The following is a 144179-nucleotide window of genomic DNA, read 5'->3' on the forward strand; positions in this document are numbered from 1 at the left end:
ATTTATACATGACTATATATAGAAACAGATTTTCATGGTATTGTAACTTATTTACCACACACTAGCAATAGCATATTTCGTCTTACTGAGTGTTGGCTCATCCCATTACTTTAACATTCTTCAGGTGTTCCAGATAGGCAAGCAGATCAGGTTCGCAGATAGAGGGGCTTTAGTACTACCCTGCCAGTAGAGTGAGTATTTTTTAGAGTACTTATGTATAGCCCTAGCCCAGTTAAGGGTATTTTTGGGCAGTAGTCATCTATGTATATTTTGAGGAACCTTTTAGCACTCTGGTATTGTATATTTTCTGGGTTGTGTTTATATGAATTCTGCTTCTTGCTTCTTAGGTTGATGGATTGGTTTGATCTAGTAGGTATCAGAGCATTATAAATTTTGCAGTATATATATAAACCTAAGTTAAATAGCAGTTCATCACAGTCTTACTCCAGAAATACAAACTTTTTAGGAAACTAAGATAGACGAACGAAGCGAGCTCCGAGATAGTGGAAGCTGATAGTGCTACCTTGGCTGAAGGGTAAGTAGTTGAGTTGAGATCAGGGTGGATTTTGTGTAATCCCTAGGATATTATAGCCCTTTTTGGGGATTTATATGTGTATATATAGCCATGGTAGAACTCTGGTATTATATATAAGGTTGAATAAATCATGATTCCCGCTGCATAGTTGATTGTATGTATGGACAAGAATATCCCTGGTTTCCCTTTAGGTTCGGGTTAATTTTGCTTATGTTTTATGGTGTCAGAGTTATTATTTTTATTGTTATTATTATAAGGAAAAAAATATATGGGAAAATTTATATAGCAGAATTTTCAGGACGTTACAGTTCCACATAAGAATGAAACCTTAACTAACCAATCTATACGTAGTGAACCAGTCCTTGTTGGATGTCATATGATAAGAACACACCAAGTCCAAGATCCAAGAATCTGCAAACTCATCCGACCCCGATGAAACCAAGAGCATATCATCATCACTGATCCCAAAGTCTCCTTCTTCTTTTACTACATTCGTCATTGTTGATGAACCTTCTTTGTTTTCAGCAACTCCCTTCCTCCTTTCTAGACACTCAGGTTTTATGTGCCATATTTTCTCACACTTAAAACACCGCATGTCCTTCTTCTAGACTTGGGTTGAGCCCTATGGTTGCTCGATCCACCTCGAAAACTGCTCCTCACACGATCCTAATTCTACTTCACCACGAGCCCTTCAACATTTGAACCCTCATCGCTGGCCTTCTTCCTTTGGTGGAACCCTAACAATGCACTCATGATGTCCTCCAACTCTAGGGTTTCTTTCCCCTAATTCAGCGTCGTAACCAGGTTTTCGTATGTAGAAGACGTTAGTAGGAAATTCAATAACATCAGTGTTGTATCCTCAAAGCACTAATGATTTGATTGAAAGTGTCAATGTGTTGAGTTAGGTCCGAACCCTCTGTCATCTTAAGCCAATAAAGCTTTTGCTTAAGATACAACTTGTTCGTAAGTGACTTGGACATGTACTGCCTTTTGAGTTTTAGTCAAATTGTTGTCAGCGATTCCTCATCCATGACGTTTTACATTACATCATCGGCTAGACAATTTCGAATAGTTGACACAACCTTTGCTTCTACCTCTTTCCAACTTTCATCATTCATGTCGTCTAATGTCTTTTTTTATAGAGCCTTCACTATCCCTTACTACACTAGCAAGTCCTTCACTCTTCGTTGCCAAAGTCCGAAATTACCAGTTCCATTGAACTTGTTTATATTGAACTTCATCAAAGAGACCCTAGCCATTGAGAACCAATAGCTTTGATACCACTTGTTATTCGCAGATGTACATCAGAAGCACACTTCTCACACAAATTAATCAACAAACAACTAATGCAATCACTCGATGATGAACAATACTAAAGAAGCACACTCTAAATAATGAGAAGAACGAAAACACAATAAAAGATACAAGATTTATGTGATTTGACAATTTGCCTACGTCCACAGGAGTAGCAACTCTGATTCTCACTATGAACAATGTCAACCTTACATTAAGGTTACAATACAATGATTATATACGAACCCTAAGTGTACAGGAACCTTAGATCCTATCTAAACCATCTTCATAGCAATCACCGGAGGGAAACCTTCTGATTTTCCCAATCTACTAGCTTCTCTGTTTGAATTACGTGAAGTGGGCCGAATGAAACCGTCAACGGTTTAGGCCAAACTGTCGACGATAGTTTAAAGTCGAGAAGTAACACTCTGCATTTTGCCTGAAACCTTCGACGATTATCCCCCAGCCTGCAGCCTCCTCTCAATCTCTTGCTCTTCACTTCTTGTATCTTTTTCCGTACATGCATTTCCACTCAAAATATGAGCCACATCCCCAACAGGTACCAAAAGGGTTTAAGTTAATTTCACAAGCTTAAAAATGAAACTTAGGTATTTTCAAATATTTTAGCATTTTTCAAAACATATTATCTTAGCTCAAGGTTTCATCTAAAATAAAGGATTGAAATTGTTTTTAACCTTGTGTTTTTATATTTCCCTTAAATTGTTTGATATATTATCTTATTGACATTTTGTGCACATATTTTGTTATTTTATGAAATATGATGAAATGTTGGTTTTTTGTGGTGATAATGAAAATCTTGTTATATATTGGGTATGTTGATAAAATTTGAAGTTCTCCAATGTTGAAATGATTTTTGTTAAATCATGATTGAATTTTGGGTATATATGCTTGGGTTTAGGGGGAGCATGTTTATATGATTATTCTGATATGTGTTTATTGTTTAGCACATTGAATTTATTGGAATATTTTGTTATGAATATTGAGCTCAAAATTGAACACCATATTTTGATTTTGTAGTTGACTTTGAATGCTTTTTTAAGATCATTTTCAATGTATGAACATCTTATTGAACATTTTGAAATGGAACATGCTTCGATTGAATATCATATTTTGATTGTGTAATTGATTATCATGTTTTGAAACATTGAGCACAAAAAGTTGTGCAATTTTAAAAATATTGAATTTTTGAAAGTTGAGCTTATTGAAATAGTTTGCTATGAAATTGAGTATACGATGAGCTTATTGAATATCTCAATTGATAATCATTTTGGAAATTGAACTTTCTATTGAAATTGATTGAGTGGTTGAGAAAATTTGAGTATTTTGAAATGTTATTGTGAATATTTCATAAATTTGAGACATTTCCTCCCTCTTAAAAATCTTTTGATATTTACCAAGGGGGAGCAAGCATGTGCAAAGAAAAATCTTTTTGAAAATAGGAGTGTTGTTGCAGGATAAAATGGTGATGACCTGCGATGTTGCTCTCCGACTTCTGATGACCATAAAAGGATGAAAACAAAGCAAGCTTGGAGGACCTGGGGTGTACTTTGGGGGGTCATTCTGATGCCTAAGTAAGGGAATGCTTCCAAGAGGTCGAATGCAATAGTAAAATTGGGTTAAGAGTGAGTTACCTTGGCTTGTTTGCATTGCCCTTCTTTATAGTGGCGAGGTTTGACCCTTGGGGTGATCCGTCATTATGATGCAGGGGCAGTGGATCGCTCCGGAGGTTTAAAGCGCCAGTGTGGATCACTCTAGGCGTTTAAGGTGCCAGTGTAGATCTCTTCCTTCATTATTAGATTAGAGCTAATTGCTCCTGACAGAGGATTTGACTTGGGTAGTGATTGCTGGGTTTTGACTTCCTTTTATAAGCTGATATATTTATGGCATATCAAGTGTAATTTTGAATTATTTAAAAAATGATTGAAAACTATTTTTTTTTTCAAATCATGAATGTATGCAATTTCTTGAAACTAGAACATTTTGGTTCAAACTTGATTTTTCAAAATTGTGGTCTAAATTGCAAGATTCATACCCCCTCCCCCATATTTTTCTTTTGATAATGACAAAAGGGAGAAATTTTCAAGCATGACAAGTTTGTTTTCAAGTTAATTAGTATCAAACTTCTTGAAATTGACTTATGATTGAGAAGAATTGGTATCAATTTTTGATTGACCATGACCATGCATTCATTTAGCATTATCTTTTGTCATAATTTTTGAACATGCTAAAATTTTTATGGAGAGCATAATTGGCATATCTTCTATGAATATTTTTTTTTTTTTTTTTTGGAAAAATTTCAAACTTTATGCTTAATTGTTAAATCTTTAAACTCGCCCCTCTTATTTTTCTTTTGATGATTTCAAGAGAGAGAGGGGGGGGGGGGGGGAGCTAGAAAAAATAGAAATGGGTATGTGATTTAAATATTTTATATTTTTTTATATTTTTACGAATAGTTTGTCATCATAAAAAAGGGGGAGATTATTAACCCCAAAGTTTCATTAACCTAGTTTTTATGCGAACAAACTATTGAGTACTAATAACTTGATGTTTAAGTTATTTCTTTATAGTATTAAATCATTAAAGGTAAAGAAATATTGAAGAAATTGAGATAAAAAAGTAAAATATTTAATTTCATTTATTTTTATTGTTTCTCTCTCACTTTTCATGTACTTTATCTTCTAAAATCTTGAGAATTAAGGCATAACACATATAGATCGAATCAGCAAAAAGAGAACAAAAATTAGAGTGAACCCAATCTTGTGCTAGGGGGTGGTCAATGGCTCTCTAAAGGTGATATTTTAGTCTAGCATGTTTTTCTTGCAATGGTCTTCTTCTTATCTCTAATGGTTAGCAAGTGGTCGATTGGACCCTGCAAGCCGTTGATCAATCTAAAAGCCAAAAAGGCTCCAAGAAGCAGAAAATGAATAGTCTTCATCCAAAGTATATATATATATGTATACTCTCCTAAGCCTTAAAAACGTTAGAGAACATTCACACACTGAATATCCAAGTGTTCTAACCTCAATTCTCTCTTATTTGCTTTTTATGCTTTATTTTGCTCATCCTTGAGAGATAGGTTAGAGAACTCTTAAGCTTCTATTTGATTATTCTTTGAGAGTTTGTCTTGAGTCTTAAGTTATAAATATTTCTTTGTGAAGATCTTTGATTTGTAAGTTCTCTTGTATATTTGCATCCTTGCCTCTATCAAAGTAAGGTGTTTTGGTTTCCTTCTCTCGATGAAAAATAAAGGGTGTAAATGGTGTCCTTTCCACCATTAAAGCAAAGGGAGTTAGTGTAACCTCAAGGTGGTTTTCCTTGAGAGTATGGACATGCCGATTGCTCAACTATTATTAAAAGAGTTTTCAAATCTCTCTTCCCTTCTTTTTGTTTTTATTACTTTCACATTTGTGCGATTTTATTGACTGTTTTATTTGCTTTAAATTTTGTATCAAGAAATTTTAATTTTATTAAACCAAATTCACCCTCCCTCTAGGTTGTCACTTAGGCCAATACATTGATCTTCACATGAATATACATTAGGCCTTTTTAAGAAAAGGGCTCCACAATAGTGATAGCATTTAACAACTGTAGTGGGTTGGGACTCCTCAGTATTAGTGTTGATTATGAAACCAACCAAGTAATTTGTTGTTGTAATGGCTATAGAGAAATATTTCATTCCTTGTCTATGTAGTTCTATTTGTACTAATGGTTGTAAACTAGAAAGGAAATTGAACAACTTGTCTTTTTCTGATATATATTTTTTTATCTCCAAGATCAAGGAACTAAATTCCTTGACATAATCTTGCATGGTTCTAGTATGCTTTTATAATTTAAGGACATTCCTTGCAACCCAAGTCATGTTGCAATGAAAAAAATTGATTTTTCAACTCTTACTTCAAAGTCTCCCACATCTCAATTTGAGGTCTGCCTATGTTTGTGTCATCCTTTGCTAGCGTACACTAGTACCATAACTTAGAATCAACCAACATATACATCGACGTAATGGCAACCTTCTCATTCTTTGGAAAGTGGGCAACCTTGAAATACTAGTCCATGTCCCATAGAAAATTCTCAAGATTCTTTGCATTACGAATTCTTTCTAAGGATTTTGATTCAAGAACTCAAATTTTATGAGAGACCTCACCCCCAGTAGAGGTTAAAGAGATAGCCTTTTTCACAAAAGTAATTTCATTATCTACGATCCAAGTCTACCATTCAAGGTTTCTGCAAGGGTTGTTATGTCACTCAACAACGTTGATATCTTAGCTTCCATAGCAACCACGAAATCAACATACCATTATTGCAATTTAACCAACTCTTTGGTTTAACACTCACACTGTACCACTAATGGAATTGCGCTATCAATCTATGGAAAACCAAGGAAGTTCTCCAATCGATCCAATCAATTTCGCCAACTTGAGTTTGCCATCACCAAACTAAACTCTAATACCAATTTTCATAGGATCGTATCTAAGTTCACAAAACAAAGCTTGACACTATGATGACACCAAGTGACACACACGGTTAATCCAATGTCACACACACACACACACACACATACACAAATTTGTTGGTTAAGTCCTACAAGTCTATAAAAATTGAAACAACATTCACAAGGCAATGATATTTACAAAAGCACTACCTCTCAAACTTTTCTTTTATCCAAAACAAGGAATACACAGTTTAACATGTGCAGGAACACTATGGACGAAAATCGCCTTGCACCCCTTACCACCCACATGTTAAATTAATAACAATTAAAACCCTCAATTGCCTAGAGTTTGTAGTTGACAATCCTAATTGCTTAGGCTATCCTGGGCACAACCAACATTTGCCAACAATGATAAAACAAGTTATGCTTACAAATAAGTATGTTAGCCTTGGTGGCTACACCATCATTGTTTTTAAGTGTTTGGATGATATTGACCTATATATTGTTCCTAGTGTTTTCCTATCTTTGTAGATTATGTTTATTACAGGTACTCATATATGAAGTACTAGATCAAAGGCAAAGATCAGACCAAGTTGACGTGCAAATAGGAAGATCAAAAGAACACATACTCGGAAGGACTCAAGCACAACCAGAAGATTAATTGTTAATTTATATGTAATAAGGGTTGTGTGAGTTAGGAAAATTTTGTAACTCTTTCGGGTGTGTTTCTTGCATGATTTCTGAGCAAGAGTTGAGCCAATGCATGCATAATAGGACACTTGAGTTTATAAGATTGCACTAAAAGTCACAAACTCAATTCAGAGTTTTCAAAGTTAAAATCAAAAAGTTTGTTAAAAGAATCCTAAACTCAAATATGTTTTTCAAAGGGACAAGTTTTGAACATCTTGGTATTTTGAACATCTTAATACTTAATCTTGATTTTATCTAAATGAGTCTTGTGTCCAAAAGCTTCAAGAAGTCAAGCATATTTTCATTAAAGGACATATTAACATATAAAATATCAAAACGAGCTTTCAAATGTGTTTTATCAAACAAGATATCTTATATTTGAGAAAAAGCTCACTTGGACAAGTTTTAATATTCATTAGACTTTATATAATTTATATACTTTTGTCTAAGAATGTTTTAAGTGATTAAAAGACTTTTTGGTTGGATTTAAACTGTAGTTATGCACCTATCAAATTTCCTAAACATATTTCGATATTTAGGGCATAACTTTTGATAGAAAAATCCAAAATGATGATCTTGGTGTCTATTGAAAGTTAAGAAAAAATCCCACGACTTTCATGTTGATGATTTTGACAGTTTCTAGAAAATCGTCAACAGTTTTGGGAAAACCGTTGACGATTTGTGTTGGAATTTGCACCCCAATGACTATAAACGACTAGTTTGCATAGTTTTTTTATTTGTTTAAATGCCCAACGGCCATAAAACGACTAGTAACCCACTTTTCCTATAAATATAATTCCATAGACTTGTTTAGTATGATTTTGATGATTTATACAAGCTTATAGTGAAAAATATCTTTGATTCCAAAACCTAGCACGTTGCATCTTAGTTCATATTCACAAGTGTTCGTCTCTCTTGTTCTCCAATCTTGTTTAATACAATTCTTGAGAGAGAAGTGTGAGGTTTTCTTTTTATTTTATATTTGCTCATTCAATGAGCATTCTCATTGTAATCATCTACTTCGTGTAAGGTTCTTTGTGAACCATTGTGAGGGTTTTTGGTGAACCGCTTCGTAAAGGCTCTTTGTGAGCAAGTAGGGATTTGATCCTGAGTGTAGGGTCGTGTACCCGAGTTGCAAGGCTTGCTCCACCGGAGGAAGAGCGTTGATAGGGGATTGTGGAATCCTTAACTTGGTGTTAAGGCGTGGACGTAGGCTTGGAGCCGAGCCACGTAAAAATCTCAGTATTGATTTTCTCTCCCAACTCTTTATTTTATTTGTCTTGTGAATGATTTATATTTTGTATATTGTGATATAATTGCTTGCCTTCTTGCCAAGACTATTGTTTTTTAGAGATAAATTTTTAATACACAAAAAGAGCCATTCACCCCCCCCCCCCCCTCCCGTCTGACTCGACATTGTATATCCACTGCAGGGTACACGTATATACTCCACGAGTTACGACATTTAACAAAGTAGTTAAAAACATACCAAGATGTCAACCCACAAATTTACCCCCCAACCAAACATGTTTTCTAGCCATACAAGTTAAAAATGTCAATAATTGCTCTACTTGATCAACATATAGAAACTGCAAGCATTTGACATTTATATTGTATGTTATCCATAAGTCAACACTTTGTGTCAAGCATGGTTTCCCTTTAACCATGACTTGTTCTACATTCCAACAACAACATATATCAATAAGATACTTGATATAATTGAATTAACCATCTAACAATGTCAACCTAAACTAGCCACTGTAAGCAACCTTGTCTAAGACATTGGTTCAACCATGTCCTTCCCTAACCATGTCAAGTAACAATAACATCAAAGTGCCCCCTCCCCCACTTTAGCAACATAGATTATCCAACCACTAAGGGTTAAGACAACTCATGACATGTCATCTTAAGCTACTGTCTTGGTACATGAGTTGCCTATGTTATGTGCCTTGGCAACGTAAGCTACTCAAGGGTCTGACACTTGGCTAGTTTGGGTTTCACGTCCAAAAATAGGTACATGAAAACATGCAAGGGTAGGCTTCCTTAATAATATCTCCTTGCCTATGTGCACATACATATGATCGTACGAATACATGTTTTAGCATAAATCTATGAATTTAATATTTTTAGTAATTTTAAATATTTTTTTATTTATTATACACTAATGAAGAGCTTTGGTAAATTATATTTTATCTAGATTCAAGCCAGTGTCGGACTGTCTTTAAGGCAGCTGAGGTGTTTGCATTGATTTTCCTACTATCAAGTGAATGATATTGTATTTTAAAATGTAAAGTAAATGCAATTTAATTCTTTCTTTTTCAAGTCTCAATGTATTTATAAAAAAGATAGATTTTTTTCCAAATGCATTTATTACTTATAGAATTTTATTAACGATACATATGAAAGTAGCTTCTGTAGAAAGAAACTTTTCAAAACTTAAACTTATAAAAAATTATTTACGATCAACTATGTCACCAGAAAGATTAAATGGATTGGTTATGTTATCAATAGAAAAAAAAATACTTGAAAATCTTAAATATAAAACTTTAATTAGTGATTTTGAATCTCAAAAAATTAATTTTAAATAAAAATTAAAATTAAACAAAATATTAAGGGCTCCTAATTAAATCATTCGCCTAGGGCCCCATATTGCGAAGAGTCGGCCTGATTTCAAGCATGACATAGAGATTTGCAATTCAATTTGATCCACCTAATACTTATAAATTCTAGTGGAGAGAGAGTATTAAATACATAGCGGTACCACTCAATCTTATGCCTACACACTCACACAACACACAAGTATTTAAATCATATTTAAAATAAATGGACAAAGTACACATTGTTCTTCAATTATCATTTTTTTTTTCAAGTTTTTAGTTTTTTTTTTTTCCTGATTTTATGTTTCATAATTTTTGACAGTGATACCAAATGGTCCATTACTTGATATTTCCATTTTATAATTTTATATAAAATAAATAAATAATTGTAAAAATGTTTTGGCACTATTTTCATATGAAATTTTTTTTATTTTTTAAATAATTATAAAAATGTCACCCTATGTTTTAATTCTCTAAATTTATTCATAAAAAAACTAGGATAATTTTTTTTATTAGTTGAAAACTAAAGTGTAGTCCCAAGAAGGAGGTGAATTGGGTTATTAAAATTTTCTTTTAATTCTTGTCACGAATACTTAACCTCTTTTAAACTCTTTCAAAGATTTCTTAACTTTTTGTTGATTTAGCAATCACACAAAATTCAATGCTCTTTTATTTAACCCACAACCACACAACCATTCAATCAATCAACCAAACTTTAAACCATTCAACCACGATTTATTCAATCAATCAAATCATTCAATCAAGAAAGCTTTAGAACAATTCTCAGTTTTGTTAACAGCCCGGTGTATTTGATTCAAGCCCTGCAGTAATAAAATTTATTTCTTCAATGCAAACCACAACTCAAATTCCCAACAACTCGGAATTTAAATAAACTCTTAGTTAATTTGTCTTTGGGTGTAAACCAATTAACGTACTCCCTTTGAGGTTTCTGAAAAGTATTGATCAACCAACGTACTCCCTTCCAGTTTTCGCAATCCCAAATTAAAATTAAATTTAAGTTTACTTAATTTTCAAATTGCGTAGTATATACGATTAAGAAATTAAATCATCCACATAGTTTATATGTTAGCTGGAAATTAAAGAGAGTAAGGGAAAGAGAGTGACACCGGGTTTTTATTGGCTTATCCCCAGCCTACGTCCTCGTCTTTGGCAAACCACCAAAAGATTCACTAAACAAGTTCCTTTCCGAGCGGAACAAAACCGTTACACACTCCTTCAATAGGTAAGAGCACCACCTCTCCAAGTAATACCCCACACTTGGTCACTCCTTCAATAGGCTAGAGTTACACCTCTCTAAGTGATACCCCAGACTTGGCCAATGATCCAACAACCTAGAATCATCATTGAAACAAGAAACAAAAGCTACGTACAATAATGCTTTCACACAAAGCAGATTAGTACAATTTCAAAACTATATACTTCAAAGTAAATCAATATGAAATTGAAATTGAAGCTCAAGGGAATTAATCACAGATTCATTCTTTCAATGAATGAAAGATTCAGAGTTGAAGCACAAACTCAGTGATTGAAAGTCAGCAAAATTCAGTAGAATTCGTGAGCAATGTGTGAGCAAGAGAGCCTTTGAAAGATGAGAGTAATTGAGAGAGTTTGAGAGCTGAATTTGATGCTTGGTTAATAAAATCAATGGCCTTGGGGGCTATTTATATATTTAGAAAAGCATTTAACTTGATCCCCAAGTTTACTTGGAGTAGTGTCCAAGTTTTAGACAAATTTGAGCCCCAAGCAATTAATTTTAAAAACTTCACCGTTATAAAAAATTTGAATTTTCCCACGTGGCAGTAGCCTGTCACTTTTGGTCAAGCGTCTGTCACTTTAAAACTCAGTTTTAAATGAAAGGCAGAAAGGTGGCAGTCACCTAGTAGAACCCTATCAGGCTTCTCAATTTACCACGTCAGGCGCCTATCAAGGTTTGGTCAGTAGCCTAACAACCTTCTGTCTGTCCATCTTAAAAACACTAAATAGGTCAGCCTACTGAGGGTTTTCAGTCAGGCTTCTATCTAGTTGAAAAACACTGTTTTTAAGATTTCTTTGCAAAAAACTCTATTTGCTTCTCAAATCTTGAATTTTTTATTTGTTTACTTTAGAAAAATATTTTCCAAGATTAAAGTTTAGGTCTCTAGGTCTCTTATACCTAATAAGCTTCAAGGAATTTCATATTGGAGTATACTTGAAGTACTTACATAATAGTTCCTATAGACTTTCAGTTCTTGAACTCCTTGAAATCTTCATATATGAGCTTGTTTGCTTTGAGTCCATTAAGTCCTGAATTTCATGTTGCTTTCGTTCTTGATCACTTGAATTGATGTAAGCTTTTGAAATATTCCATGAGATCATTTTCTTCAAGTTTTATTAAATCATCATTGAATCCATGCTTTAGGCTTCATATGATCATCCTCCTTTGAAATATAGGCTTTCATGAATCCTTTTGAATACTTGACCTTGCATTTTCATAATTGAGTCCTGAAATGTCATCACTTAACCAAATATGTTAGGTTCCTTTTGTTTGTTATCATCAAAATAAGATGTTAAACCTTATAAGGCTAACATTAGTTACTAGATTTTTTACCTTTAACTTTGTGTATATATAGGAGGCTGGAATTCAGATGGTGTTTGATTTATGTGGATTATATATTAATTTTTTTCCAAATTCACACAAATCCAAATACAATTTTCAAAATTCATGATCACAAATACTAATTTATATCATTTAAAAAATTTAAAAAGGTTTTTTAAATTTAGAATAAAAAAATGAATATATATGTTACAACTAAGTGAATTTTTTGTTTCTTACTTTCTTAACGCGAATCTTGAAAAGCTACAAAAATAAGTTAAAATTTTTATAATTCTTTGAAAAACTAATTTTCTTCCACAACTAAATCAGACTTAAATGCTTTTGAAAAAATCTCTAAAAAAAAAAACTATATAAAAAAAAAAAAAAAAAACTCTAGATCACAACAATTTAAAACTATTACTACTAATCCCAATAAAAATTTTAATTTAATGTTAAAAAAGGAAAATCAAACACAATAGTAAGAACAATTAAGAAATGTAATAGCAATTGTCACACCCCAATTACAACACAACTATCCATGTAATATACTCATTGAACGAGAAATTATATAGATGACCTACTCCTATGCATATCTATATTTTCTAGTAGCTTGACGAGCAAAGTTCAAATTTTTCAATAGCATTTGTGAACCAAATTGAACTTGTTATTGTTATAGTTATTATTATTATTATTATTACATAAGAACTTCAGCCACCAACAAGCCCTTCGGACCTCCTGGTGCAGCACCAAACTTACGGATCAGCGTCCTCCACCTAGGTCTCGCTAATTAGGTAAAGTCTGGAATGCGAACATGGCTTCCGTGCATCAGTTGGACGTTCGGCCAACCCGACCCCCAGGACACATCTTCATTACCATCCACGATCCTCGTTAGCTCACAGAAAACTCTCACCATCCACGGTCCCCGCTGGCTCACAAAGTGAACTCTCACCATCCACAGTCCCCGCTAGCTCATAGAGTAAATTCTCACCATCCATGGGTACCGCTGGTTCCGTGAGTATATCTACCTAGAATTGAACCCCCAATGCTCCTTCTTACGTACTGATGCCTTTCTACCGCATCATGCCCATGGGGGCATCATAGTTATTATTATTACTATTATTATGAGTGGGGTTAAGAGAAGGGGTTTAATTTGCTTGGAGTAGTAAATAATGAAATTGATTAATTATAGTAGGTTACTTGCAATTAACTATATAACAAATTATGTTGTTACTATAAAACAAATAATGAAATAAAACTTTTTATAAAGTCATAATAATGAATAGATAATTTGGGAATGTATGTTCCTTTCTTATTTCATGTTAGATAAAATAATAAAGAATATGGAAGGAATATGTATTCCTCTTATTTACAAATTTCTGATTGTATTCCTTGAACGTAAGGTAACCTTAAAGTTTCAAAAATTTCATAAACCTCTTCTATTTGGTAAAAAGACATCAACTTCTCATAAAAGTTCAAATTTTCACCAACATCCTAAGGCCCCATTTGGAACTCAGAAAATATTAAGGAAAGAATCAAGGAATCCTCATTTTTATATTTGATTATCAAGGAAAATGAGAAACAAAATGAAAATATATCAAATTTATTAACAAAATTTTGATTTTACACTTCATTAATATTTAGTTTTTCATCATTTTAGTTGTATTAAAATAAACTTTCATTTTTTATAATATCAAATAGAGAAGAAAAATATATTGGAAAACGAGTATCCTTTGTATTTTCCTTTCTGTTCCTTTCCACACGAAAAATTTTTAATCCAAACAGACCCTAAGAGTTTAATTTTTGGGACACTTATACACACTTTTTAATTTATCATTGAATATAGGAAAAGACATAAGCATTTGGAAAATCAAATGTCTAGGGAGGTGTGCTTTATTTTTCAAACTAGGAAGGTTCATATCTTCTTGCCAAATCTCAAGCAAGACTGAGATTTTTTATACTTTAAGGAAGGTATCTTTTTTTTTTTTTTTTTTAAAGACTTTAAGAAAAGTAAATGTCTTTTACTATAATGATCTGTTTGATTTTTAATATTTTAGACTTTTTTTTGTAATTTATGATTCTAAAATTTAGGTAGGTTTTTGAAAGTTATTTTGTTCTAATGTAAAATTAACATTTTTTTTGTTTTTGTAACTTAAATTTAATTACTTATTTTATAATAAATCTGATGGTTATTATTTTAATTATATGGTTTATTTTATAAACTTATAACCATCAATTTATTATTTTTCAGTTATCTTTGATTTAACTTCTTTATTTCTTTGAATTTAATTTTTCAGTAGCATCGACAACTTTACAAAACTAATAGAAAGGAATTGTTAGTTGTAGTGAAAGAAAGAGATATCAAAAAAGAAATGAACAAACAATGTGGAGAGTTAAATGTATTTGTCATTTAATATCTTTACTTAATCTGAGGTTGAGTTCAATTCGGAGGCAGCTAATTTAGTGTGCAGCTTACTAGAAGTTAGGTCAACTATAAGACCTGCTATGCTATATGAATCGGAATGTTGGGCGACGAAGAAACATAATATCCAAAAAGTAAAAATTTTAGAGATGAGAATGCTTAAATGGATGAGTGGTATAATATTGAAAGATAAATTAAAGAATGAACATATTCGTGGTAAGTTAGGTGTAACTCCTATAAAAGATAAGATAAGGGATGAACGACTCAGATGGTATGGTCACTTACAACGTAGGTCTTATAGTGCACCTGTGAGGAAGAGTGACTTAGTTACTATGGGGGTAGTAGAAAGGGTAGGGATAAATTTAAAATAACTTGGAAGGAGATAGCGAGTGAGGATTTAATATCCTTGAATCTATCAAAAGAAATTGTCCATGATCGCATAAATTGGCGGAAAATAATTCATATAACCAACCCACTTAGTGGGATTAAGGTTTAGTTTTGTTGTTATTGTTTACTAGAAGCTAGGTCGTTGAACACTAGAGTCTGGACACAAGTACCAACTATTCCAAAGTAACAACGAATTTAGTTTTAAGACAATATATTACAATGCTTCAACTTACAATTTCCATTACTACAAATTACGAATTTTAATTTATTTTTTATTACGAATTTGATATTTATAAATATCATTGTATTCATTGTGCTCAATATAAAATAATTTCCAACATAGTAATGCCCGGCAAAAAAGGGCTCATTTAAAATTTCAAGATATAATTAATTATATATCTAAAATGTGATTGATTTAGATTGTTTAGGTTCCTCTCGATAAACCCTTAATGATCTACAATGAGTTCTCTCTAAGACGAAAATGGTTGTAGATGAGCGAGCCTATAGGCTAAATCAATATGCTTAGAGCAAGTACAAGAAAATTTCTTCCAGGAAATAAAACTAGAGAAGCTAATGCATTAGTTGTTACGGTTTTGCTGCGTCAATGCCCTGCTCACTGGACTAAAAGTTGGAGGAATGGTAAAATTATATTTTGGATAATTTTTTCTATAGAATGCAAGGTAAGGTTGCGTACTATAGACCCATTGTGATTTGCCCCTTTTCCAAACCCTGCATTCGTGGGAGCTGTACACTAGACTCCCTTTTTTTTTTTCTTGAAACTAAAAGGAAGCTTACATACTTTTTTTTATTTCATTTTTAATTGGCATGAAAATTTCATTTTAGTTTTTAGTCATTGAAATATTTGTGTATAACACATGATGGTTTGATAGTTGCCTGCTACCACAAATAAAAACCAACAATTAAAAACAAGAAATTATAACAAAATTACAATGTAAAAATTATTGTCATCATCCATTTCATCAAAGCAATGTTATTCTATATGGACCTGTGACCATCATGGGTCTACGTGACAGATAATAGAAGAACGGGTGCAACAAGTGAATCCCTCTGTCTCACCCTCTTTGTTATTGTTCTATGACCTGTGACACTTAACTTTTTTCCATTTTATCATTACATTATAATAAATAAAAAAAATCCAAAAATAATAACTAAAAATTTCTTACCTTATCTTTTGGAGAAGTCTTAGATTTAATCGTGTAGATTTGCATAAAATGTAATGCAAAAATTGTATTAAATTCTACTCAAATACAAATTTAGAGTCTAAAATCCATGCTCTCAAAGTTATGATCTAATATTCAATTATTTTGACTTGGAACTCTCATAGATGCAGCTGGCTTTAGTCATTCATCAATTTTTTTTTTTTAAGATCAAGATTTAATGAATAAATGGCTAATACAGATTGAATTAGATGGAATTATATGTTTATTTTTTTGTTCAATAAATGAATAGCCATACCCTTATTTATAGGTGTTCATAGAATGGCCTAACCAATTAGAGCAATCTAAACTACCTATAAAAAATGGTTTTGAGAGTATTTTGGTTGGGTTCAAAACTTCAAATGACGAGTTGAGGGTACAAACTCCCCTACCCAACCATGGTAAAACAATAAAATAAACAAAAATAAAAGGAGAGAGACCAAAGTTGCATATTATGGATGTCGCTTGAAGTCAAGGTTCTTTATACAAACTTTTTCTAGTTCAATCTCCGTGTTCGCTGTATATGTTTTGCAAAATTTTATTAAGAACTTAAGTCGCTGTATATGTTTTGCAAAATTTTAATTTTATTTATACTTGCATCTTATTCGCTTCTTAAAAAAATAAAACAAAACAACCAATCTGACTCAATCTACCATCGTACCAAACCAATCCAAATCGTATCATATATGGTCCAACTTTGTTTTGACATTTTTCTCAAACCAACCTAATCGATTTGGTTGAAAATTTAAGCAACCAACCCCATGAACACCCCTAGTTCTTAATGGCTCGATACATGGAGATTGAACTTTGTGAGGTTGTACTTCCTAGTTGCATGGTTTCCAAGCCCTTGTAAGGAAAAATGGAGACTGTACAGCCACATTGACCATAAGCACAACCTTTTAGGTATGGGAAAAATTATAGAAAGCACATTCCACCAAACAAGGATATAAATTTTAGATCCTACAGAGACTTGCAGCAAGAAGAAATGCAGTAGCATACGCACTGATTGTGTTTGAGAGGCTTCCTTATTTGATTTCGAGTCATGAATTTGAATGTGTGAATGTACACCAAACTTCATACAATTCTGTACTGAATTTTCATCCAAATCCAGAGCCCGAATCAAGCTCCCATGAGAATATTTATTAGGGAAGTACACAAGATACACAGCAGATAGCAAACTCTTATTCTACTTTCCAAGAAATGCATTTTATTTTTCATCAAACACAACATGTGTATCAAAAATACATGTTCATGAGCAGAGGGGAAATTACACAAGCACTGAGGTGAAGAAGAATTATCACTCTACAAGTTGAACTCAGCATCCATTGCTGAATGATAATGAACCACAAACTTCTGGTAACCCTAGACTCCTGCATAATCAATCAATTTTCTGTAATCTGACCAGAGTCTTCAATAAGAACTGTTTCTGCAGTCTTCCCACTACTTGAACCCACCTTCTCCATCTCCTTAACCACACTATAGCCATCCACAACTTTCCCAAACACAACATGCTTCCCATCAAGCCATGGTGTCCTCTCAGTGCATATAAAGAACTGAGAACCATTAGTGTTTGGTCCAGCATTTGCCATTGACAGCACACCAGGACCTGTATGTTTCATCTTGAAATTCTCATCTGCAAATTTCTCTCCATAGATTGATTCTCCACCAGTCCCATTACCCTTGGTGAAATCTCCACCCTGACACATGAAGTTGGGAATAATGCGGTGGAAAGGCGAGCCTTTGTAGTGTAGTGGCTTCCCCATTCTTCCAATACCCTTCTCCCCAGTGCAGAGTGCACGAAAATTTTCAGCAGTTTTAGGGGTGGCATCAGCAAACAGTTCCATTACAACTCGACCAGCTTTCATTTTTCCAATCAGTATGTCAAAGAAAACCTTTGGGTTCGACATTTCCTTACCCAATTCAAAACCCTCCAGCCAAAGGCCAAATACCAGTAGATGTGTCTGTTTAAAACAGGAATATCACAAACTTCAATTAATGAAGACAACAGAAAGCCCAATTCCCCAATTATTAGTGAAATATAAGAAATCAAAAAAATAGAGAAACGCAGCAATAGACTTGAATAAAGCAGCATGATATAATATTCATGTACAAATAGGCAAGGCTGGGAAAATTGTAAAGGGGTTTTCAGATTGAACTTTTCAACAAAAGAATTTTAATCTCACACAAATTTAGACCCTAAACCAAAACTCATGATTTATGATCATAAAACATCTAAGAAACCCAGAGAGGAGAGCTTAAATTTAAATATGCCAGCACCATGAATGGTTAGAAAATTAGTGTTTTATTTCTTTGATCGCCTTCTTTGATCAGGAGTGAAAATGTTAATGCTAAAACAGAATTCAGGAACTACTGAACAAACCATGTTACGCAATATACAATGGCCAAGAATTCCTTATTCATCCAAGTACTTGGTTTTTGTCCATTAGATCTTCGTAGTATCTCACTTGTTTTTAAGGCCCAAAATCCAAAACCCCAAATCTAATCCCTCCCTGACATGAAGACAAATACACACAATCAACACACACACACACAGACAGAAAGAAAGGGAAAATGCCACCTTAGGTTATCAACAGTACTTTGCCAAAAAAAATTCAAGAATTTAACCCTAAAATTTCTTCAGCTCATCAAAATAACATTTTCTCCATAAATATTGACAGTCAATACCGCACCCAAATATCTTTCAAATTTCAAATTCTTTCCCAAAAATAATCTATAAGGAGACAAACAAACTTTCAGCACTTGGAACTTTGAAAAAAAAAAAACATGAACAAATCAAGTTAACAGGAAATGCACGGACAGGATAAAAGAAATGTACATCCTCCAACGAAAAACCCTCCAAGTACCAAAATTATCAGAGGATATATATGCGAGAGGGACGATTTATGATATTGCACAGCTTTTGAGCTCCACAGGTTTTCATAAAATCACCTGCAAGCCTTCGATATGTGCTATATATATATATAAATGCATAAAGATCTTCTGCTTACAGTAAGTGTGAAAATGAGGTGGACGGACACTGTATGAAACAAATCAGAAGAAATGGAAGATAGCACAAGAGAAGTGAGCACCTGCGCGTAAGGCTTGGGCTGGGAGAAGCTCACGGAGACGGATGGCTTAACTGAGACAAATATATTTATAGCAGCAGAAAGTAGGGTTTTAGGAGTTAGGGTTTTATGTTGAATTTTTCTATTTAGTGTGGTTTCAGTTTTCGCATACTATTATGGTTCAACCCGGAAAATTTATGTTTTTCTAAGGGTATGTTTGGATAAAAATTTTGTTTGTATAAAAGAAAAAAAAAAACTGTTAAAAATATATTTCCTTATATTTTTTCTCTTTGTCAAATTTTATAAAAATAAAAATTTATTTTAATGTAATTAAAAATTAAAATAAATCAAAATTTTTTGACGTGTAAAATTAAAATTTTATTTATTGATTGGATATATTTTTTATTTTCCTTCCCACATTAAAAATAAATTTCTTTAAATTTTTTTCCTTTTTTTAAATATTTTTCAAGTTCTATATAAGGGAATCCTATGAAATAAAAAAATATAATTATTAAATATTTATTAAGATGATTAAAATTGCTTAGCCTTTAAAATAAAAAATTATTGTACCATTCAAATTAATTATCTTAATTAATTTGTTAGTATTTTTTTGGTGAAGTATTCATTTATTGTAAGTTTTATGAATTTTTTATTTTTAAACTAGTATTTTGTAGAGTTTGGTTTCAAGGGTAGAATGTTTTGCATTATGCTAAGACTAGTGTTGTTATGCGACACTATTTGTCACATATAAGCATTAATTAGTCAACCGAGTTAACTACAAATACACCACATAAATACATTCACAAATATCAAATACAAAATATGAAATAAGTGGTAAATAATCATGAAGTAAACATGAGAGTGGTGAATAACAAAATAGCGTATTACACTTTTGTAGGCAATATGTATTTAGGGAGGCACGCAAGTAGTATGAACATGTTTACAATCGTAACGACCACAAAAATAATATACATGTAAGTGTAAAAAAAATTAAAATAAAAATAAATTAAATTATTATTAATTCATTAACTAAATAAATTATTATTAATTAAATAAATAATATAATAATATAATTTAATAATATCATATATATATATATATATATATATTTATATATATAAAGATAAGATTGAGATTATGTAGTAACCTGAACATATAAATAATTTTACAGCAAAAGACCTCAAATACATTTATATACCGGATTACTGATTACTTTATTATAATAATATTTCCAATATTAAAACATCCTCAAATATTCCAAAACATTAAAAAGGATAACGAATTTAATAATTAATCTAAACAACTCTTTCTGTCTCACCCACGCTTTTGTTGTGCCACTCTGATATCTGACACGCTCTTCAATCTTATCTGTAATATGAAATAATGATTGGGGTGAGACAACACTCAGTAAGTATAGACTAGATTATTATCGGTGTGTGGCTAACATGAACTTTTACAATGTAAACATTCATTTAATATTTAAAACTTAATATCGTAACGGTTAAAGACTGCATTTGACCAACTACAAATCATTTTCATTTAAATAGTCGTATACTTATATCTATATATATATATATATATATATATTTATACTTTTTTCCAGTATCTCATCATTTAGCCCTACTAAATGGGGCTCTATTCACATATATAAATATGTATCATCATGCAGACCATTTATGCCCATGTATGAATATATTTATGCATATACATACTTTTTATTCAAATCATCATTTAGGCCTAAAAAATGGACCTAATCACATAAATATATAAATAAGTATAAAGACTCCTTTTGGTTTATGGGTGTCATATTTACCCTCATAACTGGGTTGTGCGATCCGAAAACTGGATTTAATTGGTTGGCCGACCAAAGTAAATCAACATAATCATAAGTGTGATTTTCCCTATCAAGTCCTAATCTGACTCAAATGTGCACTCGGGAAAAATTCACTATCATTCATCAACACTTACACAATAGTGTGGTTGCACTCATATATAAGCTACGGTACCGAACATTCATAACATTCGCCATCAGGGTTCTTAAAACATACAATTACAATTTATGCAATAAAACGGTATCATAAAAATCTCATCATTATAAAACAAGTAATAATTATAACATCTTAAAATTTTCATCATTGCTCATTTTTGCATTAAACTAAGCTCATACCACACGATTTTGCTTGCTACTAATTATTTGTTATTAATATGAATTTTATAACGTTGTAAATTACCCGAGTGGATTAAAACACTTTAAAAACAATAATCTTGTAAATATATATATATATATATATATATATATTGACTAGAAACATAAATACGTATATATCCTATTGACTGGGAATAATATATATATATATAGGCTGGTTTCACGATGTCCCCGTGGAGGGAAATGTTGCCCCGGGGTGGGCGAAATAAAAAATGAGTTCAATTTTCGTGAAAAATGGAAGGTGGAGCTGCTAATAATCTTTTGGAGTGTGGTTAGAACACTTGATTATTACCTAGTTAAGGGTAGAATCAGTCTGCATTACCAAAGCAAGGATCGAAAGTTCGGTTACATGAGAGGAAGGTACTAACACCCCCTACACGTCCGTTCTACGAATGATACCTAATTAATTGAAAAATTATCCCACATTAAACTTAGTAGTCTTTATTTTACTCCCTTTGTGAAATTACAAAATGCAAATAAATGAACAACACAAATAATATACAATATGTACATATTCCCTCAGAACTAGGGCACGGGAAACTTAAATGCTTATGCCCCTTTGTTGAAATTATAGGGATGGAAAATCAAGAAAATACTTTTACAAAAGTAGCTCCCAGATTTGTTTCAAAAATTATATAGGATTTTCCAAAATATCAAATATTATTTTCAAATTTTTCTGGGAGGTTTGTAAAATGATTTGGGATAAAAAAGGGTGAACAAAAACTATTTTTGACCTCAAAACATTTTTGGAAATTTTTCCTAAGTTTTCTTGATTTTTTTTTTTTTTTATGATTTTTCCAAGTGCAAAAACAACTTTGAATCTCAAAATATTTTTTAGAGTTTTTGTAATATTTTCTTGAATTTAAAATCAAAGAAAATAATTAAAGAAAGTAAGGAGAGATATACCAAAATATTTTTTTAGAATTTTCTATGATTTTTTCGAATTTTCTTTTTGCAATTTTTTTTTTTCATATTTTTCAATTTTTTAAGATAATTAAATAACATGGTGCAAAAACTCATTTTTAAGGAAAATAGAAAATCAGGTCAAAACCATTTTTTTTTTTTTTTAGAATTTTTTCTATTTTTTCTAAGTTTTCTATAATTTTTTTGAATATTTTATGATTTTTCTAAATTTTTTGTGAATTATTAAATATTTGAATAACATAATGTAATAAATAAGATATGGAAAAATCGGTTGGAAATTGGTTCAAAGGAAACCTATCTAAGGTCAACTAGTTAGGGGGGTAATCGGTTTAAGGCTAGGTCAAGGTCAAGCTACGTGCCAGCAGCTGAGAAGCGGGTCAAATGTGACTCAAATAGGACATGTGGCATCATTATGATCATTGCTAGGAGATGCTGATCGGAGGGTCGTGAAGGAGCTGCGTAGTCCCTGGTTCATGTGGAGGTAGGGATACCACGCGTCAATGGCCAAGTGGGGGCACGAACATCGTGGCAGACTTCTGACACGGTTTAATCGCAGTTGTTGCTGTGGTGAATGGAATGCGCCTGAATGGGTGATGTGGCTCCATCGTGGACGCTCTTGGAAGACTGGGATCCAACGGTGGAGGGCAAGGTGAACATAGATCGCTGGTGTGGGGAGATTTGAACCGTTGCCAAGAAATAGAAAATGAACGGTGATGAAGGTAACCATGTAGCCTTCTAATCGAACGAGCCAGCGTGTGCCACGTGCTTGAATCTTATGGCTATGAGGCTTAAGATAGTTAAACCAAAAAAAATTTGTGTTTTCTCATTTTCAATTTCTCTCACAACAACTCTCCCTCTCCTTTCTTCTCTCTCCCTCTCTGCAACTTAGCAAACAGAAACCCTAGGGTATCTAATTTTTACACCTTCCTTTTCCTTCTCTTCCTCCTCTCTATTCTCTGCAATCTCTCTTTTCCTTTGCAACCTGCAACCAAAGCCCTACTTGCCTAGTCTCCCTCGTCAATCTTCTCTCTCTCTCTCTCTCTCTCTCTCTCTCTCTCTCTCTCTCTCTCTCTCTCAATTTTCAAGCTCTCTGCAACTTCTTGTTTCCGCAAATCCCTCACCAAAACCCTAATCGCGTCTTTAAGCTCATCTTTGAAACCCTTATTTATGTTTCAAAACCCTAATCTCTGAAGTTCGAACCTCTTAGGTTCGGCTTTGAAACCCTAACTTCCTAACAAAACCCTAGGCCCGCTTCTCTATTTCTTCTCCTAAAACCATTTAGGAATACTCTTTGTGTGGGAAGTGTAAGTTAGTAATACTTTGTCCCCTCATGCTAGTTAAGTTTGTTAATGCTTTCTTCCCCCCATACTAGCTATATATATTCCTTCATTGTAAGAACTAAAAGTTTAGCTAAGTTTGAATATTGAATAGAACTCCATTGTTGAACTTAAAAGCTTGTCCAATCTATCGATGGTGTAGTGTGAGGTTACGACGTTCTCTCTGAAGATCAAGTGGTGAGAGACCACTATCTATCCAGAAACTCCATCTCCATCTCCTCCCTCTTACCCCCACAACCACCACCCAAAATATACCCCCACGACCACTTCCCTTATACACCAACACGACCATTGCATCTACACTTCATTGCTGCATTTATCTTGGTGTTTCAAATTTTGTATGAAGGACTCACAGCATGGTCTAACTTGTGTTGAACAACGTCAAGTCATCCAACAAAAATCTCTTGGTAAATTCAATCCTTGCTTGAATCCTTGCTGCATTTTGGTGAACCATTGCTAATAGCCTAAAACTCCACACTTAAATAACTCATTTAAATCTTTTCATCATCGTAGCCCGTGAGTATATATGTGTGCCCCACAACGGATATACAATGTAGAGTCGGAGGGGGGTGATTGACTCTTTTTGCATATTAAAAAATTCTCTATCGGGATTTTTACGTGGTTCGGCTCCAAGCCTACGTTCACGACTTAGTACTAAGCCAAGGATTCCACAATCCACTATCAACACTCCTTCCCCAACGGAGCAAGCCTTACAACCCGGGTACACAACCCTACACTTGGGAACAAAGCCCTACTTGCTCAAAAAGAGCCTTTACCAAGTGGTTCACCAAGAACCCTCACAATGGTTCACAAAGAACCTTACATGAAGTAGATGATTACAATGAGAATGCTCCTTGAATGAGCAAATATTAAATTCAAAGCAAATCTCACACTTCTCTCACAAGAATTGCATCAAACAAGATTAGAGAATAAGAGAGATGAGCACTTGTGAATATGAACTAAGAAGCAATGTGTTAGGTTTTGGAATCAAGGATATTTTTCACTACAAGCTTGTATAAATCATCAAAATCATTGTTAAACAAGTCTAAGGACTTGTATTTGTAGGCAAAGTGGGCTACTAGCCGTTTTATGGTCGTTGGGCATTTAAAATAATGAAAAACTATGCAAACTAGCTGTTTATAGCCGTTGGGGCGGAAATCCCGACGCAAACTGCCGATGGTTTTCCCAAAACTATCGATAGTTTTCCTGAAACCATCAAAGTCATCAACATAAAAGTTGTGAGATTTTTTCTTAGCTTTCCATAGACACCAAGATCGCACTTTTTGGATTTTCCTAACAAAAGTTATGCCCCAAATACCAAAATGTGTTCATGTTTTAAACCCAACCAAAAAGTCTTCTAATCACTTAAAACATTCTTGGATAAAAGTATATAAAATATTTTAAGTCTAATGAAGATTAAAACTTATCCAAGTGAGCTTTTTCTCAAATATAAGATATCTTGATTTATGAAAACACAATTTGAAAGATCATTTGATATCTTATATACTTATAATGTCTTTTAGAAAAATATACTTAACTTTCTTAAAGTTTTAGGACATTAACCATGCTTTGACAAAACCGGGACCAAGTGTAAAAATGTTCTTAAAATTAGGATGTTAAAAACTTGTCCCTTTAAAAACATATTTTGAATTTAGGATTGTTTTTGACAAACTCTTTGAATTTAACTTTGAAAACCATGAATGCGAGTTTGTGACTTTAATAAAATCCTATAAACTCGAGTGTCCAAGTATGCATATGCAATGCTCAACTCTTACTCAAAAATTATGCAAGAAACACACCCACAAGAGTTACAACATAGATTATCTCAAACACTCCCCAAATACATATAAGACTACATTAAGCTTCCTTTGGTCATGCTTGGATCCTTCCGAATACGTGTTCATTTGATATTTCCTTCTTGACATCTACTCGGTCCGATCTTTGCTTTCAATCCAGTACTTCATGTATGAGTACCTGTACTAAACATGATCTGCAAAGATAGGAAAACACTAGGAACAATATATAGGTTAGTATCATCAAAACACTTTAAACAATAATGGTGTAGCCACCAAGACTAACAGAATCCATAGATTGCAATATTATTACTTGTTAGCTAAAATCAATTGTATGAATGTTAGCTTGCTAACTTAAAACTTGTAATCTTGATTTTGAAAGTAACATCTTTATGTGTAAAGCTTGATTCCTTGATCAGTAACTCTTGGGACTTATTTTCTAGACAACATCATACACTTTTTCAAAAATCCAACAACATGTGAAATAAAGCATAACATATGGTGTTTATGTTCAGTTAATTGAATTCTTAATCCAAAGTGTTTTAAGTGTATGTGTTTGTGTGAGGGTTGAACCGTAAGATTAAGTCGATCATTCTCATCCTACATCATCGATCGCCTAGGCAAGGCAACCTAGAACTCTCTCTCAATTTTGTTTATTTTTCTCGTTTTAGTTGCTTTTGGCCATGACTATCATATTCTTAAAGATATAAAATTTAAAATAACAATTGCAAAAATGCAAGAAACAAGCTCTTCAAGTTTTCTCTGTTTTCCACTCTAATGGCTTGATTTGCAAAACATATTTAAACCCAAAATCATTAGTACAAAATATTGTTAACATCAAAACCAAATTAAAAAAAACCTTGGGGGATAACATGTTGCAGACTTTTACTTTCAAATGAAAAAAAAAATCATCCTAAAAAGAAGAAGTCAAATCGATCTAAGTAGAAAATCGATCCTGTAAGAGGGGATAAGTTTTTATCTTTTTGGATTATAAAAGAGTAATATTGTCATTTTAAGGCATTAAATTGCATTCCTCTTAGGTTGATATTTTCACTTGCCCTTAGAGTTTCAAATTTAAAAGTTTAGAACTAACAACCTAAGCTTGATAATTGGATTCATTAGAAATGATTTTAAAAATACAAATCTCAAATATTGGATTCATTCTCATTTTAAATGCATTCCCATATTTATATATTTTTCTCACATATCAACTGTGGTTATATGGCTTTGAGTGCAGCCACCGATTTTGATGGTTGCCAATGTTTCATCAAGTTGAGTTGATCAATTAACCTCAAAGCCTCAAACTCTTTATATTTTAGTTTCCTTTATTTGCATTTCTTTGTCATATTGATTTAATCATCTTTCACTTCTCTTCCAATGTCTTTGATCATTTTTTTTTTTTTTTTTGGAATCTAATATTAAATAATTTTATATTTAAAAATAAATTAAAAATACAAAACAATAGGAAAGAAAATCGATTGAAAATTGAGCCATCTTTTATTTTCATAATGGCATATTTTAGCACAAATATTAACTATATAAAGCAATCATCCTAGAAATCTTCACACTATAATTCCATGTTTAAGAGTTTAGATAATCTTTGGACTATAATCTCGTGTTAAGGACTTAAAAGTTCAATCCTTAAATTTAAAATTGCATATTGTTAGACCAAGTGGTTAAGGGTCTTTCATTTCAACTATGTTTTGATGACAACAACTCATTAGCAGTTCTTTAAGGTTACTAACCTTTTTCTCTAGTTGTGTTCAGCTGCACAGAACGGCACCAAAGCAAATAAGTTTCAAATCAGTCAGAAACAACTCGTGACATGACCAAAAGTTCAGCCACTCAAAGCATTCATGGACTCTACATAATATGCAAGTGTTCTAAAGATTGAGTGTGAAAGTGAGAGAAATTATTTTGTAAATCCCTTGTATATGGAGTGACTCAAATAAAGAGTAAGAAATGGGCATATCACACACACACAACAAAACAAGTAAAGCTACTTAAGGTGTCTAAAAACCCTTAAACAGACAAGGACCTTTCTTAGAACTTAAAAAGATTTTTTCTAAAGAAGAAAGAAGGGACTCGTCGACGAATATAGGGCTTCGTCGATGAGTATAACACATACCCTCGTCGATGAACATAGGGTTCTCGTCAACGAAAAGAATCCGAGAATTGTCTGAATTCAGAACCAGCACCTCGTAGACAAACATAGGGCTTCCTCGACGAATATATTGAAGAAGTCGTTGACGAACACAGGGTTCTCGTCGACAAAAAGAAGTTGAGACTTTTCTGAATTCAGAACCAGCACCTCGTCGACGAACACAGGGCTTCGTCGACGAATATATTGAAGAACTCATCAACGAACACAGGGTTCTCATCGACGAAAAGAAACCGAGACTTGTCTGAATTCAGAACCAACAACTCGTCGACGAACACAGGGCTTCGTCGACGAATACACTAAAAAGCTCGTCAACGAAGTATAGATCTCGTCAACGAATGTCGAGGTGTAGGGTTCATTAAATGCAGAAGAATGGCTAGTTTTACCCTTGTCTTGCATCAATAAATGCCCAACGGCTCTCCAGCACCCAGCTCGCCCATTTGGTGTTTAAATAAGGGTTATTGCATTTACTTCTAACCAAGAAAGCTCATTTACTTATTGAGATCATTTATTGTGCTTTCACTCTAGGGTTTCCCTTACTCACTTGCCCTCTTCTTGCTGCTCTTACTTTTGTTTTTACTCCATTGAAAAGAGGACATAGAGTGAGGATATTGTGGTGATACTCAGCTCAAAGGGAGCATTTAATATTGTATTCACCTCTCATCAACTACTTGTATAGAAAGGCCCTTTGTGAGCCATTGTAGGGTATCTCTAAGTGAGTACCTTGTTAAAAGCTCTTTGTGAGCAATTGTGTGTATTAGCTTCTCTGCCTGAAGGAGGATCGTATAGTGTTTTTTGGGAATCCTTGAGTTGGTCTCAAGGCGTGGACGTAGGTGGGGTGCTGAACCACATAAATATCTTTATGTTAAGTTTCTCTTATCTCCTCTCTCTTTTATACTGCTTATTCATTACCATTTGCTACACTTTTATATTGTGATTTTATGCACTTGTTCTTGGCAAGATTTTTGTGTTTGTAGAAAATTTGCATATCCGCAAGGAACGTCTATTCACCCCCCTCTAAACGCTTAACTGAGCCAACAAGTGGTATTAGAGCGCCAGTCGTTGAATTTCAGAGTAACTCCCAGGAAAAAAGATCAATATGGCAGATATGTTTGGCCAAGGTCAATCCGTGGACCGTCCCCCCAAATTTTGTGGAGCTAACTACCTGACTTGGAAAGATCGAATGTCAATCTTTATCCAGGCCTATGACTACCGAATGTGGAACGTCATCACTGAAGGAGACTACACCTTCAAGAGAAGAAGGCGATGACATACCTATTAGAAAACTTCCCGAGGCAGATGCAAAGCTAGCACAACTGAACTTCAAGACCAAGAACTTCCTCTATTGCACTGTAAATGATGAAGAGTACAACCGAATATGCGGATGCAACACGGCTAAGGAAATGTGGGAAAAGCTTCAGGTGACATACGAAGGTACAACCTAGGTAAAAAGGTCAAAAATTTATATGCTAGTAAAAGAATATGAGATGTTTAAAATGGAAGAAGGTGAGAAAATTACTGTCATGTTTACTCGATTCACACACATCACAAATGGACTAAAAGCTCTCGGTAAAGAGTACTCTATGGAAAACAATGTGTAGAAAGTCCTTCGCTCATTACTGGCATCTTGGCATGCCAAGTCCACAGCAATTGAAGAAGCAAAGGACCTCTCAAAGGTCACCCTTGATGAACTGATCGGGTCTCTTATGACCTATGAGATCAAGAAGAAAAATGCTGTCGCAGAAGCTGAAATACCCAAGAAGGCTACCGGAATTGCTCTAAAAGCTGGAAAGCAAAAAGAGCGTAGAAGAGGAAGAAAATGATGATGATGATGATGAAGTCGCCCTCCTTAAAAAAAGATTCAGGAATTTTTTGATGAACAAACGAAATGGCAAACAAAAGGAGAAAGGAGAATCGAGCATAAGAAGCTACAATTGTAAAAAGATCGGGCACCGTATGACCGATTGTCCTCTCTTAAAAAACAAAGGCAACAATCAACAAGAAGACAAAAAGAAGTTCAAAGCAATGAACACAACTGAATGGGATGAATTGGATGGGACCTCAACCGACGAAGAAATCGAGGAAGAAGCTGCTCATTTTTGCCTTATGGCGGACGAACAAAGTGAGGTAAACTCTGATGCCTTCTTATGAAGAACTAGAAGAAAATTGTAGAAAACTCTATATTGAATTAAAAGCACCTAAAAATAAACTCAATCTCTTAGAATAAAATCATTCAAGATGCAAACAAAAACAAATCTGCTTATGTGACACTTTGAAAGAAGAAAATGCATCTCTTAGTCTTGAAAATGAAAAGATCACTAAGGAATACATAAATTGCAAAGAGTCTTCTCAAAAGGAAGTTGGAAGCTTGAAAAGACAAATAATCGAAATTCTTCAAGAAAACTCTACATTGAAAAAGAAGGTGGAAGATCAAAACAATACTATTTATAAATTTACAAATGGTAAAGAAAATTTTGATAAGTTACTTGGAGCTCAAAGGTTTGGAATTTTCAAAGAAGGATTAGGATATGGCCTATCATCTTCAGAATCAATAGGATTTGCAAATCTTTATGCTAAAAGGAGCTCCACATCAAAGAAAGACCCTGTACCTAAACCAAACCCCTCACATGCTAATAAATTTTGCCTATTGTGAAAGAAAAGGTCATGTACGATTTATGTGTCCCTTTAGGGGAAATAGAGGAAAGAACATGAATTAAAAATGGGTGATTAAGAATACTAACCCCATAGGGCCCAAGAAAATGTGGGTACCAAAACAAGTCACTTAATGTTGTGTGCAGGTATGCTTGAAGACCGACTCCATAAGAAACAAATGGTTTCTCAACAGTGGATGTTCAAGACACATGACGAGAGATGCAAGCAAATTTCTCTCTCTCACCTACAAAAGGGAAGGACTAGTCACATTTGGAGACAATTCCAAAGGAAGAATCATCGGGAAAGGTAAAATAGGTAATTCATCCTTGGCTATTGAAAATGTTGCTCTTGTAGATACTTTCAAACACAACTTGTTAAGTGTTAGTCAATTGTGTGATAAAGGATTAAACATTACTTTTCAATCCACCAAATGTTTAGTAAATGATTTAAATGGAAAAACCATCCTCATAGGAAAACGTGAATCCAACATATACACAATTGAGTTTGATGACATCAAAACTTGTAACGTTAGATGTTTAGCAGTTACTAATGAAAATTGTTGGTTATGGCATAGGAGACTAGGTTATGCAAGCATGGACCTACTTCATAAACTTCCATCCAAAGAACTAGTAAATGGCCTACCAAAAGACAATTATGTGAAAGAAAAAATTTGTGATGCATGTCAATATGGAAAACAAGTTAAAACCTCTTTCAAAACCAAGAAAATGATATCTACCTCAAGACCCTTAGAGTTAATCCATCTTGATTTATTTGGCCCTAATGACATAGCTAGTATTAGTGGAAAGCTGTATGCATTTGTTATAGTTGATGACATCTCAAGATTTTCATGGGTAATCTTTCTTGCAAATAAAAGTGACACTTGTAATGCATTCATTCATTTTTGTGGAAAAGTCCAAAATGAAAAGGGAATGTCAATTTTACACATTAGGAGTGATAGAAGGAGAGAATTTAGAAACAAAGAACTAGAAGACTTTTGCAACGAGAATGGCTATTCACACAACTTCTCCGCACCAAAAACTCCACATCAAAACGGAGTAGTTGAAAGAAAAAATCGAACACTCCAAGAAATGGCTAGGACAATGCTCAACGAACATAACTTACCAAAATACTTCTGGGTAGAAACCATTAGCACAGCTTGCTATGTTAGTAACCGAGTCATCATTAGATCCAAATTAGGGAAAACCCCATATGAGATATGGAAGGGTAGGAAACCTAACATTTCACACTTTAAGGTTTTTGGATGTAAATGCTTCATATTAAATGATAGGGATCATTTGGCGAAATTTGATTCAAAATCTGATGAGGGAATTTTTATAGGATATGCCATGAATAACAAAGCATATAGGGTATTCAACAAAAGAATTCAAACTGTTTAAGAATCAACCCATGTTGTGTTTGATGAAACAAACCCTCACGTATCCAAAACACCTGTTGAGATAGATGAAGATAATCAAGTCACCACCTTTAGAATTGAAAAAGAATTTGAACAACTCAAATTAAATAATGATCAAGATACAAACATTGATCATCTAGAATCATCTCCTCAAAAGCCTAATCAACCAGAAGAAGAAAATCATGAACTACCTAGAGCTTGGAAGTTTGTAAAAAATCACCCAACTAATTTTATCATAGGTAGTCCATCCCAAGGAGTTAGCACTAGATCTCACCTAAGAAGTGGATGTAATCATATCGCTTTCGTATCTCATCTAGAACCAAAAAAAACTTTGAGGAAGCTGAAAATGATGAAAACTAGATAAATGCCATGCAAGAAGAACTAGATCAATTTGAAAGAAACAAAGTATGGCACTTGGTTCCTAAACCCAAAAATACTACAATAATTGGCACCAAATGGGTGTTTAGGAATAAAAAAGAAGAAGATATGAATATTGTTAGAAACAAAGCTAGATTGGTAGCCCAAGGGTATAACTAATAAGAGGGTATTGACTATGATGAAACTTATGCCCCTGTGGCAAGACTAGAAGCTATTAAAATGCTACTTGCCTTTGCTTGCTACAAAAACTTTAAGTTATTTCAAATGGATGTAAAAAGCGCATTTTTAAATGGATACATAAATGAAGAAGTCTATGTCAAGCAACCTCCAGGATTTGAGAGCCACCCTCATCCTAATTATGTATACAAACTCTCAAAATCCCTTTACGGACTCAAGCAAGCACCAAGAGCATGGTATAAGCGTTTAAGTAAATTTCTCCTAGACAATGGGTTCACAAGAGGAAAATTCTACACTACGCTTTTCTTAAAACATAAGGAGAATGATAGTCTAGTCATACAGATTTATGTAGATGATATCATTTTCGGTGCCACCAATGAAACTTTATGTCAAGGTTTTGCTCAAACTATGCAGGAAACATTTGAGATGAGTATGATGGGTGAACTAACATTCTTCCTAGGATTACAAATTAAACAAATGAAACATGGAATCTTCATAAATCAAGCCAAATACATTAAGGACATGTTAAAGAAATTCAATCTTGAAATGGGTAAGTCTAAAGTAACCCCTATGAGCATCACAACAAAGTTTGACGCTGATGAAAAAGGGGAAAATGTTGACCAAAAACTCTACCGTGGAATGATCGGTAGTTTGTTGTACCTCACTTCTAACAGGCCCGATATAATGTTCAGTGTTTGTCTATGCGCTAGATTCCAATCTTGTCCCAAAGAATCTCATATTCATGTAGTCAAAAGAATCTATAGATACTTAGCAGGCACCCCATGACTTAGGACTCTTCTATCCTAAGAATGCTCCCTTTGACCTCACATGCTACTTTGATGCTGACTACGATGGTTGCAAAACCAATAGAAAAAACACTAGTGGAACATATCATTTCCTAGGACACTCTTTTGTGTCCTGGTTTTGCAAAAAACAAACCTCCGTAGCTCTCTCAACCACAGAGGCTGAGTATATCGCAGTCGATAGCTGCTATGCTCAAGCCTTATACATGAAACAACAACTTGAGGACTTCAGAATCTTAGTTAAGGGTACTCCAATCCATTGTGACAATACTAGTACCATCAACATTTCAAAAAATCCGTGCCTCCATTCTAGAACTAAGCATATTGAAATTAGGCACCACTTCATTTGAGACCATGTTCAAAAGGGAGACGTTGAGTTGGTTTATGTTCCTACTGAAAATCAACTCGCCAACATTCTAACTAAGCCACTCAATGAAGAAAGATTCCATAAAATCCGGCATGCCCTAGGCATGTGTACTCCTTCAGATATATCATAGGATCCTTATATTGGTTCTTACCCCATTATTTAGCTCATCCTACGCTTAACTTAATTTTTCTCTTTCATTTTGCTCTCGTCAACGAACACAGGGTATTCATCGCTGAGAAGCCTGTCATATTCGTCGACGGACACAGGGGTCTCGTCATCGAATCTGTCTTAATTTTGTCGACGAACATAGGGCCTTATCGACGAAATCTATCGGGACACTTCATATTCCCGCTTACACAACCCTTTCTTTTTGCAAACCCTAGCCATCCTCTTTCGATCCCTCTCCTTCCTCTCGACGCTCTGCCTCTCTCTCCCTTCCTTCTCTCAATCCATCTTGTCCCAAGCACCCTCTCGACCCTCTACCTCACTCCACCTCTATCTCTCTCTCTCTCTCTCTCTCCACTACACACGCTCTCCACAGCCTCCCCTCTCCTTGGCTCTCCACTCGTCACTGCGCCTACCATCTCTTCCATTTCTCTAGCTCTCTCTTTCCCCTTCATCCTTCAATGGCTCCCAGACCAAAGTGTCATAACCTTCAAACCAAGTCCGGTGAAGGCTCCTATCATCGTCCTACCACCAGTCCTTCTTCGACTGCCCCCGCAAACTCCAACCCCCATTTCGTCTCTCTAGAGGCCGCCTATCGCTATCAGAATAACATTCTCAAGTGACACATCATTTACGGGAAAATTGTGCCCTCCGACTTTCTTTAGCTCCATTTTCCCACTCTCCTTTCCAAAATTAAAGCCCTTGGGTGGGATGCTCTCTTCGACCTAGATGATCTTGTCTATGAGGACTTGGTTCGCGAATTCTACGCCAATTTTGTTCCCTCACATCGCGGCATTGCCGCCTACTCCACAGTTCGTAGGATCGTCATTCGACTCTCCGAGGACACATTCTCCGTCATGCTTGGTTGCACCAATTATCCACTCCGAGGCCTCCCCAAGGCTTCTTGGCCCACACGGTTTGACTAGTTCAACTCGCAAGCCCTACTTAAGCTCATTACTGGTAACCCTCGCATTCCCGCCATTGCCCGCCTCAAATCCAAGGACCTTGCAGTTGAATTTAGGATCCTCCACCACACGATCACATACAATCTTTGCCCTCGCACTGGTGGACGGGATTGGGTCACATTGGGCGATATTTTCAGCATGTACTACCTCTAGGTTGGGCATGGTATTTACTTGCCCTCCACCATTGTTCATAATATGGAAGAAAGCCTCAAACGGCAGCAGGGTTGCCTTCCCTATGGTCGTCTCCTCAGGACCTTTTTCGATCATTTTGAGCTCATCCGCGCTGGCTTGCCTTACATTCGTCCTGTGCCTAAGGATATATACACCGAGCCAACCCTTCGCCGCATGCATTTTGAAAAAGACGATGCAACCAACACGTGGGTCAAAGCCCACAAGCAGGGTCAAGTTCCGATCGATGAAGTTGAGGCCGCCATGGAGGAAGAAGAAGAAGAAGAAGAAGGTGAGGATGAGGATACTTCCTATGGCCATATCCTGGAGCACCTGGACAGCCTTCAGTACGCCATGACGCAGTCTAAGATACGTCACCGCAATCTTTTTGATTCCCTATACGCGTCCCTTGCCCGTCAAGAAAACACCAACAGCGCTCGTTTTGACACCATTGACGCTTCTTTTGCTGCCCTCTTTGACCGCCTTGGTCACCCGCGCGAGTAGCTCTCCGTTTCTGCTTTCCCCCAATTTTGATAATGGCAAAGGGGGAGAGATATAGGCTTTTATTCAGATGTATTTCCAGTCAGTGTAGTAGTTTAGTAGTCACTGCAAATAATGTAGTAATTTAATATTTCACTGAAATCATTATACTTAGCAAGTATTGAAATCGTTGAACATAAATGCACTATCTTTGTACCAACATGCTTGAATACTACAATGATTGATATATTGGACTGTTACATATTGATTTTATGCAGGATTACTTGGGAAATGTCTTACTTATAGACGATATGCTGCCAAAAATTTAAATAAAATCTTCATTCATATAATGCAAACATTAAGGGGGAGAATTTATTTAAACTCTAAACCTATACATTTAGTAAGGGGGAGCATATATCTTTCAAAAAGAACACTAATGGATTGTCATCATCAAAAAGGGGGAGAATGTTAGACCAAGTGGTTAAGGGTCTTTCATTCCAACTATATTTTGATGACAACAACCCATTAGCAGTTCATTAAGGCTACTAACCTTTTTCTCTAGTTGTGTTCAACTGCACAGAACGACACCAAAGCAAATGAGTTTCAAATCAACCAGAAGCAACTCGTGACATGACCAAAAGTTCAGCCACTCAAACCATTCATGGACGCTACATAATATGCAAGTGTTCTAAAGATTGAGTGTGAAAGTGAGAGAAATTATTTTGTAAATCCCTTGTATGTCGAGTGACTCAAATAAAGAGCAAGAAATGGACATATCACACACACACAACAAAAACAACCAAAGCAACTTAAGGTATTTAAAAACCCTTAAACAGACAAGGACCTTTCTTAGAACTTAAAAGGATTTTTTTCTAAAGAAGTAAAAAGGGACTCGTCGATGAACACAGGGCTTCGTCAACGAGTATAACACATACCCTCATCAACGAACACAGGGTTCTCGTCGACAAAAAGAAACTGAGGCTTGTCTGAATTTAGAACCAGCACCTCGTCGACGAACACAGGGCTTCGTCGACGAACACAAGGTTCTCGTCAACGAAAAGAAACCGAGACTTGTCTGAATTCAGAACCAGCACCTTATCAACGAACACAGGGCTTCGTCAACGAATATATTGAAGAACTCGTCGACGAACACATGGTTCTCGTTGATGAAAAGAAACCGAGACTTGTCTGAATTTAGAACCAACAACTCATCGACGAACACAGGGCTTTGTCGACGAATACACTAAAGAGCTCGTCGACGAAGTACATATCTTGTCGACGAATGTCGAGGTGTAGGGTTCATTAAATGCAACAGAACGACTAGGTTTACCCTTGTCTTGCATCAATAAATGCCCAACAGCTCTTCAGCACCCAACTCGTCCATTTAGTGTTTAAATAAGGGTTACTGCATTTACTTCTAACCAAGAAAGCTCATTTGCTTATTAAGATCATTTATTGTGCTTTCACTTTAGGGTTCCCCTTATACTCACTTGCCCTCTTCTTGCTGCTCTTACTTTTGTTTTTACTCCATTGAAAAGAGGACATAGTGTGAGGATATTGTGGTGATACTCAGCTCAAAGGGAGCATTAAATATTGTATTCACCTCTCGTTAACTACTTGTATAGAAAGACCCATTGTGAGCCATTGTAGGGTATCTCTAAGTGAGTACCTTGTTAAAAGCTCTTTGTGAGCAATTGTGTGTATTGGCTTCTCTACCTGAAGGAGGATCGTATAGTGGATTTTGGGAATCCTTGAGTTGGTCTCAAGGCGTGGACGTAGGCGGGGTGCCGAACCACGTAAATATCGTCGTGTTAAGTTTCTCTTATCTCCTCTCTCTTTTATACTGCTTATTCATTACCATTTGCTGCACTTTTATATTGTGATTTTATGCACTTGTTCTTGGTAAGATTTTTGTGTTTGTAGAAAATTTGCATATCCGCGAGAAACGTCTATTCACCCCCCCTCTAGACGCTCAACTAGGCCAACACATGTATTTATAAAAAGAATACAATATAAAATTGTATTGACTTCCCTTACCCTCCATTTATGAATTTTGGAATTTAAATTTATATTTATATAGATTTAAACCAAATATAACATAGAATTATATTAAGTTTCTTTAACGTTAAGTTCAGGAAAGGCCTCGACTTTAGATTTGTGTATATTTAGATAAAATGTAATATAAAATTAAATTAAAGTTTATCCAAAACTATTCAAATCCAAATTTAAGGTCGAAAATCTATACTCCTAAACGCAACATAAATTTACATAAATTAAAGTATGAGATTTCAAATTCATACTCAAACACTAACATAAAAACCAAAGAAATCTAAATACCACTTCTCCAATCGATGCTTAAAAAACAGGTATTTTTCATTGGATAAAGTATGAGAAATTATTAGGTAGACCGAGTCTACCACAACAATGACAACTCAAACGTGACAACTCATACACTAAACCACATAAGTAAAACATAATTAATTTTCTTTCTAAAACAAATCAAAAACTCCATGATTAATTTCACTTTCCATAAAAATTACAAAAAGAAAAAAAACCATAATTATTTTTTTCTTCCTCGAAACAAATTACAAAGAAATTCATAGTTAATTCATGGATAAAAATAACAAAAAAAAAAACCCATAATTCATATAGTTATTCAACAAAAGAATTGAGTTTCATGTGTCAATTTAATCATTAATTTTAATAGATTCATTGTTGTGCAACAGAAACATTTATCTTTTATTTAATACAAAATGCTATAAAATTACTAAGCTAATTTTTCATAGATAAATGAATGGGTTTATTTAATTTGGGATATTCATCAAGTTATTCAATAATATGATTTTTGAAATATATTCTAGATTTTTTTTGGCCCAAACATAAAATTTTATAAAATATAGATAAATAACAGAAAAAATATATTTCACTCTAAAAAATAATGACACATTCAACATAATAGTCATTACATAATATCACATTTTATTTTTTAATATAAAATTAAATGGGCAAAAATTAATAATAGAAAAATATCAATTCAGAAAGAAAATTAACTATGATTTTTTAACCATGAATTAACCATGGATTTCTTTGTAATTTGTTTTGGAAAGAAAAATACTATAACTTTTTTTTTTTTTTGTAATTTTTATGAGAAGGGAAATTAATTCTAATTTTTTTTATTTGTTTTAAAAAAATTAATAATATTTTGCTCGTGTGATCTTGTGTATGAATTGTCATTGAATAAGTTCTCCGAGTAACCATTATCAATGTTCAAGTTTTATTATATACAGCATTTTAAAGCTCAAAGATCATATAACCAATGATACTACTGGCTAGCAAGCCTCTTCCATCTCGTCCACTCTCGCATCTCACAATTCTACAACTCCAAAACGCATTCAACTTCTGTAAAACCCCACAAAAAGAACAACCAGAAAAACCCCATCACCTACAACCTCCAAACGTTTCTGTCATCCATAGTAAACACGCCAACTTGGATCAAACTAAACAAATCCACGCCTCCTTAATCAAATCCCATTTCGATCACACCATCCCCATTCTTCAGGATTTTTTCGGCTGCCGTTCGAGCACTTCAGCCCATTACAATTTCATAATAAGCTCTTACATCAAGAACAACCAGCCAAACGATGCGCTTGACATCTATATTCAAATGCGCAAATTGGGCCCCAAAGTTGACAGTTTTACGATCCCATCAATCCTAAAAGCATGTGCCCAAATCTTCTGGGCCAAATTAGGAAAAGAGATGCACGGTTTCATCGCCAAGAATGGGTTGGATTGTGATGTTTTTGTGTGTAATGCGTTGATCCAAATGTATGGTGAATGCGGGAATATGGAGTCAGCGCGCTTCGTGTTTGATGAAATGGCTGACAGAGATGCCGTTTCTTGGAGCACAATGATTTGGGTTTATAGCCGGAATGGACTATTCCGAGAAGCCTTGTATATCATCAAAGAAATGGTTTTCCTGCAAGTAAAGCCCAATGAAGCTGCAATGATTGGCATGGTCAATCTTTTTGCAGGCCTTGCAAATGCGCAAACGGGAAAATCACTGCATGCCTATGTCATAAGGAATACCAAGACTGAAAAAATGGGAGTTCTGATTACTACTGCTCTGATAGACATGTATGCCAAGTGCGGAAATTCAGCTTCTGCCCGAAGCCTCTTTGATGGGTTGCCAGAGAAAAGCATTGTTTCATGGACTGCCATGATTGCAGGCTACATAAGATGTAGTGAAATAGGAGAGGGAGCCAAACTCTTTGGACAAATGTTGGAAGTGAACACGCGCCCAAATGAGATTATGATGCTGAGTCTGATTATCGAGTGTGGATTTGCTGGGGCTTTGGAACTGGGAAAGCAGCTACATGCCTGCATTATGAGAAATGGGTTTCAGATGTCTTTGGATTTGGGCACAGCTCTTGTTGATATGTATGGAAAATGCAGTGAGATAAGATCTGCAAGAGCTCTCTTCTATGGCATGAAGAATGGAGATGTTATGATTTGGTCGGCTATGATTTCAGCTTGTGCAAAAGCCAACTGCATTGATGAGGCTGTCAATCTCTTTGTTTGTATGAGGAGTGCTGGATTGAAGTTGAATGAAGTGACAATGATCAGTCTCCTTTCCCTTTGCAGAGAAGCAGGGGCCCTGGATTTCGGAAGGTGGATGCATGGTTATGTGGAAAAGCAAGCAGTTGAATCCGATGTGATCCTGGAGACTGCACTGGTCGACATGTATGCGAAGTGTGGGGAAATAAATGGGGCCTGGAAGGTGTTCAATGAAGCCAAGCAACGTGATATCTGCATGTGGAATGCCATGATGTCTGGATTTGCAATGCATGGATGTGGTGAGGAAGCTCTGGAACTCTTCTCAGAAATGGAACAGCAAGCTGTTGAACCAAATGACATCACATTTATCGGAGTTATTCATGCTTGTAGTCATGCTGGAATGGTTGCTGAAGGAAAAAGGCATTTTGAGAAAATGGTTCATGACTTCGGTTTGGCTCCAAAGATGGAGCACTATGGGTGCATGGTGGATCTTCTTGGACGAGCTGGACTGCTTGATGAGGCTCATGAGATGGTTCGTAGTATGCCCATGCGACCGAACCACATAGTATTGGGAGCCTTCCTTGCATCCTGTGAGCTTTATAAGAATTCTAGACTAGGGGAAATGGCAGCAAGACAGCTTCTTGAAATGGAATCTCCAAAATGTGGATATAATGTGCAAATGTCAAACTTCTATGCAGCAACAAACAGATGGAATGAGGTTGCAAGGGTGAGAAAAGCGATGAAGGATTCAGGGTTCTTAAAAGAACCAGGTCTTAGCTTGATAGCAAACCATTCAGATCACGAGTTCATGCAGCGTGCATTTGGTTCAATGGCTTTGCTAGGCTAGACTAAGGGACCTTAGCTCATGTTTGGTGCAATACATTAGAATGGGACTGGCTAAAGAGGGGCTAAGCCCATATACCGATATACGTGAGACAGGGCTCGCCCCCCACATAAAAATGAAAAATAAAAAATAAAAAACTTTAGCCTGCTCTGTGTTGAAATATGGCTCATTCTAGAAGCCTACAATTGCCATTGAAGTCTTCAATGGTGGGCTATTTTTTCAAAGGTAGGTGATTAGTGGTTGTAATAGTGGTATTTCCTAACCTATATAAACCCATCACCTCCATTTGTATTCTCATCCCCAAAATTGCCTACTTCTCTCTTAGGCACATTCTCTCTTCTCTCTCTCATTTTGTAATATTTCTACAATAGAGAAATATTGATTGATAGTGTCCGAGGACGTAGGCACAATTTGCCGAACCTCATTAATTCTGGTGTTCTTCCTTTTATCTATTCAGTAGTTAACTTTTGTCGGGTATAGTTGTAGTAATATATTGTGTTAATTACATGTCTAAGGAAAATTCTGTCTAGGAAAGAGGGATTTAAGCGGTCCGTTGTGACCCCCCACTTCCCTGGGAAATTACCTGGTGTAATTTTGCACAATTATTTACTCTCTATTTACTTGTACAATTGTAATTGTGATAAAGTTAGGTGGAACAATCTCAAGTTTCACAACAATTGGTATCAGAGCCAAGGTTATTCTTAGTATGCTCTGTGGTTACAGCTTAGTCTGATCTTCCACATCAGAAAAGTTTTCCTTGAGCTATTAGCATTCCGCATCAGCAGCTATTGAATAGCATTTATGGCAGAGATGGCAGATAGTGCAAAAGCATCCACATCAAACTCGTCTATTTTGGCAAGAACTACTGTGACAAATGCCAGATTTGCAGTGGAGATTTTTTACGGCGCCGGTCATTTTGGTATGTGGCAAAGTGAGGTTCTAGACGCTCTTTTTCAGCAAGGTCTAGACATTGCCATTGAAGAAGAGAAACCAGAAGATATTGAGAAGAAAGAATGGGGGACCATCAATCGGTTAGCATATGGTACAATTCGATCGTGTCTTTCAAGAGAGCAGAAGTATGCATTCTGTAAGGAAACTTCTGCAAACAAGTTGTGGAAGGCACTGGAGAAAAAGTTTTTGAAGAAAAGCTCTCAAAATAAACTCCATATGAAGAAGAGACTATTTTGCTTCAGTTATGTCTCGGGTACCACTATGAATGATCATATCACCAACTTTAATAGGTTGGTTACTGATCTAGTTAATCTGGATGAGACTTTTAAAGATGAAGACCTGGCTTTGATGTTGTTGGGATCCCTTCCTGAGGAGTTTGAGTTTCTTGAAACTACTCTGCTCCATGGAAAGGATAAAGTGTCTCTTGGCGAGGTTTGTGCTGCTTTGTAAAGCCATGAATGAAGAAATGCAGTCCCTTCATAAGAATCGAACATGGAAGCTTGTTAGTCTTCCGAAGGGAAAGAAGGCAATCGGGTGTAAATGGGTATATACAAAGAAAGATGGATTTCCTGACAAGAATAGTGTTCGCTACAAAGCAAGGTTGGTGGCTAAAGGCTATGCACAAACGGAGGGAATTGATTACAATGAGGTATTTTCTCCAGTAGTAAAACATTCCTCTATTAGAATCTTATTGGCTTTGGTAGCAAAATTGGATATGGAACTAGTTCAATTAGATGTAAAAACTGCATTTTTACATGGAGACTTGGAAGAGGAAATCTACATGACTCAGCCAGGAGGTTTCAAAGTTGCTGGAAAAGAAAATATGGTGTGCAAACTTGAAAAATCGTTGTATGGATTAAAGCAATCCCCAAGGCAGTGGTACAAACGATTTGACAAGTTTATGATGGGGCAAAAGTACAAAAGAAGCAAATATGATCACTGTGTGTATTTTTGCAAGCTACAAGATAGATCCTTCATATATCTTCTTCTTTATGTTGATGATATATTGATAGCCTCCAAGAGTCAGACAGAAATTGACAAACTAAAGGCTCGATTGAATAGGGAGTTTGAGATGAAAGATCTAGGCGAAGCAAAGAAAATTCTCGGTATGGAGATAAGTAGAGAAAGGAAATTGGGGAGGCTTTGTTTGACTCAAAAATAATATTTGAGGAAAGTACTGAAGCGTTTTGGTATGGATGAGAAGTCAAAACCTGTTAGTACTCCGCTTGCTCCTCATTTCAAACTGAATGCATCTATGTCTCCAAAAACTGAAGCAGAACGAGAATACATGTCAAAAGTACCGTATTCAAGTGCTGTTGGTAGCTTGATGTATGCCATGGTGTGTACAAGGCCCGATATTTCACAAGCCGTTGGAGTTGTGAGCAGGTATATGCATGATCCTGGAAAGGAACATTGGCAAGCTGTGAAATGGATTCTACGATACATTTTGTATACGGTAGATGTTGGACTAATATTTGAGCAGGATAAGCAAGATGATCATAGTATTGTTGGATACTGTGATTCCGACTACGCTGGTGATTTGGATAAGCGTCGGTCAACTACTGGCTATATTTTTACTCTTGCAAAAGCGCCAGTTAGTTGGAGGTCTACCTTACAGTCAACAGTTGCTTTGTCCACTACATAGGCAGAGTATATGGCAATCACAGAGGCTGTGAAGGAGGCAATTTGGCTTCAAAGATTGATGAAAGATTTGGGAATTGAACAGAAGCACATCAAGGTGCATTGTGATAGCCAAAGTGCTATCCATCTAGCAAAGAACCAAGTCTACCATTCAAGGACAAAGCACATCGACGTTCGATATCACTTTGTTCGAGAAATTCTGAAAGAAGGTGGAGTAATAATCCAGAAGATTCGAACCACTGAGAATCCTGCTGATATGATGACAAAAGTGGTAACTGTGGTCAAGTTTCAACATTACTTGAACTTGATCAACATTGTCAAAAATTGAAAGATTTGCGCTACAAGCGCGTTTGAAGACATTATGGAATCTATGAGAGATGTTAAGAGATGGAATTTCGCCAAGGTGGAAATTTGTTGAAATATGGCTCATTCTAGAAGCCTAAAATTGCCATTGAAGTCTTCAATGGTGGGCTATTTTTTCAAAGGTAGGTGATTAGTGGTTGTAATAGTGGTATTTCCTAACCTATATAAACCCATCACCTCCATTTGTATTCTCATCCCCAAAATTGCCTACTTCTCTCTTAGGCACATTCTCTCTTCTCTCTCTCATTTTGTAATATTTCTACAATAGAGAAATATTGATTGATAGTGTCCGAGGACGTAGGCACAATTTGCCGAACCTCATTAATTCTGGTGTTCTTCCTTTTATCTATTCAGTAGTTAACTTTTGTCGGGTATAGTTGTAGTAATATATTGTGTTAATTACATGTCTAAGGAAAATTCTGTCTAGGAAAGAGGGATTTAAGCGGTCCGTTGTGACCCCCCACTTCCCTGAGAATTTACCTGGTGTAATTTTGCACAATTATTTACTCTCTATTTACCTGTACAATTGTAATTGTGATAAAGTTAGGTGGAACAATCTCAAGTTTCACAACACTCTGCCTAAGCCACCATTTGCGCAAACCATACATATTTAAAACCCCCCCCCCCCCCCTTTCCCCTAACAAATGGAGGTTGTTATTTGTGTGGCATGTCCATTGCTGCCATGTTCTCTTTGTCTTCATCCTTCATAACCCTAAAAAACCCTGCCTCATCTCTCTACTTCTCCAAGCTTCTTCAATGGAGTTCATGTCAAAAACCTGGTTGCCCTCCCTCATCACTTAGGTAATGCTTCAATTCTTTGCACTTATAAACAGGCCCCACCAACGGCCTATTGCCATTCACCACCCCTCGATTCTCTCACCTTCACCATACAAACCTTCTTTAATTTTTTATTAATTCAATCCCCTGATGAACTAAACCTACAACAATCAACGAAGTGGTTCCAAGCAAAATGATATAGCTGTGTATATATATTGAAAGGATTGGCTTGAGGCTTGTCATCATGAATTTGTGTGCGCGCGCACGCACGCTGAATTTAAGCAATTGAGGTCATGAGAGTGACTAAATTGAAGATGAATTTTTAACCCTACAGGGAAGGAATATATTAGAAATCCAAGAGTGGTGTTTAATGAATGGTGAGAGGGTCTTGGGTGTATGTAAAACCCTAATCAAAGAGTGCAGCAAGCTGCAAGCCCGGTGGTGAGAGGGGGAGGATCGCTAAGTTGTAACTAGCTTGTAGACAAATGTTAGATCTTTTTATTGTAAGTGTATTTTGACATTTCGAATGATTAGCATATTCAATGAGTGTCCTGATCTAAAATTGGCACTGAATAATTCTAGCCAGTTCAGTCCTATAAGCTTTAGTCAATAGTCACAGAACCAAATGCACCCGCAGGGTCTATATCTGCAAATTATCGGAAATTAATGGAAGTTCGCTGAGATGACCTGAAGAGAATTGTCACTGATTGAGGCTGGTGAACGCAGGTGGCTAATTGGCTCAACATAGATCCAGCCATCAACCTCTCACAAGGGAAATTGGCCGTGGCTTTTGATCGATCTTGGTAACGCAGCTCCCAGCCATCTGTTTCAGACAGCAAATAATATTTTGGGTTTGTAATGATCTTGTCACTAGCGAAGCAAGCTCCTCTAAACATCTTTAATGCGATGGAAACCATTATTGCGGCCTCAGCAGAATTAGAAAAACTAATTGGCAGAAAATACTCTAAATTATAAATGCATAGACAAAAGAATAACAGTAATTTACATGTAAATGAACATTTTTTGGGGGGGGGGGGGGGGGGTGGCGGTGGTGTTGAAGCAACAAACAATGCCAAATGTTTCCCTATAGTTGCCATCACCCATTTTTGTGATACAAAGTACACAATTAAGGCATTAACCAACCCATCCATTTTTTTTTTTTAATTTTTGTGATACAAAGTACATGATGAAGGGCATTATCCAAGCCACTGCTCAGCACGGCGCTCTCCACCTCCTCCAACAGAATGTCGGATGCTAATCTTCTCTGTCGCATACTTTTGCTGAAGCCATTCAAAAGCATTCACATCAAGTTTCCCAGTAACCGATTTTCCCTGCTTCCTATGAATATGCTGTTCCCGTATGGATGCCCAAAGTCTCTCAATAGCATCCCTTTGCCGAGAAGTGAACCGTGTTATATTATCATAAGCATGCTTTACTAAAATATCTATGACTGTTTGGCACCTGAAAAGAACAGGTTTGGAACACTCAAATGAAAATATTTAAATTCTAAAAAATAATAATAATAACAAATATAACAAAAATAAAAGGAATATATGAAAAATTATGAACACAAAATAAGCAGCAAAAAGTTTGACCATGGAGTTCTGTAACGCCTTGCAGCAATCTCTAAACATATAATAAGGGCTTCTCTCTGCAACTTGAGGAATCTCTTAGTCTCTTCTTCGTCCTTCCTGATCTTGGCTGCAGTGTCTTTCTTCCCCTTTGACAAATCGTCTTTCTTCATTGTGTTTGGAATCAGAGCATCAAGCCCAAATGGATCAGACTCTTCCTTGTTATTACCTTCAAATGATGAAACTGCAGATGTATCCTGCTTGCTTTGAACGCTGACTTCCCCGATTTCTGTCTCATCTTGAAGGGCCAGAGCTTCCTCTTTATCATCATCATCAGTCGCAATTGGGAGACTACAGATGCCTTCTTTTATTCGCCTAGCTGTTTTTGAGAACTGAAAAATATTCCCACCAAGTGGAAATATTACAAAAGAAATATGATCTGCTTGGTGAAAATCATACAAACCTAGTCCAATCAAATTCATATTTTCACATAGAATGATCATCGCCATACCCACACCCCAACTACGATGATGGTCATGGCGATGATGATGATGATAATAACCTTCAAATCCTAAGACATGATTCATGGATCACACACGCAGAAATTCATCAAGATTTTTTGATAAAAGTGCCTCTCTGGCTCTATCAGAACTTTTCAGATAGAGACTAACCAACAATGATTTTCTAACAACCTCATGGAGATGCTTATATCTGTGCAAGGAGAGTGACAGGATGCTAATGGCATTATCTTTGCTTGGATTTAAGGAAAACAGAAAATAATACAAATAAGAAAAACACAGTATCTATGCTTCCATAACAAATGAGAACAATCTAGACTTTTTCTTCAGCATTAAAACTACTAGAAGCTTGAAATTTGAACATTCACTTAAATTAATTTAATCAAACATAGTGCATTTTTCTTTTGTATGAGAAGCGAGCTACTTTAGAACAGTTTCATCCAACTAATGCTTTCCAATGCGAGAATGTGGCATCAGAGTCAAATTCCCTCTTTCAATAAATTGCTCCTAACATTTTTACAGGGCAATCAATTCTACTGGGGTGACCCCAAAACAAATTTAAAGCCTTCACTTGCACCATACCAACAAAATGTCAAACTTTTAAAAACCTATCACATACCAGGCTCAAAATCTAATTTCTGTTTTCCTCAATATAGTGAAATCCCTCCTAGTGTCAGTTATGCCCCTCATGTTTGTCTCACTATCCAACTCCACTTCATTTGAGATCTTGGAGCAAGCTTTGTCATTAATGAGTCTAATGGCCTCATTTAAAATATCTTCTTCCATGACCCTAATGAGATCGAAATTGTTATCCATCCCATCACTTTTGAGGACTCTAGAATATTGATCTTGAAGCTTGTTTGTATATATATATTTTTCACATCCCATTGCCTATCAGTATGTATAAATTCAAAATGAAGCCATCTATCCGTTGTCTGTTTCCAGTCAAGCTCTTTGGCCAGCCAATGTTAAAAGAGCTTTAGCCAAGTTAGTACACTAAAGAAGGTATATCCCTATGATCTCCAAGGTATGACAAACATCTTCCCCCTCAAGATATCCACTATGTGCAAACCTAATAGAGACAGTTGATCATGCATTCATACATTCCATCATCCACCTGCACCCACTTCTTTATTATATGACCTCCTTTTGGCTCTATTACAAGGTCTGGTGGCAGATACTTCAGCTATATATTAGCAACTACATGAAGCAGGCAATTAGAGGTTCGTGAATAAGAAATATCAAGAGTTCTAGGATATCCACAGGTCCTGCCATTATATAGGGGTAGGTTGTCATTTTTTATTTACATTCTTTTCATGAGTTTATAAATTTAGTAATTTTTAGGGGTTCTAACTTTCCATTATTTGGTTTATTAAAGTCCTAGAGCACGTAGTAGTTTCTATTATAGTCCTAACTGGTTTAGATTATATTTCTGTCTTTCATGATTGTTGGGAATTTGGCCAATGTACAGATATTTTGATTGGTAATCCAAGTCTTTTTTATTGTGTTTATGAGTCTATTACTTTTTTTATAGAAAAAGAAGAAGATTGATTGAAAAATCAAGAATGTCAAATAAAAAAATAAAAGAATAAAACATCCTCCTAAGGGAAAAAAAAAACGAAAAAGAAAAAACAAAGAATAAATCCATCAGAATAAATCCAATCCCACTGAATATCAGAGAAGCTCAATCCTTTAAAGCACCCAGAGCCAACATACTAAAGTGAAGCCAGGAAGTCAATCTTCTTCCAAACCAGCAAAGAATTCAGCTTATTCCTTGAAAAAATATGCACATTATGTTCCTACCATAAACCCCACATCACTGCATAATAAGCATAGTGGTGCCAAACCCATTCTTCAAAAACCCAAAAAGGAAACTGCCAAAAATTCCTCCACCATTTCTGGACATACCCAACTCTCTTACCGTTTATGGGTCTATTATACCATTGTAATCTTCATATGTAGCAAGCTTTGATTAATGAAATTCTGTGCTACTGACTGCATGTGTACCCGAGTGACTTCTCTGTTTTTCTTTCTCCAAGTGTGCCTTATTCTTATTCTCATTTTGGGTACCATCCATGCAACACTATTCACAGCTCCTGAACTTCTCTGTTTCTTTCTCCTTGCAAACCTAACCATTATTCTATCCTTCTATCAAATAAGAGCTCTAAAACCCTGCAATATTTTCTTGTTTTTTACCACAACAAAACCCTAATCCTAGCAATCTAAAGCCCTAACTTTCTAGCTGGCAAGAATTCCCAACTATTACTTCAATCGATTCTAGCTCTCCTTGCAATCAAAATCCCAATTGAATCTATTCCCAGTTGACTTCTAAACCCTGGTCCCTTTTTCCACCCTAACCACAGTTATAAATGCCTCATTTGCCCTAGGCAAAAGCCCACCTAAGCCACACGGTCAGATATCTCCCATTCTGTCCCATATAACTAGGATACCCTAATTCTACCCTCCAACATGAATTATATGGGAGGAGAGGAACCATGCTTTAGGGTGCATTTGGATGAGGGTGAACAAAGTTAAGAGCTGTTACAATACCGAGATTTTAAAATCCCTATCTAAGAATTTCTTAGACAAAATATTTTACCTCATGATTCACTTTGGTAGTGGTTGGCATATTATCAAGGCAATTGGATTTGGGCAAGGTTATGGTGGGGATGGTGACACAGGTGGTACTTTTTACACCGCCAAGGAGACAAGGGCTGTGGCTGCGGGGAGGTGGTAATGGCTTGGGGGAGATGGCGATAGTAGTGATTGTGGTAAGATAGCGGTGATGGTGGCATCATGATGCTGACCCTCAGAGTTGTAATTGAGAACTGGATAAACAAAAGAACAATAAACCAAAGAAAAAACCTGAAGAGACCTGTTTTGGTAGTATTTCAAGTATTTGGTTCAATTCCAGTTCCAGCAAGTTAAAAACCAAACAGACCTGGTTCTTTTCCTTATTGTATCTACAAATGGAAATGAACCAATCTGTAAACAGAATGGGATCAAATAATTTCAGAACCAAAGTAGAAACAAACAAAAACAAACTAAGCGGATTGAAATTAACCAAATAAAAATTGTAAAATAAAATTTACCATGCCTTTCTATTTTCCTCTTCTTGTAACCAGAGATTCAAAGCCTAACTCAAAGGTTACAACTGTAATGTGATACCAACTATGCCAAATGAATTTTTGTGATAAGCTTTAAACAATACAATATTTAATAGATTTAGGTGAATGAAGGCCTTACATCTAGATCACAAAACACTACTCATTTACTTTGGCTTTTAGCATACTACCACAGCATCCCAATTCACTCAAAGGTGTGTTGCAACAACCCCCTTTTGCCTCTTCCTTTCTGGTAAATTGGAAGGGTTTAGATTTCCAGGTATCAAATATCAATTAAGCTTCAATTAATTCCAGAGGAAAAATATAATTTTCTTAGGCCAAAAGGATTAAAATCATTTTCCAAATTGATTTTTATTCTCGATATTAAATTACTAAGTATATGCCAAATCTTGGGCCTTTATTTAGGCCCAACGAATATACAATTCACAAAGGAACTGAACCAAATTCAATGGTGGTAATGGTAGGGGCAGCAAGGTAATGGTAGTTATAGTGGTGCTGGTCGAGCTATGGAGGTGGCAAGCAGTGGAGGTGATGATGGCAGCAGTGGTGATGAAAGGAGAGAGATAAATGTCAATGGGGATACAAGGGGTGGTAGTGTAGTTTAACCCATTTATCAAAGGGAAAATTTTTAAATCCCATCTTCTTAGGTGGATCTAAAGAATGGAACGAAAAAGAAAAAAGAAAAAAGAAAAAGAGGGACATCATTCAGAGTTGGAGGGAGATTTGAAAGCCTTACTTTTTACCAATACTGGAAAGAATGCCAATCAGAAGAATAACCTAGAAAGACAAAACAAAAAGAAGAAAATGAGAAACAATATGAAGCAGACGCCAACCAATCCTGCTGAAAGTCTGAGGCAGACACTCATTTGAAGCAAACAACCAAAAAGGCTTGTAAAGAAATGAGAAAGCCAATTCTAACCAAAGCAGCTACAAAGGCAAAGAGTGCCCATTAAAGGTGCAACAATCCCTCCAATCAGATGCTCCAAAGAACTGCAAAAAACAGCACAGTTTTTGTGATACCACTACCACTTAATTTACATCAAACCTGAATAATTGCTTGCTTTGCGTGGCTGTTTTTGTTTCCCTATGTGTTGAATGATTGGGTGAAATACACAAGCTCCTTAAAATTCATTGAATTGTGTTTCACTCCTTGAAGTTTTAATTGTACCAGCTTGATCCTTCAGTTTCAGTTTCATCTTTGATGAAATTCCTGAACAAGGACTTGAATTTTCCTGAAGGCGAAGTCTCAACAATCAAACAATTACAATTTAAACGTTATTCTAAGCATGTTATGCATTTGTCTTGAGAAGAAATCAATGTGTACTCTTTAAGTTAATAAACATAAGAATGTAATTGAATCTAAATCTGGTAGAAGAGGCTTGGATGAGATCAAAGAAGATACAGGTTAAAAATTGCTCAATACAAAGATTTTTAAGTCAAAATGTAAAAATCAGAATGTTTGGACACTTGGGAAAGAGACAGATGGAAAAAATCTTGCAGCAACAGCAATGTTGTCTAGTTCTATTACTTCCAGAAAACAGTATGATCTATTTCTGTAAGCCCTCTAGAGGGAGAAGAAAGAGGTGAAATTAAGAGAGGAGCGAGGAGAGAGAAAGATCGTGAGGATAACACAAGGGGACTCCTTGGAATAATGATGTTGTTCATACTTGTAATATGCGTGTGTGTGCATGCGTGCATGTGTGTATATATATATGATTATTTCTTAAATTGGGAACAACCTAAGAGTAGATTTAAGTTATAGCTTGTGGTTGCATACTTCATTTTTAACAAATCAGGTCCAGAGATGTGTATGTTTGAGTGAGAGTAGCTCAGAGAATGTTTCCCATTCGTTTATACACTGTTCATTTGCTAGGGGTCTGTGGAATAGATTATTAGGAGTTCTTGGTGAAGCTTGGGTGTGACTGAAATTAAGGGAGGAGCTTTTGAGTATTCCTTTTGTTGGTTTTGGAAAGGTAAGGATGTTGGCAGGTTGTCAAGGTGTGCTCTTTTTGCTGTTTTTTATGGGCAACTCGGTTGAAACAGAATGCTCGACTATTTTCTGGAAAGAGATTGTCTTTAGATTTACTTTGAGACAGGCTGTGGCATTTGGCATGGTGCAGGTTGTTTCAAGGGCTATTGCTTTGAGAATGTCAACTGCAATTGGGAGGCATTATTGGCCTGATTGTTTATTTGTTTCTTCTCTCTTTATGTTTTGAGTACTCCTTGTCCTCTTCTTCATAACCATTTGTCCTCTAATAAAGTTTTTTTTTTTTTTCCCTATCTTCAAAAAAAAAAAAAAAAATTCAGGTTCAAATGGAGTAGAGGAAAGTAATACTGCTAAATTTCCTAAAATGCCTGCTATCCTTGTAAAATTGTATTCCACAATGGCATGAAGATAGAATGCATGTGCCTTGCTATGTTGTAGTATGGCTAATGCTAAAAATATTTAACCAGTGAAAGCGCTAAATATAGTTCTAATCAATGTTTTAAAAGGCTTAATCAATGCGTTGAGGCTTAATCTAAAATACCAAATCCCAAAAAGGCTAATGCATTACACACTAAGGCTTATGCACTTACGCATTTTGGATGTGTGATCCTCAAGTAAAATTTGGCTAGAAAATATTAACTCTATTTTTATATAAAAGGAATGTCATAATATGAGCTGATTTCTAAAACTCTTGAACCTCAACTTTTCCAAAACAATTTAGTTGTACCGTAGATCTTGAAAATTAATTTGAACTGTGTAATGTTATAGTTATCTCTTGTCATGATTTACGTAATGAATTTAAGTTAGCAATTTTTTGGAATAGCCAACAAGTAGTTTGCAAATTACATTTGATTTGTGATTTTCTTAATTTCTTCTTTATTTTTAAAATATGTAATTTATTTACGTATTTTTATCTAAAAATAAAATCTCAAAAGGCTTACACCCCAATGCCTTAAGGCTTACACCTCGCCTCTTAAGGGTTAAAGCACCTCGCCTTACGCCTTCGCCTTTTAAAACATTGGTTCTAATAAGAACGTTTTTATGATGCATGCAAAGCCCAATTTAATAAGCCAGGTGAATGCAACCTGTTGGCTTTATGGGAAGTTAGCAGTCAACCCTATTGCGAGGAATCGTGGCAATGGGCCCCAGCTCGATAGTGCTTGGCGTGGCAGCCTATCAGCACTCCTGCTTGGAATTGGTGCAGCACCTCATGTCCACCCGAGGCTTAGTGCGGGGCCCTACGCTGCCGTTTAAAGGAAAAAAGTTGCTCCTCTTCTATCACCAATTGGTTTTAGAAGAACCAGTAGTGCTTGATCCTAACAAGTGGTATCAGAGTGAGGTCACAAGTTCAAGCGCTCCCAGGATAGCTGCTGGGGGATGATTGTTGGCTTTATGAGAAGTCAGCAGTCAACCCTGTTACGAGGGATCATAACAGTGGGCCCCAGCTCGATAGTGCTTGGCGTGCCAGCCCGTCGGCACCCCTTCTTGGAATTTGTGCAACCCCTCATGTCCACCCGACGCTTAGTGCAAGGCTCTACGCTGCCGTTTAAAGGAAAAAGTTGCACCCCTTCTATCACCAATTGGTTTTAGAAGAACCAGTAGCGCTTGATCCTGACACAACCTTTCTTTTAGTTGTGTAACCCTAATTTTTACCAGGCCTACCCAAAAAAAATCTGATGTAATAAAGCTGGTTTTAAATTCGAGCAAGTCCTGGTCATCCTATTTTCAAGAAGAGTCTTTGTTTGTTTTCAATTGAGTCTTTTTCGAAATTTGAGTCCAACTTAAAGTCCGGAGTTTCCAAGTTGAGTCTCGATATCGGTTATGGTTGACGCATTCATTTCAAAATTAATTTTCTCCATAAAACCTGTGTGTTCAAAATTCTTCCTATTTTTAGTCCCAAACCAGGTTTTGGAGTGGACATGAGGTCTTCGATCTAGCCAAGCCCAAGACCAACTAATAGACTTGTTCAGGCTAGTCAACCTCAAGGCCCTAGACCAACTGCTAGCCTGTTTATGCTAATCAACATTAAGAAAAATTGAAGTTTAGGTACAATGAGGGCATTCTTGAGGATTGACCACACATAGAACCAATATGTCCAGCATCCACCACACCCTCTTGAGCTTGACCTAGAGCATTTTAGGGAAATGGGTAAAAAGGATAAAGCAAATGTGCGTATGTATGATGGGAGACCAGATCCAAATACCTTCTTAGGTTTCATATATGAAATGGAGGACTATTTTCATTAGGAACACATGAGGGGTGAAGAGGAAAGACCAATTTACCACAAAGAAGCTTGTAGCAACAGCTAACATGTACTGACAGAATGTTCAACAAAAATTCCAGAATTTAGGTTAACACTGTATTGCCGAAATGAAAGATTACGGGACAAAGAGCAAATAAGTACCTTCCCACTTGTAGCAATTAGTTATTTTGGTCAATTCTTGATACATAATACTAGATAGTGTCCAGTAAAAAGAGATCATTTGGGTGTGGAGGACACGCATCATGCAGTTACTAGGTTTCCTAATGATTTTAAAGAGGATAAGAATCGAGAAGTCAAGTTTTATGCTTCTAAATCAATAGAAAATACTTATAAGAAGGCAGACAATTGCAAGAAGGCCCTTGCATGGAGAAATACCTTAAGACATCCATTTAGGCAAATAAATCTCAATAAACCAAGACGTCCACTCTGTCCGATCTGTCCCACAATCTAGGGCCATTTCAGTGTCTACTTGAGTACATCTAGAAATGTAATCCAAATGGTTTTTCTAGTGATCCTCAAGCTAGTAGCTCATCAATGTAGTGTCCTCATTTGCAATGGTAAAGGTCATATAGTTCTCCTTCATCTTAGAGTATGAGACAAGTGATCTCCATGAGTGTATGGATGAGATTGTACATGCAGTTTAATACTCGATGTGATGAGGACGTGTTGGTTGATTATTTTTCATAGATTAAAAGAACTATTATTAGAAGGGAGGAGCAATTCTGACGAATTAGAGAACAAGCATCCTCCTAAAGAGCAGAAAAAGAAAATAAATATATATAGTTAAAATATAAAAGCACTCCGACCTCGTTGCACATCAATGACCACATGCCATGAAACAAACAAAATATAAGCACCATAAATAAGCCAAAAACAGAACCTACTCCCCACCAAGACTAAAGCCATCGCCATTCCCTTAAAAATTCCAGAATAACCAAATACACCACACAACAATGAAGTAGCACATCTCCATTCTCCAGAGCATATTCCCTCATGCCTCCACTCTATATATGTATATATATGTAAACATGCCATGTTGCACATGATTGTATGTGAATAATATTGTCTAAAATATTTTGATCATTTTTGATAAATTTTAGATATTTTTTAAATGAATTAATAACATATTGTCATAAATTAGTTTACAAACATAAGTGTGATTATTCAGAGTTATTTAAAAAAATTAAAATTTGCTTAAAATTTCAAAAATACAAACATCATCATGAGATACTATTATGGCGCCATGTAAATATAGGGAAATACAAAATCTTTTAAAAAAAAAATTACAAGATAAGATATGACATGAATACTTTAATTAAAATTATGAGAAGTATTGAATTTTAATATTTACATTATAGGTAAAAAATTAATAAATGGATTTTTCATTATTTTTTATTTTATAAAAATATTAATATATGTTCCATGAAAATATTAATAACTGTATTATTTTTAAATTGTGATTTGCTACATAAAATCTTAGTTATTGTTATTATTTGTTTAGTTAATAGTCAATTAATGAGTTTTTAAAAAAAAATTAAATAAATTTATTATTTATTATTTGGAGGGTACTTCTAGGTTCATAGTTTCATTACCAAATTTATATTTTAAAAATTATATTATTATTTGTCAAAATGATGTTAGACACTTCACAATAATTTTTGAACAGATAAGAGGAATTTACTTATTTTATTTTTGGATGTACATTTCAATTAACATTTGCAATACCATTGCATTTATTTTATTTTTTGAATCAAATAGATTTTTTTAGGTTCAAATCTTGACCTATTTAAAATAAAAAAAATTTAAATGTCGATTCATCTAATGTTATATAATTTAACTTTTTTAGAAATACTTGTCTATAAAATTATTTATACCATTTGTACTCTTATATGTGATATGTATGCATACTATCTTTTTTCTTCTTTTTTTTTTTTTGACTAAATAGAGTTTCTTTTTCAGTTTCAAACTTTACAGTACCTAAATAGCTTTATCTAATTTTGATTAAATTTATTTTCTTTTACAAATGTTTTGTATTGCTTTTAAAATATAGGGATAATTTATCCATAAAATGATTTAATTTATTAGCACTTTTCCTAATTTATTTTTCTGATAGCAACTTTTATTAATTTATTATTATAGTACAGATATACATACATATATATATATATATATATATATATGTAGGTATCTATATTTAATGTTAGTATAATTCCTTTTTTAACCAAATGGAAGGGTTTTTTTTTAAGTTCAAAAATCAACTTTTAGGCATTCTAAGTATAATAATCTAATTTTGGTTGAATTTACTTTCTATATATATATATTATAAAATGCACTTATTTTAAGAGTATTTTATCTTACTTTGGAAAGATAAGAATATTTTTGTCAATAAAATGATTTCAATTATCCATATTTCTACATATAGTACCTCTTTTAGGAATGTTAAATCTTTATTTTTTTTTAAAAGGATACTTTTGCCCACAAATTGATTTACAATCACATCTTTTACGAGTTTTCAGCCTTTCTTTCAAAAGATAAGGATATTTTTTATTCGTACTTATCCCTCAAGGGCACAACCAATTCTGCCAAACAAACTGAAAAGCCTGCTCTAAATGCTCCAAGAAAAAGGGAAATGCAAAAATAAACGTGCATGCGCATCTAGAGAGAGCTTTTGAAGATCTTCTTCTAACCTAAAGACAATCTTTAACATTGATCCTATCAAGAACAAACACAATAATATTTTGGACAGAGGTTCAGCTTTCCAGATCGTATAGCATAAATTAAATGAGAACCAATAGAATAACAGGTAAGATGATCAAAAAAGATTTGCAAGAGAACTCCCCTAAACCATCCAAAATGCAAACTCTACAATCACAGGGACTAAAATAATCAATTCAGATCCCTTCCTCAATCTAGGTCTATCATTCCTCAATCTGCCCCAAGAGAGAGTACTGCAAGGCAGGTATAGTCACATCACACCATTGTTCTAGTGGGTCTAGTATTCCTCAAACTAGTAGCTCATCTGTGCAGTGCCATCGCTGCCACACTAGAGGTCACATAGTTGCCCATTGTTCTCAACGAGCCTTAGCTTTGGGGAGGATGATAACCATGTTAGACTCTGGCATGATGTGTCTTGTCCACCACCATGACCACTATTTTTCACGCTTTCATCAAATGTCGGACGCAACAAGCAAGTTGGTTATTGATTGGGGTCATGGTTTTAAATAAAGGCCGCGACCATTACATGTTGGGTTACCGATACTATTACACACAGCGAAATCGGTGGGAAGAAAAATCACGGCCATAGTGGCCGTTACGGACCGCAACCGTTACGTCAAGGCCGCTACGGCCATTACGTAACCGCTACAAGACTGCTACACAAAAAAATTATTTTATTTTTTATTTTTATTCTTACTTTTTCCCTCTCTTTCATGTATCATTCTCAATAGACCAAGTGGCAAGAAGGGGAAACGATTATAAAGAGGATGACAATGATACAAAATTTACTATTTCTTTAAATACTCACAATAGATGCATTAATTAACAAATTGAAAATACTAATTTATTAGGAAAACATTTTATTTTGATAATATTAGTAATGTGATATTTATGTTCTATATTTTTCAATTTCAACCTTCTTTCTTTTCTAACTATTTTATACTTGTATTATTCGTATGTCTTATGTGTCTAATAGATTAAGAGAGTGTATAATGTATTTTGTTTTATTAATTAATTTAGCACACATAAAATTTATCACAGATAAGAAAAATGAGAAGTATAAATAAGCACACATGTAATTTTTCTATCAATGGTGGTTTAAAACAAATGTAAACTTGTTGCCCTTACCAAATAACTTAGTTACTCGAACTAAAGGATCCAAAATACACAAACTCTTTCTAAGAAAAGCTAAAAGCTTAAAACATACAAGTACATTAATATGAACAGGGTTGTGCGTGCTTCAAAAAAATTCACGACGTTACACCCGCTTCCCGTTATGTAACATCCGCTACTCCTGCTTCCCGTTACACCCGTTACCGTTACGTTACGCTACCCACTACCGCGATTTAAACCATGATTGGGGTAGTAGCATGAATGTAATCGCAAAGCTGCTAAAGGTAGGTTGAACCTTAAGGGAGAGCCACACCCTTATCCTTTTAAAGTGAATTGGGTAAACAAGACAAATCTAGCTGTAAGAGGTGTCTTGTACCCATCTCAAATGGAAGAATAAATATAGGGCTTATTGTCATGTAATCCTGATGCATGTGGCCCATGTCCTGTAAGGGCGCCCATGGTTGTATGATATTGATGTGACCAATAATGGTAGAAAAAATAATTACGTATTTAGGTACAAAGACAACATCATTTTGACCCCTACTAAGCCCACACCCAAGATCCTAAGCTTAGGAACAAAATAACCCTAAATTAACTAAACTTAGAAAATAACTAAAATTTCCAAACTAAAATAAAAAAAAAATCCTAATTTCTAAGGCTATACCTACAATATCAACATATAAACCTCTTCATCAGTGGTCCTTCATCAAGATGCTACCCAGCTTTTGCTTATGATGATCTTCATGATGTTATTCTTAATATCTTAGCATGGCACATGTATAGTTAAAATCTCCAAACCTAGGTTCCTTTCATTATGGGAGATTGACTAAGGACCGCCACTTAGGCTGCCGATATGGCAAATAATCTTAGAAACTTAGGGCTTAGGGCTTTTAGTTTAAACTGGGGCATCTGTTTTAGGAATTCTAGAGGTTTGTTTGTAAATATCGGCTTTACTTTTATGTCAGCTTTATGGCATAGCTTAGTCTTAGCAGTTGAATTTAAATTTGAAATAGATCTCCCCTCTCACAATTAGCTTTCTTTCTCTCTTGCTTCTAAGGGCTTTATAAATATTGGTTTTACTGTTATGTTACATGAATGGAACAGATGAGTTTTCGTAGTTGAATTGGAATTCAAATTAGATTTCCCTCCACCCACCCCCCCAACCTAATTCAGTTTTCTTCTTCCTCTTCCTTCTCTCTGGCTGTCCTAAATCTACATCACACCTTATCTTCATTAAGCTATGTGTTAGGGTGTGACAATGTAATGGGGAAAATGGGGGAGTGAGATACTGCTATAATTGTATTCTTCAGGGATTTGGAATGAATATATGAATATCTGTGTTATCGCTTGTATGGTGATTCTCTTGTAGATGAATAATACAAGTAGTTCTTTTCATTGTGGTGTTCTGTTGCCTTGGATTATGATGTCTCTGATTGTTATAGTCTTATTCGGTGTATAAGAATATATTGCTCATGTGAAATCCTATTGTTTCTTGTTTTCCTTGAGTATTGAGACTCACTTGGTGCTCGTGCTTGCAGGCTTGAACGTGTGAGAGTTGGCTGACTTGTCGAGGGAGAGCTCTCAACGAGTGCCACACGGCCCTTGCTTAAGTCCCATTTTGGGGGTCCGTGACAGTTGGTATCAGAGCACAGTGTGTGCGAGCACCATGCGTGGGATTAGGAGAAATAAGTCAGGAAGAGTGAAGCGCATTGAGGCGCTTGAGACAAAACTCGCAACCCTGGAGACAACGTGCGGTGACCTCCAAGGGTTGGTGGCAACATTGATAAAAGAGAAAAGCGGGTCAACAGAGCTTGAGGCCGCCGAAGAAAACCCTAGAGAAAATCTCTATGGGGTATCAAAAGTCGTAGAGAGACTTGAGGAACTTGAAAAATTCATTCCAAGTGTGAAATCCCTGGAGAAACGGCCAAGAGAGCTTGAGGCCTTCCAGAAGAGTATCGAGCAGTTGGAAGCCTTTGAGAGTAGGCTACAACATATTGAGGGCATATTGCCATCTCTTTCGTCCCAACGGGGAGAGCCAATAGAGCTTGAGGCCTCCTTACGGGAGCTAACGGATAATCTTGATTTCCTTACAGAAGATGTTAAAGTGTCCGTTACTGCTTTGAAGGGAGATTTGAAGGAGATGGGCAATGTCCAAAGTGCGGTGGTCCAAGTCCAGAGGGATTTACAAGAGATCACTGCGAAAGTGAATGCAGTGGCACAGTTAGCCCGATGGCCAGTTGCACATCCAAATGAGAGTTCTCGATGGAAGGTACCGGAACCTAAAAGTTTTGGGGGTACACGAGATGCAAAGGAGCTAGACAATTTCTTCTTTGATATGGAACACTACTTCACGTGCTCCCGAGTGGATTTAGAAGTGGACCGGGTTAATATGGCAACGGTATACCTGGTTGGGGATGCCAAATTGTGGTGGAGAACTAAATGGAATGATATTCAGCACAATAGATGTGTCATTAACACATGGGAGGAGTTGAAACAGGCATTGAAGGCCCAATTCTATCCAAAAAATGTGGAGTATATAGCTAAGTGCAAAGTAATGGAATTGCAACAGACGGGCTCGTTAAGGAGTTATGTAAGGGAATACCAAGCCTTGATGTTGGACATTGTAGACATGACTGAATCGGATAAACTGATTCATTTTCTTCGGGGTTTGAAGACATGGCCAAGAAATGAAATACGTCGGCAAGGTGCTGGTGATCTCTCTTCCGCCCTCGCTGCTGCTGAACGGTTGGATGATTTTTCAGATACTTCTGGGAAGCGAAATTTCCCTACATCTGCCAACAATGATTCCCGTCCCAACAAAGTGTATAAGCCCACAAATGGGGGAAGGGATAAGGAGACAAATAGTTCTTGGAAAGATAAAAGAGCGCCCATGAATAGGGAGTGGAGGGGCGGACGAACAGGGGGTGGAGAGCGTCGACCGATCTCTTGTTTTCTTTGCAGTGGACCACATCGAGTGGCGGAGTGCCCCGATCGTAAGGCTTTGAATGCTATGAAGGCCCTTCGAGGGGAAACCGAAACCTCGACAGCAATTCCAGAAGAACAACCGAATATGGTGGGAGCCTTGAGATTTTTGGGGGCATTAGAGCGTCAAGTAATTCACAACAAGTCTCAGGAGAAGGGACTAATGTATGTGGATCTACTTTTGAATGGAAAGAAAATCAGGGCCATGATTGATACAGGGGCCACTCATAATTTCATTGCTGATTCTGAAGCTCAACGGTTAGAATTACAAGTAGATAAAGATGTGGGCAAGATAAAAGCAGTGAATTCTCCAGCATTAACCACGGTGGGGGTGGTACCTAAAGTGGCATGCCAAATGGGATCATGGTCTGGAACAGTTGATTTCACTGTGGCACCCCTTGACGACTTTGATGTGGTATTGGGGATGGATTTTCTTAAAGTGACACGCTCAATGCCGATCCCAGCTGCGGATTGTCTTGTGATAATGGGAAGTGCACCTTGTGCGGTCCCCGCAGCCTACAACAATTTTGATGAGAGGAAGTTGCTCTCAGCCCTCCAATTCAAAAAGGGAGTAAAAAGGGGAGAATCTTCTTTCGTGGTTCTACCAATAGTCTCAGAAGATGCAGAAGTAGGGAAATATCCACTTGAGATTAAGGAAGTGTTAGAAGAGTTCAAGGAGGTGATCCCGGAACAGCTACCCGGGGTTTTACCACCGCGACGACAGATTGACCACGAAATTGAACTTTTGCCAGGAGTAAAGCAGCCAGCACGTGCCCCTTATCGAATGGCGCCGCCTGAGTTAGCTGAACTTAGAAGGCAACTGAATGATCTTATTGCAGCAGGGTTCATCCGGCCTTCAAAAGCACCTTTTGGGGCCCCAGTGTTATTTCAGAAGAAACAAGATGGTAGTTTGCGCTTGTGTATAGATTATCGGGCTCTTAATAAGGTGACCGTGCGCAACAAGTATCCTATTCCACTGATTGCTGATATTTTTGACCAGTTAAGTGCAGCTAGATATTTCACGAAACTGGACTTGAGGTCGGGATATCATCAAGTGCGCATTGTTGAGGGAGATGAACCGAAGACCACTTGTGTCACACGGTATGGAGCATTTGAATTCCTTGTCATGCCTTTTGGGCTAACAAATGCACCCGCTACCTTTTGTTCTCTAATGAATCAGGTTTTTCGGGACTACCTTGATCAGTTTGTGGTTGTTTACCTTGATGACATACTGGTTTTCAGCGCATCCTTAGAAGAACATAAAGATCATCTTCGAAAGGTTTTTCAAAAACTCAAAGAAAATCAGTTATATGTAAAAGGGGAGAAGTGTGCTTTTGCTCAAAAACGTATTAAATTCTTGGGGCATATCATTGAGGAGGGCCAGATTCGGATGGATTCAGCTAAAGTAAAAACTATCAAGGAGTGGCGAGCACCTACATCCGTTAGAGAACTGCGATCTTTCTTGGGTCTAGCCAACTACTACCGGAAGTTTATAGAGGGGTACTCTAGAAGAGTTGTATTGTTAACGAATTTATTGAGGAAGGGGGTACCATGGGGGTGGTCAGAAGAGTGCCAATCAGCATTTGTTGAATTAAAGGAAAAGATTGTAGGAGATCCTGTGCTAATCTTTCCTGATGTGACAAAACCGTTTGAAGTGCAAGTAGATGCCTCAGACTTTGCATTAGGGGGAGTTCTCTTGCAGGAAGGGCATCCAGTTGCTTTTGAAAGTAGAAAATTGTCGGGTGCCGAACGGAATTATACAGCACAAGAAAAGGAGCTTCTCGCAGTGGTACATTGTCTTCGAGTGTGGAGGCACTATCTTTTGGGGTCCAAATTTGTGGTAAAAACCGATAATGTAGCAGTTACTCATTTTTTGTCACAACCTGGACTAACGTCAAAACAAGCCCGTTGGCAGGAGAAGCTAGCTGAATTTGATTTTGCTTTTGAATATAAAGTGGGAAAGACGAATGAAGTGGCCGACGCTTTAAGTAGAAAAACTGAATTGGCAGCATTGAAAATCATCAGTCATCTATCAACTAGTAGGGTGGCGCTACCTTTGAAGAATCTTATCAAGGAACATTTAAGTACAGACCAGCAGGCGCAGTCACTAAGCAAACTAATAGACGAAGGGAAGACACGACAATTCTGGGTAGAAGATGGACTGATAATGACTAAAGGCAGGAGAGTCTATGTGCCTAAAGCTGGAAACTTGAGGAAAACCTTACTGAAAGAGTGTCATGATACGTTGTGGGCTGGTCATCCGGGATGGCGAAGAACTCATGCTTTGATTACACAGGGGTACTATTGGCCAAATATGCAAGATGATGTGATGAGTTATACTAAAACGTGCTTGATCTGTCAACAAGACAAGGTAGAAAGAAAGAAGACCTCAGGTTTATTGGAGCCATTGCTAGTTCCTGCTAGGCCATGGGAGAGTGTCTCTTTGGATTTTATTTCCTCGTTGCCAAAAGTAGAGGAGTTTGACACAATTTTGGTGGTGATTGATCGGTTCTCAAAGTATGCAACTTTCGTACCAGTCTCGAAGCCGTGTTCAGCAGAGAAGACAGCTCAGTTATTCTTCAAGCATGTGGTGAAATATTGGGGTGTTCCAGAAAGCTTAATTAGTGATAGGGATGTTAGATTCACGGGGGGATTTTGGGGTGAACTCTTTCGCTTGATGGGTTCAAACCTTAATCTTTCCACGAGCTATCACCCACAGACAGATGGTCAAACTGAACGTTTTAATGGGATGCTGGAAGAATACTTGCGACATTTTGTTCACTCCAATCAGAAGAATTGGGTTACTTTACTAGACACGGCACAATTCTGTTTTAACTCTATGAAATCTTCTGCAACTAATAAAAGCCCTTTTGAGATTGTGACAGGTCAACAACCGACTCTTCCACACACTCTGGATGGTCCATACAAAGGAAATTGCCCAAAAGCCTACCAATTCACGAAAAATTGGTTGCAAAACATCGAAGTCACTCGAGCTCAGTTAGAAAAAGCATCCAAGCGCATGAAGAAATGGGCTGACAAAGGGAGACGACCACAACAATTTGAAGCTGGAGATCTGGTTCTTGTAAAAATGCCACCGGAGACATTTCGCTTTCTTCGTGGCAAGGATAAAAGGCTGTTGCGTCGTTACGAAGGTCCAATCAGAGTAATCGAAAAGGTGGGACATGCATCTTATCGGCTTGAGCAACCCGAGTGGATGAAAAGCCACAGACGTCCAGTTCATCCCGTGTTTCATGTAAGCAATTTAAAGCCATTCCACACAGATGAAGCAGACCCGCACCGACAAAAATTAAGGAGATCAACAATTTCCAGAAGGCATCCTGTCACCAAAGAAGTCCAGGAGATCATTGCAGACAGAGTCGTCAATCTAGAAGGTCGTCAACAACAACAATTTCTGGTTCAGTGGTTAGGACTGGGGGAAGAAGAGAATAGTTGGGAAACAGCAGACAACCTTCAGCATGCCATACAGAAGATTGAAGAGTTCAGAAATTCGTAGTCAACGACATCTACATCGACATCAGAAGAGTGAGAAGGCCGTCTACAACACATCGACGAGGACGTCGATAAATTGAGTGGGGGAGGATGTTAGGGTGTGACAATGTAATGGGGAAAATGGGGGAGTGAGATACTGCTATAATTGTATTCTTCAGGGATTTGGAATGAATATATGAATATCTGTGTTATCGCTTGTATGGTGATTCTCTTGTAGATGAATAATACAAGTAGTTCTTTTCATTGTGGTGTTCTGTTGCCTTGGATTATGATGTCTCTGATTGTTATAGTCTTATTCGGTGTATAAGAATATATTGCTCATGTGAAATCCTATTGTTTCTTGTTTTCCTTGAGTATTGAGACTCACTTGGTGCTCGTGCTTGCAGGCTTGAACGTGTGAGAGTTGGCTGACTTGTCGAGGGAGAGCTCTCAACGAGTGCCACACGGCCCTTGCTTAAGTCCCATTTTGGGGGTCCGTGACACTATGCATCTCTTTCTTTATCAAATAAATTTTCTTTTTTCTATCAAAAATAAAATAAATTAGATTTAAGAGAACCTAAGCTTATCTAATGGCTGACAACAAATATAATTTTGCATGGGTCAAATAAATATGATATAACAGCATGAATAGAAGCATTCAAAAACAAGCATTCCGTATGTTGTACAAACAAATGCAGTCAATACCATGTATTGAATTTAAAAAATTATTATACAAAGACAATATATGTTTAATGTGCCACTACGTGCATGACAGCATGCACATAAATTCCAGACAGTTGGCATGCATGGATGTCAAAAATTGTTATCCGGTTCACTTCTCACTTCCTAAAGGCAAAAAATCATACACATAATTCATTTAAGAGTGGAAGAAAACTCTGCTCTAAGCATACCACAAAACTGTCATCAGTGAACAAATCATTTGCCACAACTGCCCTGATCGTCCATACAGCCAAATAATTTCGTTGCCTGTTATTGAGGCACTGCAATTAAATTATAAACCAGATTATCATCAGTAAAAGATCTTCCACGTAATGAAGAAATTGGTACGTGACATATATGTTTAAGCATTCTCAGGAGATGATAATCTTACTTCAACAGCATCTTGTGCTGCTGAGAATAATGCGTGATAATCTGCTCGTACCGATGGATCTGTACAGGATGAGGATGACGACATTGCAGCTTCAAGTATTGCAAAGAAGTGATCGATAGTTCCAGCCTTCACACTTCCAGCCTGAATCAACTGTACAGCAAGCTTTGAAGCCTTTGCAAACTTTGTTGGATTCTTGATATGTGAGGCTATCTTCTGCATGGCCTCTATAATTTGCATTTCAGAGGCATCTGTAGTGGTTTTAAACCTCAACCGTTTTTCAGGAGCAGTAGCTGAGAATTAAAATTGACAATTTAGCTTTTTTCAGTTGTGAAAATTATTTAAATCAAGCTGGAAAAAGAAAATCAACTTCTCATTATAATTAAATCTTACAATCCAGATGAAATACACATCCTTTGATCCAATACTATGTTCCCAAAGACAATTTGAAAATTAAAGAAAACAATTTAGACAAATGATTTAAAAAAAAAACAATTTCATATTCTTTGCAGGTCAGAACTAAATGCTTTTTAACTTCTTGCATCTTCTCAAGTAACCCCAAAAAATAAAATCAAAATTTTCCTACAATGGTAGGTCATTCTACTGAGCCTAATGACATGATTTTAGATTTTACCATGTCTTATGATTTGGTTATAATGAATACATGCTTTAAGAACATCAAAGAAGACTTAATAACCTTCAAAAGTGGATAACATAAAAGTCAAATAGATATTTTCCTAACTAGGAGGGAGAATCGTTTATCATGTAAGGATTGTAAAGTTATGCCTAGTGAGTGTTTGACTAAACAACATAAAATTTTAGTATTAGACATATGTACTAAAAAATAGAAGAGAAAAAGCAACATAAATCATGGAAGGGAAAAATCTACATGAATCAATGAAAGAGGCCTAGAAGGTGGAGTCTGAAGAGAGAAAATATAGTAAAATTTAGAGATAAAATGATCAAAGAGGGTCATTAGACAATAGGGGATAAGGTAAATGCCGATACTATGAAATAAGATGGCTAGCTCTATTAAAAAGATGGAAAAATAGATTTTAGGTGAATCCAGAGGAGGATTTTCAGGGCAGTAAATAAAGTTACTGGTAGGATCAAGATGTCCAAAAATCTGTAAATAAAAAGGAATTTGGTATAAAACATGGAAAATTTGTAAAAACATGGAAAACCTTGAAAAGTATTGTAGAATAATTAGATACCTGTCAGCCTTTATTAGAGGCTGATCTTTAGGAGATTTACAGCTAACAAATCAATTGTTTGTTAGCTATTTTTGGTTCCATGATCCTAAGGGGATTTGGGTAGCATGTTACCCGATTCTATAGATAGTCTTTCCTATTTTACTGCTTTCCATTTTAAATAGGATATTCTACTTTCAGTAGGTTGTAAATATCCCTAGTAATTAGATGAGAATTATCATCTATTTAAAGGGAATGTAATCTTTTTCATAAGTTAATGGAATATTGAGTTTTCTTTTCCTCATTTCAACATGGTATCAAAGCATCCTCTGAATTCTAATCTCCCCATATAACCAAATACGGTATGGTCACTAGGAGACGCGACTCCACCTCTTTAGTCTCAGACGTCACGACCAATCAGGAAGCCATGGTCTCCGGCAACAGCAGCAGTTCGGATAGCAGCCTCATGCCCATTACAGGACACAAACTTAATGGGAATAACTATATCCAATGGTCCCATTCCGTGATGATGTTTATATGCGGAAAGGGAAAGGATGATTATCTCTCAGGAGCTGCAGCCCAACCAAGCAAAGATGATGTGAAGTTCAAGACATGGAAATCGGAAAATAACATGGTCATGTCATGGCTCATTAATTCCATGACAAATGACATTGGAGAAAATTTTCTCCTCTACGGAACAGTGAAGGAGATTTGGGAAGCTACCAAGGAAACATATTCTAACAATGAGAATAAATCTAAATTATTCGAGGTGGACAGTGTTCTCCATGACTTGCGCCAAGAAGATTTGACAGTGACCCAATACTTCAACATCCTCAACGGCTATTGGCAACAGCTGGACTTATTCGAGGAACGCTATTGGAGCTGTCCCGAAGATGGAATCAGGTACAAACAAATTGTTGAAAAGAAGATAATATACAAATTTCTGATTGGATTAAATAAAAATCTTGATGAAGTACGAGGAAGAATCCTAGGATCCAAACAAATGTCAAACACCCAAGAAGCATTTTCAAAATTTCGCAGAGAGGAGAGTCGAAAGGAGATAATGATAGGTGTTGGCCTAACAAGGTTTATGAATCTTATTTTGATGATAACAAATCAAGGAAACTTAACATGTTTGGTTAAGTGATGATGTTTCACGTAACTCAAGTATCAAGATTAAGTGACTCAAGTGATCAATATCAAAGTGCTCGACAAAGTTTGTTAAAAGCTCGAACTTAATGTGACAAGATTTCATGAAGCTAAAGCTTAAAGTCAAGCTCAATATGAAGAAAGGAAGCTATACATGAAGACTTAGTGATTAGAAAAGTCATAATTTTTAAGAAGTCTCATGTAAGTACTTCAAACATTTCAATATGAATGAATGAAGCTCTTAGGAATCTTTTATTGACTTAGAGACTAATTTATGAAAACCCTGGAAAATGTTTTTTTTAATTTACATTGAAGTTTTTCAAAAATTGAAGGATTAAAGTCCTGAAAATCAAATATTGTGGAAATTTGCTAGTTCAAGTGGCTAACCAAAATAGATCAGTCAACTGACATTTTTATGCTAAAATAAATGAGCAAACAGAATAGGCCCAGTCGACTGACCCTCTGAGATAAGGCAACTGACCCCATTTTGAGTTTGAATTTTTGCTGAAACAAAATAAGCTCAGGCAACTAACCCCGATAAATCAGGCGACTTACCTTCGTAAAATTCAAAATAAAACAGCGAGGGAATGTTTCCAAAATAGATTGCTTGGCCCCCAAACTTTATGAAAACTTAAGAAACACTTCAAGTAACTTGGGGAATACAAAAATTGAACTTTTTCCATCTATAAATACATGTTAAATCAAAGGATTAAAAACACCAATACCTACAATCAGCATTCAAGCTTAATATTTTCTACTCTTCAAAAGCTTTCTTGCTAATATACTTGTTGAAATGCCTACTGAGAATTTGTTGATTACGGTTCTTTGCGTTTCTACTGAGTTTCTCAAACTAAGAAAGAGCCCCGGTGATAAATTCTTGAGCTCCATATTTCTATATTGATTTTGATTGAAGTATATTGTGATATTCACTTGTACTAATCTGCTCTTGCTAAGAGCGCTTTTTGTACACACGAATTGTTCTTGTTTTCTATTGTTGTTTTGACGATTTAGGTTATTGGATCGTTGCCTAGCGAGAGGGGATTCTCTTTAGAGAAGGATGTCAACCTAAGAAGAAGAGAGGTTGCAACTTTGGCCTAATAAAGAAAGTTGGAATCCTCACAGCAGTTGCTTGGGGCAAAGACGTAGACCTTGGGCCGAACCTTGTAAAAATCCGATGTCTCTCTCTCTTCCCTACTCTCTTTAATTTTATGCATATATAAATTGTGTGGATGTTTACTTAATTGCTGGAAATTAAATAGTTATTGAGAATTGTGGAAACCTTGATTAAAAGAAGTACGTTGATTGCAGAAACCTTCATTAAAGAGAGTACGTTGATAAATATCAAAGTTCATTAACATACTTAAACTCAAGTAACTTGCTTGATATCAAAATCTGAATTTTGGAAGCTTGCTGAAATTTCTATTTTATTGTGAAATCAAGCTTACCTCATTGATTGGATTGATATATTGAAAAGTTGAATTCTAAATATTGAAGTTTTGACCTTTATCATCATTCATTAATAAATACTAAATCTTGGATTGAGTGTTGGTCATTGCAAACCAATTATACTTGTGTGATTGAGTTGGGAAAGACATAATAAAAAGATTTATAAAGAAATTTTTAAAAACCCAATTCACTCCCCCCCCCCCCCTTTTCTTGGGAGTACACCTTACTTCTCAATTGGTATCAGAGCCTTAGGTTGTAGTAAATCTTAAACTAGAAGCTACATAAAGATCCCTATAGCAAACCTAGGTTTATCTCCCTTTACTGAGGGTCAATCCTCATCTAGACCACCTATTTTCTGCGGTGTAAACTACCCCTTTTGGAAACAAAGAATGAGAATATATTTACAAACTATGGATTGGAAAGCATGGAAAGTTGTCACACATGGTGACCTTATCCCCACTAAAATCGGGGATGGTAAATAAATATCTAAAGAAAAAAAAGAGATGACCGACAATGACCATAAGATATTGCAAGTAAATTCAAGTGCTATGAATGCATTATATTGTGCTCTTGATGTAAATAAATTCAATAGGATTATGGCATGTAAATCAGCTAAAGAAATCTAGGACAAACTTGAAGTAACCTATGAAGGTACTATTGATGTAAGAGATGATAGAATCGATATGCTCACTAGCAAGTATGAAGCTTTTAGGATGAATCCTGATGAGACCATTACTAATATGTACACTAGATTCACCCATATAATAAACTCCTTCAATGCCTTAGGAAAGAATTACATAACTTATGAAATGATCCGAAAAATCCTTAGAGGACTTCCACCAATTTGGGAACCTAAGGCAACTACAATAACATAAAGAAGAAACTTGAAAAATACTTCCCTAGATGAATTGATAGGATCGCTCCTCACTTATGAGATGGCGATAAATGAAAGAAATTCTGAGAATAAAAACAAGAAATCAATAGCCCTCAAAGCTGCTAAAGATAGCTCTAGTGAAGAAGAAGAAAACAAATTAGACGATGATGTTATAGCCTTCATCACTAGAAGACTTGGAAAGTTTTTCAAAAAGAATAAGAAGTACACTCGAAAGTTTAAAGGCTCAAAACCTGACAAAGGGGAGACAAGTAAAAAGGAAACAAAGAATGAACCTCCTACTTGTTATAATTGTAAGAAGGTTGGACATATTAAACCTGATTGTCCACAGGTTAAGAAGGACACTAAGAAGAAGAAAAAGAAGGCTATGAAAGCTACATGAAATGACTCAAGCTCAAGTGAATCAGAGGATGAATCAAGTGATCAAGAAATAGCAAACATCTACTTCATGGCAAAAGACGATGAGGTAAACTCCTATACTAGCTCATCTAAAGAAACTAGTGATGAGTCATGTAGTGATTCGTGTGATAGCATGCCCTCATATAGAGAAATGTAAGCTGAATTATTTTCTTCGCATAAAAAGTTCATAAGAGCATCTAAAAGAAATCTAGCCTTGAAAGAACAAAATGAAATACTTAAAAATCAATTAGAGACTTCGAAATCAACTAAAAAAGAAAAGAACTCTCACATTAATGATCTCATGAATAAAATAAATGAGATGTCTCAAGGCCTAGTAAAGTTACAAGTAAATGGTAAAAGCAAGAAGGATTTGGAAATAAGCAACCTTAAAGGTAAAATTGAGGATAAAGACAAAATCATTTACAATTTTACAAAGGGAAAGGAAAACTTTGAAAAGCTAATAGGTACTCAAAGAATGTCACTAGACAAAGAAGGAATTGGATTCAATGGAGTAGAAAACAAAAGGAAAAGGAATCTTTACATGAGGTACTTTGTAAAGGAATCAAAATACCATGCAAGCACATTATCCACTAATGCTTATGAACACACTACTTGCTTCTTGTGCAAGAAAAAGGAACACATAAAGTTTGAATGTCCATTTAAAAGAAAAAATAAAGTTAAGAAAGTATGGAGAGTAAAAGCTAAAACTAAACCTGAAACCAAAAAGCCTAAGAAGGTTTGGATACCAAAGAGTAACACCTTGAAACCCTCTTGCAGGTATGCTTTAGGACCACTCCATCAAAAGACAAATGGTACTTGGATAGTGGGTGTTCAAGACACATGACCGGAGACAAGTCCAAGTTCACCACATTAATGCTTAAGGATGGTGGATATGTCACCTTTGGAGACAATGTCAAAGGTAAGATAATCGGTATCGGAAAAGTAGGTAAAGATCCATACTTGACTATTGATGAAGTCTTACTAGTAGATGGATTAAAACATAATCTACTTAGCATTAGTCAACTAAGCGATAAAAGATTTGAAATAATCTTTAAACAAGACAAATGCATGGTTGAAAACAAAGATAAGAATAAAATCTTGTTCGTTGCAAAAAGAGTTAATAATGTGTACTGCATAAACTTTGAAAACTTGACCTCTCAAGAAGTCATTGCTTGACAGCTATGAATGAAGCAAGCTGGCTGTGGCATAGGAGACTTGGACATGCAAGTATGGATTTCCTTTCTAAACTAGCTAAGAAAAACTCAGTCAAAGGTCTACCCAATACTAAGTTTGTAAAAGACAAAATCTGCGATGCATGCCAACTTGGAAAGCAAACTAAGACTAGTTTTAAAAGAAAGAAACATATTTCCACTAGTAGACCCTTAAAGCTTATTCACTTAGATTTATTTGGCCCTACTAGAACTCAGAGTCTAGGCGGAAAGCATTATACTTTTTTCATTGTTGATGACTACTCCCGGTTTACCTGGGTACTATTCTTAGCCTCCAAAAATGAAGTCTATAATATGTTAATAAATCTATGTAAAAAGCTCCAAAACGAAAAAGGATATGGAATTCTAAAGATTAGAAGTGATCAAGGAAGGGAATTTAAAAATAAGGAAATTGACAAATTTTGTAATGAACATGGAATAAGTCATAATTTTTCAGCACCACGAACTCCTCAACAAAATGGAGTTGTTGAAAGGAAAAACAGATCTCTTCAAGAAATGGCTAGAACCATGCTAAATGAACATAACTTACCAACTTACTTTTAGGCTGAAGCAGTAAATACCGCATGCTAGGTGATGAATAGAGTTTACATAAGATCAAGCCTAGATAAGACACCCTATAAATTATGGAAAGGAAGAAGGCCTAATATATCTTATTTTCATGTATTTGAATGCAAGTGCTTTTTGTTAAATGATAAAGATGACTTGGAAAAATTCAATGCAAAATCAGATGAAGGAATATTCTTAGGATATGCATTAAATAGTAAGGGATTCAGAATCTACAACAAAAGAACACTCATAATTATAGAATTTGTTCATGTAGCATTTGATGAAGCAAATCCATTCACTAAATCGACATTGAGGAAGCTGAAACAACGCAAAAACCAGAAGACTTAGAAATTAAAGAAGTCAAAGATGAGAACAATGAATCAACCTCAAAAGATGAATCTACTGAAAAATCTGAACTACATAAAGAATGGAAATTTGCAAGAAATCATCCAAAACATCAAATCATAGGAGAACCCTCACGAGGTGTATCTACTAGATCTTCATTGAAAAATCTATGTAATCATTATGCATTCCTATCTCAAGAAGAACCCAAAAATATTGAAGAAGCTTTAAGTGATGATTCATGGATAGTTGCTATGCAAGAAAGAGTTAAATCAATTTGAAAGAAATAAAATATGGAAATTAGTTCCTAGACCCCATGATCATTCAATAATTGGAACAAAAAGGGTATTTAGGAATAAAATGGATGAAAATGGTACTATAGTAAGAAATAAAGCTAGACTAGTGGCTCAAGGATATAATCAAGAAGAAGGAATAGACTACGATGAGACCGTTGCTCCCGTAGCTAAAATGGAAGCCATAAGGATGTTACTAGCCTATGCATCTCACAAAGAATTCAAACTCTATCAAATGGATGTAAAGAGTGCTTTCTTAAATGGATATTTAAATGAAGAAGTCTGTGGCACAACCTCCTGCTTTTGAAGATATTCATTACCCTAATCATGTATTTAAATTAACAAAAGTATTATATGGACTAAAACAAGCACCTAGAGCTTGGTATGAGAGGTTAAGTGGATTTTTACTGGAAAATGGCTTTTCAAGAGGAAAAGTGGACAACACATTGTTCATTAAAACTAAAAATAAAGATATGCTTATCATTCAAATATATGTAGATGATATCATATTTGGTGCTACAAACGAAGATCTATGTAAGGACTTTGCCAAATGTATGCAAGAAGAATTTGAAATGAGTATGATAGGAGAATTAAATTACTTCTTAGGACTTCAAATAAAGCAAGCTAAAAATGGAACCTTCATAAATCAATCAAAATATATAAAAGACATGCTTAAGAAGTTTGATATGGAAGGTAGTAAAACTATAGGAACTCCAATGAGTACATCTATAAGCCTTGATAAGGATGAAAAAGGAAAACCAGTAGACATGAAGTATTACCGTGGCATGACAAGAAGTCTACTATATTTAAGAACTAGTAGACCGGATATAATGTTTAGTGTATGCATGTGTGCCCAATTTTAGGCAGCCCCTAAAGAATCTCATCAAATAGCCTTCAAAAGAATCCTAAGATATTTAATAGGTACTATTGACTTAGGTCTATGGTATCCTAAGGACACTAGCTTTGAGATGATCAGCTAATTGGATGCTAATTAAGTACTTGCCACTTCCTAGGAAGGTCTCGTGTCTTGGTTCTCCAAGAAACAAAATTCCCTAGCCTTGTCTACTGCTGAAGCTGAGTATGTGGCAGCAGGGAGCTGTCGTGCACAAACTCTCTATATGAAACAACAATTAAAAGATTTTAATTTAGAATATTCAGCGATACCTAGAAAGTGTGATAATACCAATGCGATAAACATCTCCAAAAATCTCACGTCACACTCAAGAACCAAGCCTATAGACATAAGGCATCACTTTTTAAGAGATCGTGTGCAAAAAGAAGATATCTTACTTGAATTCATGAATACAAATGACCAATGGGCAGATATTTTTACCAAACCTCTTCCAGAAGATAGATTCATATCTATAAGAAGATAACTAGAATTGCTACATAGCAGAGAAGTTGTTTGAAGAAGTTATCAAATAGGAATTCAAAAGTAAAAGAGGTCAGGCGACTAAACTATAAGCCTCAGTCAACTTATCCCTTTCTGACTTTATCAATTTTTTTTGGGATAAGCAAGGTCAGGCAATTGACGCTTAAGCCTCTATCGACTGACATGCTACTGTCTGGAAAAATTTTAAATGCACCTGAAGGTCAGGTGATTGACCTCGAGTTCAGTCGACTGACGAACAGAGTTTAAATACGAACAGTGCGCAAAACCCTAAAATTTCAAGCCTCCAGTCAACTAATCTTGTTTTGCTCCTCTCTTCCCTTCATTCTCCTTCAATCCTCTGTGCACCTACACTTCAAAAACATTCGATTAACCTTTGAAATTCATCACCCTACATCATTCCCTCATAAAAATCTAGGTTTTTACCGTTCAACTTTTTTTAACTCATGATGCCTAGAACGAAGACGGTTGGGTGTAAGACTTCAACGCAAGCTGATGATGATTCTTCAATCGAGTAATGGCTCGTTGCTCCAAATGCTAAGCAGTTATACAGAGATCATCTCCGTTCGACGGATCCAATTCTGGTAAAGTTCTTGATACTTCATTTTTCAAAGAAAATTTTCTCGACATCCTACCCAAGTTTAGGAACGTTGGTTGGAAAAACTTCGTTACCTACCAAGCCAAAGGGCACTACCCTAAACTTGTCAAAATTTTCTACGCCAATTGGGTTAAAGGGGAATCAGTAACCACGACCGAAGTCTTGGGTAAATCCATCACACTTACACCACAAACCCTTGCTAAAATCTTCAATATACACCAAGGCGAATTTGAATGTCCTCCTTTTGGATAATCATGGATCATGGAGCAAGGATTTACTCCCGAAGAATTTTACCTCTGATTATGGTTGAAGCGCCTATTTACTTTGGACATCCTCCACTTAACAAACAATTGAACCTTCAGGCACAAATTCTCCAAAAGATCATAACATAAAAACATTTTGCCTCAGGTTGGTTCTCATGACTATATGACATACTTGGACTGTTTTGTTACATTGTGTTTGTTGAAGGAGAAGAAGCTTGATTTATCGAGCTTAATTCTTAAATGGCTGATATCCCATATTGAAGCTCGCCGGGTAATTCTTTCTTATGGAGGAATTCTGAATCTCCTCTTCGCTCATCTTCATGTTGCCTCTCCTACTGACCTATTTATCAGACGTACCCACTATGACATTTTCTCCTCCACCACACTCAAGCAAATGGGGTACGAAAAACACAAGCAAGGTTGATTTCCCAAAGGAGGTAGAAGGCAAAGACAAGCTCCTGACCCATAACCACCAATTCAGCACCCTGCTCCTCAAGCTGATCTTCAGTAGTGACATGAGATCCGAACTACAATCTCTTAAGAAGAAGAAGAAGAAGAAGATGCAGCTAACGATGATGAAGCTGCAGATGATTGATTTTTTCTTGTAACTCAGTTCTATGTTTTATTTTTGTATCTCTAGATTTTTGTCTTGACATTGTGTATACTCAGTTCTGAATGAATATTATCTGTTTTTGTGCTATTATGTGTCTTCATTTGACTTTTCTTTGTTACTATTCTCTTTTTGATTGATGTCAAAAGAGGGAGAAAACTTTGAGAGCAAAATTGAGATATAACTCTGAAAAATGATGAAAAGCAAAAACTGAGATATGACTACGAAATAATGACATTGAATTGGTTTTGAATTCAACAGAGAAATATATAACCGAGTATTACATCTGAAATTGAGAAAGAATGATTCTGAGATTCAAACTGAGATATGTACATTGCTGATATTCATGAACACTTATACATGGTTGATATATTGATCTTGAAATATGAACTTAAACTGATTCTGATAACATCTGATACTTCATTTTTCAAATATTGTTAAGAGTATGCTTATTGTAAAGGGGAGCCTTATTAAGGTTCACTCACTTTTACTCCTTCTTTGTCATCATCAAAAAGGGGGAGATTGTTGGCCTAACAAGGCTTATGAATATTATTTTGACGATAACAAATCAAGGAAACTTAACATGTTTGGTTAAGTGATGATGTTTCAGGTAACTCAAGTATCAAGATCAAGTAACTCAAGTGATCAATATCAAAGTGCTTGACAAAGTTTGTTAAAAGCTCGAACTTAATGTGACAAAATTTAATGAAGCTAAAGCTTAAAGTCAAGCTCAATATGAAGAAAGGAAACCATACATGAAGACTTAGTAATTAGAAAAGTCATAGTTTTTAAGAAGTCTCATGTAAGTACTTCAAACATTTCAACATGAATGAATGAAGCTCTTAGAAACCTTTTATTGACTTAGAGACCAATTTTTGAAAATCATGGAAAATGTTTTTTTTAATTAAGTTACATTGAAGTTTTTCAAAAATTGAAGGATCAATGTCTTGAAAATCAAAGATTGTGGAAATTTGCTAGTTCAGGCGACTAACCAAAATAGATCAATCAATTGACATTTTTATGCTGAAATAACTGAGCAAACAGAATAGGCCCAGTCGAATGACCCTCTGAGATCAGGCGACTGACCCCATTTTGAGTTTGAATTTTTGCTAAAACATAATAAGCTCAAGTGACTAACCCCCATAGATCAGGCGACTGACCTTCATAAAATTCAAAATAAAACAGCAAGGGAAAGTTTCCAAAATAGATTGCTTGACCCCCAAACTTTATGAAAACTTGGGAAACACTCCAAGTAACTTGGGGAATACGAAAATTAAACTTTTTCCATTTATAAATACATGTTAAATCAAAGGATTAAAAACACGAATACCTACAATCAGCATTCAAGCTTAATATTTTCTACTCTTCAAAAGCTTTCTTGCTAATATACTTGCTGAAGTGCCTACTGAGAATTTGCTGATTAAAGCCTACGATTCTTTGCGTTTCTATTGAGTTTCTCAATCTAAGAAAGAACCCTGATGATAAATTCTTGAGCTTCATCTTTCTATATTGATTTTGATTGAAGTATATTGTGATATTCACTTGTACTAATCTACTCTTGCTGAGAGTGCTTTTTGTACACAAGAATTGTTCTTGTTTTCTATTGTTGTTTTGATGATTCAGGTTATTGGATCGTTGCCTAGTGAGAGGGGATTCTCGTTAGAGAGGGAACTCCACCTGAGAAGGAGAAAGGATGTAACTTTGGCCTAATAAAGAAAGTTGGAATCGTCACAACGATTGCTTGGGGCAAGGACGTAGGCCTTGGGCCGAACCTTGTAAAAATCCAGTGTCTCTCTCTCTTTCCTACTCTCTTTAATTTTCTGCATATATAAATTGCGTGGATGTTTACTTAATTTCTGGAAATTAAATAGTTATTGAGAATTCTAGAAACCTTGATTAAAGGAAATACGTTGATTGCAGAAACCTTGATTAAAAGAAGTACGTTACATTTTTTATATCAAAATCTGAATTTTGGAGGCTTGCTGAAATTTCTATTTTATTGTGAAATCAAGCTTACCTTATTGATTGGATTGATATATTGAAAAGCTTAATTCTAAATATTGAAGTTTTGACCTTTATCATCATTCATTAATAAATACTAAATCTTGGATTGAGTGTTGGTCATTGCAAACCAATTATACTTATGTGATTGAGTTGGGAAAGACTTAATAAAAAGATTTATAAAGAAATTTTTAAAAACCCAATTCACCCCCTCTCTTGGGAGTACACCTTACTTCTCAATGGGCCCTCAAGATTCTGCAACAAACCTAGAGAGTTCAGCCCTTGCAGTTCGAGGAAAGACCGAAGAAAGGGAGGTCGTGGTGTGACCTTTGTCGACATCCTGGTCACACTAAAGGCACCTGCTGGAAAATCCACATTAAACCCGTAGATTGGAAACCTTCCCGCTTTGCCAACGACAAAGAAAGACCGGGAAATTTCGTCTCGGTAGATGAAAAACCAACACCACCCAAGCCCAGTCTCTTTAGCAAAGAGCAACTAGAATTATTGCAAAAACTGTTCAACCAATCTTCAGCAGCCCCTACTACTATGGTTGGTACCGGTTCTTTGGCACACAAAGGTAATTTTTTAAGTGCACTTAATGTTAAAAAGGAGAAGCTAGGTCCATGGATTATAGACTCAGGAGCATCAGACCATATGACTGGAGATAGAAAATTTTTTTCTACTTATAGTCCCTATTATGAAAATTTAACAGTCAGGATAGCAAATGATTCACTCTCAAAGGTGGCTGGTACAGGTTCTATTAAAATTTCTAAGAACCTAACACTCAACTCAGTTCTATTAGTGCCAAATTTGGATTGCAATTTACTGTCTATTAGTAAACTCACTCAGGATCTCAATTGTGTTACCAAATTTTCCCAAATATGTGTGAATTTTAGGTCTTGGGTTTGGGGAAGACGATTGGCAGTGCTAAGATGTGTTCGGGACTCTATCTTCTCGAGGTTAATGATCCTCCTCAAGGAACAACTTACAAATCTAATTGTTTAGTGTCTAGAAGTCAAAGTTATTTTTCTGTCATTTGTTCTAATAATGATAGTGAAATTATGTCGTGACACTATAGGTTAGAACATCCAAATTTCTTGTATCTCGAGAAACTCTATCCTTCATTAATCAATGATAAAAATCCAAATGATTTTCAGTGTGAGATGTGTCAATTTTCAAAACATGTTTGCAACTCCTATCCCAACCGACCCTACAAAGCATCCCAACTTTTTAATGATTCATAGTGATGTGTGGGGGCCATCTAGGATCAAGAATATTACTGGATCTTGCTGGTTTATATCTTTTACAGATGATCACACTAGACTAACCTAGATGTTCCTCATGAAAGAAAAGTTAGAGGCAGGTCAGATTTTCAAATATTTTAACACCATGATCCAAACACAATTCCAAGCAAAAATACAGATTTTGAAAACTGATAATGCCAAAGAATATTTCAAATCCATTCTTGATGATTATCTCTCGAGTCAAGATATAATACACCAAAGTTCCTGTGTCGACACTCTTCAGAAAAATGGAATTGCCGAAAGAAAAAATCAGCACCTACTAGATGTTGCCCGCTCCCTCATGTTCTCTACACATATATCAAAACACTTTTTGGGTGAAGTCATTCTCACTGCAGCCTACCTCATAAATAGGATGCCATCTCGCATTCTCAAAATCCAAACTCCTTGTCAAACTCTACTTAAGTCCTTTCCCAATACTCAACTCATTTCCACTATTCCCTTCAAAGTATTTGGGTGCTTAGCTTTTGTTCATGTTCATAGTCAACGCCAGGGTAAACTTGGACCTCGAGTCCTTAAGTGCATTTTTCTCAAGTACTCTCCAAACCAAAAGGATTATAAATGTTATTCACCAACTACTAAAAGATATTATCACTCCATGGATGTCACATTTTTTGAGCAACAACCATATTACCCCAAATCTGAAATTTAGGGGGAGATTACACAGGAATTCCAGCTTTGGGATATTGAAGAGTTATCTCACCCTTCTTTTGATTCTGGCCCTTCTCACCTATCACAAAATTTTGAATCTTATTCCAACTATTGACTCCATTTCTCCTTCACATCCCTTCTTAGAATCTCCCATGAAACATCAGCATCTGGACACTATTCAACCAACAAAAAATGATGAGTTGATTACCTATTCATAGAGGATAAGGAACCAACAGGCGAAAGAATAACAAGCATCCCTTGAGCAAATCCAAGAGTCTGATCCGAGTCCCAGATCAAGTGAAAATCCACCACATAACTCTAATCATGAGACTTCCCATAATGAGTTAACTAATGATGATAGTGATTGTCCTATTGTTGTGAGAAAAGGTGTGAGATCATGAACAAAACACCCAATATACACTTTTTGTGTCATATCAGGGGCTGTCATCGAATTGTAGATCTTTTGTTGCCAACCTCGACAAAATCCAGGTTCCTAATAACATACAAGAGGCTCTCAGTACACCTAAATGGAAGTATGCTGTCTAGGAAGAAATCAGTGCACTAGAAAAGAATGGAACAGGGGAGATCACAGAGTTACCAGCTGGAAAATGTCCAGTAGGTTGCAAATGTATATTCACTATGAAATACAATGAATATGGAAGTGTTAACCGATTCAAAGCTCGGCTGGTAGCAAAGGGATTCACTTAATCATATGGAATCAACTACGAAGAGACATTTGCCCCTGTAGCCAAGTTAAATACAATGCAGGTCCTCTTATCTTTAGCAGCAAATTTAGACTAGCCTCTTCACCAACTAGATGTCAAGAATGCCTTCCTCAATGGAGACCTAGCTGAAGAAGTCTACATGGAAATTCCTCCTAGATTCGAGACACAAGCTACACACAACAAAGTCTGCAAACTCATAAGATCTTTATATGGGCTCAAGCAATCCCCAAGAGCCTAGTTCGAGAGATTCACAAAGGTAGTCAGAAGGTATGGCTATTCTCAATGTCAATCGGATCATACACTATTTGTTAAAGACTCTCCTGAAGGAAAATTTTCTATCCTCATTGTATATGTGGACGACATCATTCTAATGGGAGATTATGAGGAGGAAATGAGTAGTCTCAAAAGTCTTCTAGCAAAAGAATTTGAAATCAAGGACCTTGGGAATCTCAAATACTTCCTAGGCAAGGAAGAGGCACGGTCAAGGAAGGGAATCTTTGCCTCCCAAAGGAAATATGTTCTAGATCTTTTGAAGGAGACTGGGATGCTCGGATGCAAGCCAGCAGATACTCCTATGGATTCAACAACCAAGCTAGGAGCCAAGGAAGACAGTGCACCAGTGGTTAAAGGCAAATATCAAAGACTAGTTGGAAAACTTATATATTTGACTCACACCCGACCTGATATTGGCTTCTCTGTCAGTATGGTGAGTCAATTCATGAACAATCCCAATGAAGAACATATGGAGGCAGTTTATAGAATCCTACAATATTTGAAGCTAACACCAGGTAAAGGATTTTTTTTTTTAGAAGAATCAAAGAAGAGATATTGAAGTATTCAGTGATGCAGATTGGGTAGGATCAATACATGATCAAAGGTCAACTTCTAGGTACTGCACAAATATGTGGGGAAACCTAGTTACATGGTGAAGTAAGAAGCAATCAGTTGTGTCAAGAAGCAGCGCATAAACTGAATTCAGGGCAATGGCACACGGCATCTGTGAAGGAATATGGCTAAGAAGGCTTCTAAAGGAATTAAAGATTTCAGGCGAAGAACCCATAAGGATGTACTGTGACAATCAGTCGGCCATCAGCATCACAAAGAACCCAGTGCATCATGATAGAACAAAACACGTAGAGATTGATCGACATTTCATAAAATAAAAAATAGATAAGGGAACAATCAAGATGTTGTATGTGCTTAGATGTCTCCAAACAGCCGATATCCTTGCCAAGGATCTGCCAAGAAAGAATTTTGATGATCTGAGTTCCAAGTTGGGCCTAATCAATATTTACAGCCCAACTTAAGGGGGAGTGTAGAATTATTAGATATCTATCAGCCTTTATTAGAGGCTGATCTTTAGGAGATTTATAGCTAACAAATCAATTGATTTGTTAGCTATTTTTGGTTCCACAATCCTAAGGGATTTGGGTAGCATGTTACCCGATTCTATAGATAGTCTTTCCAATTTTACTACTTTCCATTTTAAATAGGATATTCTATTTTCAATAAGTTGTAAATATCCCTAGTAATTAGATGAGAATTATCATCTATTTAAAGGGAATGTGATCTTTTTCATAAGTTAGTGGAATATTCAGTTTTCTTTTCCACATTTCAACAAATATAAAAGGCAAGAAAAGATGCAAAAAAGGCCACTAGTGAACCTAAACATAGAGCTTATGATAATTTATATGCTAGACTAGACACAAAATAAGGGCAAAGAGACATATATAAACTTCATTGAACTAGACAAAGAAAGTGCAAACATTTAGGTAACGTAAAATGTATGAAGGATGAGAATGATAATGCCTTGCTTAAAGAAGAAAATATAAAAGAGAGGTGGCAAAGATGCTTTAATAAGATGTTTAATGGAGACCAAATTGAAAGCTTGAACAATTGAACTTAGAAGTGACAAATTAGGAGAAGACTAAAAATATGAAACTACTTCACAAAATTAAAGTCATTGAAGTTAAGATGGCTTTAAAAAAATTCAAAGTGGGAAATTACAAGACTGGCACTCTCATTTGGTTCACTTGACAACTCATCCTCACTAGGTACAATTTTAGGAACATATACTTGATCTTCCTCAGGCTCTCTCGTTTGTTCATCATCATTACCTTGATCAATATTCTCTTGAGGTGGGTTATGGACTAGTTGGACTTCTAACCTATCTAGTCTTTGGTAGGTCCCAATTAGCTCTTGATTCAAGTCATGGACTTAATCTTGAAGCTTATCTAAGAGTATATCACGTTCCATATCATTCCTACGACCATGATAACGATTTCCGGCTCTAGTTCCCATCTAGAAAACACAAATCCTCCTCCTCAGAGGTTTTTGCCCTAAGCCTAACCAAACTATAGCTCCAAATATCCAAAATTCTGAGTATAGGTGGGCAGTTCTGGGCAAAACCGTCAACTGTTTCCTAAAACCGTCGACTATTTCAATTTGAAACTGAAATCCCGCGAGCTGCTAATGGATTTTCATCCACAAACGCCCTTCAGTATTTGGGGCATAACTTTTGCTAGAGAACTCCAAATAAGGCGACCTTGGTATCAAAAGAAAGCTACGAGAATTTCCCACAACTTTTGTGTTCAAACTTTTTCAAGATGGGAAGGTTTTGGTAGAGAAAATTGCACATCAAGTTGGAGGCAGAAAAATGAAGATGTTGGGACTTAGAGGGTCCGCCTAATTCGATCTAAGCTCTAATACCAAGATGATGTAGGACGGGGCCAGGTGACCTATGTCCTACTAATTCAACCCTCACAAGTAAGCACATACACTCAATACACTTTAAATTAAAGAATTCAATTATCCGAACATAAACACCATAAATCATGCTATAGTTCACATGTCGTTGAATTTTTAAATAGTGTATGATGCAGTCTAGAAAATAAGTCCCAAGAGTTCTTTCACAAAAGATTCAAGTTAAATGCAGAAAACTAATATTTCATTATTTCAAGAATGAAAGTTCTATGTTTAGCACTACAATATTCCTATAATTGATTTTAAACTAGTAAGTATCAATATTGTAATCTTTTGGCTCAAATGTGTTATTCAAACATAGAAGTTCAAATTTTCAAGCAAAGACTTACACACGATTAAGCATGGATTCAAACAATGTGAATTAATAGTGAAAACTAAAGGTTCAAGGTGACTTCAGTCGCCTAGACTTTTGGGTTAGTCGCCTGATGAATTTAGAAACAAAATTCGAGATGGGCAATAGCGATTTAGTCGACTGAGCCAATGACCTCAATCGCCTGATGAATTTCAAAACAAAATTCATGAGTGGCAGTAGCAGGTCAATCAACTACACTGATGGGGTCAGTCGCCTAAACTCCTACGGGTTTGAATAAAACTTGTAGGGATTTAAGGCTATTTCTCAACTAAGGATTCTGGGGCTTCAAACAAGGGTTCACAATCAGTTAGAGGTTAAGTAAAGAACAACCTTACCAAAGGAAATCGTTGGATGATTTGATATGTTCACCACAAACTTAGATCCTGCTAGAAAATCCTTGGAACAAGCTTCGAAATGCAATGATGGAAGTGGAACTGCTGTGTGTATATGAAATGGGTTCAAATGAATGTTGAATTTACCAATAACTACAAAGGATGACTTGACGATATTCTACACAAGTTAGATCTCGTCTGAAGTTCTTTGTGCAAGCTATGAAATACCAATATGTATGCAACAATGGAATGGTGGATTGGTGGTTGTGGGGTGTATTTTGGTGGAGATGATTGTGCGATGAGTGTGGGATATGTGGAGATGGAGTCACTGTATAGAATAGTGGTCTCTCACAACCTGATCTTCAAGGAGAACGATGTAGCCTCTCACTACACAATCACAAGGATTGGACAAAGCTATCAAGCTTCACAAATGAAAACCCTTTTTCAATTCAATATCAATACTTAGCTGCTTCTTTCTTACAATGATACAAGATATATACAGACTTAGCAAGGGGAAGGGGGTAACAAAACATTAACTAGCTAAGATAGGATGGGGGGAACAAGACAATTAGAAATTAATTTTAACTACCGTTTTTTTTTTTATTATCGAAGAAAGGTAAGAAGAATGAATTAATGAACAAAGGGAATACAAAGCCAAAGAAAAGAAAACGAGCGACTTAAGGGATCCTGCCCCTTGCATCATGAAAAATTTTCCAAAGAATCCACACCAGTGCAAGTAAGTGGATTGAAAATTTTCCAATTTTCTGGAAATGTAGTAATCGGAGGAAATCTGGACCAGGAGAAGTACACATAACGTGCTTTGTTCATAAAGCTATATATCCATAATGTGACTGTCCCACACTTTCATGTACTTTCTCCTATAATGTTGATTTTATTCTTGTTTATTGCATTCAAGACTTATAGTGTATTTTTAAGTATATAGTACATGCATTCGTTCCCTTTCTAGGATACAAGGATTTTTCTTAATATAAAAAAAAAAAAAAATTAGCTGTTGACTTCAGAGGGATAGAGTGTCTCCAAATAATTAATATTGAAAAATATAAATAAATACATTGCAAACATTTCTAATAAACAAAATTTAATACCAAAATTTTCAATTAAAAATTGTATGTCATAAGTTAATTCGTTCATCAAACTGTAAACAAAATGCCAAAAACATATAAAAATTACAATTTTTTCCTATCACAAAATCTTGGATCCGCCAACGAGCAGGACGATCAACGCTAAAACCCTGAATTGGGATTCTAAAGGCAGAGATAGAAAGAGGGTTTGGGAGAAAAACCTTCGGGAAGTGATTCGGAAGGCTTGGGTCGTTTGAGAGCGCTTTTGAGAGCAGGAGCTGAAGGTGCACAAGATTCTTTCTTGTCAGAAACAGGTGTCCTTGAAACTTCCTGTTGCTCTTGTTGGAAAACAGGTGCTGCAGAAGGAGGCGGCAACCCTTGAAATAGGTTTTCGGCCATTCTCTCTCTCCCCCACCCTCTCTCTCCCTCTGCGCGAATAACTCCAGAAGGCACAAGCCTCTTGGAAAGCTAATTAATTTGTATTTTAAAATAAAAACGCTCTGTTTGTGAAGAAAGAAAAGAAAATGGAGGGAAAAAAACAGCGAGGAAGGAGTGTGTGTGTGTGTGTGTTTGTCTTTCTTTTTTTTTTTCTTTTTTTTTCTTGATTAGTTTTTTGAGAGTCTCGATTAAAAATTTTACATGAAAAAGAAACAAAAAATAAGAAATTTTGTATTATATTTTCTTTTTATATTAAACACTAGCAAAAATATATTTTTATTTTAATATATTAAAAATAAAAATTAATTATTAATGATGTCTAAAATTAAAATAAAGAATCTTGATAAAATCTTTCATTTATCTAAATTTGATTTTTTTCTTTAATTTCTCACATGAAATGAGAATTTTTTGATATTTTTTTTTTCTTAATATTTTTCAAATTTCAAACAAAGCATAAGGAAGAGAATAGACAATAAAAAGGAATAATTTATTAATAGAAATGAAAATTAATTAAGTTGCCATCTCAATTCTTATTTTCATTATAGGAGAATATAGCTAATAAAAAAAGGGGCCGGCTTTCAAAGCTGCTACATTTATCTAATAATTAAGGGTCTATTTGATACTATTATTGTTTTTTGTTTTCTGTATTTGTTTCTCCATAATAAAGAAACAAATTATAAAAACGTATTTATTTATATTATCAGTTATTTATTTTTGTTGTCGGTTTTCAAATGTTTGTTAAAAAACTGAAAATTAGATTTTATAATTTTCAGTTATTTTGGCAACTTGTTGTCAAAAATTTTAATATCAAAAAATAGTTTTTTATATTAAATTAATCATTTTATACACTTTTAAATTAAAATAAAAATTAAATAATTATATGGATTTAAATATAATTAAAATAAAAGTATACATAAATTTTTAAAAAATATAATAAAGTCAATTACAAAATACTTTTACTATTTTTCAATTGTCATGTCTAATAGAATTTTTGTTATAAATTTTGAAAGTAGAACAATTAAGTAAAATAATTATAATAAATTTGATTTTTATTATAGTAAGTTTTTAATGTGTATTAATTGTAATTTTATTATTTTAATCATATTTTATAATTTTATTTGATTTAAAGATGAAATGAACTTTTTTTTTAATTAAGTTTTTGATTTGTATTGATTTTATAAATGTTAACCAAACAGGTTATTTATTTCTATTTTTTAGTTTCTGTTTATGGTTTCTAGTTTTTGTTTATAATTTTTGTTTCTCTAAATTTTGACAGTGATATCAAACAACTCCTAAGTTTACAACATGTTCTTTCCATGCCTTAAGCCTATGACTTCAACGTTTCACGGTAACTTTTCTCATTACGCCTAGATACACAAATATCTCTTGACAAGGGAAGACCGACAAAGATAACCACTAAAATGACCATTAGATAACAGTCACCTTAAATTAACAACAGGGAACCAAAAAAGACAAGATAAAAAAGAAAAGGACAAAGAGAAAAAGTTTAGTACACTAAAGCTAACTTTTGGCCATATTGGACTCTTCTGTACATGTCGTACTTTCTGTAAAGCGCATCCAAATTCATAAAAGCACTCTCGTAGAATTTACCAACGGAGATGCTTTCAAGTCTTTTTCCACTCATTTGCAATTCTTGAAGGACTTCTTCTCCTAGTGGATCAGGCAAGCTATTAAGATAGGCTTGCTTGAGGTTGATATCATTTGGTCCGTAAAAGAGTATAATACCTCTCAAAGATAAGATTGTAATGCTTCTATAGATCCTTTCTTTTAAGGGAGCAACATTTAATCTTCATGTACTCTTCTCTGGCCTGACTGACGTGATCTTCTCAAGCACCGCAGAATTCTTCAATGATTATGGAAATGAAGACATCAAGGTTTGGAACCTATGATATCTACAATTGTCTATAATCTCTAAGGTTGATCCACCAGATTCTTAATCTTCCAATGAATTTGGAAATGGCCCTTCCAATGACATCTTTGAGGGTAATTCCTTCCTTCATTAACTCTGTTGTGCACCATTGTAATGCCTCGACCCTCTAGGTGGGCCCGAAGTGCCACTAAACATACATAACATGCAGAGCTCTGATACCATACATATACTACCTGCCCAAATAAGGGAAAACGGGTGTTCCATACTGATATGCATAATCATACATAGTGGAAAACATAAACATACATCTTCTAATAAAAATTTACCAGAGATTCTAACTAGTTCCTCACATACATCCATACATACTAAAAACATAACCTGCTATTACAAACCCCAAAAGATATCCTGGCCAAAGCCCAGTACGTATACAAGAACTTACATAAACTAACAAAAACTCTACACTCCAAAGTTCCTCTAGAAGTCTAGGACCGGTTTCCTGCAGAACCTGAAATAAGATTTGTATATTGGGTTGAGACACTTCTCAGTAAGATAGATCATATTACATCAGTGTGTGACTGCATGAGTTTATTCCAGTAAAAAACAGTTATACATTTAAATCATTCACAAACCTGTAATATAGAAGATGTACATATAATTCCTGCATAAAATAATTCGACTCATTACAAGCAAAAGTTCCCGAGGTTGGGGTAAGGTACAGGCCCATACACTATACAATCCCTCGGCTCGGTACTCCAAAATGTAACTTTGCCCATTTTATTTTTAAATCATGTATATACATAATGAACTCATCTCAGCTTTGAAACATCATAACTACACCATTTACTTCCCCCATGGCACGGGTTTTGCGTTCATAATGCACTGATATAGACTTGGGGTCACTAGGCTAGTCACGCTACATTCTCTAGTCCGACTTGGCCCACACCACCCTGGTCTGTGATCAACCAGTGGCCATTCTTACCAAGTCAACTAGTACTATAGTGACTCAGAGAAATTATAGTATTTAAATAATGAAAGAAGGGGGAAAAGGGAGTTGTAATTTTAATATTTAAATAGGGTCTCGTCGACAAACACAAGGGATTCATCGACGAGCACACATGAGGGACTCGTCAACGGGGACGTGTCTCGTCGATGAGAAGATACCGAGATGATATATCTCAATTTTGAATTTCGTCAACAAAGGTAAGTATTCATCGACGAATTTCCTTCTTGACCTCGTTGACGAAGTAACGTGGCTCGTCAGCGAAGGCCAGTGTATAAATAGCCTAAACTTCATTTTTGAGCTGAAAATTCACGCACAAAACTTCCTCTCTCTCTCTCTCTCCTCTTCGGTTCCTCACCCTTCTCTCTAGGTTTCTAGGTCCGTTTTTCGTTAGATCGACAATCCGAAGCCGCCACGACACTCTTGGGGAAGTTCTCTTCAAGTCTGCTGGAGTGGATCATTAGTGAGACTATCTTGGATTCCATCCCAAGTTTAGGGTAAGGCATTTTATTCAGTATTTGACTTTCCTATAGTTGTAGAAATTGTAGTAGTCAAGAAAATACTGAAGTTTTGTTCTGAGAGATGTTGATTTCAGGGTGTTGAACAGGGAACTCTACGAGTGCAGGATTGGTATATTTTAGGAGTTCTTCAAGAATCAGGTAAGGGGATAAACTAAGTTAGTTGTTTTAATGAAAATATATGTATAATCTTACAACATTTAATTTCAAGAAAATAAATGATGATATGTTTTAAATATGTGTAATACCCATTTTGTGTGGCATGAGTAGAATTTATTATGATTTACTGGGAAAATGTTAAATGATACAAAGTTTTACTATGATATACCGGCGTACGGGCAGAGAGTTTTTATATGTTATATCATCGTACGGGCCGAGCCTTTTATATGATATGTCGGCGTACGGGCCAAGAATTCTATCTAATATGTAATACGGCGTACAGACCATGATTAATAAAATACGAAATGTTGGCATAAGAGCTGAAGATTTTCATATTATGTTATGAAATGATATGATGATATTGACTTGACAATTATTATTATGAAATAGCCATGTATCACAATTTGAAAATATGTTATATGTTATCAGAACCTGGTTGGCTTAGTTTAGTTTCAGAGCACGGTACCATAGCTATAAGTTCAGATTAGTGCTACCACACGTCTTAGATAGAGTGTCGGTGAATGGATAGTCAATTGAGCCAAGTGTAGTAGTGTGCCCCCCTGGTAGTCCGGACCAAGCTAGGCAGGCCAATTGTACTTACAGACGAGTCAGTTTTGGCTCAGCATGGTAGGCCAACCATTGTTAGGTCCCGCCTACGAGCTGCACAACCCAATCATGTGAGGGTAATATATGATATCAGCTAGCTATCCATCAAGGGGATGATTTCAGTACTATACAAACATGGCAGACGATTTATATGCATACAAATATTTCAGCATTATACAGATATGGTAGACAATTTATATGCATATAGAAATTTCAGTATTATACAGATATAGCAGACGTTTTATATGCATACAGAAATTTCAGTATTATATAGATATAGCAGACGTTTTATATGCATACAGAAATTTCAGTATTATATAGATATAGCAGACTATTTATATGCATACACAATGTAATAACCCGAAATAATTAGGAAATATAATAAATAAATGGATTAATGGGTGATAAAGGAAAAAAGAAAGATTTTTAGAAGAATAGCAGGCCTTGTCGATGAATGTCCTGTCTTCGTCAACGAGTGTCCTTCTAAAGATCATTGACGAATTCTTGTTCCTCGTCGACGAAGGAATCCTGAGAGAGTAATTTTGAAACTCTAAATTTCGTCGACGAAGGTATCTTCTTGTCGACGAAGTCTCTATAGTGCCTCGTCGACGAACCCACGTCTCTCGTCGATGAAGCCTTGCCTATAAATAAAGTTTCCCTTTATTTTTAGCGATAATTCGCGAACTTTCTTCTTTCTCTCCCTCTAAAACGAACCTCTAACCTTCTTTCTTTGATTTCGGGCCGAATTTGACCTCGTTTGATGATCCAAAACCACCACGAGGTTCGTGGGATCATTCTCTGCAAGGCTGTAGGAGCTGATCGTTAGTTTGAGAGGTTTGGGAAACATCCCAAAATCAGGGTAAGTGAATTATTTTGGGATTTTCTTAATGAATATTATTATTTGGAGCCTAGGAAGTAGTAAATAAATGTTTTTCATAAGATTTGAGTCAGTTGGAATTTAGTTTAACTCAATTAGGATTTTTGGTTCAAGGTCCAGGTGAACGCCGTGGGTATTAGTTCAGGGATCCTACAAGTGTAGTTCAGAAATCAGGTAAGGGAAAATTATATATATTAAATCAGATTTTATGAAATTAAAGGTAATAAATTAGGTTATATTATATGTATGTTTTGGTGTGAATTATAAAATGTCAACCATGTAAAACTATGTTTTCTGAGCCTAGGACCACTTATTTAGCTATGTATATGTGGAAATAAACTGAGAAAAGTGAGAGGAATTTTCAGAAGAATTTTCAGAGGAATTAAGTAAGAAATGAAATGTATTTTTAGCATATAAATGTTAAATGTGGGTTGACCTATTTTAAAGGAATATGTATGAATTTTACTGTTAAATTGTGTGGCATGAGATTTTATGCAAATATATGTTAAATGTATGAGATGCAAGTTAAGTAAGTAAATCATTGAGAATAAAATATGATATGGACTATGTTGCTTGTGTATGTTAAATGCAATCATGTAAATGTAAGACAGCTGAAAAGAGTCATGTTAGCAGATTCTAGCACATTTCTATGTAGACTAACTGATGACAGCTAAAAGGAGTTGTAGACTAACTAATGATGGCTAAAGACCAATTATAGTACGAATGAAAGAAAGGAAAATGCAATAAAATGATAATGAAACGACAATGGAATGAAATGACAAAAGTGAATGATATAATGTTGAAGATTACGTAAAGTGAAATGCAATGCAATGTTTAAGTTATGAACAAGAACAGAAATGTATGATTGAATAATGACAGAAAGAATAATGTATTATGATATTAGAAGTATCTATGTATATAGAACATGTAGTGATTGGGCAGGGCGTACTCTTTTCTTGAGGGCTTGTTGAGAAAGGCGAGTGCACTAGTAGCTTCAGATGTGTCAATAGCTGCATAATGTACTAGGGCAGAGGGAAACTACTTGTATAAGCGGGTAGATTTCCCTATCCTTAGGGCCTTTGCCGGTAAACTTTTGTTGAATGGTGTGAGTACGAGATCAATTTAATACTTAAGGGCTTACTGACTAAGGTGAGTGCTCTGGTATGCTTCAGCAGCGACCCTAGAGTTGCCTAAGTATTAGAGTAGAGGGGTGCTACTTGTATGGGCGGGTAATCATCCCTATCTTTAGGTAATCTCATGGGTTAAATGTTTGCATATGATTGATTAGGTTCAAAGAATGATTTTAGTGTTATGTTAAAGGTTTGTAAATGTATTTAAAATGATATCTATATACATCATGTTAAACACACGTTGTTTTAGTATGTATATTTCTTCCCTTATTGAGATGTGTCTCACCCGAATGTGATTATTTCTTTTTCAGGACATCCTCAAGGTCAGGCTTAGAGAGCTCGAGGGGTTTAGTTTTTTTTAGGATTATAGAAGAGAAAGAGTACATTTTGATAATACTTTGGGAAATGTGAACATTTATGTTTTATGTCTTTCTGTTTAAAGGCTGTTGAGTAGAGGAATGATTGTGAAAATACTGAAATGTTTTGGAGATGTGTGTATTTATGGAAATGCAGGTGATGGATGGATAATATGGGATTATAGATAGGAAATAGTAAACTCTAGTATTATAGTATTATATATGGAGATTATATTTATGTTTTTCGCTGCGTATATTATAGATTATAGATTTTCAGGTTTTTATCAAGTATAAAGCACCGGATCCAGGTTTAAGGGTTCATGGCGTTACATTATGGTATCAGAGCAATGATTTTGGGATTTTGAGGATTTAGGAATGATTTATACCAGAGTATAGGAATGAGTTAGGATGAAAATAGGAGATGAATAGGTTAGGTATTGAGAAATGGGTTTGGTGTATGAAAGTATAGGATTTTGTTTTATAATTTAGAGGTGAAAATACGTTGACGATTTCCTGTGATTTTTTTGAAGCAGTCGACGGCCTCAGAAAAGAAACGGTAAACCTTAAATGTTTTTTTTTTTTTTGAATTGTGACACTGGTCCTTATATGGAGATTTTGGATTTAATTTAATGATTAAGTTATTTGGAGTTATGATATGAAATTCTTATCTCTTCTCTGTCCTATTTTCAAGATGGATTCTAGAGATGAGAATGTAGAGGCTGAAGGAAGAGAGGATTCAATGACTTCTAGTGAAGAAGAAATAGATACCTTTAAGGTGCTGCGGGGTATTGTCCGTCAGGTTAAAGCAAAGATGAGGAAGGAACATAAGGAACATAACTGTCCACCTGTAGGACAGGGCTGTAGCATAAAAGAATTTATGAAGATGAACCCTCTAGCCTTTACAGGAGGACCTGATCTAGTGGTTGCAGAGAATTGGATACAAGAGATAAAGGAGATTATGGATGTACTTGACTGCACGGACGAACAGAAGGTCCGTTATGCTGCTTTCAAGATGACTGGAGAGGCGAAGCGCTGGTGGCTTTCTGCGAAACTGCTAAAGGATCAGAGAGTGGTAAGGATAGCTCTTACCTGGGAGAGGTTCAATGAGTTGTTCTTTGACAGGTATTTTCCTTTATCTGTTAGAGAGGAAAAGATTGAGGAGTTTGCTAATCTGACCCAGGGGGATATGACGGTTGCGGGGTATGTGGCTAAATTTGTGGAACTGTCATGTCTCGCTCCATTTCTGGTCCCAAATGAAGTAAGAAAGGTCAGGAAATTTGAGAAAGGCCTGAGGCACATAATCTATGAGATGGTGGTCGGGTTTTAGGTCTGAAGTTTTTCAGAATTAGTTGATAAGGCCTCGGTGTTGGAGAAGAGTATCCAGAGCAGCACTGAGCCTTCAAAGCAGAAGAAGAGACCTGTACCATCTAGTTTTCAGTCTGAGATCAGTCAGGGATCGGTGAAGAAAGGGAAGGAAGCAGTGGGCTTTGTATGCCCAAAGTGTAATAAAAGGCATAGGGTGAATGCTAGTTTGGCACTCCGAATTGCTACAGGTGCGGTAAGCTAGGGCATATCAAGAAGGATTGCTGAGAACCATTGCCTATGGTATCTGTTCAGAACCAAGACCGGGGAAAACAATAGGCACCGCTTGGAAGAGGTGCTCCACCCCGGCTATACACACTTCAAGCTGAGGAGGATGCCATTAGGGAAGCAGGTATGAGATTATATTTAAGATAATGGAGAATGATTGCATGATTTATATGATGATATGTATGTTAACTTATTATGATGGTAGTTAGCAAATGAATTTAAGTAATATGAAAGGATGATTAGTTAGTAAAATTTCGAGAACGAAATTTCTTAAGGATGGGAGAATGCAATGACCCGAAAATTTAAAATAATTAGGAAATATAATAAATAAATGGATTACTGGGTGATAAGGGAAAAAAGAAAGATTTTTAGAAGAATAGCAGGCCTCGTCGATGAATGTCCTATTTTTATCGATGAGTGTCCTTCTAGAGATTGTCAACGAATTCTTGTTCCTCGTCGACGAAGGAATCCCGAGAGAGTAATTTTGAAACTCTGAATTTCGTCGACGAAGGTATCTTCTCGTTGACGAAGTCTCTATAGTGCCTCGTCGACGAACCCACGTGTCTCGTCGATGAAATCGTGCCTATAAATAGAGTTTTCCTTTATTTTTAGCGAGAATTCGTGAACCTTCTTCTCTCTCTCTCTCTCTAAAACGAACCTCCAGCCTTCTCTCTTTGATTTTGAGCCGGATTTGATCAGGTTTGACTATCTGAAACCACCACGAGGTTCGTGGGATCATTCTCTGCAAGGCTGTAGGAGTTGATCGTTGGTTTGAGAGGTTTGGGAAACATCCCAAAATCAGGGTAAGTGAATTATTTTGGGATTTTCTTAATGACTATTGTTGTTTGGAGCCTAGGAAGTAGTAAATAAGTGTTTTTCTTAAGATTTGAGTCATTTGGAATTTATTTTAATTAAATTAGGATTTTTGGTTCAGGGTCCAAGTGACCGTCATGGGTATCGGTTTAGGGATCCTACAGGCGTAGTTCAGAAATCAGGTAAGGGGAAATTATATATATTAAATCAGATTTTATGAAACAAAAGGTAATAAATTATGTTATATTATATGTATGTTTTGGTGTGAATTATAAAATGCCGACCATGTAAAACTATGTTTTCTGAGTCTAGGACCACTTATTTAGCTATGTATATGAGGAAATGAATTGGGGAAAGTGAAAAGAATTTTCTGAGGAATTAAGTAAGAAATGAAATGTATTTTCAGAATATAAATGTTAAATATGGGTTGAAATATTTTACATAAATATGTATGAATTTTACTGTTAAATTGTGTGGCATGAGATTCTGTGCAAATATATGTTAAATGTATGAGATGCAGGCTAAGTAAGTAAAACATTGAGAATAAAATATGATATGGACTATGTTGCTTGTGTATGTTAAATGCAATCAAGTAAATGTAAGACAGCTGAAAAGAGCCATGTTAGCAGATTCTAGTACATTTCTATGTAGACTAACTGATGATAGCTAAAAGAAGGTGTAGACTAACTGATGATGGCTAAAGACCAACTATAGTACGAATGAAAGAAAGGAAGATGCAATAAAATGACAATGAAATGACAATGGAATGAAATGACAAATGTGAATGATATAATGTTGAAAATTACGTAAAGTGAAATGCAATGCAATGTTTAAGCTATGAACAAGAACAGAAATGTATGATTGAATAATGACAGAAAGAATAATGTATTATGATAATAGAAGTATCTATGTATGTAGAACATGTAGTGATTGGGCGGGGCGTACTCTTCGCCTGAGGGCTTGCTAAGAAAGGCGAGTGCACTAGTAGCTTTAGATGTGCAGTAGCTGCATAATGTACTAGGGCAGAGGGAACCTACTTGTATGGGCGGGTAGATTTCCCTATTCTTAGGGCCTTTGTCGGTAAACTTTTGTTGAACGGTGTGAGTACGAGATCAATTTAATATTTAAAGGCTTACTGAGTAAGGTGAGTGCCCTAGTATGTTTCAGCAGCGACCCTAGGGTTGCCTAAGTATCAGAGTAGAGGGGTGCTACTTGTATGAGCGGGTAATCACCCCTATCTTTAGGTAATCTTGTGGGTTAAATCTTTGCATGTGATTGATTAGGTTCAGAGAATGATTTTAGTGTTATATTAATGATTTGAAAATGTATTTAAAATGATATTTATATACCTTATGTTAGCCACACGCTATTTTAATATGTATATTTCTTCCCTTACTGAGATGTGTCTCACCCAAATGTGATTATTTCTTTTTCATGACATCCTCAAGGTCGGGCTTAGAGAGCTCAAGGGTTTTAGTATTTTTTTAGGATTATAGAAGAGAAAGGGTACATTTTGATAATACTTTGGGAAATGTAAACATTTATGTTTTATGTCTTTATGTTTAAAGGCTGTTGAGTAGAGGAATGATTGTGAAAATACTGAAATGTTTTGGAGATGTGTGAATTTATGGAAATGCAGGTGATGGACGGATAATATGGGATTATATATAGGAAATAGTAAACTCTGGTATTATAGTATTATATATGGAGATGATATTTATTTTTTCCGTTGCGTATATTATGGATTATGGATTTTCAGGTTTTTATCAAGTATAACGCACCTGATCCAGGTTTAAGGGTTCGGGGCGTTACATAGAAATTTATTATGACACAATATGTTTATGTTGAAATACAATTTCTTCAGATTTATACAAAACAAATTTATTTGATTTATCAGATGCAATTAATTGTGTACAATATATGTTTATGACACAATAGAACTCACGTGCCACACACTGATACTAATCTATCCCACTTATTGAGAGGTGTCTCACGCTAGAATTCAAACATTTTAGGAAACCCAGACAGACGAGTGGAGTGAGCTTCAAGATAGAGGAGGTTTTAGTACTGCCCTAATTGTAGGGTAAGTGTTTGAGCTAGAAGAGGGCTTTTGTGTGAGTCCCTAGAATAGTTCTATGGATTTTTGGGGATGTATATGCATAATTATGATGTTAGTAGGACTCTGGTATTGTGTATAAGGTTCAGGTATATCATGTTTTCCGTTGTACAATTATATGTATTTATGAACAGGTATATCCCCGGTACCCCACTTTGGGATCAGGTTGGCTTCATTTAAAGTTTGTGGTATTAGAGTTTATTAAGTAAAATAGAAAAAAAAAAAAATATAGCCAGAATTTTTGGGGCGTTACATCTGTCGCCCTAAAAGTTTAGGGTTCTCCACAAATTGGGATGAAAATATGAAAGGTTTCCTCAACTTTTGGAATAAGCACTTTTGCTGTAATTTGCAAAAAAATGGATTAGGCAGCCTTAATCTATCACTTTTAAACACAAAATAATGCTCTATTTGATAACACTCCAATCAAAACTAGTGTTTTGAAGAAATCATTCTTCGTATTTTGTTCGATGTTTAAAAAAAAATGTTCTGGCATTAGTAAGTTTATGTCTTGTAGAAATTTGGAGTACCTTGGAGGAATTTAGGAAGGTATTTATGTAGAGGATTGTATATTATTGAGAGAGATTCTTTTAGGATATTTTTTCCATATTTTGAATTCCCAAGTGTATTATAAATATTGTGTATTAGCCTTATACAAATTATTCAAGAAATAAATAAATTATCCATTCTGATTTCATGGTATCAGAGCTAGGAGATTAAACCTAACTATCAATGGCGGAAATTGCTGACCAAAGTAGAGGTTCGATGGCCTCTGAATCTCACGAGGTCCTCCAACAAAGTTTCACAAGGCTCGAGAACTCCATGGATTCCTCTTTGTCACCGGTGTTGTTGCTGCATTTGGCTATCTCCGTCTTGATCGGTGCCTCCGCAGAGCATCGCCAAGGCCTTCATTACCTTCTACTAGAAGGACATCTTGGTTTGCTACGACCAGACCCTCCTTGTTGCTGATCCTCTGTGGTGCGAACCCAAGAAGTTCGGTGGTCGCAATGTTAACACCAGGTTCCAGAAGTCCTACCGCTACAAGGCGCTGGAACCGATCCTCTTGCTCGATCGCCACCATTTCAATGACGTCGACATGCACATCCGCTTCAAGGGCAAAGGCCACACCTCCCAGATCTATGCCATCCACCTTCTACATTCACAAGCACAGCATCGACCAGGTCCTCTGCCGCCTCGTTGACATCCGACGCAAGCTTCCTCTCGATAACACTGACTGTCAATCAATGTTGCGTGGTCGAGAGGAGGAAGAAAAATAAAAAGAAGAAGAAGAAGAAGAAGAAGAAGAAGAAGAAGAAGAAGAATAAGAAAGATTGGAGCGATACTTTGACGTCCAAAATGTTGAGGCAGTTGGCGAACCATACCTCATTTAGTTATTACAGAGCTTCATCTTCCACAAATGTTTCTTTGGGTTCTTCAAAGAGGTAACTTTTTGCAAGCCTTGAATATAACCTCTAAATCCAAAACTCCTTGGATTATTGATTATGGTGCTTTTGACCACATGACCAATCCTTGTCATCTTTTTCTCATCATATTCATCCTATGTTGGAAATTTGAAAATTGAAATTGCAAATGGATCACTCTCGTATGTCGCAGGCAAAGGGAATATCTGACTCTTTGACTCCATCACACTAGAGTCCATTCTTCATGATCCTAATTTATCTTGCAACTTACTATCCATTAGCCAGTTAACTAAGAATTCCAATTGTTCTGCTAAATTTCTTCCCTCTCATTATGTTTTTCATGACTTATCATCAGGGAAGACAATTGGCAGTGCTAAGGAGTGTGAGAGACTCTACTACTTTGAGGAGGCTAATGTGAGTGAACAATGTCAAACTGCTATTTGTGATTCTACATCTATTCCTAGGAATAGTGAAATTTTGTTACGACATTTTAGGGTGTGTCATCCAAATTTTCAATACTTAAGACATTTATTTCCTTCCATTTGTTCAAATAAAACGTCTTCTGGATTTCAGTGTGAGACTTGTGAACTTGAAAAACACCAACGTAATTCCTTTCCAAAGTCCACATACAAACTATCTAGACCTTTTACTATGATTCACAATGATTTTTGGGGGCCCTCACGCTCTCTTAATCGTACTCACACAAAATGGTTTGTTACTTTTATTGATGATCATACTCGTATTTGTTGGGTCTTCTTGTTGAAAGATAAAGCTGAAGTTCGTTTGATTTTTTGTCAGTTTCCACTCCATGATTCAAACAAAATTCCAAACTCACATTCAAATTTTACGTACTGATAATGGTACAGAATATTTCAGTAATATCTTGGAACATTATCTTCAAGAAAATGGAATTGTTCATCAAAGTTCCTGTGTGGATGCCCCTGAACAAAATGGGGTTGCCGAACGCGAAAATAGGCATATTCTTGAAGTAGATCGGGCATTGATGTTTACCACAAATATGAAAAAATATTTTTGGGGTGATGCCATTTTAACAGCTACATATCTCATTAATTGAATGCCTAGTTGGGTTCTTTCTTTTGCCACTCCTCTCCAAAAATTCTAAGAATGTTTTCCCAACTCTCAGCTCCACTCCAATCTCTCTTTGAAAATTTTTGGGTGTATTGCATTTGTACATGTTCATGCTCACAATCTGGATAAATTAGAACCTCGGGTTATTAAGTGCGTTTTTATTGGTTACTCTCCTCCTCAAAAATGCTACAAATGTTATGATCCTGTCACAAAAAAATTGTTTATTAGCCTTGATGTCACATTCTTTTAAACCATTCCTTACTTCCAAAAGCCCTCTCTTCAAGGGGAGAAGTGGAGTGAAGATTAGTTCTTTGATTTCTCTGTTGTTGAATCTGTGTCATATACCGAGTCTCTCATTGCATCATTTCCTGAACTATCTGTTGTTGAATTTGTGCCATATAATGAGTCTCCCATTGCATCATTTCCTAAACTATCATGTGCAAAAGATCACTTAAACTCAGGGGGAGATGCAAAAAAACAAAATAACAAGGAAATACTTGTTTACTCAAGAATGCCAAAAATAAAAAGCAAGGAGAATCTCATACCTGAAGCACTAAGAGAGTTGGAACCGGTGATAGCTCCAAGCAACCATGAGTCCATGTCCAATCTCGATCAGGTAATAGATGGTCATAAGCTTCCTTTTGATAAGTTAGCACCTGATGACATCAATTTACCCATTGTAGTAAAAAAACAAACTTGGTCATGTACTCTATATCCTTGGTCAAAATACATGTCTTATAAATCTCTATCTACAGGGTATCATACTTTTACCTCTAACCTTGATAGGATAAAAATTCCAAAGGATATCCAGGAAGCCCTAGAGATTCCTGAATGGAGGGAAGCTATCATGGAAGAAATGTGGGCCCTGGGAAAAAATGGAACTTGGGACGTTATATATTTTTCGAGAGGGAAGAAGCCAGTAGGTTGCAAATGGGTCTTCACAGTGAAATATAAAGTTGATGGGACAATTGAACGGTATAAAGCCTGACTTGTTATAAAAGGGTTTGCACAGACCTATGACATTGACTACACGGAGACATTTGCACCAGTGGCAAAATTAAATACAATTCGGGTCCTTCTGTCCTTGGTAGCTAACTTAGATTCGCCATTATAGCAACTCAACATTAAGAATGCATTTCTAAATGGCGAGTTAGAAGAAGAAGTCTACATGACGATACCACTAGGTTTCAGTAAGAAAGGTGAAGAAAACAGAGTATGTAAACTGAAGAAGTTCCTGTATAGCCTCAAGCAATCTCCTAGAGCTTGGTTCGACAGATTTGCGAAGGTGATAAAAAACCCAGGATATTGACAACGGCAATCAAATCACAATATGTTCTTCCAATAGTTTGAAAGTGGTATGAAAACAATTATGATTGTGTATGTTGATGATATAATCCTTATTGGACATGATACAGTGGAGATGGAAAGATTGAAGAAAGTCCTAACTACTGAGTTTGAAGTTAAAGACCTGGGACAAATGCGGTACTTCTTAGGAATGGAAGTTGCTAGATCAAAAAAGGGTATCAGTGTCTCTCAGCAAAAGTATATCCTTGATCTCCTAACAGAAACTAGCATGCTTGGATGCAAACCTAGTGAAACCCTAATTGAAGCAGTAAAGAGAGCTGAAGACTACGGAATACCAGTTGAAAAGGAGAGGTATTAGAGATTGGTTGGTAAACTAATCTACCTATCACATACCAGACCCGACATTGTATTTGCGGTAAGTGTGGTAAGCCAACACATGCATTCACCGAAAAAGACTCACCTAGATGTTGTGTACAAAATCCTCAGGTACCTTAAGGGCTCTTTGGGCAAAGGACTCTTCTTCAAGAAATGTGAAAGTAAGGAAGTAGAAATTTTCCCAGATGTAGATTGGGTAGGATCAGCAGAAGACAGAAGGTCTACCATTGGATTTTGCACCTTTGCATGAGGAAATTTGATGACTTGGAGGAGTAAAAAACAGAATGTAGTGACTCGAAGTAGTGTTGGAGCTGAATTCAGGGCAGTTGCACAAGGGATATGTGAAGGACTATGGTTACGAAAACTCTTGGAAGATTTACAGATCCCAGTAAAATTCCCTATCAAACTCTATTGTGACAACAAAGTAGCCATCAGTATCTCTCTCAATCCAGTTCAACATGATAGGACTAAGCATGTAGAAGGGGACCGACACTTTATTAAAGAGAAGGTTGAAGAAGGAACCATTTGTATGACTTATGTAACTACCAAGGAACAAACAACAGATATCTTTACCAAAGGGTTAGCCAGATAGAGCTTTGATGATTTCATTTGCAAGTTGGATTTGATCAATATATATCTATGATCCAACTTAAGGGGGAGTGTAGAAATCCCAAGTACCTTGGAGGAATTTAGGAAGGTATTTATGTAGAGGATTGTATATTATTGAGAGAGATTTTTTTAGGAGATTGTTTCCATATTTAGAATTCCCGAGTGTATTAGAAATATTGTGTATGGCCTTGTACAAATTATTCAAAAATTACAGAAATTATTCATTCTGATTTCATGTCTTTTATAAAGTAATGTTGTGGTCGGCTTCTTGCTTTTGTAATTGTATTTCCACTTAACTAATACATTCTCTCATTATTTATTTATTTATTTATTTTTGAAAAATACCGAATTATACAATTTGGATGCACCGGTCCACTATACAAAAGTGTATTAAGAACGCTTTTTTTTTTTTAATAAAAATTTTAGAAAATCAAATATTGAATATAAAATAGTGGATCTCCCCAACAATATTCCAATGGTGTGACTATAAGCTATCCATATATTTGAAGTCCTACTTCTAAATCATAAGACCGTTTGTTAGAAAGTCATTGAGATACATGATGAGTTGTACTATATTATATAAATTAAAGCCAACATAACTTTCTAATGGGCCCCAACCAAAAAAGGAAAAAAAAAAGTAGGAAGCTTTTAGCTCGTGTTAAATGGATGAAATTTCAAAAAGAAATTCCCAAACAAGGAAAAAATAATCTCAAAAAGAGTAAAAGAGTGCTTGCATGCAGCTTCCTTGCATCAAGTTATTGGAAAAATAGCAATAGAACAAATAATGAAATACTCATTGGTGTGAACTAGTCTTCGAAATTATAGGGAGCAATGGCAGTGCATGTTCATGTGCTTGTTCCCTTTGATTAATTTAGCATGCCAGATCGTGTGTGAACCCAAATAAAAATGGAAAAAAAAAAAAAAAAAAGAAGACAAGGAAAAAATGCACTTGTGCTTAGACAAAAATAGGAGAACTTTACCTTCAAAAGCCTATTTAAATGGAGCATGAAAAGATGGTGGAAGCGTAGGAGTTTTTGTAGGCATAAAAATGAAAATGGAGAGTTGAAAAGGGAACATAAAAACAGGAGGTAAGTGAGAGCATGCAGATGGTCTAAGGCAAAATAATAACTAGTTTAGGGTTTTGGTTTGATCATACGTACGAGTTCATGCCCTCAAAAGCTCCCTCTCTTCAAGTTCTCTTAGTTATAACTTGGGAATTGATTTAGGATTATAGTCAATGAATTGGGAATTTAGTTTGTACCACATGATTAATTAAACAATAAGAAAATTATGTATATGAAATGATTTTATTTTACATGCATAATTCATACATTCATTTATTATTTTATCTGCTACTCTCAAAACATTGTTTGGGACCTATTTTGGGGATTGGATTGAGTCGCTTAGGTATTATCTTATTGTTATAAATGTGGATTTGGAATAGAGGTGGTGTTTGGTAACTAAGAATTGATTTTAGGAATTAGAGTAGGAATGGTTGATTCCTAATATTCTTAGAATTTGTTTATGGTAATTTTATTCCAATTCCCATTCCATGTGGGAATGAGCTTCCCCCTTTTACCTACCTTTTGATTTCTATCTCTGCTCTGCGATCAAATCCCGTTTCTTGAAAACACATTATTTATTACCTCACTCCTTATAATGCATATACATACATATGCATGCGCCAACATATAACATATGTTACATAAATTTAAAAAATAATATCAATATTATGACATCTAATAAAAATTTTAATATAAATATTAAACCAACATTATTAAAATTTATTATATATAATAATATTATAACATATAAAAATTAATGGACTAGCTAGTACTAAATATTAAAACATATGATAGATATAATTGTGCTATAATTATTGATTTATTAATTATAAATATATAATAATAAATTTCAATCATGACATAGTATATAAAAGAATATAATACTATTATATAATAAATATATGGGAGTGTGTATCTATTATACATAGTATAATAAATATATGTTACATAAATTTTAAAAATAATATTCATATAATATTATATATAATATAGTATAATACAGATTACATAAATCTAAAAATAATATTAATTTTTGTGATATCATTAAATATAAATATATAAAAATATTTTTAATATAAAATATTATAACCATTATTATTAATTTTTATGTTATGGATAGTAGTATTATAACACTTAAAAGATAATAGAATAGTATTATATTATAAAATACCATGATATAATTGTGGTATGAATACTTCTTTATTATTTTATTATATATATATATATATATATATATATATATTCTTAAAATGAGATGAAATAATAGTTATTAATACCATTAATACAAATATATAATATTAAAATTTAATAATGATATAATATACAAAATAAAGCAATATTATATAATAATTGTATATTTATAATATTATTATTCCATATTAAACTAATTGAATAAATTTTTTATACTATAATGTCATAAATGATAAATTGGACTTAAATTTGATTCCTATGTTTATATATACCAAACACTATAATACAATTTTGATTTTGATTCCCTATTGAAGCAAACAAGAGAGAAATTTGCAATTTCATTTTCGATTCTAGTGGATTCCAATTTCTATTCCAATTGTGATTTTAACTATGAAACAAATGCTACTTAAAGGGTAGATGAGCTTGTGAAACCCAATAAAACTGCTTCTGCCAGCAATAGAGCACATATGATGAGAAATGGACCACTCAAATCAAGTGTGTTTGATACTAATAAACATTTTATAGAAAAGTCCATTAGGCAAAGGGTCCTTAAAGATTGGAAGTGCTAGGGATTTTCTTAAAAAGTTGTTTATGAGAAGTTCACCAGAATTTGACAAGGCTAAAAAGGGGATATATTTAAGACCATTGAGTTCCATTTGGTATAATAGTTTTGGTTGAGTGTGTAAGCACATTATAAAGCTTACACCACTAGCCATAGTCTATCTCAAGTCAAACATTGTTAAACTTCAAATTCCACATGGTTGGATACTAGTACTTACAAATTCCTTGAAGGAATTCATAAGCCATTGAATGCCAAATAAGGGAGAATTGAAGGTGAACATAGGGAATTGAGTCAAAGTCAAAGTAGAGCAGGGAATAGTTAGGATTCAATTGGCTTGTATTCATGTTTTAGAACTAAGGATTGTTGCATATGTACCCTTCATAATTAGGAGGAAACTTATTTTTGGTTGGACAAGTGTTTTTTTTTCTTGTTTCTTTTTTTATAACCATTTTAGTAATGAAAACTTTGGTTCTGGTTCTTTCTGTGATGGTTTATATAGGCTTGATTAAGAATCCAAAATTTTTAATTCCCTTTATATATCTATGGTGAATGAGGTTATTGGTTGTAAGCATAGTAGATTAGATGAGAATTTATCCATGCTATGGCATAGACGCTTTGGGCACATTTTGTGAGAGAGAATGGAGAGATTGACTAAGGAGGGTGTTCTCCATGACTTATATTTTCTAATTTCAAGGCTTGTGTTGGCTGTATGAAAGGGAAACTTATAACTAGAGATAGAACAAAAAAGCCAACAAAATTCAAAGTGTTTTGAAATTAATTCATACAAATATCACCACAGCAAAAGAGTTCTTAAGTGACAATTTTTTTTGTGACAATCAAGTTCTCATCGCTAAAAGTGTCTGTTAGTGACAAAAAAATGAAGTTGTTGCTAAAAACATGGGGTTGAAGGCCTTTTGCGACAACCTCTTGAATGTCGTTGCTAAAAGTGGGGTGAGAAATATAGATATTTTTTGCGCCTTTGAGAGAAATTTTTGGCAACAAATTGTATATCTTTCGGTGATAAAAATATTTTGTCATTAAAACCCCTTCGAAAGACGACTCAACCACGACGTCGTTTTGGGGTTAGGTTAAAAGCCCTAACCCTCACTGTTTACCCTCATGGCAGCCCTCAATTTGTCTCAGCCTGCATCATCCATTGTCACGTGCTCCTCTGGCTTCTCCTGGTATTTTTATCCCCCTCGTCCTTTCACTCTTTAAGTGAGGAAAAAATTAATTCTTCTATTTTCTTATGTTATAATTGTTGGGTGGTGCTTTCTGGGTTATCCAAAATTCATGGTCGGGGAGGCAACCACCCTACTGTATTTGTTCTATGGATTTGCATTATGCCTTGTTTGTAGAAGTAGGATTAAGTTTCTTTTTGTGGAGTAAAAGCTTTGTGAAGCTTGTCCTTGTTTGGTTTTATTATTAATGCCGTAATTTGCAGTGCATTAAAACTTCAATATGTTATACAAACTATTATTCTTGAACCAAAAAATGGATGAATTCATATTTTTAATCGAACCCCATCTCTGTGCATTAGAAATAGGATTTATTCTTTCATGAATAAATTGGGCTCTTCTAGAATCTTGACAAAGTAATATGTATGCCTAATATGGATGTAACATGTGAGACATGATATCAAGCATTTAAAGAAATATATGCAAAAAATTAGATCATATGAAGAAAGATGAGGCTCCTATCCCAATCTTAGGTAGGTTTGTTACTTACAAGGTTTTTTTAAGGCACTATCCTAAGGGAGGGAGTCCTGTGGACAAGTATGTGTGGTTAAGCTCTAATCTCTATTGACAACAGGCTCCCAGCATGTCCCTATCCTCACCTAGCGGGCTTGGACAAAGTTCAAACTGAGCGAAGTGGTTCACGCACCCCTAAATATCTTGTCTCATGAGGGCTAATAGTACTGTGCTCATTTCTATTCTTAAAGGGTGAAATCTGGGTGGAAGGCTCGTGAAAATGTGTGTGAATTTATATACTTAGCTTATTCCCACAAACCCCACATATTATTCAGATGCTTAATCAATATTCAAATATTTACAATTAATTTTAATATTCACAATTACATATTCAAGCATATATATACAATCAAAATATTCACAACAATATTCACAAAATAGATATGCAAGCAAATATTCAAACGTATACAATCAAATATTCATAGTTATATAAACGGATATAGAAACAAATCTGCATTAAGAATATTCATAATTATTTCCTTAGTCACATGCTTACTCAAACAAATATAGAAACAAATACAATTAATCAAATATATTCAAAAATATATGTTAATATTCACCACAATATTCACAAAATAGATATACAAGTAAATATTCAAACATATACAATCAAATATTCACAATTATATAAACAGATATTGAAATAAATCTGCATTAATAATATTCACAATTATTTCCTTATTCGCATGCTTATTCAAACAAATATAAAAACAAATATTCACAATTAATCAAATATTCATAATTATATAAACAATATTCAAAAAATAAGACGGAGTAACTAAAATACTTATTAAATTCACATTTGGGAATAATTCTTAATTAATTAATGGCTCGACTCTCTAATGTCCCCAGCGGAGCTGCCAAGTTATCGCAACGTCCTGGGAGCGAGGTGCCCCGGGGAGGCGAGGGTCATAAAATAATGTGTGACTCTTTTGCCTGCCTATATGTTGATGATCTGATCTTCACTGGCAACAATCCAGAGATGTTTGCCACTTTTAAGAGGAGCATGGTCAAAGAGTTTGAAATGACAGATATTGGCTAGATGACTCATTTTTTTGGCATAGAAGTCATGCAAAGCGAGAAGGGAATCTTCACTTCCCAAAGCCACTATGGAAAATAAGTACTGAAGAAGTTTTGGATGGACAAATGCAACCTTGCGACAACTCTAGTTGAAATGGGATTGGAATTGAGAAAGAATGAGCAAGGAGATGTTGACCCCATATATTTCAAGAGTCTAGCTGGAAGTTTGAGGTATTTGACGTGCACTAAACCAGACATACTCTATGGAGTTGACTTGTCAGTAGGTACATGGAGACTCCTGACTAGTCCCACCTGAATGCAGCGAAAAGGATACTCCATTATGTCAAGGGTACCATCACTGATGATATGTTTTATTCATCAAGAGGTGATTGCAAACTTATCAGTTATTTAGATAGCGATTGTGAAAAAGATCTTGATAAAAGAAAAATCAAGACTGGATTCACATTCTTCATGGGAGATATAGTGTTTACATGGTCATCGAAGAAGCAACCCATCGTAACGTTGTCATCATGTAAAGCTGAGCTGCCAGGTTAGCTGTTTGTCATGGTATATGGATTAGGAATGTATTGAAGTATCTGAGATTTCTTCAAGATAACCCCACAGAAGTCAACATCGACAACCGATCAGTGATTGCACTTGCAAAAAATCTAGTTTACCATGAAAGAAGCAAACATATTGATACTCGGTGTCATTTTATTAGGGAGCATGTCAAGAATAAAGAAGTGGAGTTGATATCTTGCATAACGTATGATCAGATTGTTGAAATTTTCACGAAGCCACTCAGGCATGATATTTTTGCAAGACTGAAGACAATGCTCGGAATGACAAAGACAGGAGAGTCAAGTTTAAAGGGGGATGTTGAAGATTAAACTTGAACAGTGGGATGGTGGCAGCAAAATTTGACAGCGCAACTCCACCAACCCCAACCCACTGTTGTTGAATTGCAGTGGAGAGTCGGCCACCAACTCTTCACCAACTTCAGCCTACTTGTTTGAATTTAGTTCTACCTATCGTCCATCTTCTACTATAAATAGATGTGTGTGTGTGTAATGTAAAGTGTGGTGTAGTGAGGGTGCAGTGAGAAGAGAGAAATTTGTATCTTGAATTCATCTCTGTATTTTTTTTTTCAGATTAAAATTAAGTGTTTTGTATTTTTGTGCAATTCTCATTGAGTTTCAATCACAATCAGTGATTGAGTGAGTCCCCTCCACCCATCAATGTTGTGGTTGGCGTCTTGTTTTCATGTTTATATTTCCGATTAAGCTAATATATTCTCCCTTTATCTTCTGTATTTTTTTTTCAAAGCGATCAAAGCACAATTTAGAAGCACCAGCCCATTGTACAAAAAGTGCATTAAAACAACTTTCTTTTTAAATTTTAAAAAATTAAATATTAAAATAGAATAGCGAACCCCCTTAGCAATATCCCAATGGTTTGGACTATACATTTGAAATTCTACTTCTAAGTCATAAAATAGGTGACGAAAAGACGTTAGAAATAGGGGATGAGTTGTCCTATATCGAATAGCTTAAACCTAACATAACTTTCTAATTATTAGTTATTAAAAAAAAAAGTAGGAAGCTTTTAGCTCGTGTTAAATGAATTTAATTCCAAAACAAAATGACCAAACAAAAAAAAAAAATTCAAATTAAAAAAGAGTGCCTGCAACTCGTCCACATCAGTTAACTAAAAAAATAGTAATACAATAAATGAATAATAAAAAATGCCATTTGTGTGAGTCAATGATCAAAATTATAGGAAGTAATGGCAATTCATGCATGTTCATGTGCTTGCTTGACTGTGATTAAGTTAGCATACAATAACACATGATCAATTCAAAAAAAAAAAAGAAAGAAAGAAAGAAAGGAAAAAAGTACACACACACACACATATATATATATATATATAAACACACACACACACACAAAACAGGAAAATTTTACCTTTAAGTTTCTATAAGCAATTTAAATGGAGCATGCATGTAAAGAGCTAGGAGTAGTTTAGTTTTTGTAGGAATAAATAAGAAAATGGGGTGTTGAAAAGTAATTAAGCAGAAGACCAGGAGAGGTGAGTGAGAGCATGCAAAGATGGTGGTCGGGTGGGTGAGTGGAAGAACTAAGCAGCCTTAGCATGTTGACAAAACCCATTAATTAAGTTTTCAAAATTTGACATATATGCAAATAGTCTAAAGTAAAATGATTAGTGGTTTAGCTAGGGTTTTTGGTTTGATATATGCATGACACGTACGAGTTCATGCCCTCAAGAACTCTCTCTCTCTCTCTCTCTCTCTCTCTCATGTTCTCTTGGTTATGATTTGGTCTACAAGCTTGCCCACGTTGAACCTAAAACTTAGGCTAAAACCCACCATTAATAAATGAGAGCTTACGCTGCAACTTTTGAAAGCACTAAAGCTAGATGATAGCTAGGGTTTGGGGTTGGGCTCCAAATGGGTATGATGGTTCCATTGGTTTAAATATTTATGATAGCTAGGGTTTGGGGCTGGGCTCCAAATGGGTATGATGGTTCCATTACTTTAAATATTTAACTTTATCCCATTAAGGGGCGCCCGTGGTTTGGTGATGAACTTTTTAGTTGGTATGTTTATTTGTAAGACACTAAATTTTTGAGTTTTTTTTTACTCAATTATATGAAAAAAATTATTTCATTTTTTAGTTTTTTCATATTTTTATAAAAATAAAAACAAATAAATTTTTTTGATACTATTCATTTTTGAAAATAGTTTTATTTTGTTTTCCTTATGTTTCAAATTTTAAAATTTATATAGGAAAGATGAAAAAAAAATATTTTTATTATGCTCTAAATTTCTAATTTTGTAACTTGTATGTGAGAACATGGAATTTAGCTGTCCTCGATTTGAATTTTGTAGATTTAGACAAAGTATAGTATGAAATTAATCATGTACTATCTTATATAATTTGAAAATTTTAAAATGGTTATTTTTTATAATTATTTCAATCATTTTTTATAATTATTTCAATCAAAATCTAAAAATTAAAATGAAAATAGCACCTAAACAAATCCATTATTTTCTATCTTTTTAATAGAAATCTTGAAAAACTAAAAAAATAAGCTCAAATTTTTATAATTCTTTGAAAAATAAAAGTAGAGAATGAAAATTATTTCTACAACTAAACAGGTACTTAATTTTTACCTGATGCTATTTATTAATAAATATCATATTTAAAAATATTTATTTTAATAAATATAGTTAGTAATTTGTTTTCATTGGTTATAGGTGCTGATATTTAAAAATAATACTTGGTTCTATTAAAAAATAGTTATTGTCTTGATCAATGAAAAAATTAGTAATGAAAGTATTATCCCGTAAACATATCCTTAGAGTTATACTTTAGGAGTTCTATACTAGAGGTCTTGAATTCTAACCTTGACAATGACGATGTTATGGATTTCGGACTTTCGATTTGGATTTGGGTGAATTTGAACAAGTTTTAATATAATTTTATATTATATTTTATTTAAATTCAATACAAATCTAAATTTAGAATCTTTCCATATGTAAAAGAAGAGAAAATGACATGGAATATATTGGAGATGAACAACTCCTATTATGTAGCCCATGCCCAGTGAACCTTAAATGGCTAAAAAAGAAGTATTGATAATATATTATACTATTATATAATCATGTGCATAATTGTTACACTATTTTATTATAATATATTATCTTATACATGTTACAATAGTTTAAATATAATATAAATATATTTATTTTAATATCATATTATATGTTATTGCATTAAAATATTGCAGTATCATAATATTATGCCGTATAGTAATCAATTAAATGATCATATTTTAATATAATAATTTATTCTTATGATGATATTATTATATTGTGCTATAATAACATAATATTACTATATTAAAATATGATTATTTAATTGATTACTATACGGCATAATATTATGATACTATAATATTTTAACACAGTAACATATAATATGATATTAAAATAAATATATTTAAGCAATGTAACATATAATATCATAACATAATATATTGTTGTAATTCTACATTCGTATGTTATATTTTAATATAATATAATATAGATTATGTATTAATTCTCTAAAATGTTTTGATAAGTACTGATGTTATGTTTAATTTAAAAAATGAAATGGGTATCCAATAATGGAATGAAAATTTGAATAATTCAAAATTTCCTTACTTTGCTCATAAAATGTCTATTTTTAGAAATATTTTAATTATAATTAGTTTACTAGCAAACATCCTGTGCATAAGTTTGAAACATAAATTTTTTAGAGATAAAATTATAATAATTTAAATTTCGGGTATTAAAACACACTTTAATGAAATTTTAAAACTTTCATGTTACTTTTGGCTCACAAAATGTCTATTTTTAGCAATAAATTAGTTATAGTTAGTTATATATATAAAAAAATATTTTTAATATAAAATAAATAATAATGTGAAACATTTTATTAATTCATAATATAGGAATAGACAAAAAATAACTATTCTCAAATTTCATGATAACTCTTTTCTTACTACAAATTGAATAAAACAATAAGGAATATATAGAAATAACTATTATCTCTACCGGAAAATTTTACTATATTTTATCTTATTTTAAGGATTACCTATTTCATGAACCAAACATAACCTTAGGTAGTGTTCACAAGCATGAATTTCAGGCTTAATTTGGATTTAGATTTGTGTCATTTGAACAAAAGCCAATAAATTTTGTATTATTGATGATTCAAATATACAAAAATTCAAATATGAAATTCCAAGGTGGAAAGTGTAATTTATTTTTTCTTTTGAATTTATCTATATATTGTACTGAACATGATTCATTCTATACATTTTCACTCATTCTATATTTAAGAGTATCAAATTTGGACATTGCAGTTGAACTAGTATAAGGTTTAAAAAACCATAGCATAAAATTGTATCATTTGTTTTTCCAAATTCACACATTAAATCTTATGATTCCAAATACTATATTGTACCTCTCTTTATAATTTGTTTCTAAGAGGATAGGAGCAGCCTTGTTCATGCCCAAAGAAATATTTAACTAAATAATACTAAAGAAGTTCTTTCCTTTTCAAAAAAATACTAAAGAAGTTCTTTAAATATGATTATCTCAATTTTTTAAAACCTAAATCTATTATATATATATAATGATTGGACGAATGTTAGAGGGTACCATCACTACCATATGATTAACATTCATGCATTTGGTAGAAAACATAAACCCCTTTAGTTAAATATTTTAAATTTATACAAATCAAAACTTTTAACAGTTAGTGGAATATGAAAATTCTTCGGATTGTTATTATTATTTTGTGGTTTTGGGCTCCAACTCAAAAAATATTGAGATGAGTGCAAGTTAGGTCCAAGCCTTTTTACTAGAAAATAATTATTTGTGTTTGGAAGTGTAAATTTTCAACTTTTAATTTGTATTTATATGTATTTAGATAATGTTTAAGTCATATAGAGTTTCATTGAAGCCCAAACAAAAATGTAATGGTGGAACTCCTATTGCAATAATATGGATTTCGTGTGACTTTAATGGGTTTAATTAAATACATAAATTTTGTAATTGATGGGTTTTAAATATTATAATAAGGAGTAGATTTTTGTAAGTTATTTTTTTTTTCTTGGCTTTACATCAGCATTACCTTATGCACATGAACCAATTTCTTTGGTTGTATGAATAATTGATGTGGGACACTCTTTGTTTGGATTGCAAGGGTTGAGCTTGGATAGGTTGGAAGTATCTGTATCAATAATCTATAAATTGAAACAACATGGGATGCCTCCATGATAGCTCTCAAATGCTTTAGATTGTCCTTTCTATATTAAGTACCTGTAGATATCTTTCTAGAAATAGGCATTGAGCATAGAGGGTGCTCGATGTATTGATTTAATATTAGACCAAAATTATTATTAACATCAGAGGAGTCTATGGGTAGGCATAATACACATGGATGAACACCAATTTAACCCCAAAACTTAAGTCTATTAGGACTTGGATCCAATCATGTATATGACCCAACCATGTATAAGTACCCATCATACACTCAATCTTTCCAATGTGGTACAAACTTACAAGTGAAATTCTCAACAATCTCTCCCTCACTTGTGAGTTTCAACTTCTCTCCCTTGAATGAAAACAGTCTCCCTTATGAGAGTAAGCCAAATTCTCCATCAATTGCTTAAGTGAGCCTTATCATCGCGTCTTATGTGTCTCAGATTGCATTCCACATGCCTCTAAATCAATCCTACCTCCTATGTCTTGACCTTATTTGGATCCATCTTTCAGATCTAGATGATCCTTATTAGCCTCGATCACGCACTTAGTCTTCCAAATATTAGCATATCAGGAGAACTAACTTCATGCGTTGACCTTTTATGATGTTGCTAGTCTAGAGTTACAAACCGTCGACTTTGATACTATTTTTTAGCACTAGACGAGTCCATGGGTAGACTTGATACACATGAGTGAGAACTAACTTAACCCAAAAACTTAAGCCTTTGGGTCTTGGGCCCAACCATGCATATAAGCACCTATCATTCACTCCATTTTTCTAACGTCGGACAAACTCACAAGTAAAATTCTTAACAATCTCCCCCTTACTAGCTTGTGAGTTATAACTGCTCCTCCTTGAATGAAAACCATCTCCCTTATGGGAGCAAGCCCAATTTTTCAACAGTTGCTCTAGTGGGACTCACCCCTGTGTCATACATACCTTGGATTGCATTCCACTTCCCTCCGAATCAATCCTACTTCCCATGTCTTGTCTATATTCAGATCTATCTAGTAGTCCTAAATGATCCTTATTGACCTCGGTCACACACTTGGTCTCCAACTATTAGCACATCAAGAGCTAGAATTAGTTTTACACCTTAACTTTTACTATGTCTCTCACCTAGAGTTACAAACCATTGGCTCTGATGTCACTTGTTAGCCTCAGAGGAGTCCATAGGTATGTTTGATACATATGGGTGAGCACCGACTTGATCCAAAAGCTTAATCCTATTAGGTTTTGGGTCTAACCATGTATATAAATACCCATCATCCACACAATTTTTTCAATGTGGGACAAACTCACAAGTGGAATTCTAAACAGTAATAATAACATACTAGCATTTATATGAAGTATGTTACGACGTCTCGGAGGGCCATCCCTTGTTAGAGGCATATCTACGAATTGTCTCAATTTAGAAATGAGCTTGAAATAATGGAAAATGTATATGTAGGTTGAAAAATGGGTCAAATATATGTCAACGCAATTATTAACTGTGGTTAGATAACCTAACTAATCTTTAGCAGTTCATTTCTCCTCAACCTACACCTAGGCTTGAGAAAGATGTGGTCATGGTCTACGATATCAAGTTGGACTCAAGAGTATGGTTATGTGAGAGAAAGACATTAGGGCCCGTACACGTCACACAAATGGGACTTGATTACCTTTGTAATTAATTGATTAAGACTTAAATTATTTCATTTTATTCAATTACTTGCTATTAAGTATTAGATAATCCTGCACAAGATATAGATATATCACTAAAGGCATGCACATACATAGTCTATAAGGTCGTTATAAGATTAATTTTAGCATGTGTCTTGTTGATTTACTACAAGTTTGCCTTTTAATATTGAGAGATCCTGACAGATATATACCTCCCTTATCTCTAAATCTTCAAAGGTATGCATATAATATAACCATGAGGTCCTTTGGAGGATTGATCACACACATGTGAGGAAGAAATTAAGAAATTATATAAGAAACAAGTAGGTAGCTTCACACATTCAAAAGACATAAAAAAACATGCAGAACTATGAAAAAATCATACAAGAGGCAAATATAGCACAATATGCATAGCTGAAGCGTCCAATGGGGTTAAAATATTTCAGGGAATTAATTTTGTTCAATTTCCTAGATATTTTTGGATTTTTTCTTTATTTTTAGGTTTTTTTCCTTGAATTTTTCTAAGTTTTGGCATTTTTAAGATTTTATTGAATTTGTTTTTAGTTAATTTTTATTCACTAGTCATTTGTATTTATTATTTATTTATGGACATGGCACGTGGTCCACCTTGGTGTAGCTGGGTGTAAAACTGAGATCATAGTGATGTTATCTTGACATAAGCAAATATGGGATGGTCACACATGTCACCTGATCCAATGGTCAAGATTAGTTTTATTTTATTTTTCATGTTTAAACATATAGTATTATTATTATTATTATTATTATTATTATTATTATTATTATTATTATTATTATTATTATTATTATTTTGAAGGGCAACATGTGACCTAGGGTTAAATAAACCCTAAAGCCATTTTCTATTCCTTCATTTCATGCATACTAGCCATAAAAGGCTTCCTGTGGCTAAAGCCTACTCCATGCACAACACTAGTACTCGCACAACTGCGGTCATCTCTCTCTCTCTCTCTCTCTCTCTCTCTCTCTCTCTCTCTCTCTCTCTCTCTCTCTCTCTCTCTCTCTCTCTTTCCTATTTATATATATCTAAGTGTTGCACTCACCTTAAGAGTCTTCATCAATGTCCCCCCTAGCCACCTCGCCACATCAAAATCTACCCTTTACAATTTGCCCTAGATCCTTCATTAGGAATCATCATGGATCTCATAGACACCATAACACCTTTGTCTTCACAATCTTCTCATTAGTTGTGAATAGCCAAATATCATAAGTTCCATCATGCTCTTGCAAGAGGCAACTATGACTACCATCACGAGCACGAAGCATGCAACTTTCTCACTAATCTTTAGATATGTTGGCATTCTTTCCTTAATTTTAAGCCTTTCTAGGTTCCTTGTCCCACTACTATCCTCCTCTAAACTTTGATCCTACCATGGGTACTTAGATCTAGGGCTTTTAGACTTAAAAGATTCCAAATTGCAGTTAAGAGGTGAGGGTTTAGTAGGTTCAGTTTCTCTCAAGTATATCTTTGAATTTGCCCTAGATTGGAGGCCTTCAACTCCTAATTTAATATTGATTTTGGGCTCTCAAAGCTAGGTTTTATATTGAGGTTTGTATGGAACAACAGATTAAATTAAAAGCTGTCATGGGATTTCAATGCTTGTCTTCTTAAGGTGAACAAAAAACCTATTTTTTAGAATCATAATTCCTTCACATGTCATCTTCTTTATCATTTTGGTTACACAGTACAAGCTTTTGCACTCATAATGCACATATTTCCCATTTGAGCATAGGTTTGAGCACAAAGTGCTGCCAAATTGAGCTATAGAGAGGGAGGAAGAGAGGAAGAGTGGGAAGACTAACCTTGCTGGAGAATACGAACAAGCATGATTAAGGAACTTTTTTGGGGATAAGATAAGCAGAGATTGATAGAGGAAAACACTACAAAAAACAAGGTCATTAGTGATGGTTTCAAATCGTCACTAATAATAAAAAAACGGTCACTAATAGCATTAGTCACAGTTTGATCATTATTAGTGATGGTTTTTAATTAGTCACCATAGTGGCGACAAATACTTACTAGTGATGAATTATACAAACCATCACTAATAATAGAGTATTAGTGACGGAAAAAAATCGTCACTAATTGCCTACGACCGTCACTATAATTTATACATACTCTCAACTCAAATTCGTCACTAATACGACTCTATTAGTGATTGTTAATAAACTGTCACTAATGTTACTCTTTTAGTGATGAATTTGAGCCCAGAATATGTTGATTCCATAGTGGCAGTTTAGAAACCATTAGTAATACTTCATCCTCCTATTATTAGTAACGTTTTTTCAAACCGTCACTAATACTTTGAAATAATTAAATATTTTTTTGAAAATTCCTATAAAAACATGTAATTACATTTTAGCATACATAAAATTAAACCAGAATTACTAAAACATTCCTAAATTATTAAAATTTAAAATACAAATTGTTCAAAATTCAAATACATACAAATACAAATTCAAATTAAAATAAAAAAATTAATTCTATTCAGATAACAAGAAATAGAGGAAAAGTTAAAAGTTGTACGCATCTGACCCAACTGTAGTGCTTGGCATCGTCATAGTATTCTGACTGCCGCAATCCCTACAAATAATAATTATACAAGAAATTAGCTAGTATAGAATATTTGAACATATATGCATATACTATAATTAAAAATGGTTTGATAGCAAAATGATCAGACATTCGGCCATAGTATAAAAAAAACAATACAATTATAACTAAAGAAGTTTGATCAGTTGGAATTCACCTCACACAGCTCGGACCTCGTATGCCCGAATTTTAAGCTAAGTGCTTAAAATGAACTAAGTTTACTAAGTTTGTTTGTATTTTAACTTTACTTCTAAGTAGGGAAAAAGCTCTCGGGGAGGAGTTTTTGGGCATCTATGTTTAGGTCAATGTGATGGACGTGTTAAGACTAACCCTACTCAGTTGGGACCTCGTATGCCCGAATTAGACACCTGGGTGCTTAAAATGAACTAAGTCTATTAAGTTCGCATCTAATTGCATAATTTTCAATTGGGGAGGAGTTTTTGGGCATCGTCAGCTCCAACATGTCCAGATTAATGTGACGGACTTGTCGGAATAGATCCCACTCAATTTGGATATCCTATTCTTGAATTGGACACCTGAGTGCTTAAAATGAACTAAGTTTATTATGTTTGTATTCTAACTTTACTTCTAAGTGGGGAAAAAGCTTATGGGGAGAAGTTTTTGGGTACAGTTAGCGCACATCCACGTCAATATGATGGATATATTGGGATTGACCTCACTCATTTTGGACATTGTATGCTCGAATTGAACACTTGAGTGCTTAAAATGAACTAAGTTTACTAAGTTCGCCTATGAGAGCATAATTTTCAATCGAGGAAGAGTTTTTAGGCACCGTCAGCTCTGGCACATTCAACTCGATGTGATGGATGTGTCGAGACTGACTCCACTTGGTTTGGACCTCGTATGCTCGAATTGGACACATAAGTGCTTTAAAGGAACAAAGTTTACTATGTTTGTATTCTAACTTTGCTTCTAAGGGGGAAAGAGCTCCCAAGGAGGCCTTTTTGGGTACCGTTAGCTCCGACATGTCCAAGTTAATGTTATGAATGTGTTAGGAATGACCCCACTTAGTTTGGACCTCGTATGCTTGAATTGGACACCTAGGTGTTTAAAATGAATTAAGTTTACTAAGTTCACCTATGAGTGTATAATTTTCAATTAGGGAGGAGTTTTTGGGTACTGTTAGCTCCAACACATCCAGTTCAATGTGATGGACGTGCTGGGACTGACCCCATTTAGTTTGGACCTTGTATGCCCAAATTGGACATTTGGGTGCTTAAAATGAACTAAGTTTACAATGTTTGTATTCTAACTTTGATTCTAAGTGGGAAAAACCTCTCGAGTAAGAGTTTTTGGGCACCGTCAGCTCTGACACGTCCAGGTCAATGTGACAAACATGTTGGGACTGATTTCACTCAATTTGGACCTCGTATGCCCGAATTGGACATCTGGGTGCTTAAAATGAACTAAGTTTACTAAGTTCGCATCTAATCGCATAATTCTCAATCGGGTAGGAGTTTTTGGGCACCATCAGCTCCGGCACATCCAGCTCAATGTGATAGATGTCTTTGGACTAACTCCACTCGGTTTGGACCTCATATGCCTAAATTGGACACCTGAGTGCTTAAAATGAATTAAGTTTATTATATTTGTATTCTAACTTTGCTTCTAAGTGGGAAAAAAGCTCCCAAGGAGGAATTCTTGGGTACCTTTAGCTTCGACATGTCTAGGTCAATGTGACAAACGTGTTGGTACTGACTCCACTCAGTTTTGGATCTTGCATGCTTGAATTAGATACCTGAGTGCTTAAAATGAACTAAGCTTACTAAGTTTGCCTATGAGCTCATAATTTTCAATTGAGGAGGAGTTTTTGGTCACCATCAGCTTCGACACCTCCAACTCAATGTGATGGACGTGTCGAGACTAAGTCCATTTAGTTTGGACCTCGTATGCTTGAATTGGACACTTGGGTGCTTAAAATGAACTATGTTTACTATGTTTGTAGTATAACTTTGCTTCTAAGTGGGGAAAAAGCTCTTTGGAAGAGTTTTTGGCCATTATCGGCTCCGACACATCTAAGTCAATGTGAAAGACATGTCGGGAGTGAGCCCACTCAGTTTGGACCTTGTATACTCGAATTAGAAACCTGGGTGCTTAAAATGAACTAAGTTTACTAAGTTTGCATCAAATCGCATAATTTTCAATCGGGGAGGATTTTTTGGGCACCGTCAACTCTAGCACATCCAAATCAATGTGGTAGACATGTCAGGATAGACCCCACTAGGTTTGGACCTCGTATGCCTAAATTGGACACCTGAGGGCTTAAAATGAACTAAGTTTACTATTTTTGTATTCTAACTTTGCTTTTGAGTGAGGAAAAAGCTTCCGAGAGGAGTTTTTGGGTACCGTCAGCTTTGGCACATCTAGGTCAATGTGATGGATATGTTGGGATTGACCCCACTTAGTTTGGATCTCATATGCCCAACTTGGATATTGGGTGCTTAAAATGAACTAAGTTAACTAAGTTCGCCTATGAGGGCATAATTTTTAATCAAGGAGGAGTTTTTGAGCACCGTCAATTTTGACACGTCTAGCTCAATATGGCAGATGTGTTCACACTAACCCCATTCAATTTGGACCTCATATGCTTGAAATGGACACCTAGGTGCTTAAAATGAACTAAGTTTACTATGTTTGTATTCTAACTTTGCTTCTAAGTAGGGAAAAAGCTTCCGAGGAGGAGTTTTTGGGCACCGTCAGCTTTGACAAGTCCAAGTCAATGTGACGGATGTGTCGGGACTGACCCTACTCAGTTTGGGCCTTGTATGCTCGAATTGGACATTTGGGTGCTTAAAATGAACTAAATTTACTAAGTTCGCATCTAATCACATAGTTTTTAATCGGGGAGGAGTTTTTGGGCACTGTTAGCTCCAGTACGTCCAACTCAATGTGACGGATGTGTTGGGATCAACCCAAGTCAGGTTTGGATCTTGTATGCCCAAATTGGACATCTGGGTGCAAAACCATGAACTAAGGTTACTATGTTTGTATTCTAACTTTGCTTCCAAGCGGGGAAATAGCTTATGGGGTGGAGTTTTTGGGCAACGTCAGATCTAGCACTTTAGGTCAATGTGATGGACGTGTCAGGGCTGACCACACTCAATTTGCAAAAATGAGACACAAGACTTGATAATATGTATAAGAATATTCAACTTCTTAAATATATAGATAATTATATGATATCTAGTTACATAGACCCAAGTGTGGAGAATCAACTAGTCGAGAAGGCATTCATGCTTCGAATGTATTTCATAGCAAGATTTGTTAGGAAGATCATTGTAACGACCCGAATTTAAAATGGAATTTAAATGATAAAAGGAAGGGAAAGGAAAATAGGAACAGTAGGAAGCTACCAAGCTCCATCGACGAACACAGGGTTTCGTCAACGAAGGCTTTAAGAATTTCGTCGACGAACACAGAGCTTCGTTGACGAAGAAATACCAAGAGTGGTTTTGGGTGCCGACTGAATTTCGTCGACGAAATTAATAAGAATTCGTCGACAAAGGACGGGATCGCCGACGAAATTCCCCGTCTATAAATATGAAAAAATCCGAATTTTATTTCATTCCAAGCTTCCTCTCCACTCTCTCTCTCTCCCATTCGGCTCTCTCACTCTCTCTCTTCGATTTTGGGCTAGTTTTACACTGGATCGAAGATTTGAGGCTACCACAACGCTCCTGGCAAAGTTCTCTGTGGGTTTGCCGGAGCGGATCGTTGGGAAAACGAAATTGGAAATCATCCCTAGGTTGAGGTAAGGCTTTTTAAGCCAAATTAGACTTTATGGTAGTTATAAAAATTGATGTATGCATGAAAATACTGATGTTTAATACTGAGAGTTTTGAGTTTCAGGGTATTGATCAGGAAGTCATACGGGGGTCAGGCTAGGATATTTTAGGGGCTTTCTTAGTAGTCAGGTAAGGAAATAAACTAAAACAGTTATTTTCCATGCAATTTATTATTAATTATGAGTAAATTTATTTTTAGAAAAGCAAATGTTATACCTGTACATTATAGATGAAATGTACGTTTGGGAAATACTGCTATTATGATGAAACATATATGTATGTATGAGATGCCAGAGAATTACGATTTTAGAATAAGAAATATGATTTTATACAGTGCACGTGTGGCATGAATTTTATATTATGCGAACATATTATGATATGAAAGATTTAATGAACAAAGTATGATTTCGGGTATTATGAAAAGATATGTTATGTTATGATTATTTTGATGAATGTATGATAAATGAATTATTTTCAGCATGTATATACCTAAAACGATGTTGGCACGAGGCCATGTATTTTATGTTATCAGCACGAGGCCATATTCATGTTTTGGCGCAAGGCCATATATTTATATTATCGGCACGAGGCCGTATTTACGATTTTGGCGCGAGCCCATGTATTTATGATTTCAGCACGAGGCCATATTTATGTTTTCGAAACAAGGCCGTGATGATGTTATGTATGTTCATGTATTATATGTTATTATGACCAGGATGTTAGTTTAGTTCAGTTCAGGGCTCGGTACCGTAGCTATATGTGTAGATCAGATATCTATGTCAGATTGGTGCTAACCATCCCACGAGGGGATGGGAGATGGATAGTCGATGTGGCTCTCAGTAGAGTGTGGACGTCCACCTGGTAGTCTGGACTAGGGTGTGGTGGGCCCATCCTACTTACATACATATTTAACTTGGCAGTGGTTTGCCAGCCATTGTCAGGTCCCGCCTTTGGGCTGCACAACCCGTCATGGGGGGTAATACATGACATTAGCTAGCTATTCATCCTGGGTATATTTTTAGTATTATAGTTATAGCAGATGCTTATGTATGTTATGATTTATTGACAAATATAAAAGTGCATGATTATCCAGTATGATAGTATGATTATTTCCAGAGTTATGAAATGTACTGTATATGTATAAGCACTTTAAATGTTCATGTTGCCACACGGCTGTATTTAGTTTATTTTCCCTTACTGAGAAGTGTCTCACGCCCAACATTAATATTTTTTCAGGAAACCTAGAGAAACCGGCAGGTCAAGGCCGCCATTGAGTGAGTGGAGCTTCCCTACTTGAAGGGTAAGCGTTGAACTAGGACTGTGAGATTTTTTTGTTGTATGGTCTAGTGTTATTTTTGACTTTTTGGAGATTGTACATATAAACAGTATATTGATGATGTAGTAAACTCTGATATTATGTTTTATGATTGGATGTTGAGATTTTATGTTTACTGCTGCTAGGTTTTCCGCTATGTTTGACAGATATCCCCGTTACTCTCGGGTTGGGGTTGACCATTCTACTTATTATGTTACAGTATATATATTAAGAAATAGAGGGATGTTACAATCATTGTGCATGTTATGAATAAAAATTCATGTACAACAAGTACAAAAGTATAGACAAAAATTGGGACATTGATCATTACCATAATATAGGTATAAATAACACATCCACAAGAACTTAGGGCAGTTAATCATTTACTTGAATCAGCGAAACTGGGTGAGACGGGTGCAAGATTTTTCTCTCTTTCAATGCAAGCTTATTGTGCAGATGCTTATGATGATTTGCAAACTCCATGAATCCCTTAGCCACTTAGTTGTCTTGTATTCTTCGGTTCCTAACTGATAGAACTTTAATTCTTTACCAATTCTAGTATTTGTGCTCTGTAATTTCTTCTGTAAGATGAGAATCATAAAATCAATTATGCAATTCCACAATAGAGCTCCAACACTAGCACAAAATCTCACTTTTCTACTTGATGATATTTCCTAAAAAAATAATAAAATAAAAAATAAAAAATTATTTAATAACCCTTACAAAACGTTGCTGTGAGAACAACAATAGGGTAGAAACACCTTGATAGCAAACTCTTTACCCTTATTTTGGGAGTAAAGAAGTTCTATTTGGTAACACCTTTTTAACCTTTATGTTAAGTGTAAATGGTACACTTGATATTGTGTCACTAGCTTATATGTTGCACCAAGATGACTTTGCTGACTTTATGAGTCCTATCCTATTTTGATTATGACAAATCCAAAGTATCTCACTTGTGCATCTAGTGTCACTTGTGCATCTAGTGCTTGAACATATAATTCTCTGAGAAGGCATGTAGAGTTGAGGTACAATAAAAGCCATGAGGATCTCAAAGCTCACACTACATGATGGCAAACATGAGAGCAAAAAGAATGAAGACATTTTATGTTGTATTGTAATGTATTTAAGTATTGGTCTATAATAATGCATTTTAGGCTCAGTTGATTGGCCAATTTTGATCCTGAAACGCTTTAGCTGACTGAACCTACGAAGGTTTGGAAATCGTTTTTAGCTTAGCTGACCGGCTCTTTGCTTAGCCGTCCGAACTTAACAACAATTTGAAAAATATGCAAGGGCTAGCCGACCGATGCTTCACCCAGCCGACCGACCCTCTCGAAAGGTTAAGTTTTTTCTTTAGGACGGTCGACTGGAGCATTGCCCAGTCGACCGAACCTATCAGATTGGCCAAATTTCTCAGCACTAAACACCACTAATTTTGTAATTAAACTTTTCTAAAATTCCCACCATGTCCCTAATGGTCATAATTTTTAGAAATTCTATATAAAGCCCATTACAAAACTTGATTAGCAACTAGATTAGCCAAGAAATTCTCCGAAAATATTTTTGTGCTCTATCATTCATACTTTCACACATTCAAGCTTATTTGATTCTCTTTCTCATATTCTTTTGCTAAATCATTTTAGAAAGAGAGCATAAATTCATTCTCTTCATTTGCAAAATTATTGCAACTTGAAGATTGATTGAATATATTTTCTTTTGGGCATTTTACATTCATTTTAAAGCTTACACTCTCACTCATTCATTCATCTTTAAAAATCAATTTTTAGAGAGTAAGCTCGAGTTCTTCCCATATTATTTCTTGGGAGAGCTCTTTTACAATTTTTAAGTCTTTGTATATTCATTGCAAGATTCAAAGGCTTACATTGTGTTTTTTGGATAAATATTTTTGGTAAGCTAATCTCCAATATCTCTTATACTTCATATTTGAAAAATACTTTTGGAGATATTATTTGAGTTCTTACGATCTTTGAAAAACACACTTAGTGAATATTATAAACTTGAATCAAAGATCATATTTATTATCATCTCTCACATCATTTCATAAATACATTTTTGAGAGATATCACATAAACTCTATTGAACTTAAACTCCCATCATACAATAGTGCATATAAGATTAAGTTTGTATGTCATTTTCTTATTGTAGAAGCACTACATTTGTATACAAAACTTTCATATTGTTGTATTCCAGGTCACCATCCTGTAAGGTGTACCAGTTTGGCTCAGCTTGTGTAATTGAGCTAGGTAGGCACTGATCTGTAAGGTGTCAATGTTTGGTTTCGCCTAGTAAGTGAACCTAGAGTGTCCACTCTGTAAGGAGAGGTTGTAAACTGCATTGCTTCGCTTGGTTAAGAAAGCATTTAGTGAATCCTCAAGTGGGTTGGCTTGAGGCGGGGACGTAGGCAGTATTGGCCGAACTTCAATAAAAACCTATGTCATTCTTTCCCTATACTCTTTATTTTCTTGCATTTGCATGCTTATACTTATTCGTTGTTATTACTTCTTGTGCGTTTTAAATATTCATATGTGTTTAATTGGGAAATATTGGAATTGAGATACTTATGTAAATTATTCACATATATGCTGGATTAATATTGGATTAGAGAGACCCTAGGTTGTATTATATTGATTGTGGATATAAAAATAGAATACTTGACTTAGTAATTTTTAAAATATCCAATTCACCCCCTCTTTTGGGATTACACCAAAAAATCACATTTGGCATCAGAGCCTCGTTGCATTTGACTTGAACGATTTTATAAAAGATTGCATTGGATCTTGTTGGTGTAACCTCTTTTGGTGAGGGATAATTGTCCACACATCCTCTCATTGGTGTAAATTCAACTTTCTGGAAACAAAGGATGCACATTTTTCTTCAAAATCTTGATTGGAAGGTGTGGAGGGTTGTCTCCAATGGAGATTTTATCACTATGAAAACTATAGAAGGAAAGAGTGAACCTAAGATCGAAGAAGAATTTACTGATGATGACATGAAAGGAGTTTAGGTTATTGCCACTACCATGAATGCTTTATATTGTGCTTTAGATGTTAATGAGTTTAATAGAGTCATGGCATGCCAAGCAGCTAAGGAAATATGGGAAAAACTAGAGGTTACATATAAGGGCACTAGAGATGTAAATGATAGTTGCATTGACATGTTAACTAGTGAACATGAGGCATTTAGGATGACCTCCATTGAATCCATACAAAGCATGTATACTCGATTCTCACATACCACTAACTCATTGCATGCTCTTGGTAAGACTTACCCCACATATGAAATGATTAGGAAAGTTCTTAGGGGTTTACCACTTGTCTGAGAAGCAAAAGCTATTGCTATAACTAAAGGAAGAAATTTAAAGGCAATGGCACTGGATGAGCTTATTGGATCGCTCATCATGTACGAAATGACAATTAATGAGAGGATAGGCCAGCAGTACAAAGCAAAGAAAGTGATAGCTCTACGAGTATCCACCAGCAACTCTAGTGAAGGAAGTGATGTAGAGCCAGACAAGGACATGACATTGTTGACCAAGAAATTTAGCAGATTCTTTAAGAAGAACGAGAGATCATCTAGAAAGTTTTGGAGCTCAAATCTGAAAAGGGAGAGTCAAGCAGGAAAAAGGAAAAGTCAGATCCTCCCATATGCTTCAACTGTAACAAAGTCGGCCATATTAGACCAGAATGCTCACTGCTGAAAAAGATTCGAAAAAGAAGAAAGGGGCAATGAAAGCCTGCACGTCTTGGGATAGATATAGTACCAGCGGTTTAGACACCAAGTCTAGTGACACTGAAGTCGCAGACTTGTGTTTGATGGCACACGGTGATCATGAGGTGTATTTGAAAGTTAAGGTGTAGTCCCAAGAGGGGGGTGAGTTAGGTTTATAAAATTCTTTTAAGCCTTTTTAAAAATTCAATATCTTTTATATACTTAGCAAACACACAAGGATGTTTTTAATTTTAAATGCTCAATCACATCAACCACAATCCACATTCAATATCAAACACAAACCAAATACCTTTAATAATAACAACCAATCAATCACACAATACTTAACCAATTTTAAGAGCTACAACACTACCTTATTTCAGTGTTTGCAAAATCTTAGTTTATAGCCGTATGAATGAATATTTGTGCGCTTCTTTTAATCAAGATTTCCGCAAACGATTAATCAATGTACTCCCTTTAAGGTTTTTGAAAAAAATTAACCAACGTACTTTCTTAAATTAAAAGGTTTTTTTAATCTCAATTTTAGCTACCTACACTTAAATACACAATTTATAGATGCTGAAAATTTAAAGAGTAAAGGTTAAGAGTGAGACTGAGATTTTTTATGAGGTTTAACTTATCCCAATTCTTCTCTTCGCCTTAGACAAGACCACCTAAGGATTCCACTAAACTGTTCCTTTGGGGGCAGAACAAACTGTTCACAATCCCTCCTTTAGTGTGGAGCCCTCTCTCCAAGCGATACCCCATGCTCGGTTACAACGATCAAATGACCTAAACCATTAAAGAAACAAGAGAACAAGAAAGATTTCTTTTGTACAAAGAGATGCTCTCAGATAGAGCTGATTAGTACAATTGAAAGCACTAATATACTTCAAAACAAATATCAAAAGAAATTGAATTGAAGCTCAAGAATTAATTCACCGAAATTCTTCTCTTGATATGAATCAATAAATCAGATGTTAGAGCTTAGAGAAGATTGATTAGCAACTTAGAATATCTCAGCAATTCTTAGTATAAAAGAATGAGCAAGAGAGCTTTGAGAGAGAAAGAGCAATATTGGCTTGAGAGCAGATTTTCAATTCTTGGTACTGATTTGATTAAAGAAATCATGTCTTTATAGGATCAAAAAGGTTTAATTCATATTGCCCAAGTTACTTGGAGTGTTTCCTAAGTTTATATGAAATTTAGGGTACAAGAAATATAAATTTGAATTTTAAAACTTTTTTTTAAAATATAACCGCTAATAGTGTTCAGGCGTCTGAGGTCTCGGGGTCAGTCTCCTGAGGTTTTAGAAAACTGTGAGGTTTTAGCTTTAAAACAGTGTCAGGGCCCAAGGTTACCAGGGTGAGGTGCTTGGGCCTACACTGCCTTTTCAAAATTTGCTCAGGAAATTCTTCGGGCGCCTAAGGTTTAATTTTCAGTTGCTTGAACAAATATATATTCCGTTTTCAGTTTAGTTTCCAAAAACTCTTAGCCATCTTGCTTTGTTACTTTAAAAAGCTTTTTCTAAGGTTTTAAAATAAGGTCTTTAAGTCCATGACAACCCCTAATGAGCTTCAAAGCATTTCAAAATGATATTTAGTATGAAGTACTTACATAATTCATCTGAGAGACTTAAACATTCTAAGCTTGAAGTTTTCATATAAGTCTTTGCTTTGAATCCTCTTAGACTTAAGCTTGAGTCATCTTTAGGCTTTCATATGCTTTGAACATTTTGGTACTCTTGAGCTTCTTTTGATTACTTTGAAGATGGAGTGTGGCTTTATGGTACTAGTGATCTTAAACCTCCATTCCTTTGTTCCTTTTGAACTTTTGTCATTCAAACTTTCCTAAAATATCATCACTTAAACAAAAAACATGTTATATCAACCTTTATTTTTTATCATCAAAATGACATTCAAAAGCCATGTTAGGCCAACAATATTCATTTTGCTCTTAATTGTCTTATTATTCTAGTGATGATTCTAATATTGATAGCATTCCTACATATAAAGAACTGCATCTTGAGTTTATTCGTGTCCATAAATTACTTGATAAAATGATTAAGAAAAATGATGATTTGAAAATCAAATGTAAAGATTTTTCAAATGCATTTGAAAAAGAAAAGAAATCTTGTTCCTTTTTAATAAAAGAAAAAGATTTGAAAATTGCTAGCCCTAAGAGAAAATTGGAGGATAACTCCAAAATAATTTATAAATTCATGGAGGGCTAAAACAATTTTGAAAAACTCCTTGGGGCCCAAAAAAATTCTCTAGACAAAGAAGACCTTGGATTTAATGAAAAAGAAAATAGGAGGCAGAAAAATCTTTATATGGGATATTTCATAAAAGAATCAAAATCATTTATTCTATCTAAATACTCCTATAAGGCCGTATAAGATTTGATTGTCCATTTAAGAACAAGGATGTTAAAATTAGGAAAGTCTAGAGAGTTTATGGAGATTCAAACACTAACTCCTATGGACCCAAGAGAATTTGGGTACCAACAGTAGTCACTTGAATGCTTTTTGTAGGTGTGCTTAAGGTTGTCCTCCTCTAAAGATAAGTGGTACATGGATAGCGACTGCTTAAGACACATGACAGATGATAAGGCCAAGTTCGCATCCATCACATCAAAGGATGGAGGATTTGTGACCTTCGAGGACAATGCAAAAGGCAAGATCATCGAGGTAGGTAAGGTTGGTAAAGAACCTTCTTTAGTCATTGATAATGTTCTACTAGTAGATGGTTTAAAGTGTAATCTATTGAGCATAAGCCAACTATGTGATAAGGGATATAGAGTGTCTTTTGAGCATGATAAATGCATAGTAGAAAATCTTTCTAAAAATAAAATTTTGTTTTCTGTTGAACGCCATGAAAATGTTTATACTACCAGCTTTGATAACTTAGCCTCTCAACATCTGAAATTTTTTTCTGCTATAAATGAGGTTAGCTGGCTTTGGCATAGAAGACTAGGGCATGCTAACATGGATTTATTGTCAAAACTGGTTAAAAATGAATTAGTTAAAGGTTTACCTAAGACACAATTTGTGAATGATAAAATATGTGATGCATGTCAACTAGGTAAACAAACTAAATCCAGTTTTAAGAAGAAGAAAGTCATTTCCACCACTAGGCCACTTCAGATGTTGCACTTAGATTTATTTGGTCCTAATCATATTCAAAGTCTAGGAGGAAAATCATATGCCTTTGTAATTGTTGATGACTATGTTAGATTCACATGGGTATTATTCCTAGCATATAAAGATGAAGCATGTGAAAATCTCATTACGTTATGTAGAAAAATCCAAAATGATAAAGGGTATAAAATCTCACATATCCGGAGTGATAGAGGAGGAGAATTTAAAAATAGGGATATGGAATAATTTTGTGATTATCATGGTATTTCCCATAACTTCTCAGCACCTAGTGTAGAGACCCGAAAAATAGTAATAATAAAAATAATAAAGAAAATAGAAAATTTGGTTTGGCATAGGCCAAACCGTCGATAGTTTTGGTGGAGCTTAGAAAACCATTGACGGTTTTGAGTTACCGCGCCCAGGTAAGGGTCAAACGGTGAAAAATGGGGACTGTTAATGGTTTCGTCTCGGTACAGCCACCTATAAATAGCCCTCAAGCTCATTTTAATGGTAAAAATTAGATCCTCTCCCTCTCTCTCTCTAGGGCTGCGGCCTTCTCTCTCTCTCTCTCTCTCTCTCTCTCTCTCTCTCCCTCTCTTTCTCCTCGGTTTCTGGCCCAATTTCAGCCCGAGTTGAAGGAGGAATGTCATTTTGGGAACCTAACAACGTTCTCTGTAGTTTAATTGGGGCGAATTAGCTAGTTGAGGACTCCATGCATCACTCCAAAACTAGGGTAAGAATGATGTTTTAAAAATTTTAAATTAGTTATTTGGAATATGTGGGCCTAGGGAATGTTAAAATGGTTTTTATCCTAGGGAATGATTTGATTAAATTAGGAATTATGGATACAGGATTTTGTGCATACGCCACAAACACAATTTAGAATCCCTGTAGGCTTTTCTTTAGGAATCAGGAAAAGGGAATAAATTATGTTAGCTATTTTTAGAAAATTTACCTCATTAAATTGAAGAATATGATTATTGAAATGATGAATATGATCTTACTAAATATTTAGGCATATGGAAATAGTAAAAATGAATTATTATATGCATATTTTACAAAAGCAGGTATATTTTTCCCAGATAGTTATTATATTATGAATTACTACTCAAAATTTGTGTGGCATGAGTGGGTTATTTTACAGTATAAATCAGCATGTAAAATATTTTATGATGATACAGAACAAGTATGATTTTATACAGAATTCTTATAAGATATGTTTAGATGGATATATGATATAATGGTTTCATACAAATATATGATATGATAGTTTTAGACAGATATATGATATAATAGTTTCAGACAGATATATGATATAACAGCTTCGGACATATATATATATATATATATATATATTATAATAGTTCAGCTGGCTATATGCCGAGATCAGTATGATATAGCAGTTAAGCCGACTTTATGCCGAGTACAGAAATATGATAACATAGATTTTATACAAAATTATAAAAATGAGATCAAGAAATAGATTTATTAGTTATGAATAGTACTATATGTTATTAGAACCCGATTGACTAGTATGATTAAGATTCAGAGCATGGTATCGTTGCTAGCTAGCCAAATCAGATAGTGTAGCCCCCTATGTGCCAACCTGAGAAGTGTTGCGGCGAGTAGGATGGGCGGACCAGGTTGGGTGTTTAGACGAAAGTGCAACCACACTATTCACAAAGTGTTGGGTTGGAGGTCAATTAGTTCGAAGTGTTGCAGCGAGTAGGAAACCCACTGTGTACCAACCCAAGAAATGTTGCAGTGAGTAGGATGGGCGGACCAGTTTGGGTGGGCAATCGTGCGTGGACATCTTATGTTTGAGGTCAATTAGCCCCGAAGTGTTGTGGCAAGTAGGAAACTCACTATGTACAGACCCGAGAAGTGTTGCGGCGAGTAGGATGAGCGGACCAATTTGGGTGGGCAATCGTTCGTTGTTATGTTATGTTTGACTTAACCTGGTAAGCCTACCATGGTTAAGTCCAGCCCTCGGGCCGTATAACCTGATCATGAGGGGTTAATTCATGATAGTATGTCAGTACCATCAAGGAAAGAAAGAAAAGAAATTAAACTAAGACTATATTTATGCAGATTTATGAAAATAGGTTTATATATTAAGTTAAAGTATTTTTGAGTAGAAGATACATATATTTTCAATTATAGGTGGCAGTTACAGTTTAAATGTAGTTTCTTTACAACTAAATTAATAATTATATATATTACTCATGCTAAGAACTCATTTGCCATACACTGATAATAATTTATTCCCGCTTACTAAGAGGTGTCTCACCCCAATGATATTTTAACATTTCAGGGAATACCAGAAATCAAGCTTAGGAGGTTTCAGGGCGAGTCTGGATAGTGTTTAGTTTTGAAGCAAGTATTGGTGAGATGCATGCATATAGTTATGTTTTGGTTTATTATGGACTGTATAACATTTTGAGGAGACATGTATGTAATTATGGTGATCTTAGAACTCTGGTATTGTAGCTGAGTTATTATGTGTATGATTTCGCTGCATGGTTAGATATATGTGATGAATAGGTCAGCCCGGTACCACTTCGGGTTTGGGATATTACAGTTGTTATCAGAGCTTTATATGTAGGGAAAAAAAGAAGCATATAAATAATATATATAGCAGAATTTTCAAGTCGTTACAATGTGGTATCAGAGCCTAGGTTGCTAGGTTCTGCAGACTTCAGCGGATTGCAATCCCAGAGTATAGGAATGTATCTTAAGGAGGGTGAAAATGGGTAGATTTGGAGTTTAGCAAGTCATTATTGGAAGTTAAGATAGAATCTTGGGTTTTGGTTTCAAAGCCTAGAAGCAGGAATCCATTAATGGTCTTTTATGATTTTCCTACGACGATGGTTTGAGGAAAATTTTGACAAACCATTGACGGTTTTGTCTTCTGTGTAGAGAGACTGGAACATGAGGCGTATGTTGGTTGGATAGGTTGGAATTTTGTGGTTTAGAGGTTTGGCCCTTGAAATGGTTAAGTATATATATATAAGAAAAGGATAGGAAAGGGATTTTGGGCCTAACCATCGACGGTTTTGTGTGGCAGGTAAAAACCGTCGATGATTTTGTGTCTAGATTGTGTTGAGGCTTACAATTAAGAGATGAAATTCTTAATTGTTTTCTTAGTTTGATAACAGTAATCGTCACAATAAGATAATGAAATTCTAAGATTGGTTCTGTCCTATTTTCAAGATGGACCCCACAACTAATAACCCGAATGTTGGAGGAAGTAGCCATGTGGGGGCTTCAAGCTCAGGCGCTAGTGATTCAAATCAAGTCCTGTGTAGCATGGCTCAGTAGGTGATGGAGGAGATAGCACGAAGTTCTAGGTAGTAGGGTTGTCCACCAGTAGACCAGGGCTGCACAATAGAGCAGTTCACCCAGATGAATCCCTTGACTTTTCCAGGGGGTGTCGATTCGATTAGGGCAGAGAATTGGATGCAAGAGATTGAAAAGATTCTGAAAGTACTACATTGCACTGATGAACAGAAAGTTCAGTATGCAATATTTAAGCTGACAGGAGAGGCTGAGCAATGGTGGTCAGAGGTGAAGATCCTGGAGGAATAGAGACTGGTACCTGTAGCACTGACTTGGGGATGCTTTAAAGAGATTTTTTTGATCGCTACTTCCCCTACTCCATTAGAAATACAAAGATGGAGAAGTTTCTGAATTTGATCTAGGGTTAGCTGACAGTGTTGCAGTATGCCGCTAAGTTCATGGAACTATCTTGTTTTGCCCCATTTATGATTCCTAATGAATTTACGAAGATGCAAAGGTTCGAGAGAGGGCTGGGATGAGAGATATATGAACAGGTGGCAATTTTGCAGGTACGAGATTTTTCAGAATTGGTGGATAAAGCCATCGTAGTAGAGGCGAATCGGCAGAGGGGCACAGGAGTAAGAGGGCTGGGAAGAGGCCCACATTTCCTGGTTTTCAAGTAGGTACCAGTCAGGGTCCGTGGAGGGGAGATGGAAATAATAGGGAGCAGAGACAAGAGATGAGGGGTCGAGTGTACGCTACTTTTCCTTGATGTAACAAGAAGCATGATGGGGAATGTCGATCCAAAAATAATGTCTACTATCAGTGCGGTAGACCAGGCCATAAGGCACGAGACTGTTGTGCGTAGTACAAGAAGGTGCTTGCTGCTAGATGGTTACGGGGAAATAATTAGGTACTAATTTTCATATTTTCAAGTGAAGTTGTTGTGTTATTTGATTTAGGAGCTATTTATTGTTATATGTTTCTGGATATATCAAACTATGAGGGGTAGAAACTCAATTGCTAGATGTCAAAATATCTGTATTCACACCAATAAGGACGATAGTGATATGTAGAAAAGTGGTTAGAGATTATCTAATGGATGTTTAGGGGAAATGTTATCAACCGATCTATTAGCGTTTGACATGCATAAATTTGATGTCATTTTGGGGATGGACTGGTTAGTTTTCAACTATACCAGTAATGATTTTCATAAGAAAGAGGTAGTGTTCAAACCTCCTAGGGAGTGGGAGCATAGATTTGTTGGGTTGTGCGTGCGCGCCTCATCACAAATGTTGTCAGCTAATTAGGTGAGGAGGCTGCCTCTGGAGAGATGCTAGAGGTACCTAACTTATGTGAAGGAAGTGTCAGAAGGAGGAATTAAAGTTAGAAGATATCCTGACACCAATCTCTAAGACTCTAATAAATTAGAAAGATTTAAAGGATTAGTTATAGGAGTCAATGCATAAAGAATTCATCTGACCCAGTGTGTCACCATGGGGAGCACTGGTGTGGCTTATTAAAAGAAAGACGAGTCGTTAAGGATGTATATCAATTATCAAGAAATAAGTAAGGTGACAGTTAAGAACAAGTACTCACTACTAGGTACAGATGACTTGTTTAATCAACTTCGGGAACACAAGTCAAACTTCGAATAGGGTACCATCAGGTGAAGGTTAAGACAAGAGAATATTCTATTGACCCGAGTAGATAAAGGAAGTAATGGATTGGACGAAACTGAAGAACCTTCTTGAGATCAAGAGATTCTTGGGTTTGATAGGGTATTATGGCCAAATCATGGAAGAGTTTTCTAAGTTATTAGGTTCTATGATAAGTTATTAAGGAATAATGTGAAGTATGAAAAGACGGATGAATGTGAAAAAAATTTCTAGGAGTTAAAGCAACGATTCATCACTGTGCCAATACTAACAATTCTTTCTGGGAAAAGCAATTTTGTGAATTACAATGATGTGGTTCGAAAAGGGGCTTAGATGCGTTTTGATGCAACAAGAGAAGGTTGTGGCATAAGCTTCTTGGCTACTCAAGGAGTACGGGAAGAGTTATTCCATACATGTTGTGAAATTGGCCGCAACGGTATATGTGGTGAAATTTAGAGGGACTAATTGTATGATGGTAAGTGCAAGATTTTTATGGACCACAAAAGCCTTAAGTGCTTCTTCACATAGTAGGAGCTAAATATGAGACAAGGGAGATGACTTGAATTAATAAATAATTATGATAGTACCATCAATTACCACCTAGGGAAAGCTAATGTGGTAGCTGATGTATGGAGTCGGAAGTTAGGGAGTACATTAGTATCATTAATAGTAGATTAACACCAGATCAGAATGGATTTAGGAAAGTTTGGTGTTAAATTGGTGGAAGAGATCCCCAAGCATTTATTGCTAATCTGGTCAGTCAACCAATACTACTGGAAAAGATTAAGACTGCCCAGATAAGAGATATAGAGATAGTAAAGATTATAGAATAAGTGCAGGGTGGATTGGGGATAAAATTTAATATCTTGGATGATGGGGTCTTAAGGTTTCGCACCAAAATGTATCGGGATTTGCGGGGATTTTTCTGGTGGAGTAATATAAAGAAATAAATTGCCTGATATGTATGTAGTTTCTAATATGTCAGTGGAGGAAAGCTGAGCATCAGAGTGGTGCAGCGAAAGTGTGATGGGTTCACATTATCATGGATTCTGTAATGGGGTTATTGTCAGTATTTCACCCTATACTGATGGATAGACTAAGAAAATAATCCAGGTACTAGAAAATATGTTGTAGGCTTAAGTGTTGGATTTTGGGGAAAACTAGATACAGTACATGCTGTTAATGGAGTTCGCCTATAACAATAGCTACAGCCTAGTATTGGGATGGCGCCATATGAAACATTGTATGGCACTATATTGGGATGAAGTGGGTGAAAGACAGATTTTGTGACTAGAGATTGTACAACAGACTTCTGAGAAACTCAGGCTTATTTAGGAAAGAATTAAAACAGATCAGAGTCGACAGAAAAGTTATGCAGATACCCATAGACAGGAACTGGAGTTTGGTATAGGAGATAATGTATTCCTCAAAGTTGCACCTATGGAAGAAGTTATGAGGCAGTGGAGCTCAAAGATACTCTATTCTATGATGAAGTTCTAGTTCAGATCTTAAACCAGAAAGGGCAGGAATTGCGTACTAAAACTGGTAAAGGTACTTTAGCATAGTCGCACAATTGAGGAAGCATAATGGGAACTAGAGAAGGAAATGCGCCAGAGGTACCCACACTTGTTTAGCGGGGCCCAGAGCTAGATAGATAATGTAATAAGTGAATGTTAGCAAATTTCGAGGATAAAGTTTTTAAAAGAAGGGGAGAATGTAGAGACTCGGAAAATAGTAATAATAAAAATAATAAAGAAAATACGAAATTTGGTTTGGCACAGGCCAAACCATCGACGGTTTTGGTGGAGCTCAGAAAACCGTCAACAATTTTAAGTTACCACAGCTAGGTAAGGGTAAAACGGTGAAAAAGGATTTGGTTAAAAGCCAAATTGTCGACGGTTTCAGGGGAACCGTCGACGGTTTCATCCAGGTATAGCCACTTATAAATAGCCCTTAACTGAGCATAACTCTTCATATTGTATTCTCCTATGCATCTTTTTTTTTTACTCTTGGTATCTGAGCTTCAATGACAAACTTAAATGCATATTGTTTTAAAATGTCGTCTGTCATGGATATGGTTGAACTGTTCTAGAATTTTATTTTATGCATATTCTTAGGGGAAGCCTTTTAAGGTTGTACCCATTTTTTCTCTTGAATTTGTCATCACCAAAAAAGGAGAGATTGTTGACTTTATGAATCCTATTCGGTTTTCATTATGATAAATCCAAAGTATCTCACTTGTGCATCTAGTGCTTGAATAGACAATTCTCTTAGAAGGCACACAGAGTCAAGGTACGATCAAAGCCATGAGAATCTCAAAACTCACACTACATGATGGCAAATAGGAGAGCAAAAAAGAATGAAGACATTTTATGTTGCATTGTAATGCATTTAAGTATTGGTCTGTAATAATGCATTTCATGCATGATGAGATTGAAAGCTTAACAAAGACCATAGATTGACCTTAGGTCCCAACACTTTTCATAAAAAACCCTTTAACTAAAATGACATACTCATACACATAGGGTTGGAAATTTTTTAGTTCAAAATCAGGGCAAAAACATACGCTTTAACAGACATCAGTCGACCGAACCCTTCATGTTTAAATAGGCATAGTTGACCGACTCTTTAGTTTTTTCTTGCTTACATAGGCTCAGTCGACTTGCCAATTTTTCTCCTGAAACGCCTTAGCTGAGCGAACCTACGAAGGTTTGGAAATCGCTTTTAGCTTAGCCGATCGGCTCCTTGCTCAGCCGACCAAACTTAACAATAATTTGAAGAATATGTAAGGGCTAGCTGACTGATGCTTCAGCCGGTCGACCGACCCTCTAAGAAGGTTAAGTTTTTGCTTTAGGATGGTTGAGTGGCACATTGCCCAGTCGACCAAACCTCTCTGGTTGGCCAGATTTCTTAGCACTTAACATCACTAATTTCGAAATTAAACTTTTCAAAAATTCCCATCGTGTCCCTAATGGTTATAATTTTTGGGAACTCTATATAAAACCCATTCCAAAGCTTGATTAGCAACTGGATTAGCTAAGAAATTCTCTGAAAATATTTTTGTGCTCTATCATTCATACTCTCACATATTCAAGCTTATTTGATTCTCTTTCTCATATTCTTTTGCTAAATCATTCTAGAAAGAGAGCATATATTCACTCCCTTCATTTGCAAAGTTATTGCAACTTGAACATTGATTGAATACATTTTCTTGTGGGCATTTTACATTCATTTCAAAGCTTACACTCTCACTCATTCATTCATCTTTGAAAATCAATTTTTAGAGAGTAAGCTTGAGTTCTTCTCATATTATTTGATTCATAAATATTTTTTGGGAGAACTCTTTTACAGCTTGTGATTCTTTGCATATTCATTGCATGATTCAAAGGCTTACATTATGTTTTTTGGATAAATATTTTTGATAAGCTAATTTCCAATATCTCTTATACTTCATAGTTGAAAAATACTTTTGGAGATATTATTTGAGTTTTTAAGATCTTTGAAAAACACACTTAGTGAATATTATATATTTGAATCAAAGATCATATTTATCATCATCTCTAACATTATTTCATAAATACGTTTTTGAGAGATATCGTATAAACTCTATTGAGCTTAAACTTCCATCATATAAGAGTGCATATAAGCTTAAATTTGTACATCATTTGCTTATTGTAGAAGCACTATATTTGTACACAAAACTTTCATATTGTTGTATTCCCAGGGTGTGGTATCGTCGGAAAAGGAGGTCACCATCCTGTAAGGTGTACTAGTTTGGCTCAGCCTGAGTAATTAAGCTAGGTAGGCACTGACTTGTAAGATGTCAAGGTTTGGTTCCGCCTAGTAAAAGAACTAGAAATTCTCTGCCCTGTAAGGATAGGTTGTAAACAGCGTCGCTTCGCCCGATTAAGTGAGCATTTAGTGAATCCTCAAGTGGGTTGGCTTAAGGCGAGGACGTAGACAGTATTGGCCAAGCCTCGATAAAAACTTGTGTCATTCTTTCCCTATACTCTTTACATTCCTGCATTTGCATGCTTATATTTATCCATTGATATTACCGCTTGTGTGTTTTAAATATTAATTTGTGTTTAATTGGGAAATACTGGAGTTGTGATACTTGTGTAAATTATTCACGTATCTGCTGGATTAATATTGAATTAGATAGACCCTAGGTTGAGCTATATTGATTGTGGATATAAAAATAGAACACTTGAACTAGTAATTTTTAAAATATTCAATTCACCCCCCTCTTGGGATTACACCAAAAATCACATACTTGCAAAGTAGAGTTGTATTGAGGCCGAATTGATTTGAGTTAGGTTAAATTGACTTGAGGCCAAATTCATACATGGTCGAGTAGATTTGAGTAAGATTATGTTGATTTAAGGTTAAGCTAAGCTAACATGAAGTTGAGTTGATTAGAGGTCAAGCTAAGTTGACGTAAAGCCAGAGTGATTTAAGGTTGGAATGTTTTGAGGTCTAGGTTTTTAAAAGCATGTTGCTAGCTAACATGGTGTGTTTAATATATGCCATGAGAGCTTATATGTTGGACTACTAGGCTAAAAATTGTGTACTAAACTAAAACATTTAAATGCCTCAAGCTAATTAAAGATTATGTACTAGGCTATCATTTAGTGTTGGTTTAAAAACGAGGCTCCATTCTATATGACTTAATGCATTTAAGGTAAATGATTTAATAAATAGGACTAAAAATTGTGCATCAAGCTTTATAGATGATCACTAAGTCAAACAAAAATGTCAATATTGAATGAATTGCTATCACTCTAGGTAAATAGGGTAATTATTCCCTTAATTTTTTCTTTTTCAATTTTCTTTTCCAATATAACCTGATTATGTTTGAACATGATCATCTTCCTTGAATAATGAAGCAGCATTTCTTGACTTCGACCATTCTTTACAACCCAAAAGACGCTTTCGTTTGTCTTATTATTTTGATAGTTAAACCTGACTTGCCAATTAGATTGTTGAATTGGAAAATAAGAATGAATTGTTCTTCAAGCTAGTTAGACTTTAATATTATAAATTTTAATTATCAGTCAAACCAGTCAAAACTTATCTAAATAAATGAAATTAGAAAATATTGGATCAGCTAGTTCAATTTATAGATATTTTCTCTTATGAATATTTTTTTTAGGTAACTTTTACTTAAAAATCAATTTTTCCTATTCCAAATATGCCTAAAAAACATGCATTTATGAAATCGAACTGATACCTATCGAACTTGATTGAGTTCAAGTAGAAATTTGTGAACCAATTCATATACTTTAAATTAAGTTTTTGTTTTGGTCGTTTGTAAGAGTGCGTGGAAAATGGTCTTTTATTTGTTTATTTGTTTGCTTGTTTGTTTTTATTTATTTTTATTTTTCGAGTTGCTATTTGCAATATTTCTTAAGTTATTTATGCAATTATTTTTTTCTCCTAATTTGCAATCAAGTTGCAATGGTATTGGTCTCAAATTTAGATATTGTTCCCTTACAATTGCCACCCATCTCTTAAAATTTATATTATTAGTTTTTTTGTATTTTAAAGAGACAAATGAGTAATATAAAGGACTCTAGTGATATTCTGCATAGGCTAATGCTCATCACTTAGTTTGATAGTTACGAATAACACCATAACTTTTTTTTTCTTTTTTCTTTTTAGGGTTCATTTCAATTTCATTGGCCTAACTACACGTTAGGTTATAGTCTAAACTCAAATCAAAGGTTTGAATTGCATGTTTCTTTCTGGTATGAATTGAAATGTCATTGAGTAAAATTTGAAGGACTAATTACAAGATTTTCTTTAATTTCCTTCTATAATATTTTTCTCCACATAACACCTGTATATTTTTAAATTTTTTTTTAAAAATAATACTTAAAGCCATCCACCAAAACAAAATTTAAAGAGAACTATGTATTGAGCTGAAGCCCATATGGATCCATGTTAAAAAAAAAAAAAAAAAAATCCTCTTGAATATGGAATGTGTGGTCTTCCCACCTTGTGAAAGTAGAGCATTGAGGAGCTAGGTAGGCACCTTATTTTTAGTGAAATAAGAGTAGATAACAACATTTGACCTTGACTTTAGGATTATTAAAATTCTCAAAGGAGAAGTTTAAGGGAGGTGAATAGTTTTATTTTTGTAAGGGCATGATTAATGTATATAATATAAATTATAGAGTGGGCATGTTAAATATGCAAAGCATATAAATGTGACATGTGACAGGTAGGGACAATTCACATTGGACACACCCAGCTAAGCTAACAATAATGCCCATTTTCTTATTTGGATACACTATTACTTGTCAGGCTCATATGATAGCTAACCCATCTCATTGTTACCCTATTCAATACCACATTATTAGTGTTAAGGCCTATGCATCCCATTTTTCCTTTTTATATTCTAGGAGGATCATTATTTATTTGGTTTTTTTTTTTTTTTATCAAATCTTGAAAATGGTGATTTGATTTTTTTTTTTTCCTTATGTTGACCCACATTGGTTTTTATCTTTTTCTTGTATCTATGCATTGTTTTGTCTTTTTTTTTTTTATATAAATATTTTGGTTGGATATATTAATTTTTATAAATAGTTTTTTTAGAGGACGTCTTAATGATTAGAGTTTGGATTTATTATTTTTCAAATTTGAAGCTTGAGCTTTAGAATAGACTAAGAGAAAATAATATGAGAAGTAAGATGGATTGCCTCTCGTTGTAAAGTATTCAACTGGATCCAAAAAAAATTTAAAATTTGTTAGTTAGATTTAGTTTGAGTTTTTAAACAAGAAAATTTTGTATTATTTAGAATCATGCTCATATTCAGATCGATGGATATCTTGTGAACTTGTAGAAGACTCTTTGATCCCCTTGTGTTTATTTTTGATTTTGTTATTTATTTATTTATTATTATTATTATTATTATTATTTGTAAATTTCACTTGTTAGATTTGTTCTTCATAAAATTAAGTGAAAAATGAATGACTTATAGGCATGGATAGATTCAAGACCTAATAGCTTAAACTTTTAAGTCAAATTGGTGGTCATTCATTTATATTGAGCAGATATAGATCTTTCTCTATGTTGACAAGAATTGTAAGAGAAAATCAAAGTGTAAGAGTAAAGTGGTGTTCGCCCTAATTTATCAAGCCTACGAAAAAAATCTTTTCGGTACTAATTTTTTTTTAATAGGGGACATTTTATCCTGCTTAGGACAACTAAAATTAAAAACAAAGATGAGGATAAAAAAAATATTAGTTTAATTATTAACTTTTTGTTCATTTAAGCTATCATAAAGTTAGTGATTATATTTCCTTATACTATCATATTTTTTCAATTTTGACCTTACATGGTTGAATTATTAGAAAATAGCATCTTAAACTAGTATCATAAATTGATTTGATTAAAAAAAATATATTATCAAGATAGGGTTCAAATTGACCATTGTTCAATAAAAATTATTAGTTAATTTTTGGTTAGAAAACCAAAATCAGATAAAAAATTCACGGCCAAGAAGTTGATGAAAAAAATAAAAATAAAAGTTTTTGGTTTTTAGTTTTGGAGGCAAGCCGAATAATATTATTAGATTTTGTGTTGAAACATTTATTTTAATGCATTAGAATATTACACTAAATTAGATTTAAATCATTGAATCATGCAATATAACACTCCTAATAAACTTGTAAGAGTCAAACATAGAGGTAGTTTCTTGAAACCCTTGCCAACTCCCAAACTTTCTATATAGATAGCTCTAATTTTGTTGTGATATAGATGAGATAAATACGAAATACAATGGAATAAATATAATAAGTAAATGAAAACACAACCAGAAAGTAATAAACAACAAGAATAACAACAAGATTTACGTGGTTTGTCAAAACTTACATTCACGGAAGCAATGACACAAGAATTTTACTAAGAAAATCACAAACTACACAATACACTTCTCAAATGATCACTCTCACTATTAATACATGCTCAGAATGACATATATAATAGTTCCTTGGAGGTTTCCCTCCGATAACCCAACCACCCCAACGTTCAAATTCAAAATTTTAAAAACTGCTCGTAACCCAAGAGCATTTGTCGACGAGTACAGGGGATTCGTCGAAGATCCATAGAAGGCCACTCATCGATGAGAACAAGGCATTCGTTGAAAAGCTCATTTTATGCTCTCGATATCTCAGGATCTCTGAAATTTTTCTGCTCTTGGGATCTACTCGTTAACGAGCACAGGGCTCTTGTCGACGATTCCCTGTTGTGCTGCCCCTTTATGTTTTTCTTCCTTTTTTGTTTATAAAATCCAAAGTATAATTGCCACACACCATAAACAACAATCTCCACCTTAGCGATTATATGCCCCTTAAGAGAATCCCAAAAAACATTTGACTGCTCCACCTTGAACTTGAAACACTTGGTTGGGTTTGTCTCCCTTTTATCAATTGGAGACATAGAGTAAGTCCAAGCAATTCTTGAACTTCTAAGAAGTAACTGATTTCGTCAAAATATCCGCTGCATTTTCAGACGTGTGAACTTTTTCCAACATGAGCTCACCCGAAGCAATCAATTCCCAAACTCTGTAGAACCTCACATCAATGTGCTTGGTTTTAGCATGGTATATCCGATTCTTTTAGAATAAATGGCACTCTGACTATCACAATGTAGCGCCACTCCATCTTACTGTAACCCCAGTTCTCTAACTAAACCAATAAGCCATAAGGCTTCCTTTACAGTTTCAACAACTGCCATATATTCCACCCCAGTCATGGATAATGCTACCAAAGACTGTACCACGGATCTCCAACATACCGGTCCTCCTAAAAAGTAAACACATATCCCTTTGTAGACCTTCTGTCATCCATATCTCCAGCATAATCAGCATCTACAAACCCCATAACTAAAGGACATCCCTATTCCTTGCCGAACATAATGTCATATCCCAATGTATCCTGTAAGTAGCTAAGTATCCATCTGACAACTTCCTAATGTTGTTTTCCTGAATTAGAGAGAAACTTACTTACCAAACTCACCGCATGAGCCAAATCTGGCCTTGTACACACCATGTCATACATTAAACTTCTCACAACACTAGCATAGGGAACCTTTGACATGTCTTGGATTTCCTCATCCATACTTGGGCAATCTACAATAGACAACTTGAAATGATTCGCTAAAAGTGTACATACCGATCTTGCATCAGCCATGCTAAACCTCTCCAACACATTCTGTATATAAACGCCCTGAGATAGCCATAACCTCCTCGCAGTTTTGTCCTGGTGAATCTCCATCCCAAGTATTTTCTTGGCCAAGCCAAGATCCTTTATGTCAAATTCCTTATACAACAGGTCCTTTAACTAATTCACCTTAGTTAAATCTTTTGTAGTTGTCAATAGGTCATCGACGTACAAAAACAAAAAAAATAAGAGAACAATCCTCAAGCTTGTTCACATATACGCAACAGTCATACTCATACCTTTTGTAGCCAATCTTGATCACGTACAAATCAAACCATTTATACAATTGCCTTCGAGACTGTTTCATCCCATAAAGAGATTTCTTCAACCTGTAAACAAAATTTTCTTTTTCGGGTTCAATGAATCCCTTCAACTATACCATGTAAATTTATTCCTCCAACTCACAGTGAAGAAACGCCGTATTCACATCCATTTGTTCCAAATGAAGATCATAATGGGCTACCAACCCCAGCACAATTTTGATAGAAGTATGTTGGACCACTGGAGAAAAGATCTCATCATAATCTATCCCCTTTTTCTGTGAGTATCCTTTTTCCACCAACCGTGCCTTGAATTTCTCTCATTCCTTTTTTGAAATTACTTCCTTCTTCCTAAATACCCATTTGCAACCTATCAGTCTCTTCCCATTTGAAAGCTCCACCAAATCCTATGTTTGGTTCTTATGTAGTGATTCTATCTCCTCAATCATCGTACCCATCCACCTATCTTTCTCCTGGCCATGCATTGCCTCTTGAAATGTAGTTGGATCATTGCAATTAGTAAGGAATGCATAAGATACTAACTCTTAAAATCCATACCTTGTGGTGGAGGTTTGATAGTGCGTCTGGGTCTCTGTATAGGAATATTGTCGACTTGTTGGTTTCCCGAGCTAGAGCTCCCTGCAACCATAAGACAATGATCATTGTCATTGCCCTAAGCTTCCAACTCCACCTGTACAACATGTTCATCACTGCCCTAGCTTTCTGGCTCCTATTCATGTTCACCACACTCTTGAGTACGCTTCACCATAGTCTTCTCATCAAAACTATATCCCTACTAATCACCACCTTATTTGCCAATGGGTTCCATAGCTTGTACCCCTTTACACCCTCTGGATATCCCAAAAAGATGCAATGACGAGACTTTGGGTCAAACTTAGACCTCTCCTCACTAGATACGAAAACATAGGTTGGACACCCAAATACCTTCAATCCGGAGTAGTTTACTG

At 35.2% G+C, this 144179-nt stretch overlaps 3 protein-coding genes across 4 annotated transcripts; 1 reads left to right on the forward strand and 2 right to left on the reverse strand.

The window, feature by feature from the left end:
- Nucleotides 1-17278: 17278 nt before the first annotated feature.
- On the reverse strand, nucleotides 17279-19413 carry LOC131152608 (peptidyl-prolyl cis-trans isomerase CYP19-3-like). The gene is made up of 2 exons (XM_058104352.1): nucleotides 19274-19413; nucleotides 17279-18145 (listed from the first exon to the last, which is right to left on the reverse strand). Exon 2 carries the CDS (start codon nucleotides 18089-18091, stop codon nucleotides 17567-17569), a length of 525 nt encoding a protein of 174 aa, XP_057960335.1. The 5' UTR covers nucleotides 18092-18145; nucleotides 19274-19413; the 3' UTR covers nucleotides 17279-17566.
- Nucleotides 19414-38556: 19143 nt separating this feature from the next.
- On the forward strand, nucleotides 38557-40782 carry LOC131152609 (pentatricopeptide repeat-containing protein At1g11290, chloroplastic-like). The gene has a single exon (XM_058104353.1). It carries the CDS (start codon nucleotides 38904-38906, stop codon nucleotides 40638-40640), a length of 1737 nt encoding a protein of 578 aa, XP_057960336.1. The 5' UTR covers nucleotides 38557-38903; the 3' UTR covers nucleotides 40641-40782.
- Nucleotides 40783-45318: 4536 nt separating this feature from the next.
- LOC131152610 (uncharacterized) lies at nucleotides 45319-85349 on the reverse strand. Of its 2 annotated transcripts, none has more exons than XM_058104355.1 (5): nucleotides 85016-85349; nucleotides 65244-65533; nucleotides 65044-65133; nucleotides 45965-46332; nucleotides 45319-45830 (listed from the first exon to the last, which is right to left on the reverse strand). In XM_058104355.1, exons 1-5 carry the CDS (start codon nucleotides 85191-85193, stop codon nucleotides 45566-45568), a joined length of 1191 nt encoding a protein of 396 aa, XP_057960338.1. In that variant the 5' UTR covers nucleotides 85194-85349; the 3' UTR covers nucleotides 45319-45565. The 2 variants fall into 2 exon arrangements, with proteins under 2 accessions (XP_057960338.1, XP_057960339.1); XM_058104356.1 differs by having other exon boundaries at nucleotides 65295-65533; nucleotides 85016-85345.
- Nucleotides 85350-144179: the final 58830 nt, after the last annotated feature.

Source organism: Malania oleifera, chromosome 4 (assembly GCF_029873635.1).
Source record: "Malania oleifera isolate guangnan ecotype guangnan chromosome 4, ASM2987363v1, whole genome shotgun sequence".
Taxonomy (NCBI): Eukaryota; Viridiplantae; Streptophyta; class Magnoliopsida; order Santalales; family Ximeniaceae; genus Malania; species Malania oleifera.

What these genes read in the sequence shown, in the direction of transcription:
- LOC131152608 (XM_058104352.1), bottom strand. Translation starts at nt 18,091, where the DNA reads ATGTCGAACCCAAAGGTTTTCTTTGACATACTGATTGGAAAAATGAAA.
- LOC131152610 (XM_058104355.1), bottom strand. Translation starts at nt 85,193, where the DNA reads ATGGCCGAAAACCTATTTCAAGGGTTGCCGCCTCCTTCTGCAGCACCT. An exon ending in CAGCACAAGATGCTGTTGAA is followed by an intron (nt 65,134 to 65,243) that starts GTAAGATTATCA and finishes ATTTAATTGCAG; the next exon opens with TGCCTCAATAACAGGCAACG. An exon ending in AGGCGTTACAGAACTCCATG is followed by an intron (nt 45,831 to 45,964) that starts GTCAAACTTTTT and finishes TGTTCTTTTCAG; the next exon opens with GTGCCAAACAGTCATAGATA.
- LOC131152609 (XM_058104353.1), top strand. Translation starts at nt 38,904, where the DNA reads ATGCGCAAATTGGGCCCCAAAGTTGACAGTTTTACGATCCCATCAATC.